Source organism: Eleutherodactylus coqui, chromosome 13 (assembly GCF_035609145.1).
Source record: "Eleutherodactylus coqui strain aEleCoq1 chromosome 13, aEleCoq1.hap1, whole genome shotgun sequence".
NCBI lineage: Eukaryota > Metazoa > Chordata > Amphibia > Anura > Eleutherodactylidae > Eleutherodactylus > Eleutherodactylus coqui.
In genome coordinates this window covers 118578071-118722249 of record NC_089849.1, presented here as the reverse complement: position 1 = coordinate 118722249, position 144179 = coordinate 118578071, and the positions used below count along the sequence as shown (strand labels likewise).

Below are 144179 nucleotides of genomic sequence, written 5' to 3'. Positions count from 1 at the left end.
AAGGCCGTAGATCACTTCTTGAATCAAAGAGGGTGCAATTTCACTAAACACAATCAATTCATCTTGGATCTTCTAGCATTCTCACTTACCCATAACTATTTTCTGTTCAATGGCAAGATCTTCCACCAGCTCATACTGTCAAATCACAAGCATACACTACCCTAAGCCTAATTTGGCTAGAGTGTTTGAGTAGTTGATTCAATATATTTGTAGGTTCCTGATGAGTCATTCACATGACGGAAACGCGTCGAACCTGTAAACTTACCTCTTTCATCTGTATAAATCTTATACTCATTTTTTCCATCTGGATCACACTCATGGTCCTCATTGAATCTAATCTATCTTTCACATATTGAACTAAAACACTCTTGTTGTTTACGTGGGTCTTGCACGAACTAGCAAACCTACTTAGTCTAGAGTACTATAGGTTTCTAGTAAAACAATATTGCGCTAGTATTTTCCACTGCATTTAGTTGTGAATTTTAGGAAATATGATGGATATTTAATAAATATAGACCTGTTTTGCAATATTGATCCTACCTTTGCATATATTCTCCGTAATGGTCATAGGAATGTAACTATATTGGTCCATCTATCACCTGGCTCACGCACCCTGGGACATTTACATGCAGACATTCCAAATGTGGGTGTTGTTCAGTTCTGCACATCACCAAAACATTCATTTAATGCATCACAATTCATGCAATTCATTCAATATTAATGTCATAACTGGCAACTCTCGGGGCCTCTGTGTCCGCACTGCCAGTCCTACCACCTGGGTTGCAGGAGTGCGGCGCAGGGGAGCCCCGGTTCTAGTGATCTCCCCTGGCCGCCATAACTCTGGTCGCCGCCGGGTTGCTAGGGACGCAGCGGGGGCTGCCCCGCGGTGCGTCCCTATTTCCATGACTACTGGGGGTGCTTCCTCGGCATTCGTCTGTTCAGCAAGGCTGGGAGTGGTGTTCCCAGCATCTCCTTGATTGGGCCCTGCTGCTGTCAGGCTCCCCTCCCCAATCAGCTGCCGGGGCGGGAGTTCTGATAACATTTAAATGTGTCTGTTTCCTTCCAGCATTGCCAGTGTTAGTTTAGTCTTCCAGCTGCACCCGTGTATTGTTTGACTCCTGTTGTGACCCTGGCTTTCTGACTTTCTGCTTTCTGGACTTGACTTCGTTTTTGCCCGACCCCTTTGTACCGCATACCCTCCTATTGCCGACCCGGATAGTCTGAGCATTCTACTGTTTGTTTGTCTCCAGTGTCTGTTTGTCGTTCCCGTGTCCCGCTTCCCTAGTTTAGTGTAGGGACCGCCGCCCAGTTGTTGCCCTGGGGGTTAGCCCAGGGGGCAAGTAGGCAGGGACAGGGGTTGCGAGTTTTTTCAGGGACTTCCATTATCCCGGACCCTGTCCTGACAATTAAACTATAGTAATAGTAACACGCCTTATGAAGTGTATTTGATTACTTGTGTCTCATGTCAACTTCAGTATGTTGGTTGCACAACTTGCAGTTTAGAAGCACGTATCAGACATCACATCTCTGATATACCAAATGGGGCATCCAAGAATGTTTCAGAAGCTTCTGTGCATTTTATAAGTATTTGTAAAATGTGATTGTTCCCAGCGAGAGAAACCACGTAACCTCGTAGATGAGTATTTGTTACATTATTGAAAGCAATGAATGCGGCATGTAAATGAATACTGTGAGAATGTGTGCAAATAAAATATAAGATTAGAATGGAATGTATATTCTGGAGTGAAGAAATGCTACTTAAATAATAACACCAAAAAATGAGGTACTATGATAAAACTAGTAGATGTATGAAATTAAGAAATCAAGAAAACACGCAAGAGAGAAAAAGGGTATACATTTTTAAAAATAAATGAAATCAAACAAATAAAAAAACTGGGATTGCTAAACCTGGTATAAATACAACAATGTGAACTAAGACGAACGTTCACACAGTGTCCGAAAAAAGTGAAATGAAAAAGAAATAAACTGGGAAAAAAATGAATAAACAAACATCGAACAAAATATATAATTAGAGCATAACATAATGTGCAAAAAGTCAGTTAGTCACATCTACATTAGGGTCAGTTCAGAGTTTTTGCCTCTCTGCTCCATTTTTGATAGGGAGAAAATGAAATAAAACAAAAAATTATTCAATTTTCTCCCCATGGATGTCAATAAGGTTTCAAAAAAATGGAAAGGCTTCCGTCTGCTTCCATTCTGGTTTTGGACATATAAATAATGCTGACAGAATGGAAAGCATTCAGTTTGCTTTCTGCTCGTCCAAAGTTGGAGCAGAGAGACAGAAACCCTGAACTGACCCTAACAAAGGCGAAAATAAGACCCTGTGCCTCTTTTGGGGCAAAAATTAATATAATACAGGGTCTTATTTTCAGGGAGACACGGTATGTGCAAATAGACCTACTATGCCATCCATAAGGTCCAATGCCCACGGACGGATTATGGTTGCAATGTCCGGCCATAGACATGCTATGTTAAAAGATTCTCCCCTGCCCACAAGCGGAAATCACCTGTGATTATCCACTCAACGGGGAAGAATCACAGCACGTTCTATTTTGAGTGGAAGATCACACGGACGGCTTCCATTGCAGTCAATAGAAGCCATCCGTTCCGCAATACTTCTGCAGTGAGCAGGAATCCGTATCATAACCCAGCGCCGACATGTCATGCGCTGCCAGCCGAGACACTCGCGGTGGATCTGGACAGGTGAGTATAGGGTCTCTTGGGGGCAGTGAGTCTGATATTTCGCAGTCGGAATCTGACCCGGCCGTGGGCATAAGGTCTTATGATATTTTTTTTGTGTGTTTATTAGAGATGAGCGAACGTACTCGTATGAGCTTGATACTCGTTCGAGTATTAGCGTGTTCGAGATGCTTGTTACTAGAGGCGAGCACCACGCGATGTTCGGGTTACTTTCACTTTCATCTCTGAGACGTTAGCGCGCTTTTCTGGCCAATAGAAAGACAGGGAAGGCATTACAACTTCCCCCTGCGACGGTCAAGCCCTATACCACCCCCCTGCAGTGAGTGGCTGGCGAGATCAGGTGTCACCCGAGTATATAAATCGGCCCCTCCCGCGGCTCACCACAGATGCATTCTGACAAAGATTAGGGAAAGTGCTGCTGATGCTGGAGCTGCTATAGGGAGAGCGTTAGGAGTTATTTTAGGCTTCAAGAACCCCAACGGTCCTTCTTAGGGACGCATATGACCGTGTGCAGTACTGTTGAGGCTGCTTTTAGGAGTGTTGCACAATTTTTTTTTTTTGTATATCGGGCGTGCAGAGCATTGCGTCCTCAGTCTGCAGTCATTGTACAGAGTATAGGGCCAGTACTGGTGAGGCAGGGAAAGAGATATACAGGCTATATAGGCAGTGGGCTTTTTCAAAAAAATTGGGGAAAAATACTATTTTTGGGCTGCCTGTGACCGTCTTCAGTTTACTGCGTGTCTGCTGGGGGTAGTAGTCCTAATTAATACGCAGCTAAGCATTACAGCAGGCTTGCGCAAAATTGTTTCCTGGGTCTGCTGTCTCTGTTACATCACCGCCGTCATCCCGCCAGAGGGAAACAGTATACATAATATTATACGCTGCCTACAGTATCTGTCTGCTGGGGGTAGTAGTCCTAATTAATACACAGCTAAGCGTTACAGCAGGCTTGCGCAAAATTGTTTCCTGGGTCTGCTGTCTCTGTTACATCACCGCCATCATCCCGCCAGAGGGAAACAGTATACATAATATTATACGCTGCCTACAGTATCTGTCTGCTGTATCAGCTCAGCATTTTAAAAAAAATAGAAGCAAAATACTTAAGGCCTACTACTGGCCTTTGGCCACTTGACTGCTTCTGCGCTGTAAATTCCACTAGCTCAGTCATACGCACCTACGTCTCACTACAGGCGTGCGCAAAATTGTTTCCTGGCTCTGCTGTGCGTTCCGTAAGGGAAGTCAGCCTCCAACCACAGGCCAATAAGCGGCACATTTAATTACAGCATTCTGTTTCTGCACTACTGGTAATACAGCATGCTGAGGGGTAGGGGTAGGCCTAGAGGACGTGGACACGACCGAGGACGCGGAGGCCCAAGTCAGGGTGTGGGCACAGGCCGAGCTCCTGATCCAGGTGTATCGCAGCCGACTGCTGCGGGATTAGGAGAGAGGCACGTTTCTGGCGTCCCCACATTCATCTCACAATTAATGGGTCCACGCGGTAGACCTTTATTAGAAAATGAGCAGTGTGAGCAGGTCCTGTCGTGGATGGCAGAAAGTGCATCCAGCAATCTATCGACCACCCAGAATTCTGCGCCGTCCACTGCTGCAACTCTGAATCCTCTGGCTGCTGCTCCTCCTTCCTCCTAGCCTCCTCACTCCATTACAATGACACATTCTGAGGAGCAGGCAGACTCCCAGGAACTGTTCTCGGGCCCCTGCCCAGAATGGCCAGCAATGGTTCCTCTCCCACCGGAGGAGTTTGTCGTGACCGATGCCCAACCTTTGGGGTCCGGGGGATGAGGCTGGGGACTTCCAGCAACTGTCTCAAGACCTTTCAGTGGGTGAGGAGGACGATGACGATGAGACACAGTTGTCTATCACTCAGGTAGTAGTAATTGGAGTAAGTCTGAGGGAGGAGCGCACAGAGGATTCAGAGGAAGAGCAGCAGGACAATGAGGTGACTGACCCCACCTGGTTTGCTACGCCTACTGAGGACAGGTCTTCAGAGGAGGAGGCAAGTGCAGCAGCAGGGCAGGTTGGAAGAGGCAGTGCGGTGGCCAGGGGTAGAGGCAGGGCCAGACCGAATAATCCACCAACTGTTTCCCAAAGCGCCCCCTCGCGCCATGCCACCCTGCAGAGGCCGAGGTGCTCAAAGGTCTGGCAGTTTTTCACTGAGAGTGCAGACGACTGACGAACAGTGGTGTGCAACCTTTGTCGCGCCAAGATCAGCCGGGGAGCCACCACCACCAGCCTTACCACCACCAGCATGTGCAGACATATGATGGCCAAGCACCCCACAAGGTGGGACGAAGGCCGTTCACCGCCTCCAGTTTGCACCGCTGCCTCTCCCCCTGTGCCTCAACCTGCCACTGAGATCCAACCCCCCTCTCAGGACACAGGCACTACCGTCTCCTGGCCTGCACCCACACCCTCAACTCCGCTGACCTCGGCCCCATCCACCAATGTCTCTCAGCGCACCGTCCAGCCGTCGCTAGCGCAAGTGTTGGAGCGCAAGCACAAGTACGCCGCCACGCACCCGCACGCTCAAGCGTTAAACGTGCACATAGCCAAATTTATCAGCCTGGAGATGCTGCCGTATAGGGTTGTGGAAACGGAGGCTTTCAAAGGTATGATGGCGGCCGCGGCCCCGCGCTACTCGGTTCCCAGTCGCCACTACTTTTCCCGATGTGCCGTCCCAGCCCTGCACGACCACGTCTCCTGCAACATTGTACGCACCCTCACCAACGCGGTTACTGCCAAGGTCCACTTAACAACAGACACGTGGACAAGCACAGGCGGGCAGGGCCACTATATCTCCCTGACGGCACATTGGGTGAATTTAGTGGAGGCTGGGACAGAGTCAGAGCCTGGGACCGCTCACGTCCTACCCACCCCCAGAATTGCAGGCCCCAGCTCGGTGGTGGTATCTGCCGCAGTGTATGCTTCCTCCACTAAACCACCCTCCTCCTCCTCCTACGCAGCCTCTGTCTCACAATCAAGATGTGTCAGCAGCAGCACGTCGCCAGCAGTCGGTGTCGCGCGGCACGGCAGCACAGCGGTGGGCAAGCGTCAGCAGGCCGTGCTGATACTACTCAGCTTAGGAGAGAAGAGGCACACGGCCCACGAACTGCTGCAGGGTCTGACAGAGCAGACCGACCGCTGGCTTGCGCCGTTGAGCCTCCAATCGGGCATGGTCGTGTGTGACAACGGCCGTAACCTGGTGGCGGCTCTGCAGCTCGGCAGCCTCACGCACGTGCCATGCCTGGCCCACGTCTTTAATTTGGTGGTTCAGCGCTTTCTGAAAAGCTACCCACGCTTGTCAGACCTGCTCGGAAAGGTGCGCCGACTCTGCACATTTTCGCAAGTCCCACACGGTCGCTGCCACCCTGCGCACCCTGCAACATCGGTTTAATCTGCCAGTGCACCGACTGCTGTGCGACGTGCCCACACGGTGGAACTCTACGCTCCACATGTTGGCCAGGCTCTATGAGCAGCGTAGAGCTATAGTGGAATACCAACACCAACATGGGCGGCGTAGTGGGAGTCAGCCTCCTCAATTCTTTACAGAAGAGTGGGCCTGGTTGGCAGACATCTGCCAGGTCCTTGGAAACTTTGAGGAGTCTACCCAGATGCTGAGCGGGGATGCTGCAATCATTAGCGTCACCATTCCTCTGCTATGCCTCTTGAGAAGTTCCCTGCAAAGCATAAAGGCAGACGCTTTGGAATCAGAAACGGAGGCGGGGGAAGACAGTATGTCGCTGGATAGTCAGAGCAACCTCATGTCTATATCTCAGCGCGTTGAGGAGGAGGGGGAGGAGCATGAGGAGGAGGGGGAAGAGACAGCTTGGCCCACTGCTGAGGGGACAGATGCTGCTTGCCTGTCATCCTTTCAGCGTGTATGGCCAGAGGAGGAGGAGGAGGAGGAAGAGGGGGAGGAGCATGAGGAGGAGGGGGAAGAGACAGCTTGGCCCACTGCTGAGGGTACAGATACAGCTTGGCTGTCATCCTTTCAGCGTGTATGGCCAGAGGAGGAGGAGAAGGAGGAGCCTGAAAGTGATCTTCCTAGTGAGGACAGCCATGTGTTGCGTACAGGTACCCTGGCACACATGGCTGACTTCATGTTAGGATGCCTTTCTCGTGACCCTCGCGTTACACGCATTCTGGCCACTACGGATTACTGGGTGTACACACTGCTCGACCCACGGTATAAGGAGAGCCTTTCCACTCTCATTCCCGAAGAGGAAAGGGGTTCGAGAATGATGCTATACCACAGGGCGCTGGTGGACAAACTGATGGTAAACTTCCCATCCGACAGCGCTAGTGGTCGAAGGCGCATTTCCGCGGCCCAGGTAGCAGGGGAGGCACAGAGATCAGGCAGCATGTACAGCGCAGGCAGGGGAACACTCTCTAAGGCCTTTGACAGCTTTATGGCTCCCCAGCAAGACTGTGTCACCGGTCCCCAGTCAAGGCTGAGTTGGCGGGAGCACGGTAAAAGGATGGTGAGGGAGTACGTAGCCGATCGCACGACCGTCCTCGGTGATGCCTCTGCCCCCTACAACTACTGGGTGTCGAAGCTGGACACGTGGCCTGAACTCGCGCTGTATGCCCTGGAGGTGCTTGCTTGTCCTGCGGCTCGCGTCTTGTCAGAGTGTGTTTAGTGTGGCTGGGGGAATCATCATGGATAAGCGTACCCACCTGTCAACCGACAGTGCCGACAGGCTTACACTCATCAAGATGAACAAAGCCTGGATTTCCCCAGACTTCTCTTCTCCATCAGCGGACAGCAGCGATACATAAACAATACGTAGGCTGCACCCGCGGATGGAAGCATCGCTCTCTATCACCATCCAAAACGGGGACCTTTTTGCTTCATCAATCTGTGTATAATATTCATCCTCCTCCTCCTGAAACCTAACATAATCACGCCGAACGGGCAATTTTTCTTAGGCCCACAAGGCTCAGTCATATAATTTTTCTAAACAATTTTTATACGTTTCAATGCTCATTAAAGCGTTGAAACTTTCACCTCAACCAATTTTTATTTTAACTGGGCTGCCTCCAGGCCTAGTTACCAATTAAGCCACATAAACCAAAGCGATTAATGGGTGTCACCTGCCCTCTTGGTTGGGCATGGGCAATTTTTCTTAGGTACATTAGTACTGTTGGTACACCAATTTTTGTGGGCCCTCGCCTACAGTGTAATCCAATTAATTTTTTGCCCACCTGCATTTCAGCTTACGTAACATCAGCTGTGATGGGCAATGCAATGGGACATTTTTATGTACCGCCGGTGGCTTCCTGGCACCCACCCATGCTGTGGGTCCACAGGGAGTTGTAAATGCATATGTTTCCACTTCTAAAGAACCCCAGTCTGACTGGGGTATGCAGTGTGGGCCGAAGCCCACCTGCATTAAGCACGACATTACATCAGCTGTGATGGGCACTGCAATGAGATATATTTATGTACCGCCGGTGGGTTCCAGGGAGCCACCCATGCCGTGGGCCCACAGGGAGTTGTAACTGCATGTGTCCACTTCTAAAGAACCCCAGTCTGACTGGGGCATGCAGTGTGGGCCGAAGCCCACCTGCATTAAACATGACATTACTACCTCAGCTGTGATGGGCAATGCAATGGGATATATTTATGTACCGCCGGTGGCTTCCTGGCACCCACCCATGCTGTGGGTCCACAGGGAGTTGTAAATGCATCTGTTTCCACTTCTAAAGAACCCCAGTCTGACTGGGGCATGCAGTGTGGGCCGAAGCCCACCTGCATTAAACATGACATTACTACCTCAGCTGTGATGGGCAATGCAATGGGATATTTTTATGTACCGCCGGTGGGTTCCAGGGAGCCACCCATGCTGTGGGTCCACAGGGAGTTGTAAATGCATCTGTTTCCACTTCTAAAGAACCCCAGTCTGACTGGGGCATGCAGTGTGGGCCGAAGCCCACCTGCATTAAACATGACATTACTACCTCAGCTGTGATGGGCAATGCAATGGGATATATTTATGTACCGCCGGTGGCTTCCTGGCACCCACCCATGCTGTGGGTCCACAGGGAGTTGTAAATGCATCTGTTTCCACTTCTAAAGAACCCCAGTCTGACTGGGGAATGCAGTGTGGGCCGAAGCCCACCTGCATTAAGCACGACATTACATCAGCTGTGATGGGCACTGCAATGGGATATATTTATGTACCGCCGGTGGGTTCCAGGGAGCCACCCATGCTGTGGGTCCACAGGGAGTTGTAAATGCATCTGTTTCCACTTCTAAAGAACCCCAGTCTGACTGGGGCATGCAGTGTGGGCCGAAGCCCACCTGCATTAAACATGACATTACTACCTCAGCTGTGATGGGCAATGCAATGGGATATTTTTATGTACCGCCGGTGGGTTCCAGGGAGCCACCCATGCTGTGGGTCCACAGGGAGTTGTAAATGCATCTGTTTCCACTTCTAAAGAACCCCAGTCTGACTGGGGAATGCAGTGTGGGCCGAAGCCCACCTGCATTAAGCACGACATTACATCAGCTGTGATGGGCAATGCAATGGGATATATTTATGTACCGCCGGTGGCTTCCTGGCACCCACCCATGCTGTGGGTCCACAGGGAGTTGTAAATGCATCTGTTTCCACTTCTAAAGAACCCCAGTCTGACTGGGGCATGCAGTGTGGGCCGAAGCCCACCTGCATTAAACATGACATTACTACCTAAGCTGTGATGGGCAATGCAATGGGATATTTTTATGTACCGCTGGTGGGTTCCAGGGAGCCACCCATGCTGTGGGTCCACAGGGAGTTGTAAATGCATCTGTTTCCACTTCTAAAGAACCCCAGTCTGACTGGGGCATGCAGTGTGGGCCGAAGCCCACCTGCATTAAACATGACATTACTACCTCAGCTGTGATGGGCAATGCAATGGGATATTTTTATGTACCGCCGGTGGGTTCCAGAGTGCCACCCATGCTGTGGGTCCACAGGGAGTTGTAAATGCATCTGTTTCCACTTCTAAAGAACCCCAGTCTGACTGGGGCATGCAGTGTGGGCCGAAGCCCACCTGCATTAAGCACGACATTACATCAGCTGTGATGGGCACTGCAATGGGATAAATTTATGTACCGCCGGTGGGTTCCAGGGAGCCACCCATGCCGTGGGTCCACAGGGAGTTGTAACTGCATGTGTCCACTTCTAAAGAACCCCAGTCTGACTGGGGCATGCAGTGTGGGCCGAAGCCCACCTGCATTAAACATGACATTACTACCCCAGCTGTGATGGGCAATGCAATGGGATATTTTTATGTACCGCCGGTGGGTTCCAGGGAGCCACCCATGCTGTGGGTCCACAGGGAGTTGTAAATGCATCTGTTTCCACTTCTAAAGAACCCCAGTCTGACTGGGGCATGCAGTGTGGGCCGAAGCCCACCTGCATTAAACATGACATTACTACCTCAGCTGTGATGAGCAATGCAATGGGATATTTTTATGTACCGCTGGTGGGTTCCCAGGAGCCACCCATGCTGTGGGTCCACAGGGAGTTGTAAATGCATATGTTTCCACTTCTAAAGAACCCCAGTCTGACTGGGGCATGCAGTGTGGGCCGAAGCCCACCTGCATTAAACATGACATTACTACCTCAGCTGTGATGGGCAATGCAATGGGATATATTTATGTACCGCCGGTGGCTTCCTGGCACCCACCCATGCTGTGGGTCCACAGGGAGTTGTAAATGCATCAGTTTCCACTTCTAAAGAACCCCAGTCTGACTGGGGTATGCAGTGTGGGCCGAAGCCCACCTGTATTAAGCACGATATTACATCAGCTGTGATGGGCACTGCAATGGGATATTTTTATGTACCGCCGGTGGGTTCCAGGGAGCCACCCATGCTGTGGGTCCACAGGGAGTTGTAAATGCATCTGTTTCCACTTCTAAAGAACCCCAGTCTGACTGGGGCATGCAGTGTGGGCCGAAGCCCACCTGCATTAAACATGACATTACTACCTCAGCTGTGATGGGCAATGCAATGGGATATATTTATGTACCGCCGGTGGCTTCCTGGCACCCACCCATGCTGTGGGTCCACAGGGAGTTGTAAATGCATCTGTTTCCACTTTTAAAGAACCCCAGTCTGACTGGGGCATGCAGTGTGGGCTGAAGCCCACCTGCATTAAACATGACATTACTACCTCAGCTGTGATGGGCAATGCAATGGGATATATTTATGTACCGCCGGTGGCTTCCTGGCACCCACCCATGCTGTGGGTCCACAGGGAGTTGTAAATGCATCTGTTTCCACTTCTAAAGAACCCCAGTCTGACTGGGGCATGTAGTGTGGGCCGAAGCCCACCTGCATTAAACATGACATTACTACCTCAGCTGTGATGGGCAATGCAATGGGATATTTTTATGTACCGCCGGTGGGTTCCTGGGAGCCACCCATGCTGTGGGTCCACAGGGAGTTGTAAATGCATCTGTTTCCACTTCTAAAGAACCCCAGTCTGACTGGGGCATGCAGTGTGGGCCGAAGCCCACCTGCATTAAACATGACATTACTACCTCAGCTGTGATGGGCAATGCAATGGGATATATTTATGTACCGCCGGTGGGTTCCAGGGAGCCACCCATGCCGTGGGTCCACAGGGAGTTGTAACTGCATGTGTCCACTTCTAAAGAACCCCAGTCTGACTGGGGCATGCAGTGTGGGCCGAAGCCCACCTGCATTAAACATGACATTACTACCTCAGCTGTGATGGGCAATGCAATGGGATATTTTTATGTACCGCCGGTGGGTTCCAGGGAGCCACACATGCTGTGGGTCCACAGGGAGTTGTAAATGCATCTGTTTCCACTTCTAAAGAACCCCAGTCTGACTGGGGCATGCAGTGTGGGCCGAAGCCCACCTGCATTAAACATGACATTACTACCTCAGCTGTGATGGGCAATGCAATGGGATATTTTTATGTACCGCCGGTGGGTTCCCGGGAGCCACCCATGCTGTGGGTCCACAGGGAGTTGTAAATGCATCTGTTTCCACTTCTAAAGAACCCCAGTCTGACTGGGGCATGCAGTGTGGGCCGAAGCCCACCTGCATTAAGCACGACATTACATCAGCTGTGATGGGCACTGCAATGGGATATATTTATGTACCGCCAGTGGGTTCCAGGGAGCCACCCATGCTGTGGGTGCACACGGAATTCCCATTGCGGAGTTGTACTTGCCTGTGACTATATATAAAAAAACGCGGTCTGACTGGGGCATGCAGACACCTTGACAGAATGAATTGTGTGTGGCACATAGGTTCCCCATTGCTATGCCCACGTGTGCAGCTCCAGATGGAGGTGGCACAGGATTGGATTTCTCATTGCTTCTGTACAGCATTGTGGGCTATCGCCCCGCCCCTTTTAAAGAGGGTCGCTGCCTAGCCGTGCCAACCCTCTGCAGTGTGTGCCTGCTTTTCCTGTGGCAGACGCACTTATAAATAGATATGAGGGTGGCGTGGCATGAGGGCAGCTGAAGGCTGTGCAGGGACAGTTTGGTGTGCGCTGTGGACACTGGGTCGTGGGGGGGGGGGGATTTGGCAGCATGTAACCCAGGAGAAGTGGCAGCGGAGTGTCATGCAGGCAGTGATTGTGCTTTGTTGGAGGTAGTGTGGTGCTTAGCTAAGGTATGCATTGCTAATGAGGGCTTTTCAGATGTAAAAGTTGTTGGGGGGGGGCCCACTCTTGCTGCTATTGTGGCTTAATAGTGGGACCTGGGAACTTCATATGCAGCTCAACATGTAGCCCCTCGCCTGCCCTATCCGTTGCTGTGTCGTTCCCATCACTTTCTTGAATTGCCCCGATTATCACAAATTAAAATCTTAGCGAGCATCGGCGATATAATAAATACAAAAATGCTCGAGTCGCCCATTGTCTTCAATGGGGTTCGTTACTCGAAACGAACCCTCGAGCATCGCGAAAAATTCGTCTCGAGTAACGAGCACCCGAGCATTTTGGTGCTCGCTCATCTCTAGTCCAGATGGATGAAGACTATTCATGCTGAATATCCATGACGCCTCTTTTTGCAAGAGACGCTGGTCCACATTGCCGCGTCTCCCATTCGTACATAGCAGTTCTATACCTTGAAATTTCAAGGTGTATGCATCGCCATTATGCACTGACCAGATATGGTCAGCAAGCGGTGTTCGTGTCTTTGTATGTTCCCGACATGCCCAAGAATTCTACGTCGAAACTGTTGTATTGTTTTCCCTATGTAATTTTTGGGACACGGGCATGTGGCCATATAGATGATATTACGGGTCTTACAATTGATGAAGTCATGACATTGGTAAGTACGATTGGAGGCGGCACAAGTAAAGAAATTAGTCTTGAGAATAAATGGGCAAGCGGCACAGCTATGGCAAGGAAAGGTGCCAGGAAGCTTGTTAGATCTCAGCCATGTCAGCCTTGATTCATCAGGATATAGATGACTTTTAACTAAGTGGTCTTTCAAATTATGACTACGTCGAAAGGTGATACAGGGCTTAGGAGAAATATAGTCTCTGATGTCTGGATCGTTCTTGAGAATATCCCAATAATGGGATAGAATCTGGCGTACCTGGCTAGACGCTGTGTCGTAAGTGCCTATCACCCGTGAATGCGATTCAGAGGGGCGCATGTTGGCAGGCATGTTGGTAGGCCTCAAGGACCACATCCTCGGGATAACCTCTCGTTGTGAACCGTTTGATCAATTTTTTACCCTCAACGAGGAAGGCGTCCTCATCCGAACAGTTTCGCCGCAAGCGAAGGAATTGACCCTTCGGTATACCGCGTTTCAAGGGCGTCGGATGATGGCTGTGGCACCCTAGCAGGCTGTTTGTGGCCGTTGATTTACGAAACAGAGAAGATGAAATAGTCCCATCCTCATTCTTTTGGATCCGCAGATCCAGGAAGGGTAGTGTTGTGGAGTTGATTTCACTGGTAACGCGTAAATTCAAGGTATTCTTATTTAGATCATCCACAAAGGTCTCAAATGATGTGGGAGTACCCTTCCAAAGAACGAGGATGTCGTCTATGAAATGCAACCAAAGAATAATATGAGGATTCTTATAGATGACCCTTTCCTCCTACCAGCCCAGGTACAGATTTGCATAAGATGGGGCACATGGCATCCCCATCGCTGTACCCCTGAGCTGGTGGAAGTACTCGGAGTCAAACACAAAATAATTGTGTTTTAAGATGAACTCAAGGAGGTCTACGACACATTGGTATTGGCTGTTAAAGTGTGATCCTCTCTGTTGAAGAAAAAAGGTTACTGCCGATAGTCCACCTTCGTGGGGGATTGAACTATAAAGTGATTCAATATCGAGAGATGCTAGCAAGACATCAGGTTCTTTCGTGATGCCTTCGAGTAGCCGAAGGACATCCATGGTGTCTCTAACATAAGATCTTAGGGACAGAACATATGGGCGTAGAATCTTATCGATATATGTGCTAACATTCTGAGTAAGATTGTTCACCCCAGAAACAATAGGGCAACGTTTGATGGGATTAGTGCCCTTGTGCACTTTTGGTAGTGCGTAGAAGGTGGCCTTCATATATATTAATAAAGTGGAGGCTACTGTCGAGAAAGGGTATTCATTTATCCTTCGTTTTCTACGTTGTGTATGTATGTCAGCCCATATATGTTTTTTTAAGAGTATCCCTAATAAAGAATCTTTTAGGTTTTAGTCTGTTACTGTGAAAGGGCTTATTGGATAATATGGATGAAAATACCAAGCTCACAGACTTATTAGAGGAATACTTTCGCCTAAACAACGATAAGGATCTAAAACCCCCGCTGATATGGGAAGCCCACAAGGCCTTCATGAGAGGCACTTTGATAGCCCTAGGTTCTAGAACCAAAAAAGCACAACAACAAGAGATAGCCACTTTATTGTCCCAAATTGCGAAATTAGAGCGAATCGCTAAACTCTCACAGGCTAAAAGCAGCTTAGAAGAACTTACTAATAAGCGCCGGGAACTCGGTCTTCTCCTACGGTCAAGGTTCAACAAAAAACACCTCTTCCTGAGGGTGCATTCACAGGAACGTATATCGGCTCGGTTTTCACGCCGAGCCGATATACGTTGTCCTCGTGTGCAGAGGGGGGAGGATGAAAGTGCCAGGGCCAGGAACTGTGCTCCCGCCCCCTCTCTGCCTCCTCTCCACCCCTCTGCACTATTTGCAATGGGGAGAGGTGGGACGGGGGCGGGGCTAATTCCCGCACCTTCGCCCCACCCCCGTCCCGCCTCCTCTCATTGCAAATAGTGCAGAGGGGCGGAGAGGAGGCAGAGAGGGGGCAGGAGCCTCAGTTCCTGCTTCTGGCTCTTCCATCCTCCCCCCCCTGCACATGAGGACAACGTATATCGGCTCGGCGTGAAAACCGAGCCGATATACATTCGTGTGAATGCACCCTAAAACAGACACTCTTTATACAGGGCAATAAGGGGAGCAAATTTATGACCACTTTACTCAAAAAAGCCCGATCTAGAAATCAGATTATTTCGGTCAAAGATAATACAGGTAAAACGGTGACATCCTCCCAGGAGATAGCCAAGGTTTTTCAAACGTTTTACGCTAAACTTTACAAGATGAGAGATGATCCCAAAGTAGATGACCAAGCACAGCTAAAGGATAATATAGATTCCTTCCTGAACACATTAAAACTTCCAAAAATAGAAGAGACTGATGCTCAGTCCCTGGTCTCACAAGTGACAGAAGAAGAAGTCGAGGAACTGATTACATCCTGCCCAACAGGCAAAAGCCCTCGCCCCGACGGTTTTATCCGCTCACTACTACAAAACCTTCAAGAAAATCCTAATTCCTAGATTGACAGACGTATTCAACTCACTATTACAGGGTGATAGTCTCCCCTAACAATCATTAGAAGCTCACGTAACCCTCATACATAAGGACAATAAAGATCCCGAACATTGCGCCAATTACAAACCGATATCCTTAATTAACCTGGATGTAAAACTCTGGGAAAAATTACTCGCCAAAAAATTAGATTTGCTCCCCAAATTAATTAACAAAGAACAAACCAGCTTTATAAAAGGAAGATAGAGGAAAGACAATAGCTACAGATTGCTCCATGCAATGAGATTTGCGCAAAAACATAAAATACCTATAGTCCTTATTGGGACAGACGCTGAAAAAGCTTTTGACCGTGTTAACTGGTCATACCTAGAGAGAGTCCTAACTCGATATAACCTTCCACGCCAACTGATCTCAGCAATTTTCTCCTTATATAAGGATCCTTATGCAAGATTAAGGATTAACAATACTCTTTCCTTGCCGTTTAACATTTGCAATGGTACTCGCCAAGGTTTCCCCCTATCACCATCCCTATTTGTGCTCGCTATAGAACCTCTCTTGCAGGGAGTGAGACAACATCCGGACATAGAAGGATTTACAATAGGACAGGAGACACTTTCTTTAGCTGCATTTGCGGATGACATCATGTTTCTAGTGTCAAACCCTACTAAGGGTATACCAAACTTAGTGTCACTCCTCGAGACCTTTAGTTCCATCTCTGACTTCAAGATAAATTTCTCCAAATCAACCATACTCAGTGTATCCATCCCACGTGAGAGTAGCAAAACGCTTAAGACCCATTCTCCCTTTACCTGGTCAGAAAATACTATAGATTTCCTAGGTATTAAAATCACCAAGAAAGCTGAAAACCTGTATACCAGCAACTTCCAACTGCTTTTAACACACATTAAAAATCTCCTCCATTCATACGACCTCCCATACCTTTCTTGGTTTGGGAGAAAAAAATATCCTAAAATCATATGTCGTACCCATAATCACGTATAAGCTACGTATGCTCCCAATCTTTATTCCAGGTGCCTTTTTCCAATCCCTCCGGGAGGGATTTTCGAGTTACATTTGGAAACAAAAAAGACCACGACTGGCCCATACTCTATTATTGAAAAGGAGATGGGAGGGTGGAATAGATATGCCCTGTGTCCGCGACATCTACAGATCCATACAGCTAAACTACAGGTTCGAGCTGGTAAACCCAACAAGAGATCCTATCTTGCAACAGCTGGCCAGAGCCACACATGGCGAGACATTGCTGGAGGATCTCTGGAGCCCACCCAAAAGTTCATACAAATTCAGGGACTATGATCCGTTGCTGAGGGGCCCCTGCGAGACCTGGGCAACACTAAGTAGCGCACTAGCACCAGAACCTTCTCCGATAGCTCCAGTTGGTACGATATGCAACTTATTAGGTATCCCGACAGATCCTGCAATTAGGAGTATCCGGGCCAAACTCTCAGGCCTTAGTCACACGGGCGTTTTTTCACGCGATTTGCGGATCGCATGACGGATGCGCATCCGCAAATCGCGTGACCGGTGCGCGCAAATCGCCCGCAAATCGCCCGCAAATCTGCTCCTAGCCGCATTTCATTAGAAACGGGCCGGAGCTGTCCAGCGCATTGCATTCAATGGAGACGGCAATAGGGCCGGCTCCATTTAAAGCAATGCGCTGCGGGCGAGCCCGGGATGAATTGTCGGGAAGGGCTTAAATATATAAGCCCTTCCCTGCAATTCATCCTAAAATGTGTAAAAATAAAAAATATATATATGCTCACCTTCTCCCGGCAGCCGGAGCTCCGCGCGGCCGTCCTGCAGTGGGTGTGAAGGGGGTGTGAGTCAGACCTGCCCCCTGATTGGCTCAGCGCTAAGCCAATCAGAGGCATGTCTCACTCACACCCATTCATGAATTCATGAATGGATGTGAGTCAGACCTGCCCCTGATTGGCTCAGCGCTGAGAGGCAGCAGTCACTCACCCATTCATGAATTCATGAATGGGTGTGTGAGTGAAACCTGCCTCTGATTGGTCAGGGCTGTGACCAATCAGAGGCAGATCATTTAGCAGGCGGGGATTTTAAAGCCCCGCTGGCTGAATAGTGCCGAGAAGCAGTTCAGGAGAACTGACAGCGGCCGCGGCTGGACTCCGGCTGCAGCGGAAAGGTGAGTATACAATTTTTTTTTATTTTAACACATTTTAGGATGAATTGCAGGGAAGGGCTTATATATTTAAGCCCTTCCCGACAATTCACCCCGCGCACGCCGGCAGCCCATTGCTTTCAATGGAGCGGCTGTATTGCCGGCTCCATTGAATTCAATGGGCAAACATCGTTCTTCTCTGTCACAGCTGTTACAGCTGTGGCAGAGAAGAATGATTTGTCTTCTATATGTTCTCAATGGGGTCGGCGCTGCTGCCGCCGGCCCCATTGAGCGCATATAGAGAAGAGAACAGGAATCGCAGATCGCAGATAGGTGCGATCTGCGATTTCTGTTCTATAATTTATCGGACGAGTGCATAAAAAGCACTCATGTGTCCGATACCATTGCAAAGCAATGGTTTTATAAAATCGCCGGTCGCATGCGCATGCGCAAATCACGGCTAAAAACGCCCGTCTGACTAAGGCCTCAGGCTGTAAAATAGAGGACATTCAGTTACTAGCAAACAAAAAGCCGTCGGAAGTGATTCAAACTGTTCTCCTGGAACTCCAGCTGTCATTTCTTAAAAATGCTCACACCACAAAAATAATAGAAGAATTCAGAAAGAAATATAGGTCCACTAGACCGACCACCCCATTTGAGAAACTATTTCGCGAAGACGCCCCAGAACACAAAGAAATAAAACACTTCTTGGCAAACTTTGTCTCCCCACCGAAAATATCAAAACCGGTATTCCTCAGTTCATGGAAAAGGGAACTGGGTATCTCGCTTTCTACATCAGACACAAAAACCATCCTACGTATGGCTTTTGGCCTCTCACCTTGCGTTCTCCTCCAAGAAAGCCATTACAAATTATTATCTAGGTGGTACAGGAAACCCCAATGGCTATTTGCTCATAAGCTAGCCCCCCACGACAGGTGCTGGAGGTGTGACTCGGCAACAGAATCATACCTCCACATCTGGTGGGAATGCCCAGTCCTTTCTACCTTTTGGAACGGAATTGAGAGGTCAATCAAGAGCATAAAACCGGATTTCGCTCTATCAGCCGAAATAATCTTCTTAGGGAGACCGTCGTCAGCTTTTCACACCCTCAGAAATAGTCTGATCGTGCTTCTCATCGATGTAGCTAAAGCATTGATCCCAACCCTATGGTTAACAGAGGACTCTACCTCTAATGAACCAATGGAGAGAGAAAGTCGATCTCCTATATAATTTGGAGGAACTAACCAGTTGAAAAAGAGGAACGCATGATAAATTCATCAAAAAATGGGAGCTGTGGAAGCGTATACTATGAGCCCCTATCACTCTATGATCCAGGTAGATATCAATCCACCGAATGGGTGTCGTCACTACAGGACTGCGAGCAGAGGGCGTTGAGTAAAGATAGCTGTGAGATTCCAGCCCTGCCCGATCATATGGTAGATACTTTGACAGAAGCAACTTCCTTACAGTAGTAAGTACTTGCTTGATGCAAGTAACCAAGTAATGTCCCAGGGGACTGGTAAAATAAGGCTGAGGGTTGGTGAACAAGAAATGTTTGGTAAGTCAAGATAACTTAAGACTTCTACACACGATATATCCCCAGACCCTCCCTATCCCCTCTCTCCTTTCCCCCCTTCTTAACCCCCCCCCCTTTCCCCTCATCTTGTATCGCATTAGTTACCTATTGCTATGTAATTTTATGATGAAAATTATAAGGTGTTCTAACTGGTGCATTGAAGCCAAGTAGCGTATAAAGTGTTATGTTTAAAGATGCTCAATCACCCATCAACATAAATCTCTTTGTTTTTTGCTCTCATGAGGAATCAATGCTTATTATATCGTATGTTGTTTTATTTGAAAATACTAATAAAAATTGATAGGGAAAAGAACAGAGCAGAGGAGAAAGAGGTGCAGCAAGAAATGACTCTACCCACAAAGACCAGAGGAGAAAGAGGTACAGCAAGAAATGACTCTACCCACAAAGAGCAGAGGAGGAAGAGGTACAGCAAGAAATGACTCTACCCACAAAGAGCTGTGTAGTAAGCACACAGAGTCCTCTTGAATGAAGAAAAAGTGCTGTTGCAAAGAAGAAAAGGAGAGTGGTGGTTGTGGGGGGATTCCCTATGGAGAGGAACAAAGGACGCTGTCTGCAGACCTGACACCTCACGAGGGGTGTGCTGTCTTCTAGATGCACAAATCAAAGATGTGTCAGATAGGCTGTCAAGACTCTTCAGTCCCACAGAACATCACCCATTCCTACTAATACATGTAGGGACAAATGACACTGCAAAAAAGGACCTTGCAACTATCTGCAGAGACTTTGAAGACCTCGAAAAGAAGGTGAAGGAACTAGGAGCACAGGTGGTCTTCTCATCTATCCTCCCAGTGTATGGCCATGGAATAAGAAGATGGAACAGGATTCCAGAGGTGAGCAACTGGCTACGTTGATGGTGCCGTCAGCAAAGATTTGGATTCCTAGACCATGGAGTGAATTACCTATACGATGGACTGCTTGCTAGAGACCGGTTGCACCTTACAAGAACAGGTAAGCATATATTTGGTGGGCACCTTGCTTTACTCATCAGTAGAGTTTTAAACTAGAACAATATGGGAAGTGAAGTGAAAGGCCAGGTAAAAATATACAACTAATTAATACATTTGAGAACTTTAGTAAAGAATGAAAAGGAAGGGTGGTTCTCACCGATCTTCCCTTAATCCACCCAAAGAAGAGCTGCATGTAAAAAAGAAAAAACCCCATCCATAGGTGGGGGTAAACCAAATGAGAAAGACAAAAAGAAAATCAATGCGCTCAGACTTAAAATAAGCCAAGGGAATCGGAGATTACTAAATCAGGAGAGGGGAGGAAAAACAGCATATTTATTTCTTAATTGTTATTTAAATATTTATATCAAGTATAACTCGATTTTCATTAAGTCACATTGTAATACATAATGTATACATTTTAAGGTTGACACATCAGGACTTTTGCATAGATTAAGCAAACAGTAATATTTCTCTTTTATTCATTGATGAGTATGTAGTATTGCTCAATTTTTATAAAGTCACATTGTAATACATAATGTATAATTTTTAAGGTTGACACATCAGGACTTATGCATAGAGGAAGCACACAGTAATAATACTCTTTTATTCAGCGATGAGTATGCAAAACGAGGAAGGCGGTAAGGGTCACATGATGTATGACTAAGAATCCTCATGACCCTCTGGTATTAAAACATTTCTAGTTTTTATTCCAATTTTCCTTGATTAAGAATCAAGGTATATATTCTCTATTCCATTTTTCCATACAATTTCATACCCTTTTTTTATTTTTTAACGCATGGAGCATTCCTAGCAGCAATCATGTGACCTGTATCTTGTCACATTACTATGGATCATTACGAATCACGCGACCTCTCATTTCTCAAAGAGTTCCCTTCCACTAGCCCTTGAACGAATGTAGCTTTCCAGCAGAGTGTCATTGTGTCTTCACATGATTCCTTGCTACTGTTCATGTTATCGAAATGCCCCACAATGGCAGCGCCCATCTCTCATAGTTTCCTTGCATTAGCCTTGGAACGCACGTTGCGTTCCAGTAGTACGTCATTGCGTAGTCACATGATTCCTTGCCGCTGTCCATGTCATTGGAACTCCCCACAATTGCAGCGTCCACCATCAGATTGTTCTCCATCTCTCTGAAATGTAAGTGCTTTTCTGTATTCAAGCAGTTCTTGCGTTTTTTGTGATTTTATGCTTGAAAAAGGCTGTACTGAAAACAGCAAAATCGTGTTGCGTGTTGAGGCCTCACCCGAGGGCCTGCTTTTTATATCTGTTTTTTCCTGGTAATAAAATTTGGAATCCCATCGTTTGAAGAAGCCGTGGACTTCATGCATCACCACTGTTGATAGGTGATCATGGATATTTAGAGGGGAGTGCACATTCAGCTCCATGCTGTTTTTCCTCCCCTTTCCTGAGTGAGTAATCTCCGATTCCCTGGGCTTATTTTAAGTCTAAGCGCATTGATTTTCTTTTTGTCTTTCTTATTTGAGAACCTTGCTATCAGAAGTTAAAAGAAAGAACAAATACAAAAAATTTGAAGGGAAAGTAGAGGAGCAAGAGACACCAATCACAAACTAAAATGTTTCTACACATATGCACAGAGCATGGGAAACAAACAGGGAGAATTGGGGCTCCTAACACAGGAAGAGAAATATGATGTCATAGACATCACAGAAACTTGGTATAATGATACACAAGGCTTGAAGGAAACAACTTATTTATAAGAAACAGACCAAAAATAAGGGGAGGAGGTGTTGCGTTGTATGTTAGGAAAACATTTGTCTCCACAGAGATTCAAGCTTCAGAGCATGGGAGTTCTGTAGAAACTGTTTGGGTAAGAATACAAGGAGAGAACAACAGAAAGGACACCATTGTAGGCATTTACTATAGGCCACCTGTACAAGCAGAAGGTATAGATGAACTCTTTCTACATCAGATAGCCAAGCTCTCAATAAAACATGACATAGTGATTATGGGAGATTTTAATTATCCAGACATTTGTTTGGAATCTCTCTCAGGTAAAAGTAATGGATCCAACACATTCTTATCCGCTCCTGCTGACAACTTAATCTTCCAAAGGGTAGAAAAGAAAGCAAGGGTATCTGCAATCTTGGACCTAATTCTTACCAACAGGGAGGGAATGGTTGAGGAAGTAACAGTGGCTGGGACCTTAGGAGGCAGTAACCATGCTATTCTTGAATTATGAATAAAAAGAGGTGGAAGACCTGAGAAAAATCAGACCTCAAGGTTGGATTTCAGAAAGGCAGATTTTAATGAACTTTAACATCGTCCAGCTGCTCTTCCTCCGAATTTTAATGAAAGAGGGTAGGAAGAATCCAAAGGCTGGATGTTCTTAAAAACAGAAATGTCCAAGAAGGTTGAGAAAAATAGCATAATGAGTTTCTCAAAGCTCAATCGTTAACAATCCCTAAAAGAAGAAAGTGATGGGAACGACACAGCAACGGATAGGGCAGGCAAGGGGCTACATGTTATGCTGCATTTCAGGTTCCCAGGTCCCACTATTAAGCCACAATAGCGGCAAGAGTGGGCGCCCCCCCTCCCAACAATTTTTACTTCTGAAAAACCCTCATTAGCAAGGCATACCTTAGCTAAGCACCACACTACCTCCAACAAAGCACAATCACTGCCTGCATGACACTCCGCTGCTACTTCTCCTGGGTTACATGCTGCCCAACCCCCCCGCACAACCCAGTGTCCACAGCGCACACCAAAGTGTCCCTGCACAGCCTTCAGCTGCCCTCATGCCACATGCTGGCCTCATAGCCACACCACCCTCATGTCTATTTATAAGTGCGTCTGCCATGAAGAAGAACCGCAGGCACACACTGCAGAGGGTTGGCACGGCCAGGCAGCGACCCTCTTTAAAAGGGGCGGAGCGATAGCCCATAATGCTGTACAGAAGCAATGAGAAATCCAATCCTGTGCCACCTCCATCAGGAGCTGCAAACGTGGGCATAGCAATGGGGAACCCATGTGCCACACACTATTCATTCTGTCAAGGTATCTGCATGCCCCAGTCAGACCGGGGTTTTTTATAAATAGGCAGGTACAACTCTGCAATGGGAATTCCGTGTGCACCCACAGCATGGGTGGCTCCCTGGAACCCACCGGCTGTACATAAATGTATGCCATTGCAGTGCCCAGCACAGCTGAGGTAACGTCAGGTTTAATGCAGGTGGGCTTCGGGCCACACTGCATGCCCCAGTCTGACCGGGGTTTTTAATACATAGACACTGGCAGGTACAAATCCCTAATGTGAAGTCCCTGTGGACCCACAGCATGGGTGTTTCCCAGGAACCCACCGGCGGTACATAAATATATCCCATTGCATTGCCCATCACAGCTGAGGTAACACCAGGTTTGATGCAGGTGGGCTTCGGCCCACACTGCATGCCCCACTAAGACTGGGGTCTTAGCAGCACAAGGGAAGAGAGGGAGAATATTCAGAAAGATCTAGAAAAGCTTGAAAAGTGGGCGGCGACTAACAAAATAGTATTTAACAAGGAGAAATGCAAAGTCCTACATCTGGGCAAAAAAATTAACAAAGCACATACAGAATGGGAGGAATTGAGCTAAGCAGCAGCACATGTGAAAAAGACTTGGGTATACTAATAGATCATAGACTAAACATGATTCAGCAGCCAAAAAGGCAAACACAATTCTCAGATGTATTAAGAGAAGCACAGAGTCTAGATCACGTGAGGTAATTATCCCCCTCTACTCTTTCTTAGTCAGATCTCATCTGGAATACTGTGTCCAGTTCTGGGCACCCCACTTTAAAAAAGACATAGACAAACTGGAGCAAGTTCAGAGAAGAGTTACCAAGATGGTGAGCGGTCTGCAAATCATGTCCTATGAGGAACGGTTAAAGGATCTGAGAATGTTTAGCTTGCAAAAAAGAAGGCTGAGAGAAGACAATAACTGTCTACAAATATCTGAAGGGCTGTCACAGTGCAGAGGGATCAGCCCTATTCTCATTTGCACAATGAAAGACTAGAAGCAATGGGATGAAACTGAAAGGGAGGAACACAAATTAGATATTAGAAAAAACTTTCTGACAGTGAGGATGATAAATGAGTGGAACAGGTTACTGAGGGAGGTGAGAGTTCTTCTTCAATGGAAGTGTTCAAACAAACGCTGGACAAATATCTATCTAGGATGATTTAATGAATCCTGCACTGAGCAGGGGGTTGGTCCCGATGACCCTGGAGGTTGCTTCCAACTCTACCATTCTATGATTCTATGAGTGCTATCATTTAGGCTCTTTTTACAGAGCAATATGTTGTTGGAGCCAATGATGACAGAGTTTGCTTGTCTCCTTGTGCACACTATTGATACAGGCAGATAAAATGCTCACATTTTGTTCACTGGTTGTTTATATTTCATAATTTCTGCTAATTCCACTGAAAAAAGAACTCATTAAGACTAATTAGCCATTTCAATAGTTTATTTTTGTTTGCAAATGTCATGCAAATGAACATGCCTTGCGGCCGCAAAAAATACAGTAAAATACGCCGATGCACGCAAAAAAACACTTTGTTCATTCTGCAAAAACGCTATTCTCAAGTGCGCTTCATGTGAAGGGAGGCTAAAATATTCTCTATTGTAGACTAAGTCAGAAGACTGGCATTAAGTGCTATAATTTAGTTAATTAGCAGTAGTTACATCAAAGTTAATCTAAAGTTTAGACACACCATGTGCTGAAGTGTTCAGGCTATATACTAGTAATTATTAGGAAATTATAGTACCACTGTTTCTGGTGGAGCAATGTGCCACACAGCTGTGCTACAAGGTACATCACACACAGAGTTCTATTACATCCATCCTGACCCCACACATAACACACACAGCACATGACACTTATAGCTCTGCTACATTCTGATTCATACACACACAGCTATAGTACATGCTACGTCTATAATGATCCCCACACATCACACACACAGCTCTACTACACCCATCTTGATTCCCACGCATGACACACACAGCTCTACTCCATCCATCCTGACCCCACACATGACACACATAACACATGACACACACAGCTCTGCTACATCCTGATTCACACACACACACAGCTCTGCTACATGGTACATCCATTATGATCCCCACACATTACATACACACAGCTTTACTACATCTATCCTGACCCCAAACATTTTAAAGGAAAAAAAGCTTCTCTCCGCGCTCCTGCTGTAGATTTTTTTATTTAGAACAGATCCACTGTCATGGCAGACAGTATTTTCATGTAATAGATTTATTTGAAAACAAAAACTGAATCAAGAAAAATGCATAATGATTCAGTTTTTGTTTTCAAATAAATTTATTACATGAAAATACTGTCTGCCATGACAGTGGATCACTTCTAAATTTCCTGCTCTTTTTACAGGCACACCCGGACCACAGGTGCAGGCGGGGTGTCCCTGACGATTTCACAGGAACCCCGCTGTGCAGCAGGTGAGTTACCTTATATATCTCTAACAGTATGGTGGTGCGGATCGTTGTTCTAGTCTGACCCTAAACATGACACACACAGCTCTGCTACATCCTGATTCACACACACAGCTCTGCTACATGGTACATCAATCATGATCCCCACACAGGACTGCTGAGTTGTGTCTGAGATAATAACAGCTTAGTTGTATTCTCATTGTCTTATTTTTGTCCTCCCCTTTTCAGGAGCCCTAACTTTGTTGTTCTTCTGTCGGTCCGGGTCTGTGTTTTATATATCATATGATGCAATGACATCATACAGTGGGCAGAGCATGAGAAGAACCCACATATAGTACTTTCTACGAACTGCACAATGGTTCCTCCCACAGCAGTGACATCACCACAGGTCTTTTAGCTCACCGGATGTCTGTGGTGGAGGTTGGTCAGTGTATACTGTCAGGACTGCTGAATTGTGTCTTCTGAGATAATAATGGCTTCTATTCTCTTCTACAATGGCTTGTATTCTCATTTTGTTATTTTTGTCCTCCTTTTCCAAGAGCCCTTACTTTGTTGTTCTTCTGTCGGTTAGGCTCTGTATTTTATATATGTTGTAGGACCTTCACTGATGACACCAGGGGGCAGAGCGATTACATCACTAGGGGCGGAGCATGAGAAGCACTCACAAACTCATGGACAAGTGGTCGTTAGTATTTTTATGGCATGTGCAGTATTAGGGTGCGTTCACACGAACGTATATCGGCTCGGTTTTCACGCCGAGCCGATATACGTTGTCCTCATGTGCAGAGGGGGGAGGATGAAAGAGCCAGGGCCAGGAACTGTGCTCCCGCCCCCTCTCTGCCTCCTCTCTGCCCCTCTGCACTATTTGCAATGGGGAGAGGTGGGATGGGGGCGGGGCTAATTCCCGCCCTTTAGCCCCGCCCACATCCCGCCTCCTCTCATTGCAAATAGTGCAGAGGGGCGGAGAGGAGGCAGAGAGGGGGCGGGAGCTCAGTTCCTGCTCCTGGGCTCTTCCAGCCCCCCCCTGCACACGAGGACAACGTATATCGGCTCGGAGTGAAAACCGAGCCGATATACGTTCGTGGGAATGCAGCCTTACATTGAAATTTTTCTGCCTGTTTGACTGGTTTATTCTGACATTGATCAATATTGTAAAGCCAAATGCCACAGCATAACTGAAGCTCAAAATTGAATCCCGCGGTTCAGTTGTCCCAATATCATACGAACTCCATAGCTGACAGTACTTGCCATTGTGTGGATGAATGAATGTGAATCGTACCCTGAGCAGCATTAACAAGTATGAAGTTGTTACCTGCATGTACATATTTCTTGAGGCGTATATGATTACACACAAAGCATCATTATATGTTATTTTCATCCAAGAGGTTCATGTATAGTTGCGGATTGCTAAATGAGATGATGGGAATATTTTCAGCGGCTACTTATGAGTTCTTGAAGTGAGTCCATTGAATCATAGCCTGCTATGAGTTCATCTATTTATAGGGGGAAAGTGATCTGTTCACTCATGTGAGTATACTAGTGTAGCAGGATAACCCTGCACCCTTCCCAGCATACTGGCTGCCTTGTTTGCTGTTTATATTGTTAATGTTCCTTTAAGAAGAAGGCATGGGACAAAGTGGGGAGCATTTTTTCAAAGAGCTGTGAGGAAGTATATATAGCTGGAAATATGCCCACAGCCTGTGAGTAAAAGTTGGAGAGCAAGTGAGAGAGCAACCTGTACCATGGAAGGAAATTTAGCAGATTTTCTGCACCGGACTACCTACCGAAGTTTCACAAGAACCAAAGGGGCATCGGACCCTCTGGGAGGGAGGGAGTCTTGCTGAGAAAATGCAGAGTTTGGAAGGAAATGTTGCTCAGTAAAAAGCTGCCCGCTCTAACTCTTGCCACCAATATATTGTGCCTTGATGCTAGTGAGAAACAACATGTGTCCTGAATTGCTTAAAGGGGTTGTCCCGCGGCAGCAAGTGGGTCTATACACTTCTGTATGGCCATATTAATGCACTTTGTAATGTACATTGTGCATTAATTATGAGCCATACAGAAGTTATAAGAAGTTTTTCACTTACCTGCTCCGTTGCTAGCGTCCTCGTTTCCATGGAGCCCGTCTAATTTTCGGCGTCTAATGGCCAAATTAGACGCGCTTGCGCAGTCCGGGTCTTCTTCTTTTCTCAATGGGACCGCTCGTGCAGGATGCCGGCTCCGTGTAGCTCCGCCCCGTCACGTGCCGATTCCAGCCAATCAGGAGGCTGGAATCGGCAATGGACCGCACAGAAGCCCTGCGGTCCACCGAGGGAGAGGATCCCGGCGGCCATCTTCAGCAGGTAAGTAAGAAGTCACCGGAGCGCGGGGATTCAGGTAAGCGCTGTGCGGTGTTCTTTTTTAACCCCTGCATCGGGGTTGTCTCGCGCCGAACGGGGGGGGGGGGGGGGGGGGGGGGGTTGAAAAAAAAAAAAACCCGTTTCGGCGCGGGAGAAACCCCTTTAATCTTTAAAGAAAGTTTGGAGCAAATCACAGACTCTGTAATGTGCTTGTGACCAATAACAAGCCCTCATTCATTCCTTACATAGGGAATTTATAGCTCCTTTTGCGTTATTCCCCTGTCTGAACTGCCTTCATACACATGTAGTCACAAACAGGCTGGGTCAGGACCAGGGGAGCTTCGGACATTTGCTATAAGTCAACTGAGGGAGCCGATAGGATGATGATTTTAAAGGCATATTTATTATTCTGTATGGTGCCATCCATTATTGCTACATATGGGTCAAAAAACACTAAAAAGCAGATCCCTTTATATTAAGGCATCTGTAGGATTTGACGTCACTAAAGGGATTAAGGTGAGTTTGTAGCAAATCGTAAACTCTATATCATGTGGTCATGACCGATAACAAGTCCTCTATATGGCCCTTATATATGGAATATTTACAACTGGGCCTTTGCTCAAGCCTGTCTGTTTTCTCCTCTGGCAGACGCTCACCACCCAGACTGTTCCCTGAGCACTAACCCCTTGCCTGGACTGGCCTCGTACACCCTATAACTAAATATATGAAGGGAATGATAATGGGAGAAGTTGAGCATATTGAAATTGTGTGAGGCAGTGACTTATCAGTTATGTGATTGTGTTGGGTGGACAGGGCTGCATATAATGTGAACAGGAATAAGACACCCTGGCCATTCAGAGAAGGGGATGACGACAGCAGCAGGGGTTGAGCATGTTGATCTTTTGTGAAGCAGTGATCTGTCACAGAGGGAGTACTGTTTTCAAACCAATAAACGTTAATCATAAACTCAGATTGGGCCACCAGAGAACGGGAGACGACAGCACACGCCAAACCTCAATATAGAGAGGGAGGAAATAACCAGGCAAACAAAATGCGCGCTTCTTTACCAGTCCTGGATCCACTTGAACCGGAAGGAGCAGAAATCAATATGATAGAAGAGAAGCAGCATCCACGGATCTTTATCTCAACACTTTAATTATCCAGCATAAAACAACGTTTCAACCTTATAAAGGTCTTTGTCAAGTTCAAATAACACAGTGCACAGACACAGACTTATATGTACATAAACCACTCCCCTTAACCAATACAGACACCCGACATAAACTTGCATAAATTAAAAGCAACCATAGACATAAAACAGACCTGATGAATGGACGGACCAGATGGGATAGATGGAACTGTCAGCTGCTTCACATCAAGTCCTGAATCAGCGCTACATCGTCCCCTCCTGATTACGTCAGTGTGGGGGGGGGGTGTCCACCTATGACGTTACTTTCATGATGCAAAGAGGGGTGGAGTGATCTCCCATGCTTCCCTGTGCGCAAGCGCCAGAATCCACGTCTCGTTCTGATGTAAATAGTACCAAACCGGAGGGCGGGGGTTGAATGGCCGAGGACGTGTGTTCTGCGCATGCGCCCGTGCTACCAATCCACGGAACCTCACTCAGACGCTTTGTCTGTTGCCTAAGCAACTGGCAACGCTTGTCTTTATGCGTCATGCATACCAATCACAGGTACGCCCACAGTATCACACCGGAATAAGCCTGCATGATATGTGTGTGACCTTATAGTGATTTCTAGTAATGCATCAGCGTTAATGTTGTAACCTCATAAATAGAATCATCAAAGGACACAATTGCTATGGGGCAATAGAAGCTTCCAGATATATACATATCCCCCCACCGCACTATACTTGCCACAAAATTGTATTTATTGCGCCCTATTATTAAGGGTAATATACCCTCTTACCTATCCATGCACTAAACAAACGTTATCAAAGTACCTGTTGTATACTGATCTGAACCCTGTTTACCCAAGGGTTAATCTAGTCCATCAAATGTTTTAAAGTAACACACCGTCCCATATTATATCTATGATCCAAATAAAATTCCCTTACCCCCATAATGTAATGAGTCATATCCAAATGAATATATTATCATATGCTTTATTAACTGTTTACTAATACATAGTTATAATCGCCCAATGCAGTATTTAGAAAAAAAATTTTTATCAAAAAAAATTTTTTCAGAAAAATTTCAAGGGGAAAAAAAAACAAAAAAAAACTTTCTTTGGAAAAACAATTTATGAAGAAATAATTTTTGGGGGAACAATTCTTCCTCTTTGCATCAATCTCCTGAACAAAAAATAACCATAAAGGTGAGCGCATAATGGAAAAAGGGAAAGAATTTTTTTAATGGAACTTGAACATGTCGTAATAAACCAGTCCATCTTCCATTCCCATGGTCCGTCCTTAGGTCCAACATCTATTGTACACAAAGAAAAACATTTATTAAAATCATTATCACTGTTAACGCAAATTTTTAATCACGCACATAGAAATAGGCATTGCATTATGGTCTAACAAAATTTTATCCCAAAGTGTATAGCAAGGGGTTATATTCTATATTTAACCCATCAGGGGTTAATGAGTTGAGCTCATGTATCCACCTAGCTTCCAAAAGTTTCAGCTGTCCTTCCCGATCACCCCCCTTGTTGTTTAGGTTTACTGTATCAATGACTCTATACCGCAGTTGATTCACCGCATGCCCAAAATCATCAAAATGTCTCGGGAGCGGAAGATCTAATTTCCGGGTTCGTATAGTGCTCTTGTGGTTGGCTATGCGTTTGCGTACTTCATTGATCGTTTCTCCCACATATACCAGACCACAAGGGCAAGTGATAATATAGACCACGTAGGTGGACCAACAGGTGAACCATCCTTTAATTGGATAACGTTTACCTGTTCGTGGGTGGGTGAAATGGCTTCCTTTTACTACAGTGCTGCAAGAAGCGCAGCCAAGGCAGGGAAAGTTGCCATTCTTTACCGGTGTCAATGTTTGCTGCTGGTTCTCACTCTTTATCTGCCCTTTAGTTAGTACCAGTTGGTCCTTCAGATTCCGTCCCCGTCTATAGGACATCAATGGTGGGGAAGTGAACTCCTTGATGTCCGGATGGCAAGCGGACAGCATATGCCAATGTTTACAGATGATTCGCTTAACGCGCTTGCTGTATGTGTCAAACGTGGACACAAAGGGGATGCGAGCATTTTCGCCAGATTTGGGCGTTGGAATTAAAGTCTATGCCCGATTCAAAGTCACCGCACGCTGTTTATGTTGTGCGATCACTGAACTGGGATACCCCCTTTGTGAAAATTTCTCACACATAGCCTCCAATTGAGAATCGAAAAACGCATCATCTGTAACGCGGCGTACCCGCAACATCTGACTCCATGGCAATGACTTGACCATTGCCGGTGGATGAAAACTTGAATAATTTAATAAATTATTTTTGTCTGTCGGTTTACTGTATAAATCCGTTACTAGTGTATCGCCCTGTTTGATAATCATGACGTCAAGAAACTGAACTGCAGTATCAGATGACGTCAAAGTAAATTTGAGCTCAGGTAGCAGGTTATTCAATTCCTCATGGAAAACAGACAATTCCTCTGTGGTACCTCTCCAAATGACAAAAATGTCGTCTATGTACCTCCACCAAACCTGGACCTTGGTCCAGGATGGGGAGGTACATAGCAAGACTTCCTCCACATATCGCATGTATAAATTGGCGTACGATGGGGCCATATTTGACCCCATCGCCGTACCGCGTTTCTGTCAGAAGAATCGTTGATTATACGTGAAAAAATTATTGGAGAGGACCAACCAGAGGAGCGCCAATATAAACTCAATACTTTTATTGGCCAAGTGGGATCCACAAAGAAACTGTCGAACTGCCTGCAACCCCCTTTCATGGGGGATGATGGTATACAGGGACGACACGTCAAACGAGCCAAGGATGTCATTATCTGCTATGGAAAGACCCTGTAGTTTGGTCAAAAAATGCGAGGTGTCTTTAATGTACGAGTCAGCAACTGTCACAAACTGGTTTAGAATTTTGTCGAGAAAGCGGGATACGTTGTTATATAAAGACCCTCTACCAGAAACAATTGGACGTCCCGGAGGACGTTCCAGGTGCTTGTGAATCTTTGGTAAAGTGTACAGGTGGGGCATCAAGGGGTGAGTGGGAAGCAAAAAATTGAACAGTTGTTGATCAATGATGTTAGATGTAAAGGCTTCCTCTAGTGTATTCCTCAATTCCGATAAGGAGCGGGACCTAGGATTTATATTGAGGCTTTCATAAACATCTTGATCATTCAACTGTGCCATTTCCTCCTCATGGTAATAGGAGGTATCCATAATTACAATTGCACCCCCTTTATCCGCCAACCTGATAGTTATCTCTTTGTCGTTGCTCAATTTCCTCACCTCTCGTAATTCCACCAAAGAGATATTTAATTTGGCATGATGACGAAACTGGCCCTTTCTCAATGCAGCAATATCACGTGTCACTAATTTAGAAAAGGTGTCAATGGATGCATCAACAACCGGAGGCTGAAACTTACTTTTTGGCCTCAATTTCAAATTGGCAGAGGTAAACACATCACACATTTGGGGTTGTACATTATCTACACCTGGCAAGTATAGTGCGGTGGGGGGATATGTATATATCTGGAAGCTTCTATTGCCCCATAGCAATTGTGTCCTGTGATGATTCTATTTATGAGGTTACAACATTAACGCTGATACATACTAGAAATCATTATAAGGTCACATATATAGTGTGTGGACTTATTCCGCTTACACCAATGCTGATGCACTATTAGAAATCACTATAAGGTCACACACATATCATGCAGGCTTATTCCGGTGTGATACTGTGGGCGTACCTGTGATTGGTATGCATGACGCATAAAGACAAGCGTTGCCAGTTGCTTAGGCAACAGACAAAGCGTCTGAGCGAGGTCCCGTGGATTGGTAGCACGGGCGCATGCGCAGAACACACGTCCTCGGCCATTCAACCCCCGCCCTCCGGTTTGGTACTATTTACATCAGAACGAGACGTGGATTCTGGCGCTTGCGCACAGGGAAGCATGGGAGATCACTCCACCCCTCTTTGCATCATGAAAGTAACGTCATAGGTGGACACACCCCCACACTGACGTAATCAAGAGGGGACGATGTAGCGCTGATTCAGGACTTGATGTGAAGCATCTATCCCATCTGGTCCGTCCATTCACTAGGTCTGTCTTATGTCTATGGTTGCTTTTAATTTATGCAAGTTTATGTCGGGTGTCTGTATTGGTTAAGGGGAGTGGTTTATGTACATATAAGTTTGTGTCTGTGCACTGTGTTATTTGAACTTGACAAAGACCTTTATAAGGTTGAAACGTTGTTTTATGCTGGATAATTAAAGTGTTGAGATAAAGATCCGTGGATGCTGCTTCTCTTCTATCATATTGATTTCTGCTCCTTCCGGTTCAAGTGGATCCAGGACTGGCAAAGAAGCGCGCATTTTGTTTGCCCGGTTATTTCCTCCCTCTCTATATTGAGGTTTGGCGTGTGCTGTCGTCTCCCGTTCTCTGGTGGCGTGATCTGAATATGGATCCAGGACAGCGGGCACCGCTTGAAGGTATGGGCTTAAATGAACGGTCAGTGACAGCGGATTTTGATCTACCCAGCTTTTTTGCATACACACGAGACGATGCTACTCGCATCATTGCAAGATCTGAGAAGGATGAAGCCCTTCTCAATACACCTGACGTCAAGTCTTTCTTACGCAAATATGAGAGCACAAACAAGCATTTAATTTCTTTGAAGTTGCATTCAATAACTTTACGTGAATACTATATGGCTAACAGGATCCCCAGGGGGTTGCGACCAAATACACGCCCAACCTTGTTCTCGGATAATGAGGCATTCCTACAGAAGTTTACGGGTATTGCAAATAAGTTTGCTTTTGACATTATCCTGCTTAATTTAGAATTTTTACAGGAAGAAATTGCGCATACCGTAACTACTCTGACAACATTGGAAAATGACATGCAGTCCTTGTTTTCCACCATGGATCTGAAGTCTCAAATAGAAAAAATCAATACAGCTGTACAAAAATTTAAAAGTGATGTGGAATCTACAAAAAGAAGCAAATGGGCACGTGATGAGCAGGATTATCGCACCGGCCGGGTTTTCAATTGGCAACAGAGTAAAGAAACCTCACAGGGTCGCCCGTCCTTTAAACGTACATCTAGACGGAAACAAAGATGGGGAAGACCAAAATTGGGGTGGTCTTCAGCTGGGTCGGACTCTGCAGACGATACAGCACAATCTAATGCAGGGAATAATGCGCCCTCTTCTAGTTCTTTTTTAGGACAGCGTCCTCCAAGAAATCCCAGCAAGTCCCACCATCGAAGGGACGACGGAGACGCGGAGGTCGAAAACACCATCGACCCGGGAAGAAGCGACCGGAGAATACAGACACGATCGAATTCAACCCTGAGGAGGTGATGGATAACTCGGTAATCAATATATCTTCAAAGGTATTATCCCCCATTCAATTACGTGCATTGTCCAAGGGATTGTCTTTTGTTCCTACGCCCCGGACGGACTGGTTCCGCTTAGACATAGACTGTCGATTATTTTTTAGGAGGTTGCAATTAAAAACGTACTTCAGGGATCGACAAGGGGCTATGGATACTACAGCTGTAGATAATGTAAAACCCCAAATGTGTGATGTGTTTACCTCTGCCAATTTGAAATTGAGGCCAAAAAGTAAGTTTCAGCCTCCGGTTGTTGATGCGTCCATTGACACCTTTTCTAAATTAGTGACATGTGATATTGCTGCATTGAGAAAGGGCCAGTTTCGTCATCATGCCAAATTAAATATCTCTTTGGTGGAATTACGAGAGGTGAGGAAATTGAGCAACGACAAAGAGATAACTATCAGGTTGGCGGATAAAGGGGGTGCAATTGTAATTATGGATACCTCCTATTACCATGAGGAGGAAATGGCACAGTTGAATGATCAAGATGTTTATGAAAGCCTCAATATAAATCCTAGGTCCCGCTCCTTATCAGAATTGAGGAATACACTAGAGGAAGCCTTTACACCTAACATCATTGATCAACAACTGTTCAATTTTTTGCTTCCCACTCACCCCTTGATGCCCCACCTGTACACTTTACCAAAGATTCACAAGCACCTGGAACGTCCTCCGGGACGTCCAATTGTTTCTGGTAGAGGGTCTTTATATAACAACGTATCCCGCTTTCTCGACAAAATTCTAAACCAGTTTGTGACAGTTGCTGACTCGTACATTAAAGACACCTCGCATTTTTTGACCAAACTACAGGGTCTTTCCATAGCAGATAATGACATCCTTGGCTCGTTTGACGTGTCGTCCCTGTATACCATCATCCCCCATGAAAGGGGGTTGCAGGCAGTTTGACAGTTTCTTTGTGGATCCCACTTGGCCAATAAAAGTATTGAGTTTATATTGGCGCTCCTCTGGTTGGTCCTCTCCAATAATTTTTTCACGTATAATCAATGATTCTTCCGACAGAAACGCGGTACGGCGATGGGGTCAAATATGGCCCCATCGTACGCCAATTTATACATGCGATATGTGGAGGAAGTCTTGCTATGTACCTCCCCATCCTGGACCAAGGTCCAGGTTTGGTGGAGGTACATAGACGACATTTTTGTCATTTGGAGAGGTACCACAGAGGAATTGTCTGTTTTCCATGAGGAATTGAATAACCTGCTACCTGAGCTCAAATTTACTTTGACGTCATCTAATACTGCAGTTCAGTTTCTTGACGTCATGATTATCAAACAGGGCGATACACTAGTAACGGATTTATACAGTAAACCGACAGACAAAAATAATTTATTAAATTATTCAAGTTTTCATCCACCGGCAATGGTCAAGTCATTGCCATGGAGTCAGATGTTGCGGGTACGCCGCGTTACAGATGATGCGTTTTTCGATTCTCAATTGGAGGCTATGTGTGAGAAATTTTCACAAAGGGGGTATCCCAGTTCAGTGATCGCACAACATAAACAGCGTGCGGTGACTTTGAATCGGGCACAGACTTTAATTCCAACGCCCAAATTTGGCGAAAATGCTCGCATCCCCTTTGTGTCCACGTTTGACACATACAGCAAGCGCGTTAAGCGGATCATCTGTAAACATTGGCATATGCTGTCCGCTTGCCATCCGGACATCAAGGAGTTCACTTCCCCACCATTGATGTCCTATAGACAGGGACGGAATCTGAAGGACCAACTGGTACTAACTAAAGGGCAGATAAAGACTGAGAACCAGCAGCAAACATTGACACCGGTAAAGAATGGCAACTTTCCCTGCCTTGGCTGCGCTTCTTGCAGCAATGTAGTAAAAGGAAGCCATTTCACCCACCCACGAACAGGTAAACGTTATCCAATTAAAGGATGGTTCACCTGTTGGTCCACCTACGTGGTCTATATTATCACTTGCCCTTGTGGTCTGGTATATGTGGGAGAAACGATCAATGAAGTACGCAAACGCATAGCCAACCACAAGAGCACTATACGAACCCGGAAATTAGATCTTCCGCTCCCGAGACATTTTGATGATTTTTGGCATGCGGTGAATCAACTGCGGTATAGAGTCATTGATACAGTAAACCTAAATAACAAGGGGGGTGATCGGGAACGACAGCTGAAACTTTTGGAAGCTAGGTGGATACATGAGCTCAACTCATTAACCCCTGATGGGTTAAATATAGAATATAACCCCTTGCTATACACTTTGGGATAAAATTTTGTTAGACCATAATGCAATGCCTATTTCTATGTGCATGATTAAAAATTTGCGTTAACAGTGATAATGATTTTAATAAATGTTTTTCTTTGTGTACAATAGATGTTGGACCTAAGGACGGACCATGGGAATGGAAGATGGACTGGTTTATTACGACATGTTCAAGCTCCATTAAAAAAATTCTTTCCCTTTTTCCATTATGCGCTCACCTTTATGGTTATTTTTTGTTCAGGAGATTGATGCAAAGAGGAAGAATTGTTCCCCCCAAAATTATTTCTTCATAAATTGTTTTTCCAAAGAAAGTTTTTTTTTTTCCCCTTGAAATTTTTCTGAAAAAATTTTTTTTGATAAAAAATTTTTTTCTAAATACTGCATTGGGCGATTATAACTATGTATTAGTAAACAGTTAATAAAGCATATGATAATATATTCATTTGGATATGACTCATTACATTATGGGGGTAAGGGAATTTTATTTGGATCATAGATATAATATGGGACGGTGTTACTTTAAAACATTTGATGGACTAGATTAACCCTTGGGTAAACAGGGTTCAGATCAGTATACAACAGGTACTTTGATAACGTTTGTTCAGTGCATGGATAGGTAAGAGGGTATATTGCCCCTAACAATAGGGCGCAATAAATACAATTTTGTGGCAAGTATAGTGCGGTGGGGGGATATGTATATATCTGGAAGCTTCTATTGCCCCATAGCAATTGTGTCCTTTGATGATTCTATTTATGAGGTTACAACATTAACGCTGATGCATTACTAGAAATCATTATAAGGTCACATATATAATGTGCGGACTTATTCCGCTTACACCAATGCTGATGCACTATTAGAAATCACTATAAGGTCACACACATATCATGCAGGCTTATTCCGGTGTGATACTGTGGGCGTACCTGTGATTGGTATGCATGACGCATAAAGACAAGCGTTGCCAGTTGCTTAGGCAACAGACAAAGCGTCTGAGTGAGGTCCCGTGGATTGGTAGCACGGGCGCATGCGCAGAACACACGTCCTCGGCCATTCAACCCCCGCCCTCCGGTTTCGTACTATTTACATCAGAACGAGACGTGGATTCTGGCGCTTGCGCACAGGGAAGCATGGGAGATCACTCCACCCCTCTTTGCATCATGAAAGTAACGTCATAGGTGGACACCCCCCCCCCCCCACTGACGTAATCAAGAGGGGACGATGTAGCGCTGATTGAGGACTTGATGTGAAGCAGCTGACAGTTCCATCTATCCCATCTGGTCCGTCCATTCATTAGGTCTGTCTTATGTCTATGGTTGCTTTTAATTTATGCAAGTTTATGTCGGGTGTCTGTATTGGTCAAGGGGAGTGGTTTATGTACATATAAGTTTGTGTCTGTGCACTGTGTTATTTGAACTTGACAAAGACCTTTATAAGGTTGAAACGTTGTTTTATGCTGGATAATTAAAGTGTTGAGATAAAGATCCGTGGATGCTGCTTCTCTTCTATCATATTGATAAACTCAGATTGGGGTGTAGATTACTTAAAGGGGTTGTCTCGCGCCGAAACGTTTTTTTTTTTTCAATAGGCCCCCCGTTTGGCGCGAGACAAACCCAAAGGATGGGTTAAAAAAAAAAAATATATATATTACTTACCCGAATCCCCACTCTGCGACGACTTCTTTCTTCCTTCTCCAAGATGGCCGCCGGGATCTTCACCCACGATGCACCGTGGGTCTTCTCCCATGGTGCACCGTGGGCTCTGTGCGGTCGATTGCCGATTCCAGCCTCCTGATTGGCTGGAATCGGCACACGTGACGGGGCGGAGCTACGATGACGACGCGGGACCAGCTCTCCGGCACGAGTGGCCCCATTCACAAGGCAGAAGACCGGACTGCGCAAGCGCGTCTAAAAACGCCAGAAGACAGCGAATTTAGACGGATCCATGGAGACGAGGACGCCAGCAACGGAGCAGGTAAGTGAATAACTTCTGTATGGCTCATAATTAATGCACGATGTATATTACAAAGTGCATTAATATGGCCATACAGAAGTGTATACCCCCACTTGCTGCCGCGGGACAACCCCTTTAAACATTATGTTTTCTAACTAAAACTCACACTTGCAACATATTTGTTTATAAGGATGGCAAGACACTTTGTGTACTTGTAACTAGCAATTGTTGTCTTACTGTACTCTCGAAGGTTCTCCATAACTCTGCTTACTGTTCCCTCGGACGTCCACTGCATAATACAATCATCACTGACCCACGTACCAAAGGTGCAAAGGTCTGCATAGAATGTAGCTCGTTACTCTCATCTAACTTCTTATAGATGCAGTAATGCCAATGCAAAGTGCATTACAAATAGAGAAATAGACTAACCAACAGCACTCTGTAGTAGCCAGTGCAGGCGAGGCAAGATCAATGCACAGCCACTGTAGAATTCTGAACCACAATTCTAGAATAATACTGCAAATAAAGAGGATTCAGTGGCAGCATAGTTTTGGTGCAAAGTAAAATTCTTCCAATTCTTTATTCTTCCATGTTTGAAAAGCGATGTTTCGACCTGAAAAGGCTTTTATCAAGCTCCCTGATATGAGCTTGATAAAGGCCTTTTCAGGCCGAAACATCGCTTTTGAAACATGAAGGAATAAAGAATTGGAAGAATTCTACTTTGCACGAAAACTATGCTGCCACTGAACGCAAAGTGCCTTGTCATCTCATTACATAGTATGTACACATAACATTGCTATACTTATGAGCGCAGTTATCCAGAATCATTAGGTCAAGAACAAGGCACCCCTTACTAACTCAATTTCATATGACGTCATTTACTAGCACAGTCAAATATAAACACTGCATCACAATCCCCAGATTATCACAGTCCCTTATAGTGGAGATATTCCCCCAGTCCACATATGTTTCAACAATAGTTTGTCATTGTCTCTACAGTCCGGTGGAGACCGATCTCACGTGTCTATCAGCCTGTTCTTTGTCCTCGAGTCATGGCACTGTTTTCACTTCTGGGACTCCCTCTCCTTCTACACAGTGCATAGTCTTCCTCAGCTCCTGTGTCATCAGGGTCCTCTTGATCTCACTGGGCCATTAAGCCCCTCTGTACTTGTTCGCTCCTAGCCGTTACCTGCTTTAAATAGTGCTAGTACTGCTGTGCTGCTCACTGTCATTGAGTTGGGTCACTCTCCAGGCTGTGTCACAGCTCTACATAATTTACATGGGTCATGGGACTTAGCCCCTATTCACTGTCCCTACATTGGGCTGTCTCTGAGTAATGATACGCTAGTCACGTTACTGCCGACATCTTACATGATACACAAATGAGTGTAGGGCAGCGCCCCAAGAATGTGCATATATTAAATCAATTGAGTTATAAAAAGTTAGGACTCGCTTGGTGCAGACAGCCCGTCACGGACAGGCCGCCACACCGCTGGTCCTAGTTTACCTTAAGTTTGTATGGCAGAGCTTGGCTTGCTCAACGTGGCCAATTATAAGAGTGGCTTAGCTGCTATCATTTGTAAGAGCTGAGCAGGGCACTGCTTACCTGTTTTACAGCACTGAAGAACCACTATTACAGTTCTAGGGGGCAGTGAGGGGCTACCTTTAACCCTTTCCAATCCACTGTCTGACCTCTGAAGACATTATGATTTAAGGCTGTATAGCTCCGATGTTGGAAGACGTCCGTCGGGGTTCTCTTACTGTATATTGCCAGCCTCTCTGCTGTCGGAGCCTATCCAACGTGTCACCTCATGCAGTACTGGCTTTAGCCAGAAGATAGCGCCGTTGTATAACGGCAGAAAGAGTAAGCCCCCTAGGAAAACTAGGATAGAAATTGGATTAGAAAGGGTTAATCTTTAAGGCAAAAGTGAGTGGCCACTATAATAGTTCAAGGAGGCAGTGTGTGTGTGTGGGGGGGGGGGGGTTCTATTAATGTTTAAGAGGGAAGTGAGCGCCCTCTTTTGCGGCGTAATATGATAATCTCTGTAAAAGTGTCTACGACACATGGCGTGTCAGATAACAATGTGACAAGCCGTGTAGCTTGCTGCTGCACAGAGAAGGGAAGTCACTGAGGCAGAAGGATCAAGAAAAATAAAGATCCTAAACCATTCACTGTGTTGATCCCTTTGAGATGCTAAAATATAACTTTTAATGTATATCTTTAAAATAAAGAGCGTCTAGAATAATAGGGACAGACAATGCACATATATAGAACAACACAAAACATGGGACCAACTTTTGGTCAGCAAAGGTAAGGAGAAATCTAATCTACAAAGACAGACAATGTACTAGTATGTATTCCGTTAATAGAAGTGTAATTGCAAACATCAGGTCTACTGGAAAAGTCAGGACCCAAAAGCGGAATGTGACACACCAAATTATATACTCATCCAGATTGGGTACAGGATAGTATATATATAGTATCTCAAATAGATTGGAGGTTGATAAAAACGCCTCCAAAAGTAGAGAAAAACTATGTAGGAAGATCTGTATTAGATCAAGAAAATCCTGTTGATGTGTTATCCAGATCCCTTCCTTTGTCCGGAGTGTTACGGAATATCAGCCTAGATACATGAAGTGACTGAATAGATAGCACCAAACTTTCACGTTACAAATGGGTCGGTCGTGCCAACTCACAAGGTATTATACTTGTTTAGAGGATAGGTTCTTTGAACTGGTTCCACTTATTCAACTGGTTCAACGTGTTTCCGTTAAATAAATAGCTTATCAGGAACCAATGATATACACTAATAAGACCTGTATTATGTAACCAGGATAGTGACAAAGCACGTCACCACGTAATGAGTGATGAGATTAGCAAATGAGGAAATAAATAGATCTCCTTATGGATCGAAATTCCTCATTGGAGCATCCACATAAAATGGGGAAAATCGATGCCACTGGTGTTTTATAAGACCCAAGATGCAAAGGGCAAATCCTATGGTATGTAAACCAGGAATCAGACTATTCCCATAAGGGGCCACAGATGGAACCCTGCTTAAGATAGTTAAAGACTAGGTTCCTAAGGACAATATAGATATGAGTATCTATGTGTGACCAAGAAACCCTAACAAGAAAAGAAGGTTTCTATATGGTTCTTAGAGAGATGGAGATAATACTCCTTCAATTGCCAAAGTCCTACTGCTGACTCACTGATGCAATAAAGTCTTGATAATAGCAATGCAGTCCACCTTCAGGGCTGGAGATTAGAGATGAGCGAGTATACTTGCTAAAGGCAATTGCTCGAGCGAGCATTGCCTTTAGCGAGTATTTCCCCCGCTCGAGACTGCAGGTTGGGGTGCCGGCGTGGGGGAGCGGTGAGTAGCGGCTGTCAGCAGGAGGGAGCGGGGGGGGGGGAGAGGGAGAGAGAGATCTCCCCTCCGTTCCGCCCCGCTCTCCCCCGCAGCTCCGTGCCCGCTGCCGGCACCCGAACCTGCAGTCTCAAGCGGGGGAGATACTCGCTAAAGGCAATGCTCGCTCGAGCAATTGCCTTTGACGAGTATACTCGCTCATCTATACTGGAGATACTGCTGCATCCATAGGCTCTTAGATCTAGTTAGCTAGTCCAGCATTGCTATTATTAAGTGAATGGATTCCAGAAAATGAGATCCATCTTGTCTGCTGAGGAGCGCCCATCTTCCACCTAAGGGTTTGCTACCACAGAGGCGCATGAGGGCATCATTAGCCCTTATGTTGCTGAAGATGGAAGAGAAGGAAAGACTGCATCTTTAAGAAGAGAGTGGGCATGGGAGTGAGAGAGCCTAAGGGTTTTCTTCAATAGTCCTATTACCAGGGAACCTTTGTAAGTAACTACCTTTGACATATCAAATTTCCTAACCTAGTCCCCCGCCCCTCTCTATGGTTCCCCACACCTTCCACCCTGCCTATCACATACAACCTCTATCACTGCATCTCTTTACTGCCCCCACCCCATTTACCTCCTAATAATTGATTTCCACATGTAACTCCCGTACTGCCTTATCCCCATGCCTCATTCCCTCCCCCCTACCTCCTGTATCACCCCACCCTGTTGACTTCAAACTAACTGTATATCACATGTTATTGTTGTATTGTCTGTGTTATCCCATGCCTGAAAGCGCTGCAGAAAAGGTTGGCGCTATACAAATAAAGATTATTATTATTACCTCTTCTAGTGACTGTACGTTTTCTACAACAAGATCCGTGCAGAAGTCTACTAAAGCTCTGAAAATAATCTTAAATCTGCTTATGTTTCCTATGTGGCCTTCTGTAGTCTGGATCACCGTATAGCGGTACACCCATTACTGACACCCACGTGTGCTGAAGTCTATGAGAGTAGGGTGATAATTACTGCCATTCTGTGCCCATTGACTTTCATTTCAAGTTGTTTGAATAATACTAATTTGCCTGCACTGTAAACTCTGCCTGATGAAGTTTGTTCTACCGTGTTTAAAAGTCACTAGTAAAGTCTTACCGGGCCTCTACCATTCCGGAGGACCCGAGGTACTATACACTTGTCCAGTGTTTATTGATTCACCATGCAGAAATGCCGATGTACGGAACGGTGGCGTCACAAACTGACAACTACTACCCCCCTCATCCTGAGGACTACTGGCCCTATCCTTTGCTGCGGGAACACCCTCTGGGAACAGGAGTTGGTAAGTGCCACCGTGACAGGTCCACGCACTACACCCTCCAAACTCCAGCCGTATGCTTGGGTAGCGAGACATTGCCTGCAGTATCCCACGCCTGGGTATTGCAAACGTTTGGTGTCTCTAATAGTGCACCACTTACTGTCACTTTAAAAAGGTTTATGCCAAGTTATTATGAATGTGAAAACCCTTCTATGGAGCGTAAGTATATTTATTTGGTTACTGTTTAGTAAAATTGCTTTTGGATAAAAAAAAATGCTGCTGCTGCCTCTGTCTGTCATCACTGTGCCATCCCATCACCTACAACATGGGCACACACCATCTGCCCGATACAGTTTCAACTGTACTTCAGTAATAAATGTGGCCTCCTGGGAGATCACACATTTATAAATATGGGCCACTGTGTTTTTTCACCATGAAAAAGCCCTCATAGAGCTACTTTGATGGAAAGATAAGACTTATGGCTCTCAGAGTGTAGTGATACAAAAGTTTAGAAGTTGTTGTGTCTTTAAGGGATTAATGAGCAATACTATCATATCAGGTAATAGTTTGCACTGCACTATCCTTATCTAATAGAATGGCTCTGAACCCAAGCTTCACTCTAATCAATAAACAATAGGTTCCTCAACTATGAGTGTACTGACCTTTTGCAATGGAGAATGAGTTAATCATTGAGTTTCTTTATAATCCTCGTGTATGGATATAATTGCCGTCCCTAAAATACTCAACTGTTCTGACCCGCCTACAAGTCTTTAAACAGTGTCTGGCAAAGCAGCCTGTGTATTCCCTGGGAATGCACTACGGAGACACACACATACTATGCATGCAGTATATGCACTCTCATGTTATGGCTTGTCTTACACTACAAGGAGCTGAAGAAATGTTACGTTAGTAACACTCGGATGCCCCCTGCCAGCGCCAAATCCACATACTAGGAGCTACGCTGATATTGCACACAAATACAGAAAAGAGTTGGCATCAGCAAAAGCTGCAAGACTATAAAAAAGGGTCAAGATGATCACTGTCATGAATGTACGTTCAAAGTTATTAATGAAGATCTTACTGGTTCTCTGTCTACTCACCCTGGTAGGACTACTTTTTACCCATAAGGACCAATTACTCAATAATCTATCACCAAGATGGATGGGCTATGACAAAAGGTAAGAATGTTTGGGGTTGGGCAAGGGGGGTAATGTATCCTTATGGCTGGGGTCACAAGTGATCTTAGTGTTTTTTCAATATCATAGAATACATAGTTGCATAACATAGTAACATAGTATGTTAGACTGAATGAAGACAATGTCCATCTAGTTCAGCCTATTTCAACCCCCGAGTTGATCCACAGGAAGGCAAAAACCCTAAGAGGCAGATGCCAATTAGCTTTTTAGGGGGAAAATTCCTTCCCAACACCATAATGGCAATCAGAATAATCCCTGGATCAACCTTTGATAGTTCCTACCTAAATATAAAACCCAGAACTACAACCCCGCTGGTCACCTAATGTCTATATCCTGTAATATCCTTCCGCTCGACAAAGACGTCTAGTCCCCTCTTAAACTCCTCTATGGATTTTGCCATTACCACGTCCTCAGGCAAAGAGTTCCACAGTCTCACTGCTCTTACAGAAAATAACCCCCTTCTATGTTGGTGATGAAACCTGCTTTCTTCTAGACGTAGTGGATGCCTTCTTGTTACCGTCGCGGTCCTGGGTGTAAACAGATCATGGGAGAGATCCTTGTATTGTCCCCTCATGTATTTATACATAGTTATTTGATTGACCATTAGTCGCCTTTTTTCCAGGGTGAGCAGACATGCGAATGCTTTTTTTTGTTTAGGGATGCGGAATGCCGCAGATCGTCCGCGCGGGAAGTGATCGCGGATTCTGCAATTCAAATCTGGTCGTGTGAGAGTGGCCTCAGTGTATACTGTATGTACGTGTGTTTTAGCCTGCTTTCACATGTGCGTTGTGAGTTTCTTTTTCCTGTTCTGTTCCGAGAGCAGAAACGGGGAATCCCCTGGCTGAACGGATCTGTCTTATGACAGAACCGAACAGCACTATATGGACCCCATTGACTATAATGGAGTCCATTTAGTTTCCGTTCAGCTGCCTGGAATTTTACAGGAAGAGAAAGTGCTGCATGCAGCGCTATATCTTTCAGTATTTTGTGCCGGATCTGTGAACTAACCTCTAAATGGAGGTTCCAGCGCATATGTGATCCAGGCCTTATACAGTATGATCTGCCCTGGTACAATGAAACTGGGTGGAGAAAAGTTCAACTTGATAATCAATTATGTTTTGTCAACCTAGGTGTTACATCCTTCTAACTTCCCCCTAGTTTCCGGATTCTTTTTCATGTAATAAGGGCTTAACAGGGGCTTAAAATCCCCAAACATAATCCCTATCTTTAAAAATCAATAGGTGAATAGGCGCCACATGATACTGATAAGCCCAATAGGGTACATCAAAAAAGGGTCTAATGACAGATGATGAAGGGAAGAAACAGTGACGGCACATGAGCATAGAGTACACATGAATAAAAGGTACAAAACATGCAAATAAAAGAGAAAGTTAAGTCTTTAAAAAAATCTACAAAACCATATGTATCCCCTCAATATGAGAATCAGAAAACAGAGGTAATCTGTAAAGTGCAAGAATCGATACTCCATGCGTACACATTGAACTCATACATTCACATATTGGACATATGTAATACCCCAGTACACTTACTGTGTGTATGGCCGGAGGCCTAGTCCTTGTCACGGTGACGCCACACTCTAATTAGACTCTCTGAATGATATGCCGCAGAAATAACGGAGACGAGTTCATTAATTTAGTAATCAGATGAACACAGTGGATTACAGTACTTGATGAAAATGCAGTTGAACACGTATACAGGTGCAGCAAGCAGGTAAAGTACAGTTATAATAATGACACTTGAACTTCAACGCTCTCTCTATTATATTTATTGTAGATTGATGAAACTAGACAATTTCCCCACTAGTAGGTTTGACTGAAGAATTGATTTAGGTAAACTGAAGAATGACTGAAGCAGTGTAAGGACTGGCAGTTCGCGGGTCTGTCGTGCCCGCACCGCCGGTCCTGTCACAAGTGCGGCTGCTGTGCGGCGCAGGGGGGCCCCGGTCCTCGTCACCTCCCCTGGCCGCCGAGCTCCGCCTCACCGCCGGGTTGCTAGGGACGCGGTGGGTGTTGCCCCGCGTTGCGTCCTAGGTATCATAGCAACCAGACATGTGTCTCCTTTCCTGTCTCCTGCAGGGCTGGGGGTGGGTTCCCCAGTGGTGCTGGGTGCACTCAGCTGCTGTCAGGCTCCCCGCCCCAATCAGCTGCTGGGGCGGGAGCTCTGACAGCATTTAAACCTGCTGGTGTCTACAGACCAGTGCCAGTGTTAGTTTGGATTTCCTGCTACACCAGCGTACTCCGTATTTCTGACTCCTGATACTGACTCTCTGCCTTTTGACCTGACGCTGCCTTTGCCTGACCCTCTTGTACCGCGTAGCCTCTCGTTGCTGACCCGGATTGTCTGACTCTTCTTGCTGTTGTTTGTTCCAGTGTCTGTCTGTTTGTTAGTCCCAGTGTCCCCCTTCCTTAGTGAGTGTAGGGACTGTCGCCCAGTTGTCGCCCTGGGGCTTAGCCCAAGGGGGCAAGTAGGCAGGGACATGGGTTGCGGGTATTTTCAGGTACTTCCCGTTTCTCGGACCCAGAGTCCTGACAAGCAGAAGGGTAAGTAACTAGAAGAACGATCACGGATTTGACTTCACTGGAAAGTTATGACTCACTATTTTTGTAGAAGTGGATCTTGGAGAGATGCTTCTCTTCTTCTGCTGTGGGACACCAAGGGAACAGGTGTTAACCGCTTTCAAGCTTGGGGCAGACCGTGTTGCTCTCCTCGCTCTCACTTTCTGACCTCCTCCTCCTCCCTGACTCTGACGACGACTCGCTAAATGCTCTCTCTTCTTCTATTTATCACCTCTCTCATTCCTTCCCACAGTTTCTCAACTCCTCCTCCTGCATAGGGACTAATAGAGCTGCTTCCTTGCCCTTGGGCTCCGCACCAGTCAGATTAAACCTGACTATCAGCCAATCAGGAGCCAGCTGTCATCAGGGATGAGCTCATTGCTTAGAGCAGAAGGGGGGAGACATGGGGTCTCTCTGACAGAGGTCACCTTCTGTATTCAAGGATGGCATACAGACAGGTAACACAGGGCTGTGTGCTGTGTGTGTGTGTGTGTGTTGTTGTGCCTGCTGGGACACTACACACACACTACAGTACACTATAATCATTCTAATACCTGCCTATTTCTTAAAAGCTGGATCGCTGTATGTCTGGGATATTCTCCTCCTCATACTTTTGGTGTGGGACAGCGGTGTGTGTGTGTGTGTGTGTGTGTGTGTGTGTGTGTGTGTGGGCGGGGGCTTTACCTTAACCCCTACAGTGCAGAACTGAAAAGCCAAAGAGTGAGAAGTTCATGAACTCCTGTGTGAATGGACCTCTGTACAACAGCTTTGGATATTAATCAGTACACAAACAGCTGTGTGCTGATTTGTATTGCTGCTAAACTGCCTTCAGAGGAAGACAGTTAGCAGCACTAAGGTTACACAAACAAACTATTAATTTTAGTTGTAAAGTCCTGCCTCCCCCTCATTCTGGACGCCCTTAACTGCCATGTTATAAATATGGCCCTGATTATAAATTTGTATGTGCATGTCTTTTTAGTGCTTATTATGTGTTTATACATGGTTTCTAACTGTCCCATTTTTGCTGGAACAATTGTGGATTTTGAGAGCTGACTCAACATTCTGGGAGGCATGAGACCTGTCCCAATTTCCCACCACCACTCCCTGCTCCACACTCCAGTATTCAGTGCAGCAACAGTAAAAACCTCTAAAGGCGTTGTCTGAGTTATTTCTTTTAATCCTGTTTCGCATGGCAAAAAATAATAATAATTACACTATACTTGCCTTCCCTGACTCCCTGCATATCCTGCAGTTCTATTCTGGCCACTGGGTCGGTGTTTACAGGCTGCATGCAGTCAACCTGTATATAAGACATCACAGGCTGCTGTATCCAATCACAGATCTCAATGCTCAAATGCTAAGGTCTGTGATTGGTTGCAGCAGCCTGTGACGACCCATTACAGGCTGAATGCAGCTTATAAACACAAACGTGGCAGCATGAATGTGAATGGAGCAGCAGCACTGGACATGCTAGGAGCCGAGATAGATGAGTATAATGTCCTTCATTGGCCATGGGGAGAAGGAAAAAAAGAACACAAAAACTCTGACAACCTCTTAAATCCCACACATGGAAGGACCTGGATGCTGATCTGTCCCCTAACTCCATATATCATGTTACAGTGTGTCCAGAATTGGGGGAAGGAGCCATGTTATCCTTTGTACAGAGCTCGCTGTCTCAACCATCCTGTATATGAGATGGTTTTTACTGCTGTTAGGTAGAATATTGGAGCGGGGACCAGGGGCAGGGAACAGAACTTTTAGCAAGTGGGGCCACAGAGTGAAGCACTATAAGAAAGTAGAGCCACAGAGGGTGAATTATTACTTTGTGGGGCTACAGAGGGGACACTAGTACTCTGAGGGGCACTGAGAGATTCATTGGGATAACAGGATGGGAAGAGGGTGTGCAGATGATTTGTGCTTGGAGCAAGTCTTAATGGAGGTCTGGACCACTATAAGAACAAAAGCAGATAGCTCTAGTCAGAAAAGACATCATTTGCAGTTACTAGAGGTAACTGCACTGTAATCACTATTACTGTGTAAAATTGATATCTGCCCATTATATGGTGACTGCATTCCTTAGAAGTATACTAGAGCGAAGCTGTTGTATCTCTGCCTGTTATTGCACAGTAAACAACAGAATAGAGATAAATGAGTTCTCCAGCTTTTACCATACATTTATTCAACACTGTCTGGGGTAGCTAAATCCTAATAGCAATACTTGATGCAGGATCTAAGATAAGAGTACTACTTAGAAGACACTACAGGTGAAACTATGAAAATTATCTATATTACAATAGCATCACTTTACACTATCAATGCGTTATGACTAGAGATGAGCAAGCATGCTCGTCCGAGCTTGATGCGTGTTCCAGCATTAGCATACTCGAAAGTACTTGTTACTCGAGTGAGCACCACGCGGTGCTCGAGAAAATTTCACCCTTTCCCCCCCATGTTTATTTTTTGCTAAAGTGTATGCAAAATAGTATTTTGCATACACTTTAGTAAAAAATAAACAGTGTAAAATGAGTACAGTCTTGTTATATAGTGTAGATGGACGGGACACACACTAAATTGTTTTCAATGGAGCCATGGCTGCTGAACGAATGAAAGGCGAGCGCTGCCTGTGATTGGCTGAGCACCTCAACCAATTACAATCAGCTCTTTCAGCAGGCGCAGGACTACAGAGCCAGGGACAGCGCAGAGAAGACGCGGCTGAGCCCTGGCAGCTGAAGGGAGGTGCATATGTATTTTTTTTTACACTACTTTTACTGGTTTTTCAGGGAAGGGCTTATATGTAAAGCCCTTCCCTGAAATCCAATGACAGGGAGACGGCAGCAGGATCCTCTACCACAGCTGTCATGTGTGACAGCTGCGGTAGAAAATTGAATTCCTCTGCTGCATCTGTCACAAATCATAGAATCATAGAATGGTAGAGTTGGAAGGGACCTCCAGGGTCATCTGGTCCAACCCCCTGCTCAGTGCAAGATTTACTAAATCATCCCAGACAGGTATTTGTCCAGCCTTGTTTGAACACTTCCACTGAAGGAGAACTCCCCACCCCCTGTGGTAACCTGTTCCACTTATTGATCACCCTCACTGCCAGAATGTTTTTTATAATATTTTGTTTATGTCTCCTCTTTTTCAGTTTCATCCCAATGCTTCTAGTCTTTCCTTGTGCAAATGAGAATAGGGTTGATCCCTCTGCACTGTGACAGGCCTTCAGATATTTGTAGGCGCCTATTAAGTCTCCTCTCAGCCTTCTTTTTTGTAAGCTAAACATTCTCAGATCCTTTAACTGTTCCTCATAGGACATGATTTGCAGACCGCTCACCATCTTGGTAACTCTTCTCTGAATTGGCTCGTTTGTCTATGTCTCTTTTAAAGTGGCGTGCCCAGAACTGGACACAGTATTCCAGATGAGGTCTGACTAAGGAAGAGTAGAGGGGGATAATTACCTCACGAGATCTAGACTCTATGCTTCTCTTAATACATCTGAGAATTGTGTTTGCCTTTTTGGCTGCTGCATCACATTGTTGACTCATGTTCAGTTTATGATCTATTAGTATACCCAAATCTTTTTCACATGTGCTGCTGCTTAGCTCAATTCATCCGATTATGTATGTGTTTTTTTCATTTTTCTTGCCCAGATGTAGGACTTTGCATTTCTCCCTGTTAAATACCATTCTGTTAGCATCTGCCCACAGTGCAAGCTTTTCTAGATCTTTTTGAATACTCTCTCTTCCTAGTGTTAGCTAATCCTCCTAGCTTTGTGTCATCAGCAAATTTGATCAGTTTCCCATCAATTCCCTCTTACAGATCATTTATAAAAATGTTGAACAACACTGGGCCTAGGACAGAGCCTTGTGGTACGCCATTGATACATTCTTCCACTTGGATGTGCAGCCATTTATGACCACTCTTTCAGTCAGATCACTCAGCCAGTTCTGAATCCAGCTAACAGTTGCCTTGTCAATCCCATATTTGGTCATTTTTTCAATAATTATAGTATGAGATACTTTGTCATATGCTTTATTAAAGTCAAGATATACTATATCTACCACATTTTCCTGATCAACCTAGTCAGTGATATTATCATAGAAGGAAATTAGATTAGTCTGGCATGACTTGTTTGTTACAAACCCATGCTGGTTCTGGTTAATTAGTCCATTTTCTTCCAAGTACTTGCATACATGCTATTTAATAATTTGTTCAAAGATCTTTCCCGGTATAGAAGTCAGGCTCACAGGCCTGTAGTTTCCTGGATGCACCTTCTTCTCTTCTTTGAAGATAGGGACAACATTTGCCCTTTTCCAATCTTCTGGGACTTCTCCTGTTCTCTAGGAATTTTCAAAGATTATGGCGAGTGGTTCAGCAATAATCTCCGCTGCTTCCTTTAGTATCCTATGATGTAATTTATCTGGACCTTAAGACTTGAATTCATTTAACTTAGCTAAGTGTTCCCTCACTATTTCTCTTCTTACAGATGGCCTGCATTCTTTTATTCCCCCAATAGTAGCAGCCGCGGCTTCATTGAAAAATGCTCGAGTCTCCCATTGACTTTAATAGGGTTCGTTACTTGAAACGAGCTCTCGAGCATTACAAAAAGCTCAGCTCGAGTAATGAGCACCCAAACATTTTGGTGCTCGCTCATCTCTAGTTATAACTGAACACAGTGTATAGTTGACCACAGCGTCACAGTGTCTCTATTCCACATTTGTGTATTACTTTTTTCTCAGTTTGGATCCTGTGAGCAATGTGCCTTTGCTGAATAACTGCTTTAGCATTCCCCTATACAACAGGCCTGTTGTGTTATTGGTCTAATCCCTGTCTGTGTGCAACTAATAAATCATATTGAGGTCAATCTCACCTACAGTTTCTTGCATAGGATGGCAAAAATAGCTTATGGGGACAAAGAATTGCAACTAACTGTAATCGTTTGTCCCTATAGTCCGGCTGCACATCCCCTCTTTTACACAGGTACCTTTACAGCTGATCAAAGGGTGATCAGTGACCAGCTAACGAACAAACATTCATGAGTTTATAGGCTGATTGTTCTTTTTATACGGCCCAATTATTGGCAAAAGAATGTAGTGATAAGTGATCGTGACATGTAAAAAACCCTGTATGTAGTGGAGAAGAAGGCCCTCAGCAGAACAAAACATTTCGAGAAACTAATGTCATCATCTTGTTTCCTTTCCATTTAATACATTTTGTTAGGGAGTGACAGAGGTAATGTCATAATATGAGAAGACAAATGAAAGCTGGAGCTCACAGACTCATGGAACTTTTGGAAGGAACTTGTTCTACTGGCAGCACACAGTATTTCTTGAGAAGCGAGTTCTAGTTTTGCAGTAATCTATTCAGTTATATGTTAGTGATGCGATAGTTCCCTGTGACAGAAAGTACTGCGTCGTGATCTGAGGAGGGACAGTAAGGAAGTTTCCAAGGCAAGGATTCTTTCCATCTTTGAGAATAAAACCTTGTCATATTGGAACAATCTCCTTTCCACTTTATTCATGATTTAAATCCTTCATCAGGTTAAAAATACCAGTATACGACATACAGGAGGGAATATATGTGGAGAATCAGCCAAGTCAATAATGATTGACTAATAATAATCTCGTGATTTATGACATGAATATGCAACGGGTTACTATATTGTCCTGTCTTGACCTCTTCATTTAGTGTTTTTTTGTATTTTCATCCTACTATAATCTGTCTATCACCTCAGATTATCCACTTAACTTTAGTACCTTGTTATATATAGACAGGAGTGCTTGTTATATACAGTTGCTATCAAAATTATTCAACCCTCATTGCAAATGAGGTTTATTTGCCAAATTAACATACTGTTTTCAAAAACAAAAAAATAGGAGTTTTACCTTAAGGCCCCCTGTCCATGGCTGAGGCAGAATATCAATAGCTATATTCCACCACAGGGGAGGAGGGAGGAACACTGACAGGTCTCCGAGATGAGCCTATCTAATAGACCAGACCAGAGACTGGAGCTGCAAGTGCAGGATTCACTAATTCATCCTAGACAGGTATTTGTCCAGCCTTTGTTTGAACACTTCAATTGAAGGAGAACTCACCACCTCCCATGGTAACCTGTTCCACTCATTGATCACGCTCACTGTCAGAAATTTTTTTTCTAATATCTAATTTGTGTTTCCTCCCTTTCAGTTTCATCCCATTGCTTCTAGTCTTTCCTTGTGCAAATGAGAATAGGGCTGAACCCTCTGGACTGTGACAGCCCTTCAGATATTTGTAGACACCTATTAAGTCTCCTCTCAGCCTTCTTTTTTGTAAGCTAAACATTCTCAGATCCTTTAACCGTTCCTACAGACCGCTCACTATCTTGGTAACTCTTCTCTGAATTGGCTCCAGTTTGTCTATGTCTCTTTTAAAGTGGGGGGCCCAGAACTGGACACAGTATTCCAGATGAGGTCTGACTAAGGAAGAGTAGAGGGGGATAATTACCTCACGTGATCTAGACTCTTTGCTTCTCTTAATACATCCCAGAATTGTGTTTGCCTTTTCGGCTACTGCATCACATTGCTGACTCATGTTCCGTCTATGATCGATTAGTATACCCAAGTCTTTTTTACATGTGCTGCTGCTAAGCCCAATTCCTCCCATTCTATATGTGCTTTTTTCATTTTTCTAGCCCAGATGTAGGACTTTGGATTTCTCCTTGTTAAATACCATAATATTAGTCGCTGCCCACTGTTCAAGCTTTTCTAGATCTTTTTGAATACTCTCCCTCTCTTTCCTAGTGTTAGCTATCCCTCGTAGCTTTGTGTCGTCAGAAAATTTGATCAGTTTCCCATCAATTCCCTCTTACAGATCATTTTTAAAAAAGTTGAACAACACTGGCTAGGACAGAGTCTTGTGGTCCCCCACTTGATACATTCTTCCACTTGGATGTGCAGCCATTTATGACTACACTTTGAGTACGATCACTCAGCCAGTTGTGAATCCACCTAACAGTTTCCTTGTCAATCCCATATTTGGTCATGTTTTTCAATAAGTATGGTATGAGATACTTTGTCAAATGCTTTACTAAAGTCTAAATATACCTTAGCCATCGCATTTTGCTGATTATCCCAGTTGGTGATTCTGTCATAGAAGGAAATTAGATTCATTTGGCATAACTTGTTTGTTACAAACCCATGCTGGCTCTGGTTAGTTACTCCATTTTCATCCAAGTACTTGCATACATGCTGTTTATTAATTTGTTCAAAGATCTTTCCCGGTATAGAAGTACGGGTCACAGACCTGTAGTTTCCCGGATCCACCTTCTTCCCTTTTTTGAAGATAGGGACAACATTTGCCCTTTTCCAATCTTCTGGGACTTCTCCTGTACTCCAGGAATTTTGAAAGATTATGGCAAGTGGTTCCTCAATTACTTCCGCTACATCCTAGGATGTAATTCATCTGGACCTTGACGCTTGAATTCATTTAAGTTAGATGCGCTCACTATCTCTCTGTTTATAGATAGCCTGCATTCCTTTATTCCTCCAAAATCACAGGGAAGATCAGTTGATGTTACATCTATTTTCTGAAAGAAAACAGAAACAAAATAGGAATTTAAAAGTCTGGTCTTCTCAAGATCATTCTTAACCAATTCACTGTTTTCCTCTTGTAAGCATTTAATAGCATCTTTGACTTTTCTTTTTCTTTTGACATACCCCCCCAAAATCTTTTTTATTGCTTTTGGCCTCATTATTAGCTTTAACTTTTCTGACATCTCTCCCATCATCTATTTATACCCAGGACTATGACTGTAACAAGGGAGTGCCCTCTACGTCTAGATTAAAGAAGGTTTCTTTAAATGAGGAAAATTGGCTTCTCATTGTTTTTTGCTGCCTTCCTCTGGATAAATATTGGGGGGTAATCGACTGAATTTGATAGACATGTGTCTTTTTTCAGCCTAACATAGTATGTCATTATAACCACAGACAATATATAATTATATATAGCAAGGTTAGTGCCATATGAAGGCAGCAATTGGGACCACACACGCATTTGAAAGAGCAAGGTTTCCAGTAGCACAGAGTACTGTATTTTAGGAGCCTTGATTATATTTTATTTGGTGAATTCCATGAATGTTTAGTAGGACTCCACATACAGATGTAGGAGGGAATGTTGCAGCAGAACTGCCTGAAGATACAGAAAAGTCATAATAATACAGTTGTACTTCGTCATATACAAAGTCCCTTGTTTGTTGTATCAATGGTTCTACTGTAGCTCCAGGTCTTGGGATTTCCTTCCCCACACATCTTACTAGTGTGCAATGTCTTCCAGGCGCAGCACAGATTCCCACAATGACATAAGTGTAGCCATAGCCTCAGATGACAAAGGAAACATTCACTTTTATGACATACAACAGGAATGTTGCATCCATGATGCTTCCATATAATTATCAGTTATTCCTTATCTCAATCAACAGCTACAACATCTGAACATTACTCTTGTGTAGTTGCACTGACTGATGAAAGAACAAGGTAGTCTGAAATCTACTTAAATGTGTTCATTTCTGACATTTTTTTTAAACATTCGGTTTTTATTGACAACTTTTTTGTTAGTTCATATAATGACCCCCAGTCATCAGTTGTAATCTGTAGTTGGCCTGGCTGTATGTGTTCATTTCTACTGCAGCACCACTTCTGGTGAAAAGAAGCATAACAAAGTGCCCATTGAAATCCATGGACAGTCCAAATAATACATAGACATCCTGGGTCCTCTAGAGCGAGAGACACTCTCTGGAGCCCCTCTCTGCATTGGCCTTGGAAAGGATTGTCTCATGAACACAAGCACTGTCCATGTATCCTATTTAGACATATGAATGTCATAAAAGGGGTTCTGTATATTAAGAAGTTGTCTCAGAAGGACATGAATATTAAGGTAACCAGACAGCCCTGCTTTAGGATCCTGTGTCCCACGTTCTCCAGGGGTCAACCATAAAGGTAATCCCTGGCTGATAATCACACAGCTGATGGCAGTGTGTGCATGCGGGATCTTCTTCCCCTCCTCCCCTGACCTCTCCTCCTTGGTTCTCCAGGGAGGAGGCACTACAGTGGGCACACACACTTCCACCTGCAGTAGCGGCGCTCTGAAGACCAAGAGGAGATAAGTATATGGGTTTTCAGGGGGGATCTATTAGTACTGGAGCTACTGTGGGGGCCACTATTACTACTGGGGCTACTGTTGGGGACACCATTACTACTTGGGCCAATGTAGGGGACACTTACTACTGGGGCCACTGTTGGGGGGGACTATTACTACTGGGGCCAATATAGGGGACATTACTACTAGTGACGTCACTCTGCACGTGGCAGCATATCTCAAGCCAATTTAGGATATGTTTACACGTGGCGGAACTGTTGCGGAATGTCCACAGCAGAAATTTCTGTGGCAAATTCTGCAGCAAATTCTGCAGCATTTCTGAATCCGAAAAACATTGGTGCGGATTTTGACTGGAAATGAACTGCTTACCCGCAGCTGATTTTATACTATGCGGCGCTCCCCTCACTTTTACTAAAGGCTTCCTGCAGTCAGCGCTCTCCAGTTCAGAGTGGCCTGGTCAGGTGCGGTGCCACTGGTCAGGTGAGGTCCCTACAGGCAAGTGGGAACCGGACGCCGGGGAGCGCTGACAATGGGAAGCATTCAGAGGAGGTGAGGGGGAGTGCCATGTCAGCTGCGGATTTGCAACACCAATGGTACAGATTTTAACTGTTTTCTACAGATGCAGAAAAGCTGCAGAATTTGCTTCCTGTGTTTTTGGAAATGGCCCCGTAGTTTTTATTACGAAAGAGATAAAATCATATGTCATAATAAGCCCCGCCCCTGATCACACCACTTTGCCCCACTTTGACCCTGAGAAAATCTGGTCATTTTATGGATATTGAGTAGCAGCAAACTTAAAAGGGTCATTCGGCTGATTTTTTAAAAATATCATGCATTGTGTAGCTATCCCTCTAGTATAAGTGAGCTAGTGTTACCTCGATTAGTTATACCTTTCTATCTGAAACTTCCAGCCTCTTTCTCCTCAGATGATCATGTGATCTGAGTTCTGACAAGCTCCGGTCAGCTTGGGGGTTATGGATTCAGTGTCTAGTCAATTTCTCAGTTTGTGTGATCCTATTAAATGATCCGTAAAGCAGAAACTGCCTAGAGGGGGACACAGACAATCACAATTACTGATGATGATCACATACCTCCTGTCACACAGTTATAATAGAGGAGATCACAGATCATCCTCCTGACTGTATACTTATAGGCTGTAGCTTATTGTGGTGACTATAGAAGATAATCAAAATTCCTCCACCAGGCAAAAATGGTATAGCCTCATCTAATGCAACGTGTTTCCATGTTGAACAGACACCTTCACCTTGCTGGAACCAGGTGCCAGTTCAACACGAAAATGCGTTACTAATTTAAGTTGCTACATTCTTGCCTCCTGGTCCTCAGCGCAGTACACCAAACCTGTTCTTGCTGGTCTCATCTTTGTATAGGTAATGAAATGCAGGGAAAATAAAACAGAAAAATGTATCAAGTGGGGTACCACAAGGCTCTGTCCTAGGCCCAGTGTTGTTCAACATTTTTGTAAATGATCTGGAGGAGGGGATTGATGCGAAACTGATCAAATTTGCCAACGACACAAAGCTAGGAGGGATAGCTAATACTAAGGAAGATCTAGAAAAGCTTGAACAGTGGGCAGCGACTAACAGAATGGTATTTAACAAGGAGAAATGCAAAGTCCTCCATCTGGGCAAGAAAAATGAAGAAAGCACATACAGAATGGGAGGAATTGGGCTAAGCAGCACATGTAAAAAAGACGAGGGTATACTAGTAGATCATAGACTGAACATGAGTAAACAATGTAATGCAGCAGCCAAGAAGGCAAACACAATTCTGTAATAAGAGAAGCATAGAGTCTAGATGACGTGAGGTAATTATCTCCCTCTACTCTTCCTTAGTCAGACCTCATCTGGAATACTGTGTCCAGTTTTGGGCACCCCACTTTAAAAAAGACAGACAAACTGGAGCAAGTTCATGTTTAGCTTGCAGAAAGGAAGGCTGAGAGGAGACTTAAAGGGGTTGTCCCGCGCCGAAACGGGTTTTTTTTTTTTTCAACCCCCCCCCCCCGTTCGGCGCGAGACAACCCCGATGCAGGGGTTAAAAAAGAACACCGCACAGCGCTTACCTGAATTTCCGCGCTCCGGTGACTTCTTACTTACCTGCTGAAGATGGCCGCCGGGATCTTCTCCCTCGGTGGACCGCAGGGCTTCTGTGCGGTCCATTGCCGATTCCAGCCTCCTGATTGGCTGGAATCGGCACGGGGCGGAGCTACCAGGAGCCGGTCTCAAGCACGAGCGGCCCCATTCAGAAAACAAGAAGACCGGACTGCGCAAGCGCGTCTAATCCGGCGATTAGACGCTGAAAATTAGACGGCTCCATGGAAACGAGGACGCTAGCAACGGAGCAGGTAAGTGAAAAACTTCTGATAACTTCTGTATGGCTCATAATTAATGCACAATGTACATTACAAAGTGCATTAATATGGCCATACAGAAGTGTATAGACCCACTTGCTTTCGCGGGACAACCCCTTTAATAGCGGTCTACAAATATCTGAAGGGCTGTCACAGTGCAGAGGGATCAGCCCTATGCTCATTTGTACAAGGAAAGACTAGAAGCAATGGAATCAAACTGAAAGGGAGGAGACATAAATAAAATATTATAAAAACATTCTGGCAGTGAGGAGGATCAATGAGTGGAACAGGTTACCACAGGAGGTGGGGAGTTCTCCTTCAGTGGAAGTGTTCAAACATAGGTTGGACAAATATCTGTCTGCGATGATTTAGTGAATCCTGCACTGAGCAGGGGGTTGGACCAGATGACCCTGGAGGTCCCTTCAAACTCTACCAGGATTCTATGAAAACCTAAAAAATTAAAAATGGCTCAGGAGTTAAGGGGTTAAGCACCTTCAAACTAATAATTACACTGAAAAGATCCAGTTCTTGGTAAAAGCGTATCACAATAACATGTAGCCTAGTGTCCTCATCATTTATGGATACAAAGAAGTAGTCCACAGATCACAGGCAGGAGTGAGTTATGGTTCGTTCACATCAGCTTCGGAGTTTCCATTTGCAACAGAGACTTCTCCATATAAAGAGATAGATAAAGTCTCTACCAGCCAATCAAATACAATCAAGTCAGTATTAGCAAAGGCTGGGGCGTACCTAAAGGCTAAGGGGCCCGGGTGCAAAAGTTCAGCTGCCCCCCCCCTACCCTATCTGTACCCGTACCTATACCTAAACCGTGCTAATTTAAACATGATCTAGCCCCTTGGTGTAAGCCTTCTCATCATGACTCCTTTCCAAATACGGGAAAAAAGTGCTGTGTGACACATTTTTCTTCCGTCCAAAAGCTGGGCCGAAATCGGATGGACCCCATTATAGTCAATGGAGTCCTTCCGGCGCTATTCGGTTCTGTCCACAGACGGATCCTTTGTCCGCAGGGATTCCCCTTTCCTGCTCCCCAAATGGAACAGGAAAGCGGAATTCCCCAGTGCAGATGTGAAACCACCCAAAATTGGATATCTTCTGTATATATTTATACATGTACAGCTGATATAAGTTATACAGTCTGTATATAGTAATATAGAGCATGCTGATATAAAATGGGCCAGGTTACACCAGCAAGGAATATCAATATATATTGCCTACCAATCCAATGGTGGCAACATTTTACACACTTCCTAAAGTGCATAAAGGCACTAACCCGATTAAGGCTAGACCAATAGTGTCAGGTGTTGACAATTTCACCCAAAATCTAAGCGTCTCCATTGATAAAATTCTGCGCCCATTTGTTTTATTCTTACGTTCATTTGTCAGAGACACGACAAATTGGCTGCGTTATATTGATGACGTCCTCTTATTCTGGAAGGGTACACCTGTATCTTTCAAGATCTTTGTGGTCTCATTGAACCAAAATGATTTGAATCTACAAATCGCTTCGGAGATCAATCCTACTATCTTACCCTTCCTGGATCTCCTTATCCAGAAAAACGAGGATGGTGTAATTTCGTCAACGCTATATCGAAAAACAACAACCACAAACAGCCTGTTGGGATGGAAAAGTCATCACCCTCTTCCATTAAAAAGGGGAATTCCTAAAGGGAAATTTTTACGCCTGAGACTTAACTGCTCAGATGACTCTTCTTTTATGACAGAAAGCAAAAAACTCATCAAACGTTTCCAGAACAGAGAGTATCCAGAAGAAGTTATCCATCAAGCATTCATGCATGCTGCTCAACAAAAACGAACAAACCTTCTAACACCACGTGAGCATTCTGCTGACCAACATACCCGGGTGGTAGTGACTTTTGACACAGGCTCAAAGGAAGTGCGTAATATCCTTAACCATTACTGGGATATTCTGAAGAGCGACACTGATCTTAGTGATTCTCTGTCACCTATACCACTCATCACATTCCGTCGAGGTCACAATCTAAAAGACCATCTTGTCAAAAGTCATCTACATCCGGATGACACAAGAAAGACGTGGCTTGGGTCTAATAGACCTTGCGGTACTCATCCTTGTCATAGCTGTCTGGCATGCCCGTTTATTCTAAGGGGCAATTCTTTTAAAAGTGCGTCTACTAATAAAACATACTCTTGCCGAGACTTTATCAATTGTAAGACCCAAAATGTCATCTACATGGCAACATGTCCATGCTCCAAAAATTATATTGGGAAAGCAATTCAGCAATTTCGTTGCAGAATTTTGGCCCATGTCGGCAATTTACAACGTCATGAATCTACACCATAGGCCGATCATATCTGGTCAGTACACAATGGTGATGCACAGTCCCTGAAATTCCAGGGTATTGAATTGATGAGAACATATGGCCGCAGAGGCAACATTGATAAGCGACTGCTTCAAAACAAAGCGGCTTGGATTTATCGCCTTAACACACTCAGCCCAGCTGGTTTGAAGGAAAATCTGTGCTTTAACTGCTTCCTGTGAATTCTCTCTGGCACCCCCTTTTTTCTCGGTTCATTTTATCTCTCCCTCTCCGGTGGGCTTGCTCCGACATATCCGCCAACCTACTTTATTATGAGTATTATCTAACAATTGCATATCACTTAAAGGGGTTGTCCCGCGCCGAAACGGGTTGTTTTTTTTTTCAATAGCCCCCCTGTTCGGCGCGAGACGAACCCGATGCAGGGGTTAAAAATAAAAACCCGATAGTACTTACCAGAATCCCCGTGCTCCGGTGACTTCTTACTTACCTTGTGAAGATGGCCGCCGGGATCCTCACCCTCGGTGGACCGCAGGTCTTCTGTGCGGTCCATTGCCGATTCCAGCCTCCTGATTGGCTGGAATCGGCACGTGACGGGGCGGAGCTACGAGGAGCCGCTCTCCGGCACGAGCGGCCCCATTCAGAAAAGAAGAAGACCGGACCGCGCAAGCGCGTCTAATCCGGCGATTAGACGCTGAAAATTAGACGGCACCATGGAGACGAGGACGCTAGCAACGGAACAGGTAAGTGAATAACTTCTGTATGGCTCATAATTAATGCACGATGTACTTCCCTCCCTTGGATGGAGTATGGACATTTTTTAGTATTGACAAAATAAATTTGTACTATATTTCTTCATCTTGCTTATTAATCAACCACTTGTTGCTTAACTACCTATTGTTCTTTATTTTTCACTCTACCAGAGTATGCTTCTAAGGTTTGAACTATTAAACAACACTTACTGGATTCTTCTCTTAACATTCTTTATTTATGATTTATTACTTATTTCATCACAAGCAAATCCTTACTCCCTTGATAATCCTACTGCATATTTATTAAATATATAAAGAGCACTCAATACCATCTGTGGATGCGTGGCTTTCATTTGTAGGTCATGTGACCTTTCACATGATTGATAGGATATTTGAATATGTTTCACCATCTATTTCATAACAAGTAAATCTTTATTTCTCTGATATTTTTACTGAATATTTGCTTAATACATAAAGAACAACTCAATACCACCTGTGGATGTGCTGCTCTTTATATACAGGTCATGTGAATTGTCACATGATCGGTAGGGTCTTTTAGTCCTCCTCTTCAAATAATATGAATGGATGATTTCGCTTGTGACGTCGTTACGTCATTACGTAACGTAGCACGCACGTACATCACATGATTGACGTCCTGAAGTCATTACGTCACGTACGCATGCGCACTCTGGCTGCAATACTATTACGGCCCGAACAGTTTACTACGACCGTTTGCAGACAATCAGGGCTGGCTGTGAGTGATCGAGTAAACTAATATGGCTGTGTACAGTATTGGTAAGATATCCAGTCTTGTCTAATAGATTCATCTCTAATACTGGCTGGTTAAAGGTGTGGCTAATTGGGAGCAGAGATTCAGCACCTCCCTCCATTCATCCGCGGCTTGAATCCTATTGGTTGAGGCTAATGTCCCCTCCCCTGGGAGGTCTTAGTTTAAGTATTTCTCTGACAGTCGTTAGGACAGCAATCAGAAACCTGGGGTTCACCATCAGAGCCACAGGACCTATCTCTCTATCTCTATTTTCATTTTGGTGCTCTGGCAGTACTAATTAGGGATTTCTTTATGCTTATTAGCAATTTAGAAGCTAGGCTAGATTTCTTTTCGGTGGCTATTTGCAGACAAATCGTAAAGCCACTGACATTGGTGTCCATTACTAATATATGGACACTAGAGATGAGCGAGCGTACTCGGATAAGCACTACTCGCTCGAGTAATTGGCTTTATCCGAGTATCGCTGTGCTCGGGTCTAAAGATTCGGGTGCCGCTGCGGCTGACAGGTGAGTCGCAGCGGGGAGCAGTGGAGAGCGGGCGGGAGAGAAGGAGAGAAAGATCTTACCTCCGTTCCTCCCCGCTCTCCCCTGCAGCTCCCCGCTCCGTGCCGGCACCCGAATCTTTAGACCCGAGCACAGCGATACTCGGATAAAGACAATTACTCGAGCGAGTAGTGCTTATCCGAGTACGCTCGCTCATCTCTAATGGACACTAATTCCAATTTAGGTGTGCAACTGGCTATACTTAGCCCACAGTGATCTAACACCTACTATATGAGATATGACTACTGTGGTCTATTTCTATAGTTTCAGGTGTAGTTAATCACCTCACTATACATCAAGTGCCAACTCCCTTCTAAATGAACCATTACAGATAATATCTGAATATCCCTATCTCATGAGTCTTCCACCTATATGACTCAGGATATGATTTTCTATTTTGACATTTATCGGATGTCATTTGTGCTCTGTCTGCACCATTGTCATGTCTCATCTACATGACTCTATTCATTGACATCAATAAGCTGTACTGTATCTGCAAGTGTTTGCCCTTTTAGTTTGTCCCTCCTGGTTCTCTGTACCCCCCTGTGTTGCATAACCCCTCCCTTTTCTCCTGTTAGGGAGTTTCCTGTCTATAGCCACGGGTTAGTCTCTACTCTGTGCCTTGGCTAATCATCATTCTTTTTACCTACTGCTGAATGTGCATTCTACAAGATTTCTACCTGAATAAACCCTGCAATCTTCTCACATGCCTCTGCAGTCGAGTTGGATGCGGTCTGACAACATATATCTGAAATTCACAGAAGCAGGAGAATCAACTGGACAACTACAAAAAGGGGGGTTTCACTGTCAGGATTCTTATTCGACTCTAAAACATAACCTTTAATAGATGTAAAAATAAAAGAGATAGGCTTAAAGGGCCAATCTTCAAAGGGACACACAAAAATAAAAATTCCCTTTCCAGAATCCCAAATAGATGTGTGGGCAAAAAATGAAAGGGAATAAGAAACCAATAGAAAAAACTAGGGTTTGTAGAGAGACCGAATCCAAGGATGAATAAAGTGCTGGTCATCCGGATAATGAAACGGTCTCTAATAACCGTGTTCCTGTAACCACAATGCGAACAGGGTTTCGATTAGACTAAAGTGTTCTATTGAGGGGTAAACCGAAAATCATTGTCCGTTTTTAGTATAAGGCTCAAAAAAAGATTTGGCACAGGACAACAAGAAGGATTCGAGACTGAAAACCGACTGCACCGTGATTCGCTATGGCAGGGTTTCAAAGTTAGAACAGCTAACGAATCCAAACAAAAGGTATAGCTACAGCGATAATGGAAATTCAGGGAGATTCGACGCGTTTCCGCTAACATTCATTTAGCTTCGTCAGGAACCAAAGAGAGGTGTAAAATAAACCTCAGAGCTATTCCTAGAGAGGATCTAGTAAAATAAACACTGATCCCTAAGTTAGAAAAGGTGGACTAGTCAATAGGTAAATAAGTGGGTGATAGACAATGCTATCTCCTAAAAGCCTCTTAGTAATGTTAGCTTCTAGAGCAATCCCCCACCCTAATCCCACCAGCAGGAACAGAAAACAAAAAATAGCAGCACCAGCCCTTAAGGTGGGCTGGCGGCTAATGAAAGCATGGTGTCCCAGTCTGGTTTAAGTAGTATCTCAAACTCCACCCCCCCCAGGGGGTCAATGTAAGATGGCCAATCGGAACTAGGGATAGTGAAACTCCCCTTCCAATGGGTGGTATCTGTTTTAAAATGCTCACAGAGATAATCATATAATCATTAGTACCCTAACCATCAGCCTCGTGTGGCGCAGAGTGTAAGCTCCTGCCTACGACCTGACGGTTGCAAGTTCGATCCCCGTGTGACCCAGGCAGACGGCTCAAATCAAAGGAGGAATGTAGGTGGAGACTGAGGTCTATGTAGTTAATGCGTGATGAGATCGCCATATGACAATGAATGGCCTATAGTGATGCCTTAATAGGCGGATAATGGTAAAAGTGTTCAGCCAATACCATGACATCAGGGGCCAGTTGTATTATAAATGAGTGGCTCATACTGTGTTAATGAAACCATTATTAAAGTTAATATTAAAAGGATTCAAACAGATTGCGCTGAGCCTGAACGTGTAAATATAAATACGGCGATCCTATTGAGGGGGTATCCCGTAAGGATACAAAGTATCATCAATGATGTTCTAATGCAGGTAGGACGCGATTATGTGGAGTCGGGTTACTATGTAGAGGAGCATTAGCAAGAAATGGGGGGAAATAGGGGGAGACACTTATACAGAGAGGGTGGACCCAGACTTGGGTAATAGCAGGGAAGTACAGTAGCAATGCAAAAAGCAGTTGGTATAAGATGGAAAGGAAAGCATATCAGTAGACAGTGAAGGGGTAACCACCGTAAAGCATATGTGAATCATATAAAACTTGTGAAATAATCTCGTTTAGACCTTTGGGTTGTACACAGTCCATACGGTAAGTCCACTGTGCTTCTTTTTGCAACAGTCTTCTGTCCAGATTTCCCCCTTTCGTCCAAAGCTCTTAATAGACTCGATTATCACGCATATGGTTTGCTATCGGTGTTTTCTCACCCCGTCTTATATTGCCCAAATGTGCGTGGATGCGGCGTCTAAACTCTTGTCTGGTCTTTCCCACATAATTTTTACTATAAGGACAGGTGGCCATGTAGACTATGTGTGAAGAGCGGCAATTGAAAAATTCTCTGATCTTGTAGGAGATACCAGTGGATGCGCTCGTTGCCATATCTCCCTTGAGTATATTTTTGCAAGCCTGGCAATCTGAACATGGAAAAGTTCCTTTGGGCTTATATTGATTAAGCCAAGTGGACGGTTGTAAGGCCTTCAGGTGACTTTTCACCACTCTATCTCTGATGTTTCTCCCTCTTCTATATGTTAACAGAGGTTTAGATGGTAAAATAGAGTTTAGGTCAGCATCTTCGCGTAGTATTCCCCAATGCTTCGTCAATAAATTTCTCATATATGGGACACCATTATCATAAGTGGTGATTATACGCAAATGGTTGTCGGGTTCTCTTTCTTTGGGGGTGAGTAGGGTAGACCTGTTTTGTTCTAATGAATACTGATATGCTTTTTCGGTTGACTCTTTAGGATAGCCTCTACACATGAATCTATCCTTAAGGTCCAGGCTTTTCTGTCTGAAATCGTCCAGTTCAGAACAATTGCGCCGCAGGCACAGGAACTGGCTCTTCGGGATGCCGTTACGCAGGGAGTATGGATGTGCACTCTCCCACGATAGGAGACTATTGGAGGCAGTGGGTTTTCGGAAGAGGGAAGATATTAGTTTGCCTTCAGGAGTTTTAGTAATACGAATGTCCAAGAATGTGATGAAATCCTCCTGGGTTTCCGTAGTGAGTTTTAAGTTAATAAAGTTGTCATTCAAGATGTCAACAAACTTATGAAAGGCTTCTTTGGTACCTGACTATACTATAAGTATATCATCTATATACCGAAGCCACAATGGAATATTGTCAGTCCATTGGGCGTTCGTGTCGGCGAATACCATCTTAGTCTCCCACCAGCCCAGGAACAAGTTGGCATAAGATGTGGCGCAGGGGCTCCCCATCGCGGTGCCCCTAAGCTGGTGGTAGAGATAGCCGTCGAACACAAAATAATTTTTTGTCAGGACAAAAGAAAGTAAGTCCAGAAGAAATTGATTGTGGTTCTGGAAACTTGTCTCTCGTTGTTTGAGAAAGTACCCTACTGCCTCCAGTCCTATCTCATGGGGGATGGAGCTATAAAGTCCTTTCACATCCAGACTCGCGAGTAATGTATTAGGCTCCACATAGAGACCATCGATGTGTCTAAGCACATCGGTCGTGTCACGAACATAGGAGGGGAGAGCCAGAACGAAGGGGCGCAGAATCCAATCTATATAAATCCCTGCGTTCTGTGTCATATTGTCTACTCCTGACACTATCGGTCTGCCCTTCAAGGGCACAAGGCCTTTATGGATCTTGGGCAGACCGTAAAAGGTTGATATTTTGGGGTGAACTGGACGAAGAAAGTCGAACTCTGTAGAGTCAATACATCTCATAGATCTTGCTTGTTGTAATATAGTAGTGAGGTTGCTACTAAATGTATCGGTGGGATCAGAACTAAGCTTACTATATGTATCCTTGTCATCAAGAATGGACAGACACATGCTGATGTATTCTGTCCTATCCATGACAACAATGTTACCCCCTTTGTCAGAGGGCTTGATCACCAGTTCTTCATTTCATTCAAGTGATTCCAAAGCTCTCAGTTCATTAGACGTCAAATTGTTTTTAATATGTTGTGGAACTGGGACGTCTCTAATCTCATTGAGTATAATTTTCTCAAAAATATCAATATGCGTAGAGACACCTTGAGGTGGATTTTTGGTACTCCTTTGTTTAAGTTCGTAAAAGGACCCTCTCCTTCGTTTCTAGAACTCTCATTTTCAAGGGCTTCTAGGGTATCAAGACCGGGTAGGTCCCCTACCTCAAGTCCCAGTTCTGTAGCTTTGTTCCTATTTTTTACTGCGAAGAACTTCTTCCAGCGTATTTTGTGAAGAAAGAGAGCTATGTCCTTCGTCCAGGCAAACCTATCAAAGCAGGAAGCCGGGACGAAGGACAGGCCTCTTTCAAGCACTGAGATTTGAGATCCCGTTAGGTATGTGAGGATAGATTGACTACCCTTATTTTATCTCTTGGTGAGGATGCTGGAGGTGATATAGTAGTAGTAGATGGATTGATGGCGGGTACAGAGTTGCTCAAAGTGGGGGTCCTAGCTAGTGAGTCATGTTGACATTGGGATCCATGCGTTCCCCCATAAAGTACTGGCCTATCGGTTGGCCTAGGATCCCCATGTTTCTCGATGTTGATGGTCTGCCTCTGCCCCTGGTCCGTCCCCTCTGGCGTCCCCTGCCTCCTCCTAAAAAATGGGGCCTAGAGATGTTAGGCTGTCCCCCTTCCCCTTCCGAAATTTCTGCCTCAGAGGAACTTATTTCAGACTCAGCGATTTACACTGCAGACGGTTTTCAGTCTCGAATCCTTCTTGTTGTCCCGTGCCAAATCTTTTTTTGAGCCTTATACTAAAAACGGACAATGATTTTAGGTTCACCCCTCAATAGAACACTTTAGTCTAACTGAAACTCTGTTCGCATTGTGGTTACAGGAACACGGTTATTAGAGACCGTTTCATTATCCGGATGACCAGCACTTTATTCATCCTTGGATTCGGTCTCTCCAGAAACCCTAGTTTTTTCTATTGGTTTCTTATTCCCTTTCATTTTTTGCCCACACATCTATTTGGGATTCTGGAAAGGGAATTTTTATTTTTGTGTGTCCTTTTGAAGATTGGCCCTTTAAGCCTATCTCTTTTATTTTTACATCTATTAAAGGTTATGTTTTAGAGTCGAATAAGAATCCTGACAGTGAAACCCCCCTTTTTGTAGTTGTCCAGTTGATTCTCCTGCTTTTGTGAATTTCAGATATATGTTGTCAGACCGCATCCAACTCGACTGCAGAGGCATGTGAGAAGATTGCAGGGTTTATTCAGGTAGAAATCTTGTAGAATGCACATTCAGCAGTAGGTAAAAAGAATGATGATTAGCCAAGGCACAGAGTAGAGACTAACACGTGGCTATAGACAGGAAACTCCCTAACAGGAGAAAAGGGAGGGGTTATGCAACACAGGGGGTACAGAGAACCAGGAGGGACAAACTAAAAGGGCAAACACTTGCAGATACTGTACAGCTTATTGATGTCAATGAATAGAGTCATGTAGATGAGACATGACAATGGTGCAGACAGAGCACAAATGACATCCGATAAATGTCAAAATAGAAAATCATATCATGAGTCATATAGGTGGAAGACTCATGAGATAGGGATATTCAGATATTATCTGTAATGGTTCATTTAGAAGGGAGTTTTAGAGTCAAATAAGAATCCTGACAGTGAGACAACATATATCTGCTGTGAGTACTGGTCCATAACTACAAGAGCAGTTACCTCAACCAATATGCTTACAGCCATGTTATTGAGTCAGAATAACCATACTTTGTACCAACACAGTTTGTCCTACTATGACAAGGGCTATTAGTCAAGTTATTAAATATATCTTATTGTTATAAGTTATTGTTATCAGCTCCTGATGAACTACTCCTAATCGAGTAGGGAAATGCGTCGAGCTTTCTGAGCTGTTTTTAAGTTTTTTTCCCTTGTTCTGGGAAATCGTTTGATTCAAATGTGAACTCTCATATCTGTCAGCCACATCATTGAATCACTGCTTCATAGGATAAACTGACATTATATCATACCTAGCTCGGATATCTATAAGTCCATCTGTCCTTTTGAATATTATCATATTAGGATAGACAGTATCAGTGGACTCGTTTCTCTCATCCTCTGATAATTTATTTGATGAGGAATTTCTGAATTACGTACTATATCCCTTGTCTGTTATGTTTAGTCTGTTTGTTGGCCCATATATGTTGTTTTAAAGAATATAATTAAAAGTTATCTTTTAGTCTATATCTGTGAGGGGCTTGGTTTGATACATTATATATAGACTCCACCGCTTTTGTGATTAATTTAGGTTACACCAGCATGGCCTATATCACTATATACAGGCTGTAGAGCTTCTACCAGCTGTACATACATAATTATATACAGAGGATACACAGGTTACACCAGCATGGTACATATCACTATATACAGGATGTATATCCCCCTGGTATGTCCCATGCTGGTGTAACCTGTGTATCTCCTCTATATAAATATACTAGCTGATTTACCCGGCTTCGCCCGAGTTAATTTGGTACTGGTGTTTATCTGGTGTTCACACGGAAAATCTTATGAAGTCGTGGTTACTTTAGAGATACTGAGGAAAAAAATGTGTTCACCATTTTGCATGGTTCTTTGCGTTACCCAGGAAACACCACGTGGAGGTAACCATGCAACGTTTCCTTTATATAAAATGACATCAGGAAGTGAGAGAATTAGATTCTGTACGTAAAATTTGGACGCTAATTATTTTGCACTTAGAATTGAATAATCGAGTTGGGACCCATTAACTTTTCCTATTTATGACATAATCAATGCCCGTGCCAAATTTCATGTTTCTATGACATCAGGAAGTGAGAGAATTAGATTACGTACGTAAAATTTGGACGCTAATTCTTTTGCGCTTAGAATTGAATAATCGAGTTGGGACCCATTAACTTTTCCTATTTTGGACATAATCTATGCTTGTGCCAAATTTCATGTTTCTACGGCATCGGAAAGTTTAAGAATTAGTGGCGTCAGTCAGTCAGTGAGAAAGTCAGTGAGTCAGTAAGTGAGTCAGTGAGGGCTTTCGTCTTAAAGGGGTTGTCCCGCGCCGAAACGGGTTTTTTTTTTTTCAAACCCCCCCTCGTTCGGCGCGAGACAACCCCGATGCAGGGACTGAAAAAAAAAAAACGCTCAGCGCTTACCTTAATCCCCGAGCTCCGGTGACTTCTATACTTACCGGCTGAAGATGGCCGCCGGGATCCTCTTCCTCCGTGGACCGCAGCTCTTCTGTGCGGTCCATTGCCGATTCCAGCCTCCTGATTGGCTGGAATCGGCACGTGACAGGGCGGAGCTACACGGAGCCCCATTGAAGAAAGAAGACGACCCGGACTGCGCAAGCGCGTCTAATTTGGCCATTCGACCATTTTAGACGGCGAAAATTAGGCGGGCTCCATGGAAACGAGGACGCCAGCAGCGGAGCAGGTAAGTGAAAAACTTTTTATAACTTCTGTATGGCTCATAATTAATGCACAATGTACATTACAAAGTGCATTATTATGGCCATACAGAAGTGTATAGACCCACTTGCTGCCGCGGGACAACCCCTTTAATATATATAGATATATGTACAGCTGGTATAACTTATACAAGCTATACATATATAATTACATTCCTTGCTCTACTCACCTCTGCAGCAGTCTCTGGGCAGCCTGTAAATGAAAGTCCCGTCCTTTGATCACATGACCAGAGCCTGGTCATGTGATCTGCAACCACAGGTCCTCCTGCACTTTCATGCACAGGCTGTGCATCCAGCGCTCCAGAGGTGAGTAGAGCCGCACTAGCCCCTCCCCCTGGTAATTGCTAGCCGTCAGAGACTGATAGACTGCAGCTGTGACCACTCGCAGCTGCAGCCTATCAGTGGGAGGGCCGCGTGCTGTGGGAGTCTGCAGCCTGTAATTGGCTGCCGACTCTACATGTAACAACCCCCCCCTGTGCTTTTTGCCGACCCGTGGTACTGAAATAGGAATAAAAAGTGCAACAGGAATCAACATAGTATAATATAATAGAGTGTATAAAATTAGAAACAAGTAATTAGATTACTAAACCCATCAAATGAAAGCAGAAAAGGAAAAATCCTCATTTAGTCCACTAGGGCTCCTGCTGTGGTCTGAATATACATTTAAGCCTCATTTACACACTCAAAATTCGCTCAAACGATGTCTTTTGAGCAATAATCGTTGCGTGTAAATGCTACCATCGTTTGCTTTTCGTCCGAACAATGATTTTTAGTTGAATTTAAAATCCATGGTTCAACCGGGCAGCTGATAGCAGGGACCGCACGCTATGATTCTCTACTGGAGCGCTGATAACATTGTATTTAGCTGCAGTCCCGGGCAGAACAAAGGTGCTGTATGCAGATAACAGACGACCTGCTGTCATCTGCATACAGTGCAGGGAGGCTCATTTACATGCAAATGAAGCTAATAAACTACTAATGGGCATTAGTGCCCATTGGCAGCTTATGCAAAATGATCGCTCAAACTGTCATTCTCCTTCTCTTTTGATCGAATATTGAGTGATCATATTTGCGTGTAAATAGGGCTTTAGCCTCTTCTATCATCAATTTGGAATATAAGTTTCAACCTCATGGCCCAAGTTTCACAAGACAGAGTCCCCCAAATTTTAAGGACTCGATATTACCGTCATGCATGTTGTTCATATGAATAACTACTGGAGTGGCAGCTCTCTTCCTTACTGAGCTACGATGTTTAGACATGTGTCATCTTAATTCTTGTACAGTTTCCTCCATGTGTGGCACAGAGTGTTAAAGCAGCAGAAATGCAGTCCTAAGCTCTCTGAAGGTTGTGGGTTCAATCCTCGCATGGTTCAGGTAGCCAGCTCAAGGTTGACTCAGCCTTCCATCCTTCTGAGGTCGGTAAAATGAGCACCCAGCTTGCTGTGGGGTAAAAAGATCACTGGGGAAGGCAATGGCAAACCACCCCACAAAACAGCCTGCCAAGAAAACGTCACGATGTAACATCACCTGAGGAGTCAGTCATGACTCGGTGCTTGCACCAGGGGACTTTACCTTTACCTACCTTTCTCCATGTAAATCTTCAGACAAGGGCTTTTTGCCACATATACAACCCCTTTACTTCTACAGTAAGTGTACTGTCTGATGGTGTATATCTTATTATCCCCAGGGCTGGTAAATGTAGCAGATTTTTATAACATGAGAGCAAAAAGTGCAGTTACCACAGGGATAAGAAACTGCACATCTTGGGTTCATACTTTGGGCAGACCCTGTTACATGGGGTAAGGAGTGACTTTCTTTTAGCATATCTCGTATGTTGGGACCTCTTCTGTAGGTGACACTGCGATGTTCTGTAATAACATGTTTAAAATGTGGATCAACAAGGAGAATGGGCCAGTATTCTCTCAAGATATTACATACTTGTTGGAATATCTGTCATATCTTCCAGCAGAAATTCTTCTGATGCTATGTGGTTTAAAAAGGCATGTTGCTCCCTATTTGTCAAATTTAAGAGAAGAGGGTATTCCACCATTATCCTTAAAAAGACCTATAGAAGAGCGAAATCGGAGGACTTGGACAAATTCCTGTCTACTGACATGGATTCCTCCCTGCTGAAAGAAAAATAATTAGGTGCATTGGAACATATGATGGATGTTGCCAGTGTTTAATTATCCTATTTAAAGTGTGAAGCAGTACTGTTTCGTGTTGCGTATATATCATACACCCCAACTTTATAGAAACATAAGGAGGGACGATGATGGCAGTACGTTTGGCAATTTCTTTGCCAAGCCTGCCCTAACCATGTTGAATCCTGCCCTTGTCAGCAAATTACTCTCAGCCTGCTTCTTTAAGCCCTTAATGACGCAGACCCTTTTTTAAAACATTTTTGTTTTTTCCTCCCCCCTTTTAAAAAATCGTAACTCCTTTATTTATCCATTGACGTCGCTGTATGAAGGCTTGTTTTTTTGCAGGAGGAGTTGTATTTTTCAATGGTGCTATTTAAAGTACTATATAATGTACTGAAAAACGTTTTAAAAATTCCAAGTGGAGTAAAATGAAAAAAAAAAAAAAACATTCCGCCATCTTTCAATTCGTCTTGTTTCTACGGCTACACATACTGCAACAAAAACAACATGATAATTTTATTCTATGGGTCAGTACGATTGCTACCGTACCAAACTTGTATAGTGTTTTTTTTACTGTACTACTTTTTTTTTTCAAAGACATTTAATTTTTTTCAATTATTTTCTGTGGTCATTTTCTGTGCGCAATAAGTTTTTTATTTTTCCAGCGACGTAGTTGTGTGAGGGCTCATTTTTTGCGGGATGTTCTGTAGTGTCTTTTAGTACTAATTCAGAATACATACTATTTTTTTTTTTGCTTTTTATTGCATTTTTTCTGGGAGACAAGGTGACTGAAAGGGCATTTCTGTTGTTTTGTATTTTTTGGACAATGTTCACCGTGTGGGGTAAATAATGTGCTACTTTGATAGATCAGACTTTTATAGACGCAGCGATAGCAAATATATATTTTTATTTTATGATTTAGATTTTTTAAATTATAGATATAGCAAAAGGGAGGGGATTTAAACTTTTTTTTTTTTTTTTACAATTAGTAAAACTTTATTGATCTTTTTTGTACTTTTCTTTTAAGTCCCCCTTGGGGACTACAACATGCCATGCTTTGATCGCTCCTGCAGTATGACGTATAGTATAGCATTACGTTATACTGCATTCCGACAGGCAGCATATCAAGCCACCCCACGGGGATAGCTTGATAGGCAGTCTCCAAAGGCAGGCCTGGGGCCTTTCAGAAGGCCCCCATCTGCCATGACACCTGCACGGCTCCCCTGATCTCACCGGAATTAAATGCCGCTGTCAGAGTTGACAGCGGCATTTAAAAGGCCTATTGCCCGCGGGTGTCAGCTGTAATAAACAGCTGATGCCTGCGCTGTATGAAGAGAGTTCGCCCCGCGACCTCTCTTCATACATACCCTGACGCTCCAGGACGTAAATGTACGTCCTGGAGCAGGAAGGGGTTAAATAACATTAGCATGTTACAACTACTGAACTTCAGTCTCAGGTCATATAATTGCTCCATTAATGTGCTGTCTGATGTGCGGAACACGGCATATTACTTGTCCTATTCTCGTGTAAGACTTACACAAGAATAGGACATACAGTGATGTTTCAAACTGAGACCAGCGGTTCAAGTAAAAAAATCGCTCATGTGCATGAATGGGTTCTTTTTCCGTGTGAGTTCTGTCCATATCGCAATCATATGGGACTTGTGCAGCGTCCCGTAGGATGACCCTAGACACAGGGCATACATTGAGGAGCTGGGAGGGCAAGATGCTGGCTTGTCACGGCGGCACTTACCACGCTCCTTCCTGGAGGAACACACGTAGCCTCGACCAGGGCAGCGCTGTTTCTCTTCCGGACACCCCTAGCATAGGTATACCTAATAAACTGGAAAACAGGGATAGCAGATGTCACGGGTAACGCCACCATTCCTTTACCCACCGGAAAGACCCCCAGTGGAGAATATATGAGCCGCAGACAGAAGTAACGTACCTCAGGCCCCTGGGGACGGTCAAGGCCAGGCAAAACTTTACTGGAACAACTTCTTGTATACAAGGCACAAATGACAATGATTTGCAAAGCAGGTATTAGACAGACTTGAGAGTACCTCCACCCGGTGATCCCAGACTTCAGAACAGCTGGATGTGACAAATAAAGAAGCGTACCTCTACGTAGTGATCCACTAGATCTGGATGGCTGAGTAGGAAAAGATGAATAAAGAGTACTTTTGCACTAGGCCTTGGAAGTCGCGCCTGCTTCTTGCTCATGCTCTCTCTCTCTTCAATTGGGGCTCACTCCTCTCTCATCTCTGGAGCATACACTCTCAGGGAACCTCTCTTCTTCTTCCATTCTTCACCACATGGGAATTGGAATGTACCCTTATGTGGCTGACACTCTCAGGAACCCAGAAGAATCTGTAGTCAACTCCCTTTCCCGCTCTCACGCACTGCTATATATATTTTCACTCATACTACATGACAGGACATAACTGATATTCTGCAAGCATCTCCCAGGCTCATGCAAACACTTAACCTCTGACTTGCTGCAATACACATAACAAAATGACCAGACAATTTGCACAGCACACATATAAAAGACATGACATGCATGACATTATGGAGGGGGTCAGGAAAGCATGTACTGGGCGACTACACTTGAACAAGACTATCGCTCGTGTGAATACACCCGAAGAAAAAATATTTGAAGTTCTAAAAAAAATCACCTTTCACAGGTTTAAATTTAAAAAAAATTAACATAATTAGTATTGCTGAGTCCATAAAAGTGAAATAGGCACTGACTATTTAGTAAGACTGTAAGGACTTCCTGACCTTACCTTTGTCCAGCACCCTGTCTGCAATCCTCCTCCTGTCTGCCCTGACCTCTGACCTCCGATCCCAGCGACTGTCACTCTTATGCTTTTACACAGGAGCAATGGTCTCTCAGATAAGGAAGGCAGAGCAGCCAGAGATCACTTCCGCCTCCATTCACAGTAAGTAGGAGTTGATCATAGGGAGACACCTAACTGAGATGGGAAAAGAAAAAGAGAAGAAATAGAGAAAAAAAATAAAAAACACAAAAGGAAAGGGGGGGGGGGGGGGGTAAGTGTAAAATTAAGAGAAGCCTTGTATGAAGACACATCAGATATGCACCAACCCGTGATAGAGTGAAACGATTCCTATCCGATTCAGAGGAGAACATAATTTAGAACCCAAGAGTTCTTAGGGACTGTAGATGTTACAAAATCCCATAGAATTCTGGAATTCAATTCAATGAAACCATGTTTTCAGAAATTTATCTTTCGTACCTTTTAACGATGCAGTCAGGTCTTCCATCTCCAAGGTCTCTTATACCAATGTTGAACCACATTGAAATGGAAGGAGGTACAGTCTTTCTCCAAAGCCGAGGCATACACATTCTTGCGTTCACCAGATGGTGCACCACTGATCATTTGTATGTGGCCAAAGGCATGTCACTGAGATGTAACAAGAACTGTGTCAGCGATTTGGGTAGGATAAAATTTGTAAATTTAGACATAATCTGCCACACTTCAGACCAAAAGCTAGTCAATATTGGACATTCCCAGAATATGTGCAGCACTGTACCTTGCTCCCCTCCACATCTGGTATCACACGGTACCCATCATTTATGATTTCATGAATTTTTTGTAATTAAAGAAGAATACAAATAGTGTTTTTAAGGAGCCGGCTTATCTTCTCTTGTTGTTGCAATTCAAGCCAAGCACCTGAAAACCTTCATGCCAAACAAGGGTAAACATTAGCTACTAACCAGATGAAGATAACGTTGTATTATGTGTTCTTCCCTGTGGACCGACAGCATGGGTAGACCGACAGCATGGGTGGCTCCCTGGAACCCACCGGCGGTACATAAATATATCCCATTGCAGTGCCCAGCACAGCTGAGGTAACGTCAGATTTAATGCAGGTGGGCTTCGGCCCCATACTGTATTCCCCAGTCAGACCGGGGTTTTTAATACATAGACACAGGCAGGTACAAATCCCCTATGTGAAGTCCCTGTGGACCCACAGCATGGGTGGCTCCCTGGAACCCACCGGCGGTACATAAATATATCCCATTGCAGTGCCCAGCACAGCTGAGGTAATGTCAGATTTAATGCAGGTGGGCTTCGGCCCATACTGCATGCCCCAGTCAGACTGGGGTTCTTTATAAGTAGACACATGCAGTTACAACTCCGTGTGGACCGACGGCATGGGTGGGTCCCAGGAAGCCACAGGCGGTACATAAATAAATCCCATTGCATTGCCCAGCACAGCTGAGGTAACGTCAGATTAAATGCAGGTGGGCTTCGGCCCACACTGCATGCCCCAACCTGACCGGCGTTTTTAATACATAGACACAGGCAGGTACAAATTCCCTATGTGAAGTCCCTGTGGACCCACAGCATGGGTGGGTCCCAGGTATCCACCGGCGGTACATAAATAAATCCCATTGCATTGCCCAGCACAGCTGAGGTAACGTCAGATTAAATGCAGGTGGGCTTCGGCCAAGAATGTTTTCATAGTTGGAGGAACAGGACGGGAAAGTTTTTGAGGCAGTATGTGTCCTGTCCCCGTGTCCGTGGTTATATGCACCTTCCCAGTGACCGCGTCGCTGAAAGGTTGTCGCGCCTGTGGAACCTAGTAGCGTGGCCTCGCCACCATCATGTCTTTGGGAAGCCTCCGTTTCCACTACCCTTGCAGTAGCAGCAGTATAGGCAGAGCCGAGAATTAGTAACATTTCAGCGGTAAGAGTATGCACAAACCCCTGTAACATTTCATTGGCAGCAGTGAGGACAGACCCCACTAACATTTCATTTGCAGCAGTATACACAGACCCCAGTAACATTTCAGTAGTATCAGTATAGACAGACCCCAGTAACAGTAACGTAGAAGCAGTATGGGCAAAGCAGCAGATTCACATTTCCCTGGCAGCAGTGTAGGGAGAGCGTAGTATTGGTAAGATTTCAGTAGTAGGAGTATAGTCAGGCCCCAGCAACAGCAACGTAGAAGCAGTAGAGACAAAGCAGCAGATTCACATTTCCCTGGCAGCAGTGTAGGGAGAGCGTAGTATTGGTACGATTTCAGTAGTAGGAGTATAGTCAGGCCCCAGCAACAGCAACGTAGAAGCAGTAGAGACAAAGCAGCAGATTCACATTTCCCTGGCAGCAGTGTAGGGAGAGCGTAGTATTGGTACGATTTCAGTAGTAGGAGTATAGACAGGCCCCAGCAACAGCAACGTAGAAGCAGTAGAGACAAAGCAGCAGATTCACATTTCCCTGGCAGCAGTGTAGGGAGAGCGTAGTATTGGTAAGATTTCAGTAGTAGCAGTATAGACAGGCCCCAGCAACAGTAACGTAGAAGCAGTATGGGCAAAGTCCACTATTAGTTACATTTCTGTTATAGCAGTATAGACCTGCCCCAGTAAAATGTCCGTTGAAGCATTATGGGCAGAGCCCAGTATTAGTAAAATTACAGTAGTAACAGTATACACCAACCAAGGTAACATTTCAGGAGCAGAAGTATCGGCAGACCGAAGTAACATTTCTGTTGCTGAAGTATAGTCAGACCCCTGTAGCATTACTGTGGCAGAAGTATAGGTAGGCAGAACAGAGTTACATTTCTGTAGCAAATGTGTAGGCCAACCCCAGACACAGTGGTGTACCATGAGTGCAGGCGAAGCCCATAAAAATTACTTGGATTACATTGTAGGCGAGGGCCCGAAAAATTGTTGTACCGACAGTACAAATGTACCCCAGAAAAATTGCCCATGCCCAACCCAGAGGGCAGGTGACACCCATTAATCGCTTAGCGTACTGTGGCTTAATTTTTAACTAGGCCTGGAGGCAGCCCAGTCTAAAAAACAATAGGTTCAGGTGGAAGTTTCAATGCTTTAATGAGAATTGAAACAGATAAATATTATTTAGAAAAGTTATATGAGCCTTTTGGCCCACAGAAAAATTGCCCATTCGCGGTGATTACGAGAGGTTTCAGGAGGAGGAGGACGAATACCATGCACAGATTGACAAAGTTCTTTAGGTAGCGCTGCTGTCCGCTGGTGGAGAAGAGAAGTCTGGGGAAATCCAGGCTTTGTTCATCTTTATGAGTGTAAGCCTGTCGGTGCTGTCAGTTGACAGGTGGGTACGCTTGTCCGTGATGATTCCCCCAGCTGCACTAAACACCCTCTCTGACAAGACGCTAGCCGCAGGGCACGCCAACACCTCCAGGGCATACAGCGCGAGTTCGGGACACGTGTCCAACTTTGACACCCAGTAGTTGTACGGAGCAGAGGCGTCACGGAGGACGGTGGTATGATCGGCTGCGTACTCCCTCACCATCTTCTTACAGTGCTCCCTCCGACTCAGCCTGGACTGGGGAGGTGTGAGACAGTCTTGCTGGGGAGCCATAAAGCTGGCAAAGGCCTTGGAGAGTGTTCCCCTGCCTGCGCTGAACATGCTGCCTAATCTCCGCACCTCCCCTTCTACGTGGCCCTCGGAACTGCGCCTTCTGCCACTAGCGCTGTCAGATGGGGAGTTTACCATCATCAGTTTGTCCACCAGGGCCCTGTGGTATTGCATCACTCTCAAACCCCTTTCCTCTTCGGGAATGAGAGTGGAAAGGTTCTCCTTATACCGTGGGTCTAGCAGTGTGTACACCCAGTAATCCGTAGTGGCCAGAATGCATCTAACGCGAGGGTCACGAGAAAGGCATGCTAACATAAAGTCAGCCATGTGTGCCAGGGTACCTGGACGCAACATATGGCTGTCCTCACTAGGACGATCACTTTGAGTATCCTCCTCCTCCTCAGGCCATACACGCTGAATGGATGAGAGGCAAGCTGCATGGGCACCCTCTGCAGTGGGCCCAGCTGTCTCTTTCTCCTCAGGCTCCTCCCCCTCCTCCTCCTCCTCCACGCGCTGAGATATAGACATGAGGGTGCTCTGACTATCCAGCGACATACTGTCTTCCCCCGCCTCCGTTTCCGCCCGCAAAGCATCAGCCTTTATGCTTTGCAGGGAACTTCTCAAGAGGCATAGCAGGGGAATGGTGACGCTAATGATTGCAGCATCGCTGCTCACCATCAGGGTGGACTCCTCAAAGTTTCCAAGGACCTGGCAGATATCTGCCATCCAGGCCCACTCCTCTGTAAAGAATTGAGGAGGCTGACTCCCACTTCGCTGCCCATGTTGGAGTTGGTATTCCACTATAGCTCTACGCTGCTTATACAGCCGGGACAACATGTGAAGCGTAGAGTTCCACCGTGTGGGCACGTCGCAAAGCAGTCGGTGCACTGGCAGATTAAACCGATGTTGCAGGGTGCGAAGGGTGGCAGCGTCCGTGTTGGACTTGCGGAAATGTGCGATGACCCGGCGCACCTTGCGGAGGAGGTCTGACAAGTGTGGGTAGCCTTTCAGAAACCTCTGAACCACCAAATTAAAGACGTGGGCCAGGCATGGCATGTGGGTGAGGCTGCCGAGCTGCAGAGCCGTCACCAGGTTATGGCCGTTGTCACACACGACCATGCCCGGTTGGAGGCTCAGTGGCGAAAGCCAGCGGTCGGTATGCTCTGTCAGACCGTGCAACAGTTCGTGGGCTGTGTGCCTCTTTTCTCCTAAGCTGAGTAGCTTCAGCACGGCCTGCTGCCGCTTGCCCACCGCTGTGCTGCCGTGCCGTGCGACACCGACTGCTGGCGACGTGCTGCTTCTGACAAGTCTTGATTGCGAGGTAGAGGTTGTGTGTGAGGAGGAGGAAGGTTTAGTGGAGGTGGCATACACCGCCGCAGATACCAGCACCGATCTGGGGCCCGCAATTCTGGGGGTGGGTAGTACATGAGCGGTCCCAGGCTCTGACTCGGTCCCAGCCTCCACTAAATTCACCCAATGTGCCGTCAGGGAGATATAGTGGCCCTGCCCGCCTGTGCTTGTCCACGTGTCCGTTGTTAAGTGGACCTTGGCAGTAACCGAGTTGGTGAGGGCACGTACGATGTTGCGTGAGACGTGGTCGTGCAGGGCTGGGACAGCACACCGTGAAAAATAGTGGCGACTGGGGACTGAGTAGCGTGGGGCTGCCGCCGCCATCATGTTTTTGAACGCCTCAGTTTCCATCAGCCTGTAGGGGAGCATCTCCAGGCTGATCAATTTGGCTATGTGGACATTTAAAGCTTGAGCGTGGGGGTGCGTGGCGGCGTATTTGCGCTTTCGCTCCAACGATTCTCTTAGCGACAGCTGGACGCTGCGTTGAGAGACATTGCTGGATGGGGCCGAGGACAGCGGAGGTCAGGGTGTGGGTCCAGGCCAGGAGATGGTCGTGCCTGTGTCCTGAGAGGGCGGTTGGATCTCAGTGGCAGGTTGGGGCCCAGGGGGAGAGGCAGTGGCGCAAGCTGGAGGCGGTGAACGGCCTTCGTCCCACCTTGTGGGGTGTTTGGCCATCATATGCCTGTGCATGCTGGTGGTGGTGGCTCCCCGGCTGATCTTGGCGTGACAAAGGTTGCACACCACTGTTCGTCGGTCATCCGCCGTCTCCGTGAAAAACTGCCACACCTTAGAGCACCTTTGCCTCTGCACGGTGGCTTGGCGCGAGGGGGTGCTTTGGGAAACAGCTGGTGGATTATTCGCTCGTGCCCTGCCTCTACCCCTGGCCACCCCACTGCCTCTTCCAACCTGTCCTGCGGCTGCAATTGCCTCCCCCTCTGAAGACCGGTCCTCAGTTGGCTTATCACACCAGGTGGGGTCAGTCACCTCATCGTCCAGCGGCTCTTCCTCTGAATCCTCTGTGCGCTCCTACCTCGGACTTACTGCCCTTACTACTACCTCACTGATAGACAACTGTGTCTCATCGTCATCGTCCTCCTCACCCACTGAAAGCTCTTGAGACAGTTGCCGGAAGTCCCCAGCCTCATCCCCCGGACCCCGGGAACTTTCCGAAGGTTGGGCATCAGTCACGACAAACTCCTCCAGTGGGAGAGGAAACATTGCTGCCCAATCTGGGCAGGGGCCCGAGAACAGTTCCTGGGAGTCTGCCTGCTCCTCAGAATGTGTCATTTTCATGGAGTGAGGAGGCTGGGAGGAAGGAGGAGCAGCAGCCAGAGGATTCAGAGTTGCAGCAGTGGACGGCGTAGAAGACTGGGTGGTCGATAGATTGCTGGATGCACTTTCTGCCATCCACGACAGGACCTGCTCACACTGCTCGGTTTTTAATAAAGGTCTACCCAAAAATTGCGATATGAAGCTGGGGACCCCAGAAACTGTCCTTTCTCCTACTCCCGCAGCAGCTGGCTGCGATTCACCTGGACCAGGAACTCGTCCTATGCTCACACCCTCACTTGGGACTCCGCGTCCTCGACCGCGACCGCGTCCGCGTCCTCTGCCCCTACCCCTCAGCATGCTGGATTAAGAGACAGAGCGGTGTAAAAATGTTTGTGAATTATTGCCGCGAAGTTGCTGGCTGCCAGCGGTAATATAACGCTAAATGAAGCCAGAGATAAATTATAAGGAAGGATGCAAGCAGGACTAGCTGTGCACTATGAAGTTGAGATTCACCTCCAGTCCCACAGGCCACGCAGTAATGTGCACACTGGGTTACAAGCAGACGTAAAAAAGGAGTCCTTTTTTGAAAATTAGTTTTTTTCCAATGCAATGCAGGCAATGGAGCGTGTATTGGACTCTCCCTCTATGGCTGTCTGGCACCGTACACTGCGCCGGCAGCTGTCTGGTAACACAGAGCGGAGAAAAATATTAGTGCTTTTTAAACGTGCACTTGGAAGCAGAGAGCGCTTACGTTACGCTTTTTAAACGTGCACTTGGAAGCAGAGAGCGCTTACGTTACACTAACTGCCCACAGCAAAAAATGACACTGAAGGCTGAACTGAGGCCTTGCAGTGCACTATGCAGTTGAGATTCACCTCCAGTCTCACAGGCCACGCAGTAATGTGCACTGGGTTACAAGCTGCCGTAAAAAGGAGTCCTTTTTTAAAATTAGTTTTCTTTTCCAATGCAATGCAGGCAATGGAACGTGTACTGGACTCTCCCTCTATGGCTGTCTGGCATCGTACACTGTGCCAGCAGCTGTCTGGTAACTGAGAGTGGAGAAAAATATTAGTGCTTTTTAAACGTGCACTTGGAGGCAGAGAGCGCTAACGTTACACTAACTGCCCCCAGCAAAAATGACACTGAAGGCTGAACTGAGGCCTTGCAGTGCAATGCTGAGGTACTACAACTCCCAGAAACCATGGAGTTAAATGCACAGGTAGACAAGATTCCACACTACCACTGTCCCTGCCTCACCAATACTTCCCCTATACTACTTAGTACAGACTGCAGCCTGAGAACGCTATAGCTGTAATGGGCCTGCACGCCCGATATACCAAAAAAAAAAAAAAGGCAAACTGCTCCCAGCACCCACAACAGTAGTGCACCAGGTGAGCTGTGGCCCTAAGAAGGACAGTTGGGGTTCTTGTAGACGCTAACACTCTCCCTAAACCAGCAACAGCAGCAGCAGCACTGTCCCTCATCCCTCTTAGCGTGTGTCTATGGCGAGCCGCGGGCGGGGTAGATTTAAATACTCGGGGGTCACTTGATCTCGCCAGCCACTCACTGCAGGGGGGTGGTATAGGGCTTGAACGTCACAGGAGGAAGTTGTAATGCCTTCCCTGTCTTTCTATTGGCCAGAAAAGGGCGCAAATTTCTCAGGGAAGGAAATGTAATGGAGTCGAGCACCGCGTGGTGCTTGTCTCGAGTAACGAGCATCTCGAACACCCTGATACTCGAACGAGCATCAAGCTCGGACGAGTGCGCTCGCTCATCTCTAATTCTCACTAATAGTTTCTAGTATTTCTGTGTAAGGTAGGTGAAGGATATTTGACAGTGACATCGGGAAAGACATTTTTGTTCTAATACTAAGTTAGTAACATTCAATGTTGAATATAACTAGTCCTAGACAATTTGAGCTTGTGATGCTAAATTATAGGCTTTTACATTAAGGGAAATTAACCCCTCCTTAGGATTTGTATTTTTGCAGTGTTTTAAGAGCTATATGGGGTTCTTTCCAATTCTATATAAAGAGGTTGATCCTTCTCTCATCTTTTGGTTTTTAAAGTATGGGTAGGGAATGGAAGACGTACAGTTAATGAGAGAACTTCACCATCTTGAGTAATTTAGCTCTCCTTAAAAAGGGAAATTTTTCCAATAGCCTAGAGTTCGTTCTTAATTTTTTATTAGAGATGAGCGAACGTACTCGGATAGGCACTACTCGTCCGAGTAATGTGCCTTATCCGAGTACCGCTCTACTCGTCTTGAAAGATTCGGGGCGCTCCGCTGCTGACAGGTGAGTCACAGCGGGGAGCGGGGCAGAGCGGGCGGGAGAGAAGGAGAGAAAGATCTCCCCTCCGTTCCTTCCCGCTCTCCCCTGCAGCTCCCCGCTCCGCAGCGCGTCCCGAATCTTTCAGCACGAGCGGGGAGGTACTCGGATAAGGCACATTACTCGGACGAGTAGTGCCTATCCGAGTACGTTCGCTCATCTTTATTTTTTATATAAGGGTATGTGTTTGTTCCGTATAATCTAGAGGGGTGTTTAGTTCCACATATTCCTAATTATTGTATGGGGTTTTTATCCCATCTGCATTGGGTTGTCCTCAAAGCTCTTGTTGGGCCCTTAAATAACAATGCTTCTGTTTTGCTTAAACTATAACTAGAGAGAGGCAGCCAAAGTTTTCTAATTCTTGTACTATTATATTTTTGGATTGCTAATCATTAAGAGTATATAATCTGCAAAGGATTCGACTTTTAGTTCTGATTCAGCCAATCGGATGCATGTGAATAAATCTGTCATCGCTAATCTCCAGTGATTCCACAGCAAATCCATGGGAAATCCACATAAGATGTGTGGATTTTGGTGCAGATAGCTTCTGCACTGCATATTACAGCCTGTGTGAGAGCACCCTTTTACAAGCTGTAACATATGAAAAGAAAATCAGCTTTCCCAATTTCTCTAAAATTCACCTGAACTAGACACTACTGACTACTTAATATTATGGTTAGTAATGAAGCTGGAACACAGGTCAACATGGATCCCTCAGGGGAATCTTTAATCTGTTAGTATCTAATCAATGCAATTTAAGTCATCATAATCAACCCAAGAGTGGACCCTGGATCATTAGCATTTCTTTTTCAAAGTGGACCTGCTGAACAGATAAGAGGAACTTCCAGAAATGTTGTCACTTGTGTCCACAACTGGAAAAACCAAACAATTACTCAATAGTCAGCCATGTGATCCTCAGAATCAGTATATTATAATTTATGATATTCAAATGATTATTGCAATGAAATCAGACAAGCTAAAGGTATTGCATTCATATATTTCATTCTCCATGGCCCACGCTCCAGTGATGAAGTCTGTCAGTGTAAACGCTCTGCATAAGCACTACCAACCTTAGCGGTGACGTCAGCATTCCTGCCGTCATTGACCCGACTGTCGGCTCATATAAAAGAGGAGTCAACACAATTCTCGTTAAAAATTAATGAGCCTAGTGTACCAAAACTTCCTAAGAGAGCAATGCTTTTTATGGCCATTCATTATTTTTACACCACCTAAGGACCTTGGGCAATTCTTGTCAGACCCATAAACATCACTTGGATTTGGAGACAAATATTTAAGGTCTATAATTTGGTACTGCGCCATTGCAACACATCTACGATTCTAAGTTAGCTTTATCATTGGCAGTCTAAAATTTACCTCCTGTCTAAGCATAAACTCATGATTGTGCTCTGCTCCTTCATTTTACTTTGCTTATTTTATTATATGTAAAGTTGGACTTCCACTCAAGTAAATGAATTTATCTTATAGTTACATTGTAGGGATCCAATTGAATCATAGAATGGTTTTTGGAAATGTCAGTGCTCCAAAGTGGCCAATGTAGTCCTAAGATGAATTTCAATTTAAAATGATCACATGGTCTAGTCTGGTAAGAGCCAGGAAGGACTGTAAAGCCAATCAATATTCTCAGAGGGTTTAGATATTCCCTCAGGCCTCCACTGTTGGAAGAGAGCTTGATCAGCCATGATCTAAGGTTTTAAGTTCTAAGGTTCATGAGGCATCTGTAATCTGTACAATAAAAGCAGAGCAAACCTCTGCTCTCAAATAAACTTCACCATAATAAAGTAAGAAAGTCATAGTGGGGTGAAAGACACTCATTGTCAAAAAAATTAAGCACGTAGAAGGAGTTTTTGGACTTGAATGAGGACTTTCTGCGTCGGATTGTAACATTGATCTAAGTAAGTAATTACAGTATCAGTGCAAAAGGATCATTTATTGTGAAAGGGAGGCTCTAGTACCATGTTGTACCCCCTGTGGCTTGGATACAAGATGTGATACGGGTGGGCATGGAGGCTCTAGTACCCTGTTGTACTGCCTTGTATTTGAGTGGGCATGGATGCTCTAATCCCCTGTTGTACCACCTCTACCTTGAATACAAGATGTAATACAGGGGGCATGGAGGCTGTAATACCCTGTTGGGCCACCTCTAGCTTGTGATACGGATAGGCATGGAGCCTCTAGTACCCTGTAGTACCACCTCTAGCTTGGATGCAAGATGTGATACAGGTGGGCATGGGGGCTCTAGTACCCTGTTGTAGCGCCTCTAGTTTGGATGCAAGATGTGATATGGGGGAGCATGGAGTCTCTAGTACCCTGTTGTACCGCCTCTAGCTTGGATACAAGATTTGATATGGGCGGGCAAGGAGGCTCTAGTACCTTGTTGGGCCCCCTCTAGCTTGGATACAAGATGATATACAGGCAGGCATGAAGGCTCTAGTACCCTGTTGTACCACCTCTAGCTTGGATATAAAATGTGATACGAGAGGGCATGTAGGCTCTAGTATCTTGTTGGGTCATCTCTAACTTGGATACAAGATGTGATACTGCCATGCATGGAAACTCTTGTATCCTGCTGTACTGCCTCTAGCTTGAATATAAGATGTGATATGGGCGTGCGTGGAGGTTCCAGTGCCCTGTTGGTTATGCCTCTAGATTTCATACAAGATGTGATACGGGAGGGCGTGTAGGTTCTAGTACCCTGTTGGGCCACTTCTAGCTTGGATACAAGATGTGATACGGGCAGGTATGGAGGCTCTGGTACCCTGTTGTACCGCCTTTAGTTTGGATACAAGATATGATACGGGCGGGTATGGAGGCATACAGGTTCTGTATAGTATTCTGCAGCATATCAGGCCACCTTTGCAGTAACTAGATCATGCAAACTCATAGCCTGTCGAAGTTGGCATCCCAGATGGTCCCATACATGTTCTATCTTCTATATATTTGTGAATGTATATCTTTGTGAATATATATGTTTGTTTGTTCAAGCATCGTGCACAAACTATACAACCGATTGACATGAAATTTTGCACACAGTATAATCTCGACCCGAGAAGGTTATAGGCTAAAAGAATTCAGAAATGTTCTTGTCTTATCAACCTTATTTGCATATTTTTGCCTTTGCTTGAATTTTAATGCTGCAACCCCCAAATATGCTTTCACCAGTGGATTCTACGGACTCAATTTAGTATTCCTGGTTAATTCCAACAAGTAATTTCCACTAGAAGAGGCAGACTGAGCATTGAATATGTGTGTTTCAGGGCTGCTTTTTAGCCCCAGTTTAACCCTCATGGCGGCCATTACTAATTGGCTCATTTTTTCCTTGCTAATTCCGCCTTCGATGTCCGTGCGGATAACAGTTTGCAGAAATGATATGTCCCTAGACATATGCATGGAGCAAATTTATGAACACTGGCCCTCATTTATCAAAACTGTCTAACAGTAAATCAGCAAGCAGTAAAAAACTGTTTTTTTGTGCCCATAACAACCAATGAGAGAGCAGCTTTCATTTTACCTCAGCACTAAAAGGATTAAATACTGTTTCCCATAGCAACTAATCACTGAGCAGCTTTCATTTTATCTCAGCACTGAGGATTGGAAACTGTTGCCCATAGCAACCAATCACAGCACAGGTTTCATTTTACCTCAGCACTAAGAGGATTAAATACTGTCGCCCATAGCAACCAATCACAGCACAGCTTTTATTTTAGCTCAGCGGTATAATATATAGCAACCAATCATGGCACAGTTTTTATTTTACCTCAGCAGAATAACAAATGAAAGCTGAGCTATGATTGGTTGCTATTGGCAACAAAAAATGCCAAATTTTACTCAAATTGGACCACAACTGGGGATTTGTATACGACACAAACAAAGAGATTTTGTGTTTTAGATATAAGATGCCGAGCAAGTGCAGTACCTGTTTAGGCAGAAGGACAACAGCCGCACTTACAGTAGTAAACTAACGCCTGACTCGAAAATCAATGCACTCGACAAGCCACCACTCGACTAGCTGAAACGCCGGAGCAAATTAATGGCCAACTTGAGAATCAACACAAGCGACAAGCGGCTGCTCAAATTGTAGAAACTGACGAAGTGAGGCATGCTCGACATTCTTCAGACCGAGAGAGACACTTGATTTTGAGAAGAACAGCTTGGAAATTCTCAGAGAGGGAAGCTTTTAGATACAATGCAAACGAGTTGGGAATGGAGAAAATCTTTTTGTTTATGCTCCTGAAGGAAAAACCAGAAACATTGTGCATAAAATGATAATAGAGGATTCCCCAAGGGCCACCTATAGAAAAGAAAAGTTGGTGGGGGATTATATAGTCAATAACCACTTTCAGCCCCCACCTAAACAAAGTATATAGTTAACTGGTCAGCGCCCAGTGGGTTGCTTCTGTTGTAGCGGCTTTATAGAATGTGATCACATTTTAGTACAGAAAGTTTTTTTAAGCAGTGTGACAACAAACGTTTATCCGATTTCAGATTTTTATCAACTGTTACTCCAAAGGGGTGATTCTTAAAGGAGATGTCTCGAGGAAGCAGTGAATTTTTTTTTTTGCCCAGTCCCCCTAATTAAGCATACATTACTAAGCCCCCCTGTAAATGACTTTTCTAGCTGGTTTGTACTTACCGTTCCAGCATTTTAGCAACTTATAAAAGTTTCCCCAAGATGGCCGCCAGCTCTTTTCCCGTCGCTTGCTGCAGCCCGACGTGCGCGCTCCCGAGACGCTGCCAGCTGTGTCTCCATGGCAACCAGACGCCCCGCAGCCACCGACCAGTCACCCACCGCCAGGCAGCAGGTAACCGGCGCTAGCCCCCGGCTCCCCAGCGCTACGCTCCCGGCTCCCCAGCGCTACGCTCCCAGCTCCCCAGCGCTAGACCCTGACAACAGACGAAGGCCCCGGAGCCCAGCGCTAGGCCCCGGAGCCCAGCGCTAGGTTCCGGAGCCTAGCGCTAGGTTCCGGAGCCCAGCGCTAGGCCCCGGAGCCCAGCGCTAGGTTCCGGGGCCTTCACCTGGGCTCCGGAACCTAGCGCTGGGCTCCGGAACCTAGCGCTGTGGCCCGGGACCTTCACCTGTTAGAGAAGATCACCCCCCGACCCATCACTTACCTGGGCGGCTTCTCGGGGCTGCTGGGCTGGGCTGGGCTTCTCCGCTGGGCAGCTCCAGTTTCTGCACCTTCCTCTAACAGAGGATGGTACAGAATGGCCGCTCCAGCGCGCTCCCGAGCAGTGACAGCTCGTCTGCGCATGCGCAGAAGAGCTGTAGCGGCGAGCACACTGAAGCGGCTCGTGCTGAAAGGAGAAGACCGGACTGCGCAAGCGCGTCTAAAAAAGCAAGCTGCCAGCGAATTTAGACGGAACCATGGAGACGAGGACGCTAGCAACGGAACAGGTAAGTGGAATAACTTCTGTATGGCTCATATTTAATGCACGATGTACATTACAAAGTGCATTAATATGGCCATACGGAAGTGTATAACCCCACTTGGTTTCGCGAGACAACCCCTTTAAGAGGAAGCACGTCTGCTCTTTGAAATATGTAGATAAGACAACGGGCAAATGTAGGAGGAGGGTTGGTGAGCATCTTAAAGGGGTTTTCCCACAACTTAAAACTGCTTCATTACTACTCTTTCCTTCCTGGTTACTGCTGACCAGGACATGTGACTGCATTAGCCAATCACTGACAACAACAGTAACCTTCTACAGCCAGTGATTGGCTGCAGCAGTCACATGTTCTGGTCAGCAGCAACCAGGAAAAACAAAGTGGTAATGCAGCAATTTTATAGTTATGGGAAAACCCTTTAATGATATTCAGCAAAATAGAGTTTTGTATTTGATGATTGCCATTTAGTTTCAGTATAGATCCAGGAGGCTCTGGCTCTTGTTGTACAAACACTGGGTGTGTTAGCTGATGTCATCAGTACTCTGGCTGCGACAAAGTCTGGAGGAGGAAACTTGAGTCCATATGAGTTGGTGTAAGACACCACGCCAAGATAATCACTATGATACAGTTACCGGGGGGTTTATTACATTAACCACGCAGAAGCGCTGCCATAAGCAGTCACAGGGGTCTAGTGCATCAACCATGTCTTATGGCCCATTTACTTATCCATTGGCTTCTGTCAAAGTTACTCCCCTGATGAGCCAAATTGTTCATTGAAACATATAGGGAATAGTCACTTGTTCAACTATGGTCTGTTATAGGGATGGGGTTGCCCATTTCAGGGTCGGAGCTATGTTACAACTCAGGGCCATACAGTAGTTAGGGCTTCATAGGGTCAGTATTCTTGTACTCCCTATTTATGTCCCTTCAATTTGAACCTCTCATTCTCGCCTCCAAGACTTCTTCAGAGCAGCACCTGTCCTCTGGAACACACTACCACAAACTATCTGGGCAGTCCGTGACACACAAAACTTCAGGTGTGCTCTAAAATACCACATCTCCTAAACCAAACCCCTGTTTACGCTGCCTGATAACATGCTCCCTGTCCTACTGACTGCAATCTCTCCTAGCCATAACCAACCACCCCCTGAAGTCATACTGATTCAGCCAGTATATGGCCTGACCATTGTCTATGTGTATAGCATTCCACACTCTCCACCTCGCCATGTTGAGCACATCTCCAGCCCCTTTAACTTTTGTATCACCCCAATATCTGTGGTATGTAAGCTTGTTGATGCCCCTCACCTCTACTGTCTCCATCAGCTGATTACTACATGTAACCCGGTTTTGTTTCTATTCCCTCTGTTTTGGAAGCGTTGCAGTTTATGTTGGCTCTATATAAATAAAAATTATTATTATTATGTCCCTTTTTATGAATGACTAGAATTTATGGAATAGCATTTTGATGTCTCCATGTGAGGATATTGATAATATCATCCTTGGAAGTATACATGGTGACCCCCATCACACACATCAGTAGGACATTTCCATTATTCCTTGTCCTATTATTCCTATTGGTCCTGTTATTTTCTTACTAGATGTTTTGACTTCTCTAGCTATGTAATTTTGGCAGGTTCTGCCTGTAAGACATATGGATCTCATTTTTAATGCATATTTATTAAAAGTCATGTTTTAGCATTTCTATTTATATTTCACCCAACTATGGTTTTCAGGCATCTGGAGACAACTTAACCTTTCTGACCTCACTGTCATCATCTTTTACAGCTCCATAGTTTACATCATAGAAAACAGCGGATCCGAAGAAACAGTTGAACGACCAGGGACATTGTCACAACCTTCTACAAAACCTCTACAACCAAAAGTCACCGCCACACCAATTGTACCAAAACCAATTGAAAATTTGAAGGAGTCATCTATGGACACCAGACAAACTATAAAAATTATGCCTAAACTTCAAAATTTGCCCATCAAGCCACTGAATGACTCAGTGATGTTACCGTATGGGGCGAAACCCCAGAAAGCATCAACTCCCAAATCCATAACACAGCCCACCAAAATGAGTCAAGTATCCACAACCTTTGATTACTTGGGGAACAAGTATGCAACCGATGAGACGCATGTAAATTCTGTAAGCAAATACATTTCGAAACGTCAATGTTATAAATTATGTTTCCATTGTGTGAACTTAGATTTCAGCTGTTCACTGCCCATTAGTGTTGGTAAAGGATCTGCCATGGTTGAAGAAATTAGCATACAAATAAGACCAGGGTGGTGCAGGAGGGGACGAATCATGGTACCGAGTTGGGATGGACAGGAGAGATAAGATGTCCCTGTTGCTACCTTCTCTCCTGTTTGATAGCTGGAGGTGGTTTATTCATGATTAAACTCCCCATAGGCTGTGCCTGGTAGTTGCCCTCTACTTTTGTTTTGCCGTAACTCATGTATTTTTTTTTATTGCCATGTGTTCGTTTCTCTGTTAATAATATTTTACATTACTTTTATGAGAGTACACAATTTATTGTCTTATTTTTTTTGGCGCTACTCGTTAGATAATTGCCATGCATGTAGCACCCTACTTGTTGCTTAGTGCATCGTTATATGTCTGGTGCCTGCCATTCTTTTGTTTTTTTCCAATTGATGGCTTGTGCTGTTATTTTTTTCCTCATTCTGGCACCGAAAAGGCTAATAATTGTTTAGGGTTGACAATTCTTTCTGAAAAAGAGGGCGAGTATGTAGGTTCACAACCACCATGGTCAAAGACCCATCCTCAGTAGACCTCTTCCACTCTCAAAGTGCCCCATAAAACCCTTGGCAGTTGTAGAACCTGTCTTCATGATAATATGCTCTTGAATACTAGGCCCTGTGTTCCTGTGGGGGCACCTGCTTGTCTACATGACCACTTAATATTTAAAACCCAGCTACACCTCTGAAAAACATTGGTCATAAAGTTATCCAATGTAAAATGTATCATTTTTGTAGTCAATTTTCATTCTTTTTTTAACTCTGAAAACTATCAGCAAACTATTGATGCGTTTTCTTATTTGTCAGTGATTAGTACTCATTTACACCTCCGTACCCTTGAAGACAGGCTTATTAGCCCAGTGCTAGCATTCTTAATATTTATCAAGTTCCGCTGCAATACGACAGTTAATTTCATAAAGGAATAGAACTTCTGATGCAGATGTGTGACGATCAGGTCCTCCATAGAGAGAAACAGTCTTGATAATTGATCTCAACACCAGCCAAAACATGTGGATCCCGAGCAAGGGACCTTCTCTAGGATATATGAAAATAACTTATCTAAACTAGATCACTCCCTTAATTTAAAATGCTCGCAGCATGCTCAATTTTGCTGTGGAATCCACGCAGATGGCCTTCATTGAAGCTAATGGAGGCGTCAAACCTGCAGCCTACACGCAATTAACATTGCATATGAAATACAGGTACCCGCGTCATTGCCAAGCGAAGGCGCAAGAAATACAAACAAAGCAGCAAAAAAACCAAACTGTACTACACATGACCAACTGGCAGCCTCCATGGTTATCCGCAGTACAGTTAATGGATGTACGCAGGGTCACAGGCCAGACTCACAGCTGGAATTTGCTGTGGGCTTCCCATGCATGGAATCTGACCAGTTCGTGTGAGCCCGGTCTAAGAAACCAGTGACAGAATAGTAGGTCCTTACATGAGTGTGGATTCTATATTTTTCAACTAACCAAAACTTTGAAGAAACTTTGGAAAACCTCTAGATATGGTCAATGTGTTCTTCATATCTCCATAGAAATGTCCAAATGGCACCAGAGATAAGCTCCGGAGTAAAGAATTCCAAGATATGTTTTTGGAAAAGATACCTGTTTTGCAGTGGAAGAAACATGCCCAAAAGTCAGAATATGAAAGACTCAAGAAATACAAAGGAGCTCAAGGCTGGATGGAAGTGACCTGGGATAGTAAGTAGAGATGAGCAAGCACCAAAATGCTCGGGTGCTCGTTACTCGGGATGAAATTATCGCGATGCTCGAGGGTTCGTTTCGAATAACGAACCCAATTGAAGTCAATGGGCGACCCGAGCATTTTTGTATTTCGCCGATGCTCGCTAAGGTTTTCATGTGTGAAAATCTGGGCAATTCAAGAAAGTGATGGGAACGACACAGCAACGGATAGGGCAGGCGAGGGGCTACATGTTGGGCTGCATCTCAAGTTCACAGGTCCCACTATTAAGCCACAATACCGGCAAGAGTCGGGCCCCCCCCCCCTCCCAACAACTTTTACTTCTGAAAAGCCCTCATTAGCAATGCATACCTTAGCTAAGCACCACACTACCTCCAACAAAGCACAATCACTGCCTGCATGACACTCCACTGCCACTTCTCCTGGGTTACATGCTGCCCAACCCCCCCCGCACGACCCAGTGTCCACAGCGCACACCAAAGTGTCCCTGCGCAGCCTTCAGCTGCCCTCATGCCACACCACCCTCATGTCTATTTATAAGTGCGTCTGCCATGAGGAGGAACCGCAGGCACACACTGCAGAGGGTTGGCACGGCTAGGCAGCGACCCTCTTTAAAAGGGGCGGGGTGATAGCCCACAATGCTGTACAGAAGCAATGAGAAATATAATCCTGTGCCACCGCCATCAGGAGCTGCACACGTGGGCATAGCAATGGGGAACCTATGTGCCACACACTATTCATTCTGTCAAGGTGTCTGCATGCCCCAGTCAGACCGCGGTTTTTAATTCATAGACACAGGCAGGTACAACTCCCTATTGTGAAGTCCCTGTGGACCGACAGCATGGGTGGCTCCCTGGAACCCACCGGCGGTACATAAAAATATCCCATTGCATTGCCCAACACAGCTGAGGTAGTAATGTCGTGCTTAATACAGGTGGGCTTCGGCCCACACTGCATGCCCCAGTCAGACTGGGGTTCTTTAGAAGTGGAAACAGATGCATTTATAATTCCCTGTGGACCCACAGCATGGTTGGGTGCCAGGAAGCCACCGGCGGTACATAAAGATATCCCATTGCATTGCCCAACACAGCTGAGGTTGTAATGTCGTGCTTAATGCAGGTGGGCTTCGGCCCACACTGCATGCCCCAGTCAGACTGGGGTTCTTTAGAAGTGGAAACAGATGCATTTATAATTCCCTGTGGACCCACAGCATGGGTGGGTGCCAGGAAGCCACCGGCGGTACATAAAAATATCCCATTGCATTGCCCAACACAGCTGAGGTAGTAATGTCGTGCTTAATGCAGGTGGGCTTCGGCCCACACTGCATGCCCCAGTCTGACTGGGGTTCTTTAGAAGTGGAAACAGATGCATTTATAATTCCCTGTGGACCCACAGCATGGGTGGCTCCCTGGAACCCACCGGCGGTACATAAAAATATCCCATTGCATTGCCCAATACAGCGGATGTAACGTCAGCTGTAATGCAGGTGGGCTAAAAATTCATTTGATTACACTGTAGGCGAGGGCCCACAAAAATTGCTGTATCAACAGTACTAATGTACATCAGAAAAATTGGCCCTGGCCAACCAAGAGGGCAGGTGAAACCCATTAATCGCTTTGGTTAATGTGGCTTAAGTGGTAACTAGGCCTGGAGGCAGCCCAGTTTAACGAAAAATAGGTTCAAGTTAAAGTTTCAACGCTTTTAAGAGCATTGAAACGTATAAAAAATTTTAAGAAAAATTATATGAGTGAGCCTTGTGGCCCTAAGAAAAATTGCCCGTTCGGCGTCATTACGTGAGGTTTCAGGAGGAGGAGCAGGAGGAGGAGGAGGAGGAGGAATATTATACACAGATTGATGAAGCAGAAATGTCCCCGTTTTGGATGGTGAGAGAGAACGATGCTTCCATCCGCGGGTGCAGCCTACGTATTGCTTAGGTATCGCTGCTGTCCGCTGGTGGAGAAGAGAAGTCTGGGGAAATCCAGGCTTTGTTCATCTTGATGAGTGTAAGCCTGTCGGCACTGTCGGTTGACAGGCGGGTACGCTTATCTGTGATGATTCCCCCAGCCGCACTAAACACCCTCTCTGACAGGACGCTAGCCGCAGGACAAGCAAGCATCTCCAGGGCATACAGCGCGAGTTCAGGCCACGTGTCCAGCTTCGACACCCAGTAGTTGTAGGGGGCAGAGGCGTCACGGAGGACGGTCGTGCGATCGGCTACGTACTCCCTCACCATCCTTTTACAGTGCTCCCGCTGACTCAGCCTTGACTGGGGAGCGGTGACACAGTCTTGCTGGGGAGCCATAAAGCTGTCCAGGGCCTTAAAGACTGTTGTATTGCCTGTGCTGTACATGCTGCTCGATCTCCGCACCTCCCCTGCTACCTGTCCCTCGGAAGTGCGCCTTCTGCCACTAGCGGTGTCGTATGGGAATTTTACCATCAGTTTGTCCGCCAGGGTCCTGTGGTATAGCAACACTCTCGAACCCCTTTCCTCTTCGGGAATGAGAGTGGAAGGGTTCTCCTTATACCGTGGGTCGAGCAGTGTGTACACCCAGTAATCCGTAGTGGCCAGAATGCGTGCAACGCGAGGGTCACGAGAAAGGCATCCTAACATGAAGTCAGCCATGTGTGCCAGGGTACCTGTACGCAACACATGGCTGTCTTCACTAGGAAGATCACTTTCAGGATCCTCCTCCTCCTCCTCCTCCTCCTCCTCCTCAGGCCATACACGCTGAAATGATGACAGGCAAGCAGCATGGGTACCGTCAGCAGTGGGCCAAGCTGTCTCTTCCCCCTCCTCCTCATCCTCCTCATGCTCCTCCTCCTCCTCCTGAACGTGCTATGTGTGCCAGGGTACCTGGACGAAACATATGGCTGTCCTCACTAGGACGATCACTTTGAGTATCCTCCTCCTCCTCAGGCCATACACGCTGAATGGATGAGAGGCAAGCTGCATGGGCACCCTCTGCAGTGGGCCCAGCTGTCTCTTCCTCCTCAGGCTCCTCCCCCTCCTCCTCCTCCTCCACGCGCTGAGATATAGACAGGAGGGTGCTCTGACTATCCAGCGACATACTGTCTTCCCTCGGCTCTGTTTCTGAGCGCAAAGCGGCTGCCTTTATGCTTTGCAGGGAACTTCTCAAGATGCATAGCAGAGGAATGGTGACGCTAATGATTGCAGCATCGCCGCTCACCACCTGGGTAGACTGCTCAAAGTTTCGAAGGACCTGGCAGATGTCTGCCAACCAGGCCCACTCTTCTGAAAATAATTGAGGAGGCTGACTCCCACTGCGCCGCCCATGTTAGAGTTGGTATTCCACTATAGCTCTACGCTGCTCATAGAGCCTGGCCAACATGTGGAGCGTAGAGTTCCACCGTGTGGGCACGTCGCACAGCAGTCGGTGCACTGGCAGATTAAACCGATGTTGCAGGGTCCGCAGGGTGGCTGCGTCCGTGTGGGACTTGCGGAAATGTGCGCAGAGCCGGCACACCTTTACGAGCAGGTCTGACAAGCGTGGGTAGCTTTTCAGAAAGCGCTGAACCACCAAATTAAAGACGTGGGCCAGGCATGGCACGTGCGTGAGGCTGCCGAGCTGCAGAGCCGCCACCAGGTTACGGCCGTTGTCACACACGACCATGCCCGGTTGGAGGCTCAGCGGCGCAAGCCAGCGGTCGGTCTGCTCTGTCAGACCCTGCAGCAGTTCGTGGGCCGTGTGCCTCTTATCTCCTAAGCTGAGTAGTTTCAGCACGGCCTGCTGACGCTTGCCCACCGCTGTGCTGCCACGACGCGCGACACCGACTGCTGGCGACGCGCTGCTGCTGCTGACACATCTTGATTGCGAGACAGAGGTTGCGTTGGAGGAGGAGGGTGGTTTAGTGGAGGAAGCATACACCGCCGCAGATACCACCACCGAGCTGGGGCCCGCAATTCTGGGGGTGGGTAGGACGTGAGCGGTCCCAGGCTCTGACTCTGTCCCAGCCTCCACTAAATTCACCCAATGTGCCGTCAGGGAGATGTAGTGGCCCTGCCCGCCTGTGCTTGTCCACGTGTCCGTTGTTAAGTGGACCTTGGCAGTAACCGCGTTGGTGAGGGCGCGTACAATGTTGCGGGAGACGTGGTCATGCAGGGCTGGGACGGCACATCGGGAAAAGTAGTGGCGACTGGGAACTGAGTAGCGCGGGGCCGCCGCCGCCATCATACTTTTGAAGGACTCCGTTTCCACAACCCTATACGGCAGCATCTCAAGGCTGATAAATTTGGCTATGTGGACAGTTAACGCTTGAGCGTGCGGGTGCGTGGCGGCGTACTTGCGCTTGTGCTCAAACACTTGCGCTAGCGACGGCTGGACGGTGCGGTGCGAGACATTGGTGGATTGGGCCGAGGACAGCGGAGGTGAGGGTGTGGGTGCAGGCCAGAAGACGGTAGTGCCTGTGTCCTCAGAGCGGGGTTGGATCTCAGTGGCAGGTTGGGGCACAGGGGGAGAGGCAGCGGTGCAAACCGGAGGCGGTGAACGGCCTTCGTCCCACCTTGTGGGGTGCTTGGCCATCATATGTCTGCGCATGCTGGTGGTGGTGAGGCTGTTGGTGGTGGCTCCCCGGCTGATCTTGGCGTGACACAGGTTGCACACCACTGTTCGTCGGTCGTCAGGCGTCTCTGTGAAAAACTGCCAGACCTTAGAGCACCTTGGCCTCTGCAGGGTGGCATGGCGCAAGGGTGCGCTTTGGGAAACAGTTGGTGGATTATTCGGTCTGGCCCTGCCTCTACCCCTGGCCACCGCACTGCCTCTTGCAACCTGCCCTGCTGCTGCCCTTGCCTCCCCCTCTGAAGACCTGTCCTGAGTAGGCGTTGCAAACCAGGTGGGGTCAGTCACCTCATCGTCCTGCTGCTCTTCCTCCGAATCCTCTGTGTGCTCCTCCCTCGGACTTACTGCCCTTACTACTACCTCACCGATAGACAACTGTGTCTCATCGTCATCGTCCTCCTCACCCACTGAAAGGTCTTGAGACAGTTGCCGGAAGTCCCCAGCCTCATCCCCCGGACCCCGGGAACTTTCCAATGGTTGGGCATCAGTGACGATAAACTCCTCTGGTGGGAGAGGAACCACTGCTGCCCAATCTGAGCAGGGGCCCGAGAACAGTTCCTGGGAGTCTTCCCGCTCCTGAGCATGTGTCATTGTAGTGGAGTGAGGAGGCTGGGAGGAAGGAGGAGCAGCAGCCAGAAGATTCGGATTTGCAGCACTGGACGGCGCAGAACTGTGGGTGGATGATAGCTTGCTCGAAGCACTTTCTGCCATCCACGACAGGACCTGCTCACACTGCTCATTTTCTAATAAAGGTCTCCCGCGTGGACCCATTAATTGGGCGATGAATGTGGGGACGCCAGAAACGTGCCTCTCTCCTAATCGCGCAGCAGTCGGCTGCGATACACCTGGATCAGGAGCTAGGCCTGTGCCCACACCCTCACTTGGGCCTACGCGTCCTCGGCCACGTCCACGTCCTCTAGGCCTACCCCTACCCCTCAGCATGCTGTATTACCAGTGATTTCCCAGGCAGGAAATAAATTGGCGCAAGCCTGCAGGACAAATAGAATTGTTCCCTTTTTTTAAAGGGAAGGCCGGCCCACTGACTATATTCAATCAGATAAGAAATCTGTTCCACAGAAATGCAGTTATATGAAGTGCAGCAGAGCGGTGATTTTTCCCAGGAAGGCAGGAAATAAATTGGCGCAAGCCTGCTGTTAAACGTAGCTGGCTGCGTATGAATTTTTTACTATCTCCACCCACCACACACGCACACAGAACGCTGAGGACTGACAGAGGCAGGGCACATAGAATTTTTCCCTTTTTTTTAAAAGAAAAGGCCCACTGACTATATTCAATCAGATAAGAAATCTGTTCCACAGAAATGCAGTTATATGAAGTGCAGCAGAGCGGTGATTTTTCCCAGGAAGGCAGGAAATAAATTGGCGCAAGCCTGCTGTTAAACGTAACTGGCTGCGTATGAATTTTTTACTATCTCCACCCACCACACACGTACACAGAACGCTGAGGACTGACAGAGGCAGGGCACATAGAATTTTTCCCTTTTTTTTAAAAGAAAAGGCCCACTGACTATATTCAATCAGATAAGAAATCTGTTCCACAGAAATGCAGTTATATGAAGTGCAGCAGAGCGGTGATTTTTCCCAGGAAGGCAGGAAATAAATTGGCGCAAGCCTGCTGTTAAACGTAGCTGGCTGCGTATGAATTTTTTACTATCTCCACCCACCACACACGTACACAGAACGCTGAGGACTGACAGAGGCAGGGCACATAGAATTTTTCCCTTTTTTTTAAAAGAAAAGGCCCACTGACTATATTCAATCAATAATATATGTCTTCTGGCCCTGCCTACACAATTCTCTCCCTGTAGTATTACTGCAGGGCGCAATGCTCTGCACAGCCGATTTTGAAAAAAAAAAAATGCAACACTGCTAACAGCAGCCTGCACAGTACTGCACACGGTTAAATGTGGCCCTAAGAAGGACCGTTGGGGTTCTTGAAGCCTACACTCACTCCTAACACTCTCCCTGCCTAACCACCACTTCTGTCCCTGGACTATTACTGCAGGGCGCAATGCTCTGCAGACAGCCGATTTTGAAAAAAAAAAAATTGTGCAACACTGCTAACAGCACCCTCCACAGTACTGCACACGGATAGATGTGGCCCTGAGAAGGACCGTTGGGGTTCTTGAAGCCTACACTCACTCCTAACACTCTCCCTACAGCAGCACCAGCAGCAGCACTTTCCCTCAGCTAACTCAGTCACAACGCATCTGAGGCGAGCCGCGGGAGGGGCCGACTTTTATACTCGGGTGACATCTGATCTCCCCAGCCACTCACAGCAGGGGGGGTGGTATAGGGCTTGAACGTCACAGGGGGAAGTTGTAATGCCTTCCCTGTCTTTCAATTGGCCAGAAAAGCGCGCTAACGTCTCAGAGAGGAAACTGAAAGTAACCCGAACATCACGTGGTACTCGTTAAGAGTAACGAGCATCCCGAACACCCTAATATTCGCCCGAGCATCAAGCTCGGACGAGTACGTTCGCTCATCTCTAATAGTAAGTTGTTTGTTTAGATTAACCTGCATGTTCTTTGGGTACAGTAATATGGTCTGGGAGAGCTAAGCTCAAGAAGAACTCATAATATAAGATGGTTTGAAATGGAAATCATACCATTCATATTCTCAATGCATTTAGATCTATGGATGGTTTAACTCCATAAATGCAGAGAACTGTGAAGAACCTAACAGTTAAAATAAAACTTCATTGATATATATTAAAAAGTTCCTAGAGGGACCCACTTATATAAGAACAAACACACAAAAAAACATAAAGAGTCAGGTATAATAATAGCACCAGATTCTATCTATAATAAACCCCAAAGAACCCAATTAGGGCCACAGTGCGGACATAGATATAGATACTAGGTATAGGTACATGAGAATACCAGTTATGGTGGACTGGTTCTCTATTGCCCTAAAGGATAGAATCTGCACTGTTTTATGGGATCTGGAAATCAGTCTATTAGAGTTGAAGTAATGGGGTATGTAATTGATACAGAGGATATTTATATAGAAACTCATTATATTGATAATGCACAGTGAGTATTTAAAAATATCCAATGTTAATTCCAAATGAACCAATTTAGATATTAAAACCACTATTCAGTCTGCAATGCTGTGGCAAATTACAGACCAGATCGAATAAATAAAGTCTCTGCTCCCCTTGATTCAACTGAGATATCATTAAGCAGGGTTGTTCCTGCATAGGTTGCAATGTTGATATAAAAATCTATCGACCTCTGTGTGATTTTTAACAGAGTCTCAATACTAGTCTATAGTGAAGCTGTCATAGGTGTTGGTTTGCACTATGTAAAATACAGCACCAATGATTAACATAAATGCAGAGAACCTTTGTAAACAATCAGAACTGGTTATTCAAGACCAATTGTTTTACCATCTGATGACCCAGATGTATGTTTAGGGGCATACATAAAACTCATAGAGCCCATATCAAAATTTGCAAAATTCTGAATCCCCCCCAAAAAAGGAAATTCTATTAGAAGTAGCATATCTAATATGACAGACTTAGATACATTGGCTCAGTTCTAGTATACTTCTAAGTAATGCAGTTACCATATAATAGTCAGATAATGGCTCTATACAATGATAGTGCAGTTACTTCTAGTGATCACAGATGGCACCATTTCCAGTTGGCTGCATCTGTTTTACTTGTCTACCTGGGCCTAGACCGCCATGATTTTTTCCAGCTATGACTCGGTACACTCTCCATATCCTACCACTGCCCCCAATAGGACTGGCGTCCCCACAAAGTACTGGTGTTCCCTCTGTGGCCCAACAAAGTGCTGGTGCCCCTCTCTGTGTCTCCCCTGTCCTTTGACAGCAGCATAAGTCTAACTTACATTCTAACCAGTCCAAGTGCTGCTGTTTCAGTAAGTGCTCCTCCTCCTGCTTCCTGCTGTCACTGTAGTACTGTCGAAGAGACGGGGAAGAGGCAGCCTGACAGCAGAGTCTGGTCCAGCCAGAATGTAAGTGAGACTTGTGCTTATGGCCAGATATTCCAGGAAATGAGGAGGAGAGTCAGCAGTGAGACAGGGTGAAGCCACAATGCCCCAGCCCCTTTGTGCCACAGGCCTGGTAGGAGAGTCTGCTTGCATTGGCGGCACGTTACTGAGTATGTTCATCAAAACAGACCAACCAAATTATAAACTATGTGGCAAACAGAATCAACATCCCATTCCAAAACCATAAGCATTAGTATGGAATTACTAACCTAATACTTTTCTATATTTACTTCTCCAGTTATTAATGAAACGCTGAATCTACTGAACTCCACGGGTAATGCCTACATGTTTGACACCTGGAGAGGTCTCTCACCTTGTATTCGGTGTGCTGTGGTGGGCAATGGTGGCATTTTAAATGGATCCAGAATGGGACAAGAGATTGATTCACATGATTATGTCTTTAGGTAAAAAGCTTCACTTGAAAATCCACCCAGGAAGACTATGATTGAAGCCCATTGCTCATCTTTTATTTATTGACTTAACTTGCAGGGTGAATGGCGCCATTATTAAGGGTTTTGAGAAAGATGTGGGAAATCGAACCTCATTCTTTTTATTCTCAACAAATACATTGATGAATTCCTTAGCTGCATATTGGTCAAGAGGATTCAAGTCGGTTCCCCGTACCCCGGTAATGGAAAATATACATACTGGTTAGCATTGTTACCTAAAGTTTGGCTACATGCTAGCTGGCAAATGTGAGTTCCCGTCCATGCATCTCACAAATACTAATGAGTGAATGATGTATGAACTGCTGGTCTTGGTCACCCCTCCTTCACCAAACCACTGCCCATCGTCAACCAGACTATAAAACCTTGGGAGGTGGGATAAAGCAGGTTCCCCTCTATATGTGAGCCTTAATTGCACTACTGATTTTACAAGAGAGCTGACAGAACAGAGTGGCATAACTTTGGCACTAAATTTACATTGCGGTGGTCCAACATCTATGCAACAAAGGGGCAATGTTGCCTCAGTTAGAGTAATCCTGCATCTCAACATTCTCCACCTTGATAGTGTAATGAAGTTGGGGGTTAGTATGACACTAGTACTATGGGGAGTATTGTGAGTAAAGGTGTAACTATAGAAGGTGTAGAAGTTGAAACCACAGTTGGTCCAGGTGCCCAATGACAACTCTATCACATAACACGGTGGAATGATATTTGATAGTTGGGAGGAGAGCAGACACCTCATGTACATACCTCCCTGTTACAATGGGCTCGTCCTATGTGGTCAGAGTATTTCAGTGTGTGACTTTGTCTGAAAACTTCCATCACAGATTACTGAGATTGCCATATGGACCCATCTGTTTTCACTTATATCCAATTGCAATGGAAGGCATCATTTTATTTTCCACCTCAGACAGCAGACTGCTAGAACAGTCCCTGGGGCCATTCAATGGTACAAATGACTATTGGTCATTTTATTGAAGATGAGCATTCTAGTTACAGGTCATCTTCAATTTTTAAGGAGACACACTGGGCAATACTGATACATGGTGTTATACCTAGTCAAGGGCCTCATGATGTGGAACATGACACAAAAATTCTGTTTTGTGCTTTTGGATCCTGTAAATCAGATCGCAAACTTAAATTGTGTCACTGTCTATAAACCTTTATCTCCACAGGAAACCCGCTACATTCTCCTACCGGATCATGACAGAGACTATTTAATGGTTCAAGCAGCCCTCACCAACACCATCATTAGTCAGGGCAGAGACAAGGGCAAAGAGTAAGTCTCTTCAATTATCTTCATGTTGCAGCTGTTCTGGGATCGTCGCCTTGCTTTCAGGCCAAACCAGGTTTTAGCAGTATGTCTGCCTTTCCTAGGGCTGAGGGGTATGGTGTTGGGTGAGTAATATCAGTTCTCACCTGTCTCTAGTTGCCCTTCCCTATATAGTCTAACTTAGATCTATCTTCAGTGCTGGTGAATTTTCGTATCCTCCCTGGATCACTGTGGTGTACAGCCTGTTCCGGGAGCTCCTGGTCTTTCCTGTAGACTGCTGCTAAAGCTACGTGCCACTGGTGTTTAATCTTTTGCAGTTTGCATTACATTCAAGGTTGCCTGGTAGGCATAGCTTAGTGGCCGAGGTTCGCATGCAGGTCCACTCTTTATCAGAGCGATTGGCCTGCTGATTACATAGTGGGTAAGGGGTTTTGTTTAGGGATAGATTTTCCCTTTTGGTTTTGTCATGTACAGTGGTGCTTTTGGTTTGGTTACGTTAGTTACGCACGGTTGTGCTTTGGCTTAGCTAAGCACGGTTGTGCTTCTTTGCGTTTACCCTTCAGGTCCAGCCAGGACGTAACAGATTGACCAGCCCTTACTTACTCAGGGAGATTCTGCTTGTCTACTATGAATCCCCTGGTGGTCCTGTTGATTCAGCTAGGGGCGCTGGCTGCTGAGGTCGCAGAGGTAAAACAGCGACAACTTGTGCTGCACCAAACATAGAGTTACCCGATCGTTTTTCTGGTGATAGATGTAAATTCGGATCATTTCGAGAAGCCTGCAAGCTCTATTTTAGACTGCATCCAGGGTCCTCGAGTGACGACTCACAATGTACACATTGTAATTTCCCGACTTTTTGCAGGCGCCGCAGGCATGTTCTCCTTGCCACCTATGTCTGAGGTCTTGGCCTCTGTTGATAGCTTTTTTGCAGCCTTGGTTCTTATTTATGATGATACAGATAAGATATCTTTGGCTGATTGAAATCTCAGACGTTTGCGATAGGGAGACTCCCCTGTCGAGGATTATTGTGCTGAGTTTTAACGCTGGGCAACGGAGACTCAGTGGAATGACCCTGCCCTAAAAAGCCAGTTCCATTGTGGTCTGTCCAATAAGATCAAGGACATACTTGTAGGATATCCTGTACCCAGCAGTCTAGACAAAGCTATGTGTCTAGCTACCAAAGTTGGGAGACGGATCATGGAGAGGCATCAGGAACTTTCCATAGCTTCTGGCTTCTTACATGCTGATGTGGAGGAGCCCATGCAGCTGGGGTCATTAGCTGGCACGGTTAGTAGTGGGAGTAAGGTACAGTTTAAAGGTCGAAGCTTTGTCTGTAATCGCGCGCGCAGGTCATATGGCTCCGTTTAGTCCCCTTTGTAATTCTCAGCCGGAAAACTAGATGGACTGTAGGTCAGAGGGAAGGTCCCTCTAAGCCAGTGATGGTGAACGTTTTAGAGACAGAGTGCCCAAACTGCCACCCAAAACCCACTTATTTATAGCACAGTGCCAACATGTCAGGGGGTGGAGCTTATCACAACGTATGATTTTTATCTCTGTCATTATAAAAATGACAGGGTCATTTCAAAATAGACAGTTTTTTTCTTAGTAATCGTGTCCCCCACAGTGGCCTCAGTAGTAATAGTGTCCCCCACAGTGGCCTCAGTAGTAATCGTGTCCCCCACAGTGGCCACAGTAGTAATCGTGTCCCCCACAGTGGCCTCAGTAGTAATCGTGTCCCCCACAGTGGCCTCAATAGTAATAATAATCCCCTCAGTAGTATTATTAACCCCACAATTGCCCCAGTAATAATAGAGACAGAGTGCTCAAACTGCCACCCAAAACCCACTTATTTATAGCACAGTGCCAACATGTCAGGGGGTGGAGCTTATCACAACGTATGATTTTTATCTCTGTCATTATAAAAATGACAGGGTCATTTCAAAATAGACAGTTTTTTTCTTAGTAATCGTGTCCCCCACAGTGGCCTCAGTAGTAATAGTGTCCCCCACAGTGGCCTCAGTAGTAATCGTGTTTCCCACAGTGGCCTCAGTAGTAATCGTGTCCCTCACAGTGGCCTCAGTAGTAATCGTGTCCCTCACAGTGGCCTCAGTAGTAATCGTGTCCCCCACAGTGGCCTCAGTAGTAATCGTGTCCCCCACAGTGGCCTCAGTAGTAATCGTGTCCCCCACAGTGGCCTCAATAGTAATAATAATCCCCTCAGTAGTATTATTAACCCCACAATTGCCCCAGTAATAATAGTAACATAGTTCGTTAGGCTGAATGAAGACAATGTCCATCTAGTCCAGCCTGTCTATCCTCCTGTGTTGATCCAGAGAAGGCAAAAAAAAACCCAAGAGCAGAAGCCAAATAGCCCTTTTGGGGGGGAAAAATTCCTTCCCAACTCCCTAATGGCAATCAGACTATTACCTGGATCAACCCCTAGTAACCCCCTCAGCAGCCCCAATAATAATATTAAGCCTTTCAGTAGCCACAGTAATCATATTAACCCCCTCAGTAATAATAATATTCCCCACAAATAATAGTATTCCCGACAGTAGCTCCAGTTGTAATATTAACCCCTTTCAGTAGCCCTTGTAATATTAACCCTTTCAGTAGCCTCAGTAGTCATATTATTACCCACAGTAGCCCCAGTAGTAATATTAACTCCTTCAACAACCCCAGTCATAATAGTCCCCCAACTCATATACTTACCTTCTCCCTGTAGTCAGCCCTGCTCCTCCTCTTCTTGACGCTGATCCCGGGCGCACACTGACGTCAGTGTGTGAGCCCGAAACATTTCCTCCCTTTTCCTCTCCTGCAGAACTAAGGAGGAGAGGACTCAGGGGAGGAGGATCCCGGGTGCACACTGACATCAGAGTGCTCACCGGGATCAGTGCTGCCAGCTGCGTTGCTGCATAATTACTGGTGGGGTGTTGTGGCAACCTAGTCGGTAATCGCTATCATGGCGAGCAGCCGATGGCGGCATGTGCCAGCAGGGAGGGAAACTATTGACAAAGGCCACTGTCTGGCCGAAACACATTCAGCGTTTACCTGTTAGATGTATGCGTTTTAATCAATAAAGTTATTATTTTTAATGGTTGAAGTCCTCCTCCATATCTACAGTTTCTCTCATGAAGTTTAGCCAATAGCCAACGGCCATCTGAGGACGGAGCTCCGGCTGGAAAACAGATATTGTTTTTTCTCCTTTACCGGAGGCACTGCTGGTGAGGTGAGCCCCTATTCCTTTTTTAGCCAGCAGGGAGGGCTCTGCGTTCCGCTTCTGGCACGCATGCCATAGGTTCGTCACCACTGCTCTATGCCATCAAATTGCATGGCTATCATCCTCCAGGTTGTTGCTTCACACTGAGATTCTTTGTGGCAGTGTGGGCAGTCCCATAAATGTTTTTCTGGATTGTGGAGCTGGCCTCAATTTAATACATCAGGATGTGGTCAAACATTTAGGCTTAGAGATGAATAGATTTTCCTATTCCTGTGTCCGCCATTGATGCCTCTCCGCTATCTCAGAGAAGTCTGAGGTTCTGTGTGCCAAATGTTTTTTTGAAGATTGGGTTATTCCATACAGAGATGATTACATTATATGTCATGGAATCCCTTCCTACGCAACTTGTTTTGGGGTTGCCTTTGTTATGCTTACATAACCTTGTAGTAGATTGGGTGAAGGGGGATATCACTAAATGGAGCTCTTCTTGTCTGTCTTGTTGCATTTCTGTTAAAGGGGTTGTCTTGCGAAAGCAAGTGGGGTTATGCACTTCTGTATGGCCATATTAATGCACTTTGTAATATACATCATGCATTAAATATGAGCCATACAGATGTTATTCACTTACCTTCCCTGCGCTGGCGTCCCCGTCTCCATGGCTCCGTCTAATTCCAGCGTCTAATCTCCCGATTAGACGCGCTTGCGCAGAAGGGTCTTTTCCCTTCGGCTCTGTCCGGCAGCAGCCGCGTTCTGGCTCCGCCCCCTTCTACGCGTCATCACGTAGCTCCGCCCCGTCACGTGTGCCGATTCCAGCCTCCTGATTGGCTGGAATCGGCACACGTGATGGGGCGGAGCTACGCAATGATGCATAGAAGGGGCGGAGCTAGACCGCTGCTGCTGCCGGACCGAGCCGAAGGGAAAAGACCCTTCTGCGCAAGCGCGTCTAATCGGGAGATTAGACGCTGGAATTAGACGGAGCCATGGAGACGGGGACGCCAGCAACGGAACAGGTAAGTGAATAACTTCTGTATGGCTCATATTTAATGCACGATGTATATTACAAAGTGCATTAATATGGCCATACAGAAGTGCATAACCCCACTTGCTTTCGCGAGACAACCCCTTTAATGTAGCTTCTATTCAGGTGAAAGAGATACCTGAATTTATTACTGATTTCACGGATGTGTTTTCCCCGGAGGGGGCACGCAAATTACTGCCGCACAGAAAGGGGGATTGTGCAATTGAACTTCTCCCTGACTGCAAGTTTCCGAAGAGTCACATGTACAACTTATCTGCCCCTGAGAGACAAGCTCTTAAAGACTATATCCTGGACAGTTTGAGAAGCTCTACCATTCATTCATTATATTCTATGAGAAAGAGTCATATACGGTCTTCTAGTTCACCGCTAGTAGCTGGGTTCTTTTTTGTGAAGAAAAATGCTGGCGGTTTACATCACTGTGTTGACTAGAGAACTGAACAAAATCACAAAATGCAATCCGTACCCTCTTCCCCTTATCCCAGATCTGTTTCGCAGTTGAATGGCTCCACCTGGTTTTCTAATTTGTTTTTTTTAACGTGGTGCATATAACTTAATCTGGATTAAGGAGGGGGACGAGTGGAACACCACGTTTGCTACCCTGGAGGGGCATTATAAGAGTCTGGTGATGCATTCGGTCTCACTAATGCTCCTGCGGTGTTTCAGTCCTTCATCAATGAGGTTCTCTATGAGTTTGTGGGCAGATTTGTGATGGTTTACCTGGACGATATTTAGATTTTTTTCTCCCTGATTTTGATTCTCACGTTTGCCATGTTCGCCAGTTCCTCCAAGTTTTGTGCAAGAATTGTTTATTTGCCAAGAGAGAAAAATGTGTGTTTGAGGTCACATTTCTGGGGCATATTATTACCCAAGAGGGTTTCAAGATGGGCCCTGAGAAGGTTCGAGCGGTTCTGGACTGGCTCCTTCCGGAGAATGTGAAAGCCCTACAAAGGTTCTTAGGATTCGCCAACTATTACCGTAGATTCATTAGGGATTTTTTTGGTAATAGTTAAACCTCTTACTGATATGAAAAGAAGGGGTTCTTCCCGACAGAATGGCCTGCAGGAGCACTGCAGTCGTTTCAGAAATTGAAGAAGTGTTTTGCTATGTCTCTGGTTCTGGTGCAGCCAGATTCTTCTAGGCCATTTGGAATGATGACATTGCAAGATTTTTGCCATAAATTTTCTTCTTCGGAACAAAATTATGATATCGGGGACAGAGAACTGTTGGCGATTAAATGGGCGTTTGAGGAGTGGCATCATCTTCTAGAAGGGGGACGACACAAGGTGACTGTTTTCACAGATCACAAAAACCTTATATATCTGGAATCAGCTAAGAGACTCAATCCTAGACAGGTACGGTGGTCGCTTTTTTTTCCCCGTTTCAACTTTTTAGTTACTTATCGTCCAGGTTGGAAGAATGTGAGGGCTGATGCTCTTTCGGGAAGCTTTCTTTCAGTAGTTTACGATGAGCCTCTTGTCCCCATCCTGTCTGAAGGGGTGGTGGTGTCGGCAGTGTCATTGGAGTTGCAGCGTCCGAGGAGCGGGCCCACAGTCAAGGAGACAATGGGGTAGAGAAAGGCTTTGCCACGGGGCTCTACCATCTCCTCCCCTCAGGGTAGCTCAGGACCAAACCACGTTACTGCTGGGGGTCACAGGGGTAGTAACTGGGGGTTACCTTGAGTCTGATTGTCACTCGTGATGCCACTTTTCCGTCCTCTGCAGTGGATCATCCAGATGAAATAAGGTAGTCTACACACAAAGTACCTTTCTGAACAAGAACCGGAAACGGTTGGTTTTGTCAGTTTACTGCAAACTTTTGAATGTAAACTATAGCAAACAGTCCTGATACAGTTACATCAAGCCAAAGTGGTGTCAAAGGGAGGATTCTCGGGGTGTACAGACAATCCACAGTCCAAGTTATCTGTGTAATTTCCAGTCCCAGCAAACTCTCTCTCTACCAGTCAACACTCACTCTCATTTTCTTCTCTTCTTCTCACTTGGCAGCGGGATGTTTCATTCCCAGCACTCATCAGAAGCACAGAGGATTCCTAGGTTGATTAAGCCCAGGCTGAGCACAATGAAGTCGCTCGGCTTCGTCCATTACTCCACACACTGACCGACTTGTCCGGTGTGTGGGTGTCAGGCTCTCCCAACTTCAACTCCTAGACTGCCTTACGTTGCATTCTTGCAAACACATATATCTATCACGATCACATGACTACAACTGACACATACAAAATGGTACATTTTTCAGACAAGACAGGACATACCAGACATTAACCCTCTCAGTCCTGCAGCCATCCAATACACCTAAATCAAATGTATACCACAAGCAAGACAATGGCATGAGACAGACATAGAACATTATGGAGGGGTCCCACTAACTCTGGGCCACTACAGAGTTAGAGGAGCAAGTCCGTAAAGCTCAGGATTTAGCCCTGTCAAAGATTCCTGCTGGAAAGCTTCTCGTTCCAATTCATCTAAGGTTACAGGTGCTTTCCGAGGTTCATAGTTCCGTATTGGCCAGGCATCTGGGAATTAATAATACCCGTAAACTACTCTCAAGAACATTTTGGTGGCTGTCATTACGATGGGATGCATTCAGTTTTGTTTCCTCTTGTGAGGTGTGTGCCAGAACTAAGTCACCTCACAATCCGCCGGCTGGGAAGTTATTACCTCTGCCAATACCTATGAAACCTTGGACTCATGTGCTTTGGTTTAGTTACGCACAGTTTTGCTTCTTTGCATTTATTTACCCTTCAGGGCTTATTTAGACAAGCGTATATCGGTCGGGTTTTCATGCCTGGGCGATATACACTGCCCCTCTCTGCAAGGGGAGGAGGCGGGACGGGAGCTAGTGCATTGAGCTCCTGCCCCCTCTCCGCCCCTTACTACTATTTGCAATGGAGGGCCGTGATGGGGCGGAACTAAGTTCTACCGGTACAGCCCCTCCCATTGCAAACAGTGGTGAGGGGCGGAAAGGTGGCGGAAGCTCAATGCATTGCTCCCGTCCTCCCTTTGCAGAGACGGGCAGTGTAGATCAGCTGGGCATGAAAACCCAACTGATATACTCCCATCTAAATAAGCCCTCAGGTCCAGCCAGGATGCAACATTTCAATTGGATTTCCTGAGGCGGAATAAACTTGTAAATATATTTGGTGGGGTTCACACAAGGCGTATTTGTTGAATTTCCATGCAGACCCTCTACACAGAAATTCTGTGGCAGTTATAGTAGCAGCAAATTGGATGAGATTTTGAAAATCTCATCCACAAGCTGCGGAAATAATCCGCACAAAACCCGTGCAGAAATTGACTTGTGGTGCGAAATTCAATTACACAGCATGTCAATTTTATCGCCATCTGCGCTGCGGAACTCACCTCTTCTCAATGAGGGTGTGAATACTGCACAGTAATTTGTGATAAAACCCGCACCAGATGGCGCGGGTTTGAAGGCGCCACAGCTGATCTGCAGCAGAATGCTTGTTGCAGAAATTCCGATGGAAAATAGTACTGTGTGGACTCTGCTTTATATTACTTATCCGAGTTGCAGCCTGCATTATATACCAGAGCTGCATTCACAGTTTTGAAAATGTCAGAGCTGAAATCTCTCAGTATCTCCCAATTTACAGCAGCCACAAGATTGCTGACTGTTTTAGTTAACAGTTTTGACTTCTCTTTAAAATAGAGATGTGCAAAAGATCAGAGTTGCCTCAAGGTCTCAGTCATCAGTGAAGTAAGGGTGGCTTTACACCAGCCTGTTTTTGTGCGTGCATACGTGCGCATAAAAACACGCTTCTATTTAAACCAATGCAGTCCCTATGGTGCGTGCACATGTGTGTGCCTGTAAAGATAGGACATGCGTGCACCACAGGGAATGCACACATTGGCTTCAATGGAGCCGCCGCTGCTTCCGGCACCCCTGAATTGTTTTTCAGGGGAGACCTTTACATATAAGCTCTTTTCTGGAAAACAACAATTTTAGTGTAAAAAAAATAAAATAAAATGGAAAAAAAACGTACCTGTCCGCCGCTGCCATGTCCCCGCGAGGATGAAGAACATATGTGCCACATGCGGCAGATGTTTCCTTCATCCCCGCGAGGAAAAATAATTCTCTGCTGCACCTGCCACATCTGTGACAGATGCAGCAAAGGAATTGGGTTTTTTTTTTTGGTCACCGTGTTTACAAGAAAGAATGTGATAAAAAGCAATCAAAAAGTAGTATAATAGAAACTACAGGATGTCCTGCAAAAATTGAGCCCTCCCACAACTATGTCAATGGAAAAATAAAAAGGTTATGGCTGACAAAAGATGGCGGCAGGAAACGCTTATGAAAAATAGTACAGCAAAAAGTTTGTATACCATAGAAACGAGAAACCTCCCCTCCTCCCACAAGATGTCGGAATTGTGTTTTGCTTTTTTCCCCTTCTCCCTTTAAGAATTTTTTTTTTACATTTTTCATTCCATCATATGGTACATTACATAGTACAGTTGAAAAATACAACTCGTCCCGCAAAAAGCAAGCCCTTAGACAGCTAAGTCAGCTTTCCATCAACCCTGAGTGGTCTCCATGTCCCAGCCGCTGAAAAACATCCCCCAGCATGAAGCCACCACCGGGCCTCGCTATAGGGATGGTATTAAGCAGCGCCTGGTTTCCTTCACACACAACGCTTAGAACTGAGGCCAAAAAGTTCAACATTGGTTTAACCCCTTCATGACATGGCCTATTTTGGCGTTGAGGACCAAGCGATTTTTTGGTATTTTTCCATCTCCATTTTTCAAAAGCCATAACTTTTTTATTTTTCCATCGACGCGGCCGTATGAGGGCTTGTTTTTTGCGTGGCGAACTGTAGTTTTTATCGATGCCAATTTTGGGTACATAGACTATATTGTAAATTTTTATTTTATTTTTTTTAATGATAGCAGAGAGAGAAAACGCATCAATTCTGCCATAGATTTTTTTTTTTTTTTTTACACCGTTAATCATGCAGCATAAATGAGACTTTCCATTTTTTCTGCAGACCGGTACGGTTACAACGATACCAAAATTCTAACTTTTTTTTAGGTTTTCCCACTTTTCTGCAATAAAAACCCTTTTTTTTGGAAATCTTTTTTCTATTCTAAATTGCTGCATTCAAAGTCACGTAACTTTTTTATTTTTTGATGTACAGAGCTCTATGAGGGCTTATTTTTTGCGAGACGAGCTGTAGATTTTATTGGTACCATTTTGGCGTACATACGACTTTTTTGATCACTTTTATTGCGTTTTTAGTGAGGCAAAATGCTAAAAATGAGCATTTTGCCTCAGTTTTTTAGCTTTTTTTTTAGCGTTTTTTTCGGTGCACAGTCAAAAGCATGTGCAACTTATTGTACGCATCGTTACGGACGCGGCAATACCAAATATGTGGGGTTTTAATTTTTTTTTACCTTTTTTTATGCTAATCTGAGAAAAAGCATAAAAAATGGTTTTTTTACTCTTTTTTTTTTACATTTTTTTTAATTCATTTTTTAAATCTTTCTTTTTTTTACACTGTTTGAGTCCCTCTGAGGGACTTTAACCACTGCCCTGATGATCGCTGTCATAAGGCATGGCAGAGCTACTGCTCTCCCATGCCTTATCGCTCATACAGCGATCTCAGGCATAGGCAATACAGGACGCCAGTGTCTGGCGTCCTGTTGCCATGGTGACAGGCCGGGCTCTCGCGATGACATCGCGAGTTCCGGCCGGAGACACAGAGGGAGCCGCGCTCCCGCTGTGAACTCTTTCCCTGCCGCGATCTACTTAGATCGCGGCAGGGAAGGGGTTAAAAGTGGCGGGCGCATCTCTGATGTCCCCCCGCTGCTGCAGCGAGACGCTGGCTGTGACTGACAGCCGGCTCCCGCTGCGGGATAGCGCTGGATCTTATGTGATCCCGCGCTATCTCCAGGACGTAAGTTTACGCCCTGTTGCGGGAAGTACCCCGCTCCCAGGACGTAAACTTACGCCCTGCAGCGGGAAGGGGTTAATCAGACGAGTGAATCTTGTTTCTCGTAGTCTGAGGGTCTTTAGATGCTGTTTAGCAAACTTCAGATGGGCTTTCATGTGTCTTTTACTGAGGAGGGGCTTCTATCTGGCCACTCTGCCATAAAACCCAAATTGGTGGAGGCTGCAGTGATGGCTGACTTTCTGGAAGTTAAAAAAAATTAAGTGTCAGCTGCGGATCTGACGGCTTCATTTGACTGCAACGGAAGCGGTCTGTGTGGGAACCCGAAGAAAAATGGAGCATGCTGCGATTTGTTTTCAGGACCAGAAGGTCCGCAAATCAAATCTGCATGCTTTAATTAAGCTGCACATGCCGATGTCTCAATGGGCGGCTCAAATTGCAGGTCCGCAATTCAAATCCCCCCCGTGGACATTGGGCCTTAGAGGTTACTCCTATTTTAAGGATTTATGGTTATTCACAGAATCGGTCATAAATCCTTGACAGAATTTAGTCCAATCTTCTGGGTCTCTCACCAATCAAAAGAAGTGAATTCGGTGACCCTGCTTGTCGATTTCCCTCCCCTGCACTCTTCATACAGTTCAATGTGGAGGTGGCCTCTGTCTATAATTCCCACTGACTTCAATGTGGAGGGTTGCACACAAGCATGGCCACCTCTCCACTGAACTGCACAGAAAATGTGATGGCCAAAAATGAGCAGATGAAAGTCATGGTGTAATATAAAGAGATGACTAAAGTGTCCCCCCAGCTGTCCAGTATCAGTCAGCTGCCGTTCAGGACACTAGGAAAGCTGAGTTGACATCTTTCCCCCTTTTTATTTGCCCTTACTAGATAAGGTGATGGATGGATTGATAGATATTAGGCAGGTAGATAGATACAAGAGAGATAGACATATATCTATACAAGCTAAATAGATATTGTAAAGACTTAGCCTGTCAGACATTCTGTGTGTCTCAGCGTCCATTGTTATGTTAGCCCATGCAGGATGATGCAGCTACCTTAGTCCCACATATTTGGGCAACACTGTTGTATAGTCTGTAGGTGGAAGCTAAATGCTTCAGCATCCAGGAAAGATGGGTGCAGAAATATCTTTGAAGTAGGCTTCAGCAAAGGCTGTTACACTCCCCCTTCCACCCAGGGGGTCACTGATGTCCTACAGCCCCTCTGGAGTCAGGACTAGCAAATGTTTTATATTAGTAGATAAGGACAGAGATTGGCTCTTCATGAGTGTTTTCCCTTGTCCGTGTTAAACATGAATCCATATTCTCCAAAGATCGTATTCATAAATTTGGTTCCAATTTACTGTTAAGTTGGTGGCAGCTGTATGCATATTGTATAGCTCTAGAGTGCGTTAGAATGGATCAGGTGGATGATTTGCGCTTTTGCTTCGCATGCATGCAGGAGCCCAGGAAAGCTGGGTACAAATCAGCCTATATTCTAACGACTGACAGCTTGCAATACTGCAAAGTGATCGAGGACCAGAGGAGAGATCAATAGATATCGTCCCTTCTCTCTCCTCCTGCCCAGTACGGGACAAATTGGTTTACAGTGCAGGGCCAGGTGGATTACTGTAGAATTGTGGCCATAGGTGATGGTCGCTTGTCTGGTGCCTCGGAGAGTTGGGTACCAGTTACTCCACAATCTAGAAAGCCTTCACCCCTCGCCTTGCTGTACGTGACACATGGAGATCTTATAGGTTCGGGTTCCACCTATCATGACTTTGTTATAACCAATGATTAATATATAAAACCTCCTATATTTTCTATACATAGGCCTTCTCTTTATTTTGGCAAGAACCTGACAACTGAAAATTTCAAGATTCTGCACCCTGACTTTATGCGATACTTGAGAAACAGGTGGGTTCTTTACACTCAAAACACTTTTCTGACAAGCTACATTATATGACATTGAGTATGTATATAATAAGCCCATCCTAGGACCGCGACTGCAATATCTATCTATCCCCGCTTTGCAAAATTATTCAGTAGAATTAGGAATGAGAGTTATAATGCAAAGGCATCAGCCATTTTGACTCGGTAGATGCAATGGCGATGAGTGGGTGTGAGGCGTGGTGTATACATAATGTATACACATGAGGGCAAAGTTATTTTAATAGTAAACTGCTCCACATCAGGCTAACAAATTTGAACAATTCATTAAACAGCATGTATATGAATTTGCTGTTTTCAGTGATAATTCGGGCAATAATTGCCCCCAGGGGCGTACCTAAAGGCTCAGGGGCCTGGGTGCAAAAGTTCAGCTCAGCCCCCCCAGGTCCTTTTTCCCCCTTGCCCCATACCTATGCCTGAGGGCCAATGTCCACGTGCGGATTTTATTTATAAAATCCCCACGTGACCCCCGCACGGGAGATCCGTGCATCTTACTGCCCATAGCGATGCATTGGCATCGGTAGGGCAGCTAAAAGCATGCAGATGGGATTCCTTCCCGGTTTGCAGGTCACACGCACAGGAAGAAATCGCAGCATGCTCCATTTTCCTGCGGATCTGCCACACGGACGGCTCACGCGGCTTCCATTGAAGCCTACGGAAGCCGTTTGTATCCACGGCACAGCCGCAGCTGTTTTTGTGCTTTGCCGCGGATACCCGGGAGAACAGGAGATTTTCTAAAATATTGGTGCGCGTGCACGAGGCACGCTGCCGGCACGCCGAGCGCGTCCACTGACCGGAAGAAGAAAAATCCGGCCAGCACAGACGGGAGCCCCGCAGCGTCCGGAGAGGTGAGTATAATGTATTTTCTCTCACCATGTCCGCGGACATGTACGGGATTCAGCAGTGAAATCCATGCATGCAAGTGGGCATAAGGCCTAAGAGAGAGATAGGAGAGAGAGAGAGAGAGATAGGAGAGAGAGAGAGATAGCTAGGAGATAGATAGATAGATAGATAGATAGATAGATAGATAGATAGATAGATAGATAGATAGATAGATAGATAGATAGATAGATAGATAGATAGATAGATAGATAGATATGAGACTAGGTAAGATAGATAGACAGACACATAGAAAGACATACAGACAGACAGATAGATAGATACATACCCTGGTGCACGGACTACTTCTCTGCTCAGGAGAGCAGGTTACGCAGTTTCAGAGATAGATAGATAGGAGAGAGATAGATAGTGAGATAGAGAGATAGATATGGAGATAGATATGGAGATCGATAGAGAGATCGATAGAGAGATAGATAGAGAGATAGATAGAGAGATAGAGAGATAGAGAGATAGATAGATAGATAGATAGATAGATAGATGGATAGATAGATATGAGACTAGGCAAGATAGATAGACAGACACATAGAAAGACATACAGACAGATAGATAGATACGTACCCTGGTGCACTGACTACTTCTCTGCTAAGGAGAGATGGTGTACCCAGTGTCAGAGATAGATAGATAGGAGATAGATAGATAGGAGGGATAGAAGGGGGGGATAGAGAGATAGATAGGAGAGAGATAGATAGATAGATAGAGATTGGAGATAGATAGGAGAGAGAGAGAGATAGATAGATATGGAGATAGATATTAGATAGATAGATAGATAAATAGGAGAGAGATAAATATGGAGATAGATAAATATGGAGATAGATAGATAGATAGATAGGAGATAGATAGATAGATAGATAGATAGGAGATAGATAGATAGATAGATAGATAGATAGATAGGAGATAGATAGATAGATAGATAGATATGAGATAGATTAGATAGATAGATATGAGATAGATAGATATGAGATAGATAGATAGATAGATAGATATGAGACTAGGTAAGATAGATAGACAGACACATAGAAAGACATACAGACAGACAGATAGATAGATACATACCCTGGTGCACGGACTACTTCTCTGCTCAGGAGAGCAGGTATACGCAGTGTCAGCAGGAAGGAAGCAGCAGGGAGATGACCTCATCCCTGGGCCACTCGATGCCTTGCTGTGCTGTGTCGTGTTCCGGTAAGGTCTCTCTGCTCCTTCCCCCACCCCCCTCCTCTTCCCCTGTCCTCTCTCCAAGTCCCACTCCTCCCTTCTCCTATTCTTCTCTTGGCTTGTGCTGTCGGCTGGAGCAAGCAGCCGCCGACAGTGCAAAGTGAAAGTAAACTGTATATGCTGGAGGACGGCCACTGGGCCCCCTCAAGCGCAGGGGCTGAGTCGCCGTTGCGACCCTGGCACCCCCTACCGGTACACCTATAATTGCCCCATGTAACGGTACATATACTGTGCTATATTACGTCTGCACAACCCCTAAAGACAAGTGGTTCAGTCTTGATATCGGGGCCATCATATTACACCCATATTTAGAGGGCTGAAATGCCATACAAATACTCTACAGGTCAATATCTTATAATAACCTATTACTCTACTAGAACACCCTAAGTGTGTCCTGGTAAAATTCACCAAGTCTTTGGTCTAACATGAGGACTCCATTGGAATGGAAAAGTTGTTTTTTTCCCCGCCCTAATAATACACAATTAAATGTGACACCCTTAGCCCTGCAACATCTACAGAGATGTATTAGTATGGAAACATAACAGCGTTCTACTTTATTCCTTTATTGCGTAACATGAATAATGAACAGAGCTCAACACCACAGAATAGATCAAACAGATTCTTATTGACACATTATATGGCACTCCCCTCTCCATGGTTCTTTAGCAACCAGAATTATTCTATTCAATTCCTGCTACAGACAAGGAACATTTACACTGTTCTTAGGTGTACGCTGAGCATTTCCATCTCGGGGTTCTGTTAGAGTAGCCGAAAACGGCATTCCAACAGAACCCTGAATCGAACCATTGACTTTATTTAAGCCAACGGAGACCATAGGTGCAAGCTTTAGTCTCAATTTAACATGCTTTCTGTCTTTTTGGAGGACACAATATGGTAGTTGACTGTTAATGAGTCAGTTTGAAGTCCAGTTTGAATACCATTTTCAGCTATTCGCACTCCAGGATGGAAAAGCTCAGAGTAAACTAAAATGCAATCTGAATCCAGCCTGATATAGAAGGGGCTTCCAAATATTATACTGATTTATTAAAATGGGTTTTGAAGGACCAAACTATCAATAACCTATCCTAAGGACAGGTCATCAATAGTTGTTCGGTTGGAATTTCACCACCAAACTAATTGCTGGGGCCGTTGCTCTAGCGTATTCAGCAGATGTAATGATGGAAACACACAGTACAAACAATTTTGTGACCTGGTATGAGGAGGGACGTATTACTTCAACAAGATTTATGAAAAACATTATGAATTCTCCATGACTCTGGTAATGCCAACTCAAAAGCCACAGGATTGAGGACTCTGGTAACAGGGAAAGGTCCCACAAAACGTGGGGCAAATTTCATTGTGGGGACCTTTAATCTCAAATTCTTGAAGGAAAGATACACCAACTGACCAACTGAGAAGGAATCCGAGATGGTGTGTCTGTTGGCACCACCCCTTAACATGCCTCTCCTGGCCTGTTCTAAATTCCATCGGACTCCACCCCAAATGTCCCTAAGCTTGTCAATTCTAGCATCAGCTGCGGGATTCTCAGTAACCGAAGAAACCCCCAAAGAACATCTGGGGTGATAACCCACATTACAGAAAAACGGCAAAGTACCGGACGCGGAATCGCAATGATTATTAATGGCAAATTATGCCAACGCCAAAAATCCTGCCCACTGCTGTTGCCGATCACTCACATAGAGCCTGAGATACTGAATAAGTTCTTGGTTCATGCGTTCCGTCTGCCCATTAGATTCTGGGTGAAAGGCCGTGGGGAATGACAACCCCACCCCCAAGTTCTTACAGAACGCACGCCAAAAGTGGGCCACAAATTGTACTCCCAGATCTGACACAACATCATCAGGGATGCCATGCAACTGTACAACTTCCTTGCCAAAATCTGATTAGATACGTCTGACGTCAAAGCCGCCACCACTATCCAAGGCGACAGGATCCCCTCAGAATGGGAATCTTCCGGCTCAGGGGCTCCAAAACTACGGGATAAGGCATCAGCTCTAACATTCTTAGAACCTAGAATGTATGTAACTACAAAATTGAAGCGTGAAGAGAACAAAGCCCACCAGGCCTGTCATGCATTTAGATGTTTGGCAGACTCTAAATATATCAAATTTTTATGATCAGTAAATACTGTAACTTGATGCTTAGCCCCCTCCAGAAAATGTCTCCACTCCTCAATAGCCATTTGATAGCCAATAATGCTCTATTGCAAATATCATAATTTCTCTCTGCAGGACCGAACTTTCTGGAAAAGAAGGCACATGGTTGCAACTTGGCCAGGGAGGCGGAACCCTCACACCATATTCAGATGCATTTACCTCCACCACAAAGCGCAAGTTAAGATTGGGTTGTACCAGTACAGGAGCTGATGAGAATGCCTTCTTCAAACTTACAAAAGCCTCTCTCGCCTCAGGTGACCAGTTAACGAAATCTGCGCCCTTCTTGATTAGGTCAGTCAACGGTTTGGCGACTACCAAAAAGTTCCTGATAAACTTACGATAAAAATTTGCGAAACCAAGAAATCGCTGAAGTGCCTTAAGACTGGTCGGTTGGCACCATTCGGTTATGGTATGAACCTTATCAGAATTCCTCTGTATGGCGGAAGGAGTTCCGGTGTAACCTTTATCAACCCCGCCGCCAGCGGGGTAGCATCAATTCCAGAGACCTGTAAATTGGGATTTAAATCTCGCAACTTGGAAGCTATAAACTTAACAAACTCAAAATTCACAAAATTAACTGCCACCCCCGAGTCGACCAAAGCGTGACCAGAAATAAGGCAGGAACCCAATAGAATGGAACAAGGAAGAAGCCCCTTGGAAAAACCCAGAAGTACCTGAGCTCCTAGGCGATCCTTCCGGAGATCACCTAGGAGCGGAAGTTTTCCTGCTGCCGCTTCAGGTCACAGGTGGCGACAAGATGTCCAGGGTCCCTGCAGTAGAAGCACAATGTGTTTCTTTGCCGGAAGGCCCGGCGCTCTGGTGCTGTCATATATCCCAGTTCCATCTTCTCAACCTGGTTGCCGGAGGTACTGGGGAGCTGCTCTTTACAGGCCGCAGTGTGGTTCTCTGGTCTGGTGACCCTTCTAGCCCTCAGGTGCCGGTCAGCCCGTACAGCTAACGTCATTGCCGTCTCTAACGTCTTAGGCTCCGGGTGATCCAACAGCAAGTCTTTTACTGACCCAGAGAGTCCGGTCAAAAAGAGGTCCTTTAAGGCCCGATCGTTCCACCCTGAGTCTACACAAAAGTGTCGGAATTGTGAGCAAAACTCCTCGGCCGTCCTCTTACCCTGACGCAGGCCCAATAATTTAGAAACCGCATAACCTGCATGATCAGGCTCATCGTAGATCTGACCTAAGCTGGAGAAAAAGGCATCCACCAACTGATGAGAAAGGAAATCTGATGGTAATGAAAAAGCCCAATTCTGTGGGTCCCCTCTTAGTTTAGAAATCACAATTCCAACCCTCTGATGCTCTAACCCAGAGGAACGTGGGCGCAAACTAAAATATAGTTTACAGCCCTCACGGAACGCAAAAAATGCCTTATGGTCACTGGGAAAAAGTCAGGTAAAGTAACCTTAGGTTCACAAATGGGTATGGCCCCTCGTGATACCATTGCTGAAGACCCCGCCACTGTCTGTTCCTGGTGCGGGAGACAAGTCGACAAGTCCTGTACCACATCAGTCAAATTCTGGACCTGATTTATGACTGCTGTAACAGCCTCCATAATCCGAAGATACTCGAGGTTCACCTTCAGGCCCGAATCTTTGTAGGGCCAGTGTTTCTGTCAGGGTCGGTTAGGAACAGAAGACTGGAAGTTCCTAACAACCAACCCTCTCCCTTGTCCCTACCTACTTGCCCTCCTGGGCTAAACCCCAGAGCGACAACTGATGGGAACCCCGGGGATAGGGACAGGAGAGACCAACTAACCAGAGAGACAAAATGTACAAATAACAGCGGACTACAGCGCCTAGTAACCAACAAAGAACAAACAATGAACAGACTAAATCTAAGTCAGAGCAAAACCGGGTCAACAGACTGGGAGAGAAACCTGAGCAGGTTTCCTATCCTGCGAAATTCCAACCCTCGTCTTAGGTGATCTTAACATCCCCACTAATGACCCCGTCTCCCCATCTGCCTCTCAGCTTCTATCGCTCACCTCCTCCCTAGGTCTCTCTCAACTCACAGCCTCTCCCACTCACAGGGATGGAAACACTCTGGATCTGGTCTTCCTCCGTCTCTGCTCTGCTTCCAACTGCACTAACTCCCCTCTCCCGCTCTCGGATCATAATCTCCTCTCTTTCTCTGTCACGCTCCCTAACATCTCTCCAGATCCACCTACCATACAAACAGGAACCTTAAGGCCATTCACACCCAGGACTTTGCTGAGTCCCTGCAGTCCTCTCTGTCCCCTATCTCTCTCCTCTCCTGCCCCAACCTGGCTGCCGCTCACTACAACACCGCTCTCAAACATGCCCTGCATGAAGCGGCGCCCCCCTGACCCAAGCCATCTGATGTAGAACGCAGCAACCCTGGCTCACGCCTCAAACATGCTTCATCCGGCGGTGCTCTAGAAGTGCTGAACGGCTGTGGAGGAAGTCACAAACGTCCACGGACTTTCTCCACTACAAATTCATGCTCAGAACCTACAACCTCACCCGCCACTATGCCAAACAAGTCTACTTCACCTCTCTCGTCTCCTCACTATTGCACAACCCTAAATGGCTCTTTGATACTCTTCACTCTCTTCTCAGCCATAAACCGCAGCCCCCAGTGACGGATCTCAGTACTGAAGAGCTGGCTGCCTACTTCAAAAAGAAAACGGCTGACATCCGTCAGGAAATAACTTCCCAACCCCAGACTAGCTCTGACCCTAGTCTTGTCAGCACTGCATCTAGCTGCTGCTCACTGTCTGTACTCAGATCAACGACAGAGGAAGAAGTCTCCAATTTGCTCTTCTCTGCTCGCCCTACCACCTGCACTAGCGACCCTTTCCCCTCACACCTCCTTCAATCCCTCTCCCCGGTGGTTATCTCCCACCTCACCACTATATTCAACCTCTCTCTGACCTCTGGCATCTTTCTCTCTTCTTTCAAACACTCCATCATATCCCCACTGCTAAAGAAGCCAACTCTTGATGCGTTCAAACTACTAAAACACCTTGTTTACTCCTGCCTTGTAAGCTATCTATCAGAAAACTCTCCTTGACCCCCTACAGTCTGGCTTCCGACCCCAACACTCGACCCTCTCCCTCATCTCAATCCATCACCCAACCCGGGCCCTCCGCTCTGCTAACGAAACTGGACTGCGCGCCCCTCTAACTCGAACTTCTCAGTCTCGCCTCCAAGACTTCTCCAGAGCAGCACTACCAAAGGCAATCCAGGACTCGAAAAACTTCAGGCGTGCTCTAAAAACGCACCTCTTCAGGGAGGTATACCGCATTCCCTAATCAAACTCCTCTGTATGCCGCCTGATAACATGCTCCCTGACCTACTGACTGCAATCCCTGCTAGCCATCATAAACCGCTCCTGCAGTCATACTGTTTCTGCCGTCACGCGGCTAAATGTCTGACCATAGTCTATGTGAATAGCATCGCTCACTGTCCACCTCGCCATACCGTGCACATCTTCAGCCCCTTTACCTTCTGTATCACCCCATTACTTGTAGTATGTAAGCTCATTGGAGCAGGACTCTCACCCCTATTGTTTATATCAACTGATTACTATGGAACCGTGGTTCTGTAATTTTTGTACTTTTGTCTTTCTGTATTCCCCCCTGTCTATGTAAGCGCTGTGGAATATGTTGGCGCTATACAAATAAAGATTATTATTATTAGCTGGAGAACAAACAAACACTAGCAGGGACTGACAGTGTCTGTAGATTTAAATACCAAAAGCCCCGCCTAGGTCGGGGCGGGACTTGGTGACACGCTGGCCGGTAATGCATATAGACCAGCCCTCCTTTGGCCACGCTCCCTAACAGGGGAACTCCAAGCCCAGCCGCAGAGGCCCCGCCCAGCAGTGCTGTGGACCCCACGCCTGACCGCAGACCGGACACCAAACCGACCAGGCGACCCCCGGGCGACACCACAACGGCCCCTGACGGTCCCGGGCACGCCGCCACGCCAGCGCCGCGCATCCCCTCCGGCGCCGTGCATCCCCTCCGGCAAGTCTTCTCCTAACAATGCCTGAAATTTTGTGTCGGGGATTGCCCGGATAGTTTGGGTAGCTTGTTCCAGAGGACTAGTGCTGCTCTGGAGAGGTCTTGAAGGCGGGAAAGAGAGGTTCGAATTAAAGACGCACTTCATCTGATTTCATTAGCAGAGAGGAGGACGTGGGCTGGGTGGTGGATTGAGATGAGAGAAGCAATGTAGGGTAGTGCAATGCAGTAGTTATTCTTTGACATATGCCCACAAAGTGTCAATTGGTGCCGAGAGTACCGTACATTGTCTGGAGGCCTAGATCAGTCATCAATTCTGATGGCTTCATTACATAGTAACATAGTATGTTAGGCTGAAGGGAGATGCAACACCCAAGAGGAATACCCCTGACACTTGACCACCATGGAGAGCTGGGAGGGGTAGGTGTTGGCTTGTCACTTACCAGACTCTCTTCACAGAGGGATGACACGTAGCCAAGGCCAGAGCTGGATTGCAGGCCACCCTCAACACCCCTAGGATAGGGCATGCCAATAAACAGGATGATGGGGGTAGTTGTTATCATGCGTTATGCCACCGTTCCCACAAACCGGTATGGTACATGGCAGAGAATAAACAGACACTTGTGTGTCGTACCTTGGGTCCCCAGGAATGGTTAGGGCCCGATATAACTTTACTTGATAAACTTTGGCACAGAATTATTCACAGTAATGCAGGTACAATTCTTGTTAGAGAAAGTAGACTAGAGCTCAGAGATCAGGGAGGATACACAGGATGACACCAGTCCTACACTCTGTGTTATCTGTCAGGTTATCTGCTCCTGGACGGGGAGCACTCCGGAGGAGGAAGGGGGATAGGGGTCCCTCCACAGACACTCTGGCAGCAATTATTTACTTAAAGGATTAGCTCTGACACCCTGCACAGGAGACGCGTGGGTGTGACTTGCAGTGTACTTCTGTGCGGTGATCCTAACTTTGGACGGCCGCGCAGGAAGAAGTTGTGGTTTAGGAGCAGTACCTTTACGATGAATTTCTCTATACAGAATTACTTATGAATGCTCTCTCTTATGGGTTTTGGGAATCGCTCCACTCACATCCAGGATACGGGATATCTCTCCTTTTCCTCATTGATAAATATATTAAACAGAATGGGGACTAGTACTGAACCTTGTGGCACCCCACTAGCAATGGTGCCCCAATCAGAGTATAAACCATTAATTAGCAGTCTCTGCTTTCTATCTCTGAGCCAGTTCCGTACCAAGATACACACATTTTCACCCAGTCTGAGCCATCTCATTTTATATATCAACCTATTATGCTGCATGGTGTTAAATGCTTTAGAGAAGTCCAGATATACGAGATCAATAGACTCTCCCAGGTCCAGCCTAGAGCTTACTTCATCATAGAAGCTGATCAGATTGCTCTGACATGATCGACCCCTCATGAATCCATACTGATGAGGGGTTATACTGTTGTTCTCCGTGAGGTATTCTAGGATGGTTTCTCTCAGAAACCCCTCAAATATTTTTCCAGTTGATGATGATTATTCGTTCAGTCGCATCCGACCTTCGGTCATTCTATGGATTTAATGTTCTCCACGCATTCCTGTCTTTCACCGCTTCTGTCAGTTCGGCGATTGGCATGTTGGTGGTGGCCCTGATTGTATCTGACCATCTTGTTCTTTGTCGTACTGATCTTCTCTTCCCACTGACCCCACCGAGCATCAGAACTGTTTCCAGAGAGTTTGCGCGCATTACGTGTCAAAAAAGGGTGCCGCTGTTTGATTTTGCCCTTTAGTGATATTTTCGGTTTGACACGATCTAACACTACCTTGTTCGTTGTCATGGCAGTCCAAGGTATCCATATCAGTTCAAACACATCAATTTTCTTTCTGTCTGTTTTTCTGATTACATTCTAATTCTTTATTTTACTTTCACAGTTTCCTATATGATCCGGTTTTAAAAACAAAACATCGTGACATTTATCGCCCATCCACTGGAGCCTCACTGCTGCTGGCTGCCATACACACCTGTGATCAGGTGAGGGAGCAATTCATTGGTAGGCAGTATGGTTACCATATCATATACACTCTTCACCATACACCGCCTGATTTTCTGCCCCGACATATATTTGGGCATAAAGGTTGGTGGGGGTTTGAGTTGGAGGTTCCTATAAATTTTCATCAAAGGCAAGTGATTGCACATAATTGATAAAAGAGAATGGGAACTTCTTTTTCTCTGGATCATGCGCTCATAGAAGGGGGTGGAGCTATTTGAATTTTCACCCATCTTTCATCACCATGGGCAGTAAGCAGAGCTGTACAAGGTCCCAAAAAATGTGTAAGGCACGTTTTCTATTCTTCCAATGTCGGGGGCCCCAGAAGTTGAGATATGGGGTTTTTGGTGCAGTCCTCCAACAAAAGAGCAAAAATATCCACTCTCAACAAACCAAAAATTCCTTATTCATCATATGCATTCATAAAGTTACTAAACAACTGAAAACCTGCACTGCAATAAAGAATGTGATCAAATAGTCAGGCTCTGTTCATTGATCAATTTCTTGATTTGCCATATTAGTGCCCTGCTAGCTAGTTACATTCACACTGGCATATGCTTATTTCAGTCAGTGAATACGCATATACTTGTGAAGTAGAACCGCGTAATTCACAGTCTTTTCACATGTGCGAGAGAAAAAAAGAACACAAGAAGGCCTAATTGATGTCACAATTTTTTAAACCCTCTCCTACAAACATGTAAAAAGGCAGTAAATAAGCATCCAGCGGCGGATTTGCTGCATTTTTGTTTCTCATTAATTTTATTAGATTTTGAATCGAATAAAACATACATTGAAACATACCGTGTTTCCCCGAAAGTAAGACAGTGTCTTACTTTCTTTTTATCCCCAAAAGCCCCACTATGTCTTACTTTCGGGGTATGTCTTATATTGGAAAAAATACACTTCTGTATGGCCATATTAATGCACTTAGTAATGTACATTGTGCATTAATTATGAGCCATACAGAAGTTATAAGAAGTTTTTCACTTACCTACTCCGTTGCTAGCGTCCTCGTTTCCATGGAGCCGACTAATTTTCGCCGTCTAATGGCCAAATTAGCCGCGCTTGCGCAGTCCGGGTCTTCTTCTTTTATGAATGGGATCGCTCGTGCAGGATGCCGGCTCCGTGTAGCTCCGCCCCGTCACGTGCCGATTCCAGCCAATCAGGAGGCTGGAATCGGCAATGGACCGCACAGAAGCCCTGCGGTCCACCGAGGGTGAAGATCCCGGCGGCCATCTTCACAAGGTAAGTAAGAAGTCACTGGAGAGCGGGGATTCAGGTAAGCACTCTCCGGTGTTCTTTTTTAACCCCTGCATCGGGGTTGTCTCGCGCCGAACGGGGGGGGGGGGGGGGGGGGGGTTGAAAAAAAAAACAAAAAACGTTTCGGCGCGGGACAACCCCTTTAAGATCAGAGGGAGGTGGCAGACGCGGCGACGTATGGAGAGGGGGACGGTGCGGACGTGGGCAGGAGGCGGCGCGCAGCTAGATGAGAGGTCTTACTTTCGGGGTACGGCTTACATTGGCCGACCCCCCTGAAACCCCTGATACGTCTTACAATCGGGGGTGTCTTACTATCGGGGAAACACGGTATATAAACAGTGCAGTCATCATTCAATGAACATCGGATATAGAATGCTTCACGGAAGATTATATTCCTGATAGAAAGTCATTCACATCTGATACAATTGTAAAGAGCAAACTGCTTCCTTTACCTCTTCAAAGTACTGGTGGCAGGAGTAATTATCTGGAAATATGACTATTTGCTGCATTTTTATGCGATCTCGTAGCCTTTAACCCCTTTCTGCTCCAGGACGTACATTTACATCCTGGATCGTCGGGGTATGTATGAAAAGAGGTCTCGGGGCGACCTCTCTTCATACAGCGCGGGCATCAGCTGCTTATTACAGCTGAGACCCGCGGGCAATAGCTGCAATTAGCCGCGCGGCCGATTGCGGCTATTAACACTTTAAATAACGCTGTCAGTTTTGACAGCGGCATTTAAATTCCTCGAACGATGTTCAGGGGTCCCTTACGCCCCCCTCCCCTCCACGTCGAGATCGGGTGAGCTGTGCAAGTGTCATGGCAGCCGGGGGCCTTCTGAAAGGCTCCAGGGCTGCCTTAGGAGACTGCCTATCAAGCTATCATGTCGTTTTTGTTGCAGTTTGTGCGTCGTAGAAACAAGACGCACCGAAAGATGGTGGAATGTCATTTTTTTTTTCCATTTTACTCCACTTTGAATTTTTGAAAAGCTTTTCAGTGCATTATCTGCACCATTGAAAAATACAACTCATCCCACAAAAAACAAGACCTCATACAGGGACATCGATGAATAAATAAAGGAGTTACGATTTTTTCTTAAAGGGGGGGGAGGGAAAAAACGAAAATGGGAAAAAAAGGGGCTGCGTCATTAAGGGGTTAATGGGCGATTTAGGTCTGTGACTACAGACAAAAATAAGACACGCTGCAATGTTTTCACTCAACTGAAAACCTTGTGAAAAATATGCTCACCTGATTACATCAATATAAATCAGCGGTGTTTATTCTGTCCTATCAGAAGCGTAATACAGAATGGCAATACATCCATGTAAATGAGCTCTAATTAAACCGACTGGGACAGCAGCAGTCTAAATCCCTGCCTCGGTCTACCTGCCTCAACTAAATTATACAAAAGATTCTCCCCCTCCCCTCCAACATGTCTAACTAGCCTGAAGAAGGTGCCATTCTGGTACCAAAACGCGTCACCAGAATAAATTTTGCGTACTACCCTGGGTCTCCTGTCATAGTGCACCTACACCCCCTCGTCTTCTCTTGTGCTATTTTGGCTAACTGAGGCTCCTTGTCTGTTTGGTTTGGGGGAATTTGCTGCATATTTGACGGCTCCCAAGTGGGTTGTGCCGCCAGGATGACCCCTCCATGTAACCTTACTCCTACCTTTCACTGTCCCACACTTGCTGCACTATGGAGCGCTGGTATTTTTTATATTGACGCATTACCACATGAGTGATGTCTTTAGGGGTCTAGGGGCTAATATTGCAAATCAATGAATGAACAGAGCTTCAGTTTATTTCTTCACTCATGTAGGTTTTAGTTTAATAATGTTTAGTGAATTTATGAAATAATAAAGAAATAAGGAATTTTTTGGGTTGTGGGAAGTGGATATTTTCTGTAAATGGCAATGGGAATCTAGTAGCTCGGTTCATCTTGCCACAAACCTATAGGGTCCATTTTGCTTTTTTCTGTGATTCTACAAAAGAGCTCACACCAGAAATGTTGGCATTGACCTTCTTATTGTCCTCCTAGAAAATCAAGACAGCTGGCTTTGACATCTTCAGTTCTAAGACTACCTGGGAAGCCAGAATTAGCCCTTTTCACACATCCTACTAGGGCAGGTGAATGTCACTGAGGGGGTTCAGCACTCATACTAAAACACCAGAGATGTTGACATTCAGCCAACAGAGAAATGGTAACATTAACCACTTCATTGCATAAAACCATGAGATGTTGGTATGGACCTCTTCAGTACCTTCCTAGACCATCAGGGCAGCTGGCATTGCCACCTTCAATACTAAGACCACCAGGGAAGCTGGAATCAGCACCTTTACTGTCCTAGACCCCATGGATATTACACAAAGCCTTATTATTGTTCATTCTTTATGTGCAGACATGCCCCCAAAATTACATACTAGTATTTTTGAGTTGAAAGGGAAGCAATACTATTTTACATGACAGATATGCATCCAAGTAATTAAAGGTGTGGATTCAGCCTTTAAGGCAAATATTAAAGAACAAAATGTTAGGACTTAATGTTTACTTAATGAAATACATTTAAAGCAGGAAGAACCCACAAGTCAACAACGTACTTGTGCTAAGCAGCATTAGGCTTATTCCAGGAACTTTAGTTGTACTAATATTATTCCACAATTGTGGTAAAACCCGCTAGTGATTGGAAATGGTAAAAGATAATCCATGCTCCTAAGGGTGCGTTCAAACTGCTCTCACAATAGACATTGAACGTAACCATAGACACCCCCATTCATCAGATGAAGTACATAGGCACCCCATTTATCAGATCAAGTTCATAGACCGTCCCTTTGGCATCTATCCAATATAGGTTACCTTACCTTTTTATTGCTGTATAGAATACCACATGCTGTACATAGACTATAATATTCTATATGGAGGCATCCAGTAAAAAGTATATATTCTTTTTCTTTTTAATGGGGGAGCCTATGAGTAATGTAATAGCGGTATATGTCACAGCATCCTTTAGTAAATCATCCTGACATTTACCGTGAATGTGCACTGCAGATGCAGTATGAATGCACCCTAACCTATATATACTGTCAAGCCTCAGCGGAGGACTGCTACTTCCCCGAAGTGATGGGAAGTGGTTTTGAGATAAAAACGCCTTGGATCCACGAGGATATCACATATTGGTGAGTGGGATATCAAGCTGTGATTCATGGCCCGCTATCACACTTGCCCGTTAGAAGTTGGCCAAACAAAAATGGGAAAACAACATTTTTCAGTAGTGCAGCTGCAGGTTTTGGGTTTGTAAGTTCAAGTGATAATATATCTCAGGATAAGGGCACCTTCACGCGGGTGCTGTGGCTGAAATGTGCATGCACAAGAGGCAGCCGCAACCAACTCATGGCTGCATCTCCTATTTTAACACCTAGGCCTGCGGTGTATATACCCCACAGCCTGGGATACTCTCAGGCGGGGAAATAAGAGTTTAGCTTTGCTAAACTCCCTCCTACTTTCTCCCCTTGCCAGTTGTCAGCAAAAGGAGGGGGTGGGACAGGAGCCAGTGTGCTAAACTCCTACCCCCTCTCCGACCCTTGCCGGCTGCCTCCAATGGCAGGGGGTGGGACAGGGCGTAGAAGCCCCTCCATTTGCAGACAGCCGTCAAGGGGCAGAAAGAGGGAGCGAGTTTGGCAGAGTTGCTGCTAAACTCCCTCCCACCTCCCTTGTCCAGCAGCTCTCATAGGCTCACATAAGAGTCTATGGGACCGACTGGTGTATTCCGTCCGGGAGATATGTCCTGACCTATCTTTTCTGGCTGGTGTAAACACGGCTGCCTGGAATGTGCACCGTATGCGCTATCTTTTACGGCCCCCTGTTTTTACGCACCAAAAAAATCACCAATCTGAACGGATGCATTGGAACCCATTTTGGCCAGCTCATGTGAATAAAGCCCGAGTGGTTTTACATGCTTAATGTGCATTTAAAGGGGTTGTCCCGCGCCGAAACGGGTTTTTTTTTTCTTCAATAGCCCCCCCATTCGGCGCGAGACAAACCCGATGCAGGGATAAAAAAAAAAAAACGGGTAGTACTTACCCGAATCCCCGCGCTCCGATGACTTCTTACTTACCTTGTGAAGATGGCCGCCGGGATCTTCACCCTCGGTGGACCGCAGGTCTTCTGTGCGGTCCATTGCCGATTCCAGCCTCCTGATTGGCTGGAACCGGCACACGTGACGGGGCGGAGCTACGAGGAGCCGCTCTCTGGCACGAGCGGCCCCATTCAGAAGACAGAAGACCGGACTGCGCAAGAGCGTCTAATCGGGCGATTAGACGCTGAAGATTAGACGGCACCATGGAGACGGGGACGCCAGCAACGGAACAGGTAAGTGAATAACTTCTGTATGGCTCATAATTAATGCACAATGTACATTACAAAGTGCATTAATATGGCCATGCAGAAGTGTATACCCCAACTTTGTTTCGCGGGACAACCCCTTTAAGGGTTAAAGTTCTCCTGATAGATCCTCAAGGCATTGGCATACCTATAGGGGGTGCAGAGGCAGCAGTGATATAGCACCCCCTATAATTATGCCATTAGGCGAGTGCACTGTAATACTGCATTTATAGGGCCAGGCTCTGCCTTTCCCCACACAAAAGCAATTGGGGCCCTAAAAATTATGAATGTACGTGTCTCTTATTGCCACATTAAGATTAACCCCTGCCTCTCTTCTCCCACCAGGTCAGCGCATATGGATTCATGACCCCAAACTATGCAAAATTCTCAGACCATTACTATGATATCACCTACTACCCGGTTCCCTTCGCTGCGAACCACAACTTGCATACAGAGACAATACTCTGGCAGAAGCTGCACAATGCTGGGGTGATAAAGCTCTACATGAGGGACTAAGGATGGTAACCTTGGGGCATGGATACAGAGAATGCCAGCCTCTCACCACCTCTTTGCACTGGTGGGTTAGTTCATTGATGTGCTCAGCTTAGTCGGTCTGGTAATGGTCTCTACTAGGAAGGCCCCCATGAGGCTTATCTTCAGAGTGCAGATGCTGCACCAGCAGCGAGGACTGACCTACGACAACCAATCGTGAAGATTTTTTTTTTTAACTCAAGAACTTGAAACGTGTTTTCCATCTAGTAAAACAAGTCACCAGTAAATAACTCCTTATCTGTATTATGGAAAGATAGCTGCTCACCACAGCGTTCCTGAACGGCATATCTCTAGTTATGTAGTACAGAGAAACTACTTTCATCTAGCATCTGATAGTCTGGAAAGGAGCACAATCTATTGTATGATCCAGAAAGTTTATTAATCTGGCATCTAATAAATTGGAAAGTTTGATAATTCAGTTGGAACTGCAAAAAAAGAGAACCAATTAGGAAATTCTTCAATGGTGATCAGCTTCTCCTGTTGGAGATCAGTAGATCGCTGCAAGTCCAACATTTGAAACCCCAGTGAAATGTAGCTCATTTCTGCTGCAGAGGCCACTACTGGAGAAATGTGGAACTACATGTTGCCTATACTGTTTGCAGTGGCTCCGTCCTCTGGCTAATCCCTTGTATAAGATCCATATGCCCTTATAGGACATGGGTTGTACTGATGGAACAATCCCTTCATCGTTCTTAATTTTTAACACTTTTAAATATAGCTTTTTTATTATTATTACCATCCGGAATATCATTCTATAGGCCCCATTAATGATGGATGCAAGGTGTTGTGGTGGCAGCCATGTTGTCACCTACATTTTCCAAGCAACATGTATAGCTAATAAACTGGTGAATGAAATTGATGATAGTAGGGGGTGACTCAAGGACTGGGGAGATTGTTTGAGGTACCTTCTGCCTTTTTAACTTGCTGCTAAATTATTTTTTCTTGAAAATATTTGTAAAAATATAGAGATTTACAGAATTATTGTATATTTTAATAAATTTGAAGCATTTATTTTATTAATGAGTTGGTGTCATTATGTATGTTGACCTCCACTTGGCAAGTTTTAACAATTGTCCCTTCTGTTCTACATTAGACATAAGGGAAGCCACCTGAAGGTGACGCTAGAGACACAGTTGTCCTCCGTGTGCAGGAGAGCTATTTTGTAGAACACTGATGGTAGTTGTGTGGAAGTACGGTTGTAGCAGCCAGTGGCTCGCAGTCTCAGGAAGGCTGACACTCCATGCAGCGCTACCTTTCTACACATTCATACAGTCAGCTGCTAGGAGGCCCGACAGTGCTATCCAGATATCTACCCGGTTTCCTGATAGGAACTTTACTTGGTTAAAGGGGTTGTCCGCATGCTCTACAGTTTTTTAACCCCTTATGGACCAAGCTGTTTTGTACCTTAAAGGGGTTGTCCCGCGGCCAAAACAAAAAAATTTTCACACCCCAGTCCCCCATGTTAAGCAAGCATTACAAACTACCCATGTAAATCTTTTTTAGAGCGTTTCTACTCACCATGAAGCTGTTTCATGAAGTTATAAAAATCTTCTTCCAAGATGGCCGCCATCATTTCCCAAGGTGCACCGCTGATCTTCTCCCATGGTGCACTGCGGGTCTTCTCCCATGGTGCACCGTGGATGTTCTTCTCCAGTCTGAGCTCCGCTGCCGATTACAGCCACCTCATTGGCTGATCGGCACCACGTGATGGGGCGGAGCTACGCGATGACGCTGAGAAGGGGGAGGAGCCAGCACGCAGCTCATGAGCCCGGAGCCTGCAGAAGAGGAGTCTTCTCTGCGCAAGCGCGACTGTTGCGGCGACCAGAGAAGAAGGCTTCAGTTGTCGCCATGGAGACGGGGACGCCAGCAGCGGAGGGGGTAAGTGTATAACTTCTGTATGGCCAATATTTAATGCACGATGTATATTACAAAGTGCATTAATATGGCCATACAGAAGTGCATAACTGCACTTGCTTCTGCGGGACAACCCCTTTAAGGACCAGACACTTTTTAGGGATTTTACCCATGTGGCAGTTTTACTGTCCTATTTTGTTTCCTTTAGCTACTAAAATTATTTTTACTGCTTTTAATTTTTTTTCCGTGACATAAAGGGCGCTTTAATAATAATTTTTTTTTTTAAATATCTTTTTCACTGACCTTTTTTTCCGTTTTCTAGTTTTATTGGGAGTAAAATGCTAGAAAAATGATTTTTTTTTTAACATTTAGTATACTTATGCTACAGTAAAGTATGGGAACGGGTTCCTGTATTTGTTTCAGACGTTTTGATATATTATATGCATGGTTTTGGTTTACAGGGCGCATACGGCGACTGTTTTTTGTTGGCGTCGGTTTTCTGTTATTTTCTTTCTTATGTATATATTGTTGTTGTATTCTGGAATTTTGTTTTATATGTGTATGTAATTATGTTTTTTTTACAATCTATGTCCCCAATGACGTCATGTAAGACCTCTGGGGAACATTCATTTTATTTTATTTATTTTTTTAATTTGACACTTTCCCACTGTAGCTGGGGCATCCATAGAAGCCCCAGTTAGCGGGGAAAGCAACCCCTGTAGTGACACCCCTCCCCCCCATCCCCTTCTTCCTCTCTGGCTCCCGTAGGCATATTAACATGTTCATCAACACTGGTACAGCAAGAGATGACTCTAAAGGTACAGCAACAAATGACTCTACCCACAAAGAACAGAGCAGAGGAGAAAGAGGTACAGCAAGAACTGACTCTACTCACAAAGAACAGAGCAGAGGAGAAAGAGGTACAGCAAGAAATGACTCTACCCACAAAGAACAGCGCAGAGGAGAAAGAGGTACAGCAAGAAATGACTCTTCCCACAAAGAACAGAGCAGAGGAGAAAGAGATACCGCAAGAAATGACTCTACCCACAAAGAACAGAGCAGAGGAGAAAGAGGTGCAGCAAGAAATGACTCTACCCACAAAGAACAGAGGAGAAAGAGGTACAGCAAGAAATGACTCTACCCACAAACAACAGAGCAGAGGAGAAAGAGGTACAGCAAGAAATGACTCTACCCACAAAGAAAAGAGCAGAGGAGAAAGAAGTACAGCAAGAAATGACTCTACCCACAAAGAACACAGCAGAGGAGAAAGAGGTACAGCATCAAATGACTCTACCCACAAAGAAAAGAGCAGAGGAGAAAGAGGTACAGCTTGAAATGACTCTACCCACAAAGAACACAGCAGAGGAGAAAGAGCTATAGCAAGAAATGACTCTACCCACAAAGAAAAGAGCAGAGGAGAAAGAAGTACAGCAAGAAATGACTCTACCCACAAAGAACACAGCAGAGGAGAAAGAGCTACAGCAAGAAATGACTCTACCCACAAAGAACAGAGCAGAGGAGAAAGAGGTACAGCAAGAAATGACTCTTCCCACAAAGAACAAAGCAGAGGAGAAAGAGCTACAGCAAGAAATGACTCTACCCACAAAGAAAAGAGCAGAGGAGAAAGAGGTACAGCAAGAAATGACTCTACCCACAAAGAACAGAGCAGAGGAGGAAGAGGTACAGCAAGAAATGACTCTACCCACAAAGAACACAGCAGAGGAGAAAGAGGTACAGCAAAAAATTACTCTACCCACAAAGAGCAGAACAGAGCAGAGGAGAAACAGGTACAGCAAGAAATGACTCTACCCACAAAGAGCAGAGGAGAAAGAGGTACAGCAAGAAATGACTCTACCCACAAAGAAAAGAGCAGAGGAGAAAGAGGTACAGCAAGAAATGACTCTACCCACAAAGGACTGTGTAGTATGCACAGAGTCCTCTTGAATGGAGAAAAAGGAGTGCTGTTGTGAAGAAGAATAGGAGAGTGGTGGTTGTGGGGGGATTCCTTATTGAGGGGATCAGAGGACACTGTCTGCAGACCTGACACCTCACAAGAGGTGTGCTGTCTTCCAGGTGCACAAATCAAAGATATGTCTAATAGGCTGTCAAGACTCTTCAGTCCTACAGAACACCACCCATTCCTAATACATGTAGGGACAAATGACATTGCAAAACAGGACCTTGCAACTGTTTGTAGAGACTTTGAAGACCTTGGAAAGAATGTGAAGGATCTAGGAGCAAAGGTGGTCTTCTCATCCATCCTCCCAGTAGATGGCCATGGAATAAGAAGATCTAACAGGATTCTAGAGGTAAACAACTGGCTACGTCGATGGTGCTTCTTAACTTACCTTCTTAAAGGGCACCCCACTTTAAAAAGGGCACAGACAAAAACTGGAGCAAGTTCAGAAAAGAGGTACCAAGATGGTGAGTGGGCTTTCTGCAAATCATGTCCTATGAGGAACGGTTAAAGGATTTGGGAATGTTTACCTTGCAAAAAAGAAAGCTGAGAGGAGACTTAATAGCGGTCTACAAATATCTGGAGGGCTGTCACAGTGCAGAGGGATTAGCCCTATTCACATTTGCCCAAAGATAAATTAGAAGCAATGCGATGAAACTGAAAGGGAGGAGACGCCGATTAGATATTAGAAAAAACTTTCTAAAAGTGAGGGTGATCAATGAGTGGAACAGGTTACCACGGGAGGTGGTGAGTTCTCCTTCAATAGAAGTCTTCAAACAAAGGCTGGACAAATATCTGTCTGGGATGATTTAGTGAATTCTGCACTGAGCTGGGATTGGACCCGATGACCCTGGAGGTCCCTTCCAACTCTAACTTTCTATGATTCGGATTTCTAGACCTGGAGTGAATTACCTATGCGATGGACTGCTTGCTAGAGCTGGGCTGCACCTTACAAAAACAGGTAAGCATATATTTGGTGGGCGCCTTGCTTCACTTATTAGAAAAGCTTTAAACTAGAACAATATGGAAAGGGAAGTGAAGGCCAGGTAAATTACAGCTAATTAATACATTTGAGAACCTTGCTATTAGAAGTGGAAAAAACAAAGACAAAAAATTGAGAAGGCAAGTAGAGGAGCAAGAGACACCAATCACAAACTATGCTCAGAGCATGGGAAACAAATAAGGAGAATGGGAGCTCCTAACAAAAAAAAATATATGATGTCATAGGCATCATAGAAACTTGGTGGAATGATACATGATTGGAATACAAGGCTTGAAGGATACAACTTATTTATAAGAAACAGACCTAAAAAAGGGGAGGCGGTATTGCATTGTATGTTGGAAAAAAATTCATCTCCACTGAGATTCAATCTTCAGAGCATGGTAGTTCTGTAGAAACTGTTTGGGTAAGAATACAAGGACAGAACAACAGAAAGGACACCATTGTAGGCATTTACTATAGGCCACCTGGACAAGCAGAAGATATGGAGGAACTCTTTCTGCATCAGATTGCCAAGCTCTGAATAAAGCATGACATGGTGATCATGGGAGATTTTAACTATCCAGACATTTGTTGGGAATCTCTCTCAGGTAAAAGTAATCGATCCAACTAATTCTTATCTGCTCCTGCTGACAACTTTATCTTCCAAAAAGTAGAAGAGAAAGCAAGGGGATCTGATATCTTGGACCCAATTCTTACCAACAGGGAGGGAATGGTTGAGGAAGTAAGGGTGGCTGGGACCTTAGGAGCCAGTGATCATGCTATCCTTGAATTATGGATAAAAAGATGAGGAAGACCTGAGAAAACTCAGACATCAAGGTTGGATTTCAGAAAGGCAGATTTTAATGAACTCAGAAAGAGGATAGGAAGAATCCAATGGCTGGATGTTCTTAAGGACAGAAATGTCCAAGAAGGTTGAGAAAAATAGCAAAATGAGATTCTCAAAGCTCAATCCCTGAAAGAAGGAAGAATGAGAAGCATTTAAAGAGACAAGGATGGATGAACACAGAACTTGCACACATGTTAAAAAGGAAGAAAAATATGTTTACCAAATAGAAAGAGGGGGGAATATCTAAAGAAGAATATAATGCAATCTGCAGAAACTGTAGGGCAAGTGTCAGAAAAGCTAAAGCTAATAAAAAATTGAAGCTTATAAAAAAAAGGATTTTGGGGGGTGTAAAAAGCAAAAGAAAGGTCAAATATGCTATTGGATGCTTGCAGGATGAAAATGGTGAATTGGTTAAGAATGATGTTGAGAAGGCCGAACTTTTAAATTCCTATTTTGTATCAGTTTTCTCTCAAAAAGTAGATGGAACATCAACTAATCTTCCCTGTTCTAATGGTGGAATAAAAGAATGCAGGCTATCTATAAGCAGAGGGATGGTGAGGGAACAGTTAGCTAACTTAAATGAATTCAAGTCTCAAAGTCCAGATGAATTACATCCTAGGATACTAAAGGAAACAGCGGAGATAATTGCTGAACCACTTGCTATAATCTTTGAAAATTCCTGGAGAACAGGAGAGTTCCCAGAAGATTGGAAAAGGGCAAATGTTATCCCTATCTTCAAAAAAGGGAAGAAGGTGGATCCAGGAAACTGCAGGCCTGTGAGCCTGACTTATATACCAGGAAAGATCTTTGAACAAATTATTAAACAGCATGTATGTAAGTACTTGGATAAAAATGGAGTAATTAACCAGAGTGGACATAAATGGCTGCACATCCAAGTGGAAGAATGTATCAAGTGGGGTACCACAAGGCTCTGTCCTAGGCCCAGTGTTGTTCAACATTTTATAAATGATCTGGTGGAGGGAATTGATGGAAAACTGATGGCTAGGAGGAATAGCTAGCACAAGGGAAGAGAGGGAGAGTATTTAAAAAGATCTAGAAAAGCTTGCGCAGTGGGCGGCGACTAACAAAATGGTATTTAACAAGAAATGCAAAATCTTACATCTGGGCAAGAAAAATGAAACAAAGCACATACAGAATGGGAGGAATTAGCCTAAGCAGCACATGTGAAAATGACTTGAGTATACTAATAGATTATAGACTGAACATGAGTCAACAATGTGATGCAGCAGCCAAAAAGGCAAACACAATTCTCAGATGTGTTAAGAGAAGCATAGAGTCTAGATCATGTGAGGTAATTATCCCCCTCTACTCTTCCTTAGTCAGACCTCATCTGGAATACTGTGTCCAGTTCTGGGCACCCCACTTTAAAAAAGACATAGACAAACTGGAGCAAGTTCAGAGAAGAGTTACTAACATGGTGAGTGGTCTGTAAATCATGTCCTATGAGGAATGGTTAAAGGATCTGGGAATGTTTAGCTTGCAAAAAAAGAAAGCTGAGAGAAGACCTAATAGCTGTCTACAAATATCTGAAGGATTGTCACATTGCAGAGGGATCAGTCCTATTCTCATTTGTACAAGGAAAGACTAGAAGCAATGGGATGAAACTGAAAGATATTAGAAAAAACTTTCTGACAGTGAGGGTGATCGATGAGTGGAACAGGTTACCACGGGATGTGAGAGTTCTTCTTCAATGGAAGTGTTCAAACAAAGGCTGGACAAATATCTGTCTGGGATGATTTAGTGAATCCTGCACTGAGCAGGGGGTTGGACATGATGACCCTGGGGGTCCCTTTCAACCCTACCATTCTATGAGTGCTACCATTTAGGCTCTTTTTACAGAGCAATATATTGTTGGAGCCAATGATGACAGAGTTCGCTTGTCTCCTTGTGCACACTATTTATACAGGCAGATAAAATGCTCAAATTTTCTTTGCTGGTTGTTCATATTTCATAATTCCTGCGTAATTCCACTGAAAAAAGAACTCATTAAGACTAATTAGCCATTTCAATTGGTGTTTCCTTGTTTGCCGCATGCAAATGAACATGCCCTGCGGGCGCAAAAATTACAGTATAATACGGCAATGCGCGCAAAAAAGCACTTTGTTCATTCTGCAAAAACGCTATTCTTAGGCGCGCTTCATCTGAAGGGAGGCTAAAATATTTTCCATTGTAGACTACGTCAAAAGACTGGCATTAAGTGCTATAATTTAGTTAATTAGCAGTAATTACATCAAAATTCCTCTAAAGTTTAGACACACCATTTGCTGAAGCATTCAGGCTATATACTAGTAATTATTAGGAAATTATAGTACCACTGTTTCTGGTGGAGCAATGTGCCACACAGCTGTGCTACATGGTACATCACACACACAGTTCTACTACATCCATCCTGACCCCACACATAACACACACAGCACATGACACATATAGCTCTGCTACATCCTGATTCACACACACACACAGCTCTGCTACATGGTACATCCATTATGATCCCCACACATCACACACACACATCTTTACTACATCTATCCTGACCCTACACATGACACACACAGCTCTGCTACATCCTGATTCACATACACAGCTCTGCTACATGGTACATCAATTATGATCCCCACACATCACACATAGCTCTACTACATCCATGTTGAGTCCCACACAATACAAACACAGCTTTGCTCCTCCCACAGTAGTCACATCACCGCAGGTTCTTTAGCTCACCGGATATCTGTGGTGGCGGTAGGCGATTGTCTTCTGTCAGGACCGCTAAGTTGTGTCTGAGATAATAACGGCTTAGTTGTATTCTCATTGTGTTATTTTTGCCCTCCCTTTTCAAGAGCCCTAACTTTGTTGTTCTTCTGTCGGTACGGATCTGTGTTTTATATATCATATAATGCAATGACATCATACAGTGGGCAGAGAATGAGAAGAACCCATATATAGTACTTTCTACAAACTGCACAATGGCTCCTCCCACAGCAGTGACATCACCACAGGCCCTTTAGCTCACCGGATGTCTGTGGTGGAGGTTGGTCAGTGTATTCTGTCAGGACTGTGAAGTTGTGTCTTCTGAGATAATAATGGCTTCTATTCCTTCTACAATGGCTTGTATTCTCATTTTGTTATTTTTGTCCTCCCTTTCCAAGAGCCTGATGAGTTTACTTATGAGTTCTTGAAGTGAACCCATTGAATCTTAGCCTGCTATGAGCTCGTCTGTTTATAGGGGGAAAGTGATCTGTTCACTCATGTGAATATACTAGTGTAGCAGGATAACCCTGCACCCTTCCCAGCATACTGGGTGCCTTGTTTGCTGTTTATATTGTTAATGTTTAGAGATGAGCGAGCACCAAAATGCTCGGGTGCTCGTTACTCGAGACGAACTTTTCGCGATGCTCGAGGGTTCGTTTCGAGTAACGAACCCCATTGAAGTCAATGGGCGACTCAAGCATTTTTGTATATCGCCAATGCTCGCTAAGGTTTTCATTTGTGAAAATCTGGGCAATTCAAGAAAGTGATGGCAACGACACAGCAACGGATAGGGCAGGCGAGGGGCTACATGTTGGGCTGCATTTCAGGTTCCCAGGTCCCACTATTAAGCCACAATAGCGGCAAGAGTGCCCCCCCAAAACAATTTTTACTTCTGAAAAGCCCTCATTAGCATACCTTAGCTAAGCACCACACTACCTCCAACAAAGCACAATCACTGCCTGCATGACACTCTGCTGCCACTTCTCCTGGGTTACATGCTGCCCAACCCCCCCCCGCACGACCCAGTGTCCACAGCGCACACCAAAGTGTCCCTGCGCAGCCTTCAGCTGCCCTCATGCCACACAATGGCCTCATAGCCACACCACCCTCATCTCTATTTATAAGTGCGTCTGCCATGAGGAGGAACCGCAGGCACACACTGCAGAGGGTTGGCACGGCCAGGCAGCGACCCTCTTTAAAAGGGGCGGGGAGATAGCCCATAATGCTGTACAGAAGCAATGAGAAATCCAATCCTGTGCCACCTCCATCAGGAGCTGCACATGTGGGCATAGCAATGGGGAACCCATGTGCCACACACTATTCATTCTGTCAAGGTGTCTGCATGCCCCAGTCAGACCGGGGTTTTTTATAAATAGTCACAGGCAGGTACAACTCCGCAATGGGAATTCTGTGTGCACCCACAGCATGGGTGGCTCCCTGGAACCCACCGGCTCTACATAAATGTATCCCATTGCAGTGCCCAGCACAGCTAAGGTAACGTCAGGTTTAATGCTGGTGGGCTTCGGCCCACACTGCATGCCCCAGTCTGACTGGGGTTTTTCATACATAGACACTGGCAGGTACAAATCCCTAATGTGAAGTCCCTGTGGACCCACAGCATGGGTGGCTCTCTGGAACCCACCGGCGGTACATAAATAAATCCCATTGCATTGCCCATCACAGCTGAGGTAACGTCAGGTTTGATGCAGGTGGGCTTCGGCCCATACTGCATGCCCCAGTCAGACTGGGGTTCTTTAGAAGTGGACACATGCAGTTACAACTCCGTGTGGACCGACAGCATGGGTGGGTCCCAGGAACCCACCGGCGGTACATAAATAAATCCCATTGCATTGCCCATCATAGCTGAGGTAACGTTAGGTTTGGTGCAGGTGGGCTTCGGCCCATACTGCATGCCCTAGTCAGACTGGGGTTCTTTAGAAGTGGACACATGCAGTTACAACTCCGTGTGGACCGACAGCATGGGTGGGTCCCAGGAAGCCACCGGTGGTACATAAATACATCCCATTGCATTGCCCATCAAAGCTGAGGTAACGTCCGATTAAATGCAGGTGGTCTTCGGCCCACACTGCATGCCCCAGTCTGACCGGGGTTTTTAATACATAGACACTGGCAGGTACAAATGCCTAATGTGAAGTCCCTGTGGACCCACAGCATGGGTGGCTCCCTGGAACCCACCGGCGGTACATAAATAAATGACATTGCATTGCCCATCACAGCTGAGGTAACGTCAGGTTTGATGCAGGTGGGCTTCGGCCCACACTGCATGCCCCAGTCAGACTGGGGTTCTTTAGAAGTGGACACATGCAGTTACAACTCCGTGTGGACCGACAGTATGGGTGGGTCCCAGGAAGCCACCGGCGGTACATAAATAAATCACATTGCATTGCCCATCACACCTGAGGTAAGGTCCGATTAAATGCAGGTGGTCTTCGGCCCACACTGCATGCCCCAGTCTGATTGGGGTTTTTAATACATAGACACTGGCAGGTACAAATCCCTAATGTGAAGTCCCTGTGGACCCACAGCATGGGTGGCTCCCTGGAACCCACCGGCGGTACATAAATAAATCCCATTGCATTGCCCATCACAGCTGAGGTAACGTCAGGTTTGATGCAGGTGGGCTTCGGCCCACACTGCATGCCCCAGTCAGACTGGGGTTTTTTAGAAGTGGACACATGCAGTTGCAACTCCGTGTGGTCCGACAGCATGGGTGGCTCCCTGGAACCCACCGGCGGTACATAAATATATCCCATTGCAGCGCCCGTCACAGCTGAGGTAATGTCGTGTTTAATGAAGGTGGGCTTCGGCCCACACTGCATGCTCCAGTCAGACTGGGGTTTTTTAGAAGTGGACACATGCAGTTACAACTCCGTGTGGACCGACAGCATGGCTGGCTCCCTAGAACCCACCGGCGGTACATAAATATATCCCATTGCAGTGCCCAGCACAGCTGAGGTAACGTCAGCTTTAATGCAGGTGGGCTAAAAA

General features: G+C 45.4%; 1 protein-coding gene and 1 long non-coding RNA gene across 2 annotated transcripts; one reads left to right on the top strand and one right to left on the bottom strand.

Moving 5' to 3' along the window:
* The first annotated feature begins 44305 nt into the window (after positions 1-44305).
* LOC136588648 (alpha-N-acetylgalactosaminide alpha-2,6-sialyltransferase 2-like) lies at positions 44306-133777 on the top strand. Its single transcript, XM_066588031.1, has 9 exons — positions 44306-44674; positions 91589-91952; positions 93606-93771; positions 102627-102792; positions 102878-103016; positions 104010-104113; positions 116116-116199; positions 126454-126553; positions 132555-133777. Exons 1-9 carry the CDS (start codon positions 44529-44531, stop codon positions 132723-132725), a joined length of 1440 nt encoding a protein of 479 aa, XP_066444128.1. The 5' UTR covers positions 44306-44528; the 3' UTR covers positions 132726-133777.
* LOC136588649 (uncharacterized) lies at positions 55495-76042 on the bottom strand. Its single transcript, XR_010787595.1, has 4 exons — positions 75864-76042; positions 74828-75226; positions 57288-57441; positions 55495-55617 (listed from the first exon to the last, which is right to left on the bottom strand). It is a non-coding gene; the product is annotated as an uncharacterized lncRNA (long non-coding RNA).
* Positions 133778-144179: the final 10402 nt, after the last annotated feature.

Coding starts and splice junctions, on each gene's coding strand:
- LOC136588648 (XM_066588031.1), top strand. CDS start 44,529: ATGATCACTGTCATGAATGTACGTTCAAAGTTATTAATGAAGATCTTA. Junction 116,200..126,453: donor ATGCGATACTTGAGAAACAG/GTGGGTTCTTTA, acceptor TTACTTTCACAG/TTTCCTATATGATCCGGTTT. Junction 126,554..132,554: donor CCATACACACCTGTGATCAG/GTGAGGGAGCAA, acceptor TTCTCCCACCAG/GTCAGCGCATATGGATTCAT.